Genomic DNA, 115,112 nt, shown 5'->3' with positions numbered 1-115,112 from the left:
ATACCTCTTCAGTGGCGATGCCCGTTTTGCAGCAATAAAACTTGTTTCCCTTCTGTGGAGCCGGTCGCAGCTCTTCGTAAGGCAGTCGGGCGGGCTTCGAGTGCACCGGACACCTTTCATCAAGATTTCACTTATTACATTACAAGGTATTGAAATCAAGCGCGATAAGAGAGAGAGAGAGAGAAAAAAAGGGTCGGATAGTTACAAATTTCTTTGGCAAGGATCGGGTAAGGAAACGGCACAGGAGGTGAAATCGTCGATGGACGAAAGGTGCCTCGATATGCAGCCGATGATGGCACTGCAGGGCGCTCTGTAGGGGCAGGAGTGTCCGCCCGGGCCCCTCGGGGTCGGATCGAGATTCATCTCGAATTTCGAGTCCTCGCTGTAGAGCAGGACGTCGCCTCTGGTCTCCTTGTATCGAGGGTCCTCGAGGCGTCGATCCAGTATCCTGCGAGAAGGGCCGAGCGAGAAGAAGCGATGCCGCTAGATCGGATGCCCTCCTGATTGGTACTCACCTGCACTGCTGGCGATTTTTCCAGTAGCTGCGACAGGTGAGCGGCTCCGGAAGCGGCTTGGCGCGCCCGAACAGGTACTCCCAGAAGGTGTCCGGTCGCGGACAGGCCGGAGGATCGCAGTTGTCGGGTTTGACGGGGGCCGGTGTCCGCCGGAACCAGGAGGTCTTGGGTGGCGGCTCGGGGGCACCCGTGGCCGGACACGCCACCAAAGGGCAGTCGGGCAGAGGTCTGTGCCGGCACGGATTTCGATAGGGTTTGCGGCCGTCGCAGCTAGCTTTGCAGGCGGCTGACTTTTTTTTGCGAAACCACGAGGGAAACCAGGAGGTGAAGCTTTTTCGACCGCAGCTCGGATTCTCCAACTGTCGCGAATAACCTCAAATAACACAATCCCAAGTGGCGATATCAATTAGCCGGTTTACCTGTTGCAGCAATTTGGCGGAAATTTGGAGGCTTCGTCGAGGTGACGCCAGCATCTTTGTTACTTTTAAATTTGACCCGTGTTTTATGCCGAAAAAATAAAAGTGGAGCTTTGTCGCGCTCGAGGCGCGATGACTATTGCGACGGATATTCCAAACGACTCTTCATTGTTAACTTGCAGGTTAGAGGCTGAATTTTTAGCCCCGGTAAATCTTGGCGTTCGGCCGCGAATCACGAGTATCGCATCTTTTTTCCCGAAGAAGGTGAGGAGCATCGAGGCGTCGAGGCATCGCGAAACTCCCGCACGGAGTATCGAAGGTACGAGCTGGATCTGTCAGCCAGCGTATCGCTTTACCGAGTGAATTGATCCATGCCTGGACACACATAAAGCTATCGCAAGCTCGTTTGCTCCGTAGGTGTGCGAGCTATAGCGACTGTGTACCAGCACCATACATATATCGATCCAATCGCGTCTCGCCTCTCTCGCTGCTCATCTCTCTTCCCTCCACGCCAAAGCGTGCAAACATATCCTCTCCGCAGAGCCGTTGACACTGCCGCGCATACACATGCACGTATCGGAATCACATGTCTGTCGCTAGCTATCGTACGCACAGCCCACGAATAAAGCTGCGTCTAATTTTCGAGCAAAGCTCGAGCGAGAACTGATTCCGCTGCGAAAGCTCTAATGAGACAAGCCACGGTGGTTAGAGCCTATCGATCAGCTCTGCCTACCGCATAAAGCTCGCTCTCTTTGTGCAAGCTCGTATTAACGCTCGGTTGCACGCGCGTCCAAGATTATACGTGTACCTGATTTTCCCGTGTTTATAACGATGCGCTGTATGCGCGAGGCTAAATTTCATTAGAGCCAGGCTAAATTTCATTGGCCGTTTAGTCGCGCTCGGCAGCGACACGACAATTCATTACATAATTGAATCGACCGAGCTAAGGTACTCGCTGCTGCTGCTGCTCAGTTAAGGCAGTATAGCATTTATCCTCGCAGCTCTCTCGAGCCATCGTATTTAATCTCGCAGGCTTTTCTGCGCGTCACGCGCGCTAAGCTCTCTGCCTCCACAACTGAGCTTTTTTACCATTATTCAAACGCGCGCGATATTTGCAATCCTCTTCTAGCCCTACCTCTACAACACCGACAATGAGATTTTTAGAAAATGTCATCGCAGTTTATAGCTGCACAACTGTAATTCTCGTATTTATATTTTTGATAATGTGTAAGTGCGTATATGTATATTATATAGGGTGAAGAGAAGCAGAGCGAAGAGAGGTGGAAGCGGCGAATTAAACGATTAGTTAAACTGATTTCGAGTTAGGGCGAATGAATAAGTAATCGGATTTCTCGTTAAGGTAATCGCATTGCGCCCTGATTGGCTACGTCTGTCTCTCGCTATATCCACGTCTATACGTACGCTCACACACACACTTACACGTTTATACACAGAGTAGCAAAGCAGTATAAATGCCAACCCCTCTGCACCACTTCCATTTCCCACCCATTTTGCCTACCTCTCTCTATCTCTCTCTCTTGCTCTCGTTGACTCTGCGAACAGGCACAGGAAGGCACAGCTCGAGCGAGCGCCGCGCCTGATCGGCAATGTTTGCACGAACAATTACATTCCCGAACGCAATCCCATTTAAATATTGCCTCGAGTTTGGCGCCGACAAATAACATAAACTACTGCTATCCTTCCTACATTTACGCAGCACATGTATTACGATTGCTCCTGTATATGCATACGTTTATGCGCGTAAATACACATTAGTTAGCTGTACATGTTATATACTTGCCAGTTGAATAAGACGATTATTTTGCAGCGCACGATGGATACAGGAAAATTTTCGCGGCTTGCGCGACTTTTTTTACCTCTCCTCGAGCACATGAAAATCGTGTGTCGCCCTCGGCATAATTTATCGCGTCGTTTCGACTCTCGCTCCAAAAAACCGCTACGACACTCTGTTAATTTTTCCTATTCAGTTTTATTGTCAGCAGTCAGTATAAAAATGCTCATGTATAATGATCTTCGCGCTTCTCACTCGGGCTGCAAACGACATCGTAAAGATATTCAAGCGCGGAGAAGAGTCGGCAGTGTCGCTCGGTCGCGCTGCAGTTATAGGATAGTTTTGCATAATTTTCTAAATCGCTGAGCAAAGAAAACAAGTGAGAGCTGTGCTCGGCGTTGCACTTTACGAGCGATTCACAGCTATTATATGCCAGCTGCCGAGAGCGGTAAGTTTTATACGTGTGTAAACACATTCGGCGCTCGTTTTCCGGCAGAGTCGAGAGAGGTAGAGAGAGAGAAAGAAAATTTGAAAGAAAACATATTAGAGGACGCGGCAGCATAAGAAGAAAAGTCGAAGAAAAATTTCCTCGGGAAAATATAGTGATTAATCATCGCGCTCGGTACAGCGGCAGGCATTCACACTCGGGGGGCATAAAAGAGAGTTTAATCGAGCCGTTAACAAGTTAAACCCATCGCCAATTACGTACGAGCGTAGGTGGATATATACACTTGTACAAGTGCACACGCAGGCGAGAGAGAAAGAGAGAGAGAGTGAGAGTACAGAGAGAAGAGCAGACGAGACGAGCAAAGGCAGCTTCTAGTTATACTGGAAGCGTACACAAATAGTGCCCACCTACTTGTCGCGAAATAAAAGCTCCGCCTCCGTGGCATCGCCATTGGCCGAGTCAGCCATTCGTCGTTGATCCCTCGCGCGGTGCTACGCGTGCTACGGAGGTCCGCGCGCATCTGCGCACTACCAGCCGACGGGCCGACGAAAGACGACGAGCGCGTGCGACTAAAAGCTCGTCTCTATCTCTCTATCGCGAGGATACTCGAGGATAAACGCGTAGGTGTCGAATCGCGCGCCGCAATCGCTCGACGGACCAGAGCCAAGAGTGGACATGAGTCGATATAGCTATCCGAGGTAAGTCGCGTCGACTACACGCGGCCTCTCGCTGACTATCCGACGACGAGCATGGAACAGTTGGCGCATTTCGTCTCGAAGAGCTTCATCGCCGTCAGCCCCGAAGAGGACGACAACGAATCGGACGATGCCCGCGCCACCAGCGTGCCACTGAAGCGTGCTCAGCAGCAGCAGGACGAGGATCGGGCCGACCTCGCGAGCTCCCAAGCCAACAACAAGAGACTGACCGCCAAGATGACGTTGCTGAGCGTCGCCCGACTGGTCGGTCGAGACGACAACGACAACGTGCCAGCCGACAAGAGCGACAGGTCCGAGAACGAGGAGAAGCAGCTGTCGCAGGACGAGGACGAGCCAAGAGTGCGCGTCAAGCTGCAGGACAAAGTGAGTGACGAGCAGTTGGACGCGGATCGGATTCGGAGCAACTCGTCCAGGGACGAGTCGCGTGACTCTTCGGAGCTTCGACAGGAGAGTAGGTATTTTTCATGTGCTTTTTCTCCCTTTTATCCGACGCTCGGTTCGTTGACTAATCACTCCCTCGAACGATCCACAGCTGAGCCAAACAACCAAATGGACGTTGATTCCAATCCTTACCGTCATCCGCATCAGCATCATCATCCACACCAATATCAGCATCATCATCTTCATCATCGTCAACTTCATCAAAAAGTTCACATAAGCGAGCTCGCGGCGAGTATAAAAGACGCGCCGCCCGATTCCCCGGAAGATCTGTCCATCGGCTCGAATCATCACCAGCAGGCCACGCAAATGCCTCGAAGCACCAGTCAAATGAGCACAACGTTAGCGAAACCGCCGGAACTGAAATTATCCGTGAGAAAATTATTGGGCTGCACACCGTCGCCGCCGCCTGAGAGCAGCAACAGATCGAGGTCCTGCAGTCCCGTCGCAGTCGAGTTCAATAGTGGCTCGCAGCGGCTTCATCGTTGCAGTCCAGATGCTCCGTCGCAGCAGCAGCAACAACAGCAGCTCAGGCATCCGGCGGCTGCCAGACTACGATTGATGCACGAAGACATCGCTACGTCCAGTCCGTCCGGCAAAGGTGAGAGAACAAACGTCACGGGAAAAACTCCCCTCCTGCGCAGGTTGCAGCGACAACTCGCTCGCTCGACGCGCGTCCTGTAAAAAATTCACGACCGATCGTTTCGTCTCACGAGTCGCACTCGCTCATCGATTACGTTTAATAATAATACGCACTTATATATAGCTGCACGGTCATTCCCGTTCGGGGACCTTTTTCAAAGACTCGGCGAATCAATTATTCAAGTCGTGAAGTCCGTATCGTGGCTATATGTACCCGCTGACCGCCACTTTTCAAGAGTCATTTTTCGGGACGGCAGTTGGCTCGTGCCAGCTACGTATTGTTGATAGAATCGGTCGATCTCAATTTCTCCGCGCCTCGTCTTGCTCACTGTGTCAGGAGAGTCAAATTTATCGGCTGTCGGAATTTTTTCCTCGACTACGGTCCCTTCGATACCCTTTAAGTGTACACAATCGAACGATTCAATAAAATAAGCGATCGCAATTGCAGTTGCTTTTACGAGAGCTACAGCCGTAAAAAAGCACTGGATATTAGAAAAGGTATCTGCTCGCTTGGGCTGCTATTCCCTGCATGTATATATATGTAGCACACGTATATTCGATTGATGAAATTACGGTCGGCCCTCGCGCGCGTGCCAGACTCGGGGCATATATAAAAAAGACAAGAAGCTTGACCATATCTCGCGAATTTTTTACTCCTCACGCCTGGAAAATCGAATTACGTCGTAAATAAAGCCGCGCACGTCTTTTCTGCATAAGAAAGAGAGAAGGAGGGAGGGGGAGACTCGCTCCGTAAGGGTAGCAAAAAAGTAAGATGTGAGAGCTACTCATCGTGATATACATTTTAGGGCCAAAAGTGTGGCCTACGGTCAGTCGCTCGGTAATAGTCATAAATCGCGCGCAAAGTGTTTCGCTCGGCTCAAATTGTTTTTTCATTCACGATGGCCCGATCGCAAGGCGCACACGAGACTAAGTGCTAATACGTCAGTGATATTAAATCGATGCATTACACAAATAGCCCCTAATCCGCGTGAACGAACATCATTACTTAGCGGAGGCGATAGTTTGTACCGGCTACGCGACGCGTGGGCATAAACAGCAGCAAGGAAAAAAAAGTCAAGGGTGCTGCGTCCGGCTCGATAGCCGACGAGTACAGTGGGGCGAGAAAAAGAAGAAGACGAGCGTCACCGGATGGATGTAACGAAATTACTGACCCCTACAGGCGCGCGTGTGTGTACCGAGCGTGATTGCGAGAGGAGCTGAGCTTTTTTTGCCTACGCACTCGTTTTCCTCTTGACTCTCGTTCTCATCGTACATCGAGGATCGGCGGCGAGGTAGTGCAAAAAAAAAAAAACAAAAAAAAAAGAGTCTCCTGCGCCGAGATTGGAAAAATGTCGGGGCGCGTATTACAGGGCAGCGCTGGCAGCGCGAGAATCGAGAGAATTGCCAGTGCGGAGCTGGGACTCGCGCGCGACAAATTCGCGCTCGCAGCCATGATTCGGGCCATAAATCTGCAGCGGCGCGTTATTATCATACTAGGCTGCTAGAGCGCCGCGGGCTTTAAAATGTGCCGAACGCAGGCAGGGCACACAGGGGGCGGCTCGCCGAGCTCGAAACCACCGACGCATATGCGCGACGGTATAGACTCCGGGCATGGCCATCGTATACATTATACAATATACACATCGCGTATATATCTTGGCCGCCCGCGCAGGGGTCGACGCGCAGATTGGATTATACGAGGCCGCCTATACACGAGCTGTTCGCTAATTGATTAAAACTCCCGAGATTCATACGCGTACGCACCTATATCATGGGCAATTCGCCGCCTACGTAACTCCTCGAGCTTTTTTCGCTCTCTTTTTTAATTACATCGCAAGCTCGCTACTTTTCAGCGCCTAAAAGAAAAGGAGAAAATCGTTTTAATCGATAGAAACTGCAGACGAGCTCGAGCAGTTCACGCTTCAACGGTTTTGCTCTAGGCTCTCACGGGGCATGATTATGTATACGGACGTACCCCCGCGGCTTGCTGCGCGCGATACAAACACATACTAGCACTTAACTAAATTATATAAATCTTCGCACCGCCGTCGTTGCTCCTCGTCGTCGTCTTAAGAAGTCATTAGTTAGCCTACGATTAATTAGCGTAGAAAGTCTCTCTCGTTCTCGTGCGAACCGAGAAAACTACCCTACGCCAAGTTTGCTATGGCGCGCAAGCTCGAGGCTATTTAGAAATTACCTAGCTCTTACAGCAAACTCAGGTGGTTTTCACTCACAGCAGGTGTGTGTGTGTATGTATAAGTTGATACTTTATTAAGTCTCGAAAGAGAAATCGTTCTTTAATTTGTCTCGAGGGATGCTGCAAGCTCAGCGATATTTGCGAGGATATAATTATCGTAAAGTGAGGCCAAGTGCGTATAAATCCTCGTCTAGTGAATATAATGCATAAAATTAAAGTCAATTTCATATTTATGCATTTATGAAGAAGGAAGGGGAGCAGCGCACTGATTTCAGCCAATAAGCGCTTTATGCTAGACATTTTTATTCTACGACGAGGCGTCGGAAATTCGTATACTCACTGTAAAGAAAGGGAGGGAGAGAAAGAAAGAGCCCGAGCGAAATGATCCGTGAAAAAGCTCAAGAAGTCAAGCAGAGAAAAGTTTCGGCAGCGGCGCGCCGAGCAAGCGTGAATTACACCGACACTTGGAGCGCGTCGTTCGCTCTACGTCTTGTTCTTTTACCCTCCTTGGCTATATGCTTTGTTTTGCTTATTTTTTTCACGGCCTTCGATAAAAGTGCGCATGTAATCGTTTGTTCAGGCGAAGGAACGTCATCGAATCACAACAACAACAGCCTCCTGCGTAGCAATCCGAGCGGCAACGGTGCATCGGCCAACGGCAGCAGCAGCAGCAGCGGCAGCTCGAGCGGCCCAAGCAGCACCGCAGGCCCCGGTGGTAACGGCAAACAACGCAGATCTCGGACGAACTTCACCCTGGAGCAGCTGGCGGAGCTCGAGAGGCTGTTCGACGAGACGCACTACCCGGACGCGTTCATGCGCGAGGAACTGAGCCAGCGACTGGGCCTGAGCGAGGCTCGCGTCCAAGTCTGGTTCCAGAACAGACGCGCCAAGTGCCGCAAGCACGAGAGCCAGATGCACAAAGGTATCACCGTCGCTATTGAGCTCTCGAATCGATCGATCACGAGCTCGAACTAACGAGCGATGCGATATTTGTGCTTAGGCGTGGGCGGAGGCATGGTACTGGCCCCTCGGAGCCCACCGACGTCGCTGGACTCGTGCCGGGTCGCGCCCTACCTTCCGGCGCTTCGGCTCCATCACGCGGCCCAGCTCCAGTCGCAGTCGTGCACCTCCGCGGCCAACGGAGCCGCTGCCCCGAGCGCCAACTCCACCAGCAGTGCCTTCGACCCGGCTGTGCTCCACTACGCCGCGGCCGGGGGGCTCTTTTGCCTGCCCCACGCCGGGCCCGCCACCCCGAGCGGCGCCGCCACGCCACGCCACGTCGGACACGCCAACTCCTCTTTGAGCCTGGGGGTGTCCCTGGCAGCGGCTGCGGCTGCTGCGGCGGCGGCCGCCGCGGCCAGCACCAGGTCCAAGAGCAGCAGTATCGCCGACCTGAGGCTCAAGGCTCGAAGGCATCAGGAGGCTCTGGGCCTCGACAGGACGGCCTAGAGCTCGAGTCCACTGCCAAAGCATTCTTTCAAGCCGACAATTGTGATCTCTGTACGTTAATGTTACTCCCTATCCGAGGGCTTATAATTATCATTACGTAGTGATAAAAGTTTTACGAGTGCGCGACGATGACGCATCGACTTTATTTAAACGTTGTCTCGTCCATAATCAAAAGGGCAGCTCTCTAATCAAAAGTATAGACAGCGAGCTGCTATGTAAAATAGAAAGGGGGGTGCGAACTGGCGAGAACTGAAATTGCTCCGCTCGAAATGAAAAAAAAAAAAATAAATAATGAGGTGGAAATTCATGCACGGCGAAAGGTACGAAAGTATACGTGTAAATTATTATTAAATAGACAAAAAACGAAAGAAACGTTCTAGCTTCGATCGATGTGCATCAGCGTTATATATAAGCTTGACCTCATGTTCTTACTTGTTGTTTGTTGATTTTATTTATTTATTTATTTTTTTAATTTTTTGAATATAGAAAATAGCATAATTATCGCAAGCATAAATTTAAGATACAGTGTAAAGTGATGCAAAAGTAGCAGAAGAAAAAAGTTGTGTATAGATTATTTGTCAAGTATTCATGTAATGACTTCCGATTCAACAATAAAAAGGAAAAAAAGTGTAGGTAAAAAGTCGCGTAGTCTCATTCCTTTCCCTCTGTTAAACTCGACTCCGTCAAACCTCAAGATATTTCCGAGCAAATAGTCGATGTATAGACGAGAGCGTGAAAAAACGTAGGAGAAAAAGAGGGTGAGGATAAAAACTGACCGATAAATAACGCGCGTAAAAGTGCAGAAAAAGTAAGAAAAACAGTTCGCGCGATGATTCAGAGATACATACTTGCCACGCACACACAGACGCGTATACTATACAGTCGCAGAGTTACATGTAGTACGTATTCCAAGGGGTCATCTCGCGGGGCGTTAATGCAATAAAGCGCGAACGAACGAGCGCGAGGATAAATCAAGCCCATCCGAGCTTGCGCGCGCCCGAGAGAGATAGCGAGAGAGTAATCTTGTTACGCCGTCATCTTTACACTGGCCGTCTGTCGGTGTGTTTGTGCTCGCTGTACATGTGTGTTGATGCAGCACATGTACACGTATAGATGGATTCTCTAGGGTGCCGTTACTGCGCCCAGGCATTAATCCAAGCGCTGCAAATAACTCCCTGTGTATACACATGCAGTCGACCTCTGCAACTTGATGTACTACACCAATAGGATTAGTCGCGCTGTACCGGAGTGTATTATTGAAAAGGACGATTTTTCAGGCCTAAATCAAAATGTATGCGACGAAATTAAGTACGCGTGCAGTGGCGCGACCCTCGGCACACAGACTCGCTATACCGGCAAATTAGAGTCTGTGTGTCTCCGTTTTAATCTCGACTTTTTAAATGAGCGAGCCGCGAGGACCGAGACGTTCTCAAATTGCCTGTCGTTTGTGCTCCGCTGGAGCCGCCGCCGCGTACATCCGTCGCTAGCTTTCGACGAGGAGCAGGATAAAAAAAGAACAAAACGTCCTTTTAATGCGAGCGTGAAAACTTAACTGGGAAATAATATGCGGCTAGAGAGAAGCGGGATAATATTCGCGACTCTACATCATCAATTACAGCCGCGTACGTAATTGTCGCGCAGTGGTTTCGCAGCGGTGCACTGGAGCGGCGCTAGGGATTGTAATGGTGATTTATCGCAGCTCCGCCGATTATTCGCCTTTTAAAACCGCCTAAACGAGTCCTCGGCACGATTGCGTATGCATGGCCCGGATTTTTTTGCCTCCTTTTTCCGTCTCTCCTCCGCGTAGGTGCATAAATCCTCGTATCAAGTTTTCACGCGTGTGGCTAGATTTTGCGCCTGCGATAGATAAATAGAGCAACAACAATAGACGTGCCGTGCGGCGCGTATGCGTATGTAAGTGTGTCTGTGCGCGTACGTAATGCTGCTACACTGTAGTACTACTGCAGGCATGGAGGGTGGCCATACCAGATATATCATCGCCTGGCAGTTATGTGTGTCATGAATTTTAGATTATCTCGGATTAGATTAAGGGGCGGATGTGCTACTGCTGCTGCTGCTGTTGCCACTACTGCTGGGGCACTTCTCTCCCGGGCGAATCCGTCAGAATCTTATATTTGCGTTTTTTATCCTCTTCCTTTCTATCGCTGTAAATCAGTCTGCCTCTCGGACACGTATGATGCTAACTCGACGTAAGAAAAGTTTGTAATCGTGCACGGAGCTGCGTAAAAGAGGGAAAATTGCAGTGCACGGATAAAGCGACACGTGCACGCGCGCATATAAACCAATGTAAGTATACGGTCAGTGCGATACTCGTTGTCGAATCAATTCGCCTAATAGTCCTGCTCGCTTGTCCTTTTATGCGTACGAACCCCTCGAATGTAGGTGCAGGCAGAGCGCGTGGCGCAGGGCTTTACGGCCCATTACCGTACCTGTCCCTTACGCCCTAATGAAGAGAAGCAATCACTTAAGAGAGAGTCAAGTTGTTGCTCCTTTTTACGCCGATTGGCTGCTACACGATGCGCATCTAGCACATGATTTAGTCGAATTTCATCGAGATTAACAGCGCCGCTAAAACCTACCGTATACGCACTACTTGACGGGAAATAATGAAGGGATTCGACAGAATTAAATACTCGTATGATTTTACTGTCAAGAATTTTTTTTTACTCTTTTTTGCTTTGATGATAATCATGATACAGAAAATTAAATAAATCCTAAATCAAGGTATTCATAACTTAATTTCTTTTAACAAAAATATAACGTTCGTGAATCCTTTTTCTTTTTACTTTTTTTTTTTACAAAGTGCGTTTGTCATCAGAAAAATATTTTTATGATGAAAATAAGCCTTATTTACAAATTATAAAGATTTCTTATGATTTTCGTACTTTTTTTTCATTTTATAAACTGCACAATTCATTGGCGAAGAATTTTATAAGATTCGCTTAACCAAATAAATTTTAGATGTAATAATGAACCGTACATTGTACGAATGAAACTAACATCACAATTCTTCTATTAACACTATAGTTAATGTAGAATTTTCACGAATTTACGGGTGTCTTGAAGAAAAGGATTGCGAGCATAATTTTTCTCAAGTTTCGTACTGGCTAGGTAAGCACGAGCTTCCCGAACATCATCAACAAAAATTTCTTAACGATAAACAACAAAGTTTCTGAAGAGATCTTGTTGAGGTAAATATTTTTTTGAAACTGTAAAAAGGGAGTATTTGAATTGTAGTACTCTGTTTGTACTAAAGATACTATAAATCGAGATAAATACACAGTGTATTCAATTTAATTATTCTAATATTTTACCATCGATTAAGAAGTACCATTACTTTGTATTATAGTAATTTTTTTGTTTCAATATATTCAATCATATACAGTATACAATATTATTTATATTTGTATAGAGAATGGCTCAGTCTATTACACTAGTCTTCATGCAACAACAACAATAATAAAAATACAACAATATATTTCATTCGTGTGCTTAACTTCATCTTTTTTTTTACATTTAATAATCTATTGAATACTTTATACTTTTTGATCACCCGAGTTTTATTTTGTTTTAAAACGTTATAGATTTAAAAAAATTTTTATCACCGAGTACGCGAAATTTCGTATTTATATCGACGTATTGCAATTAACACACGGTCCGGCCCCACGCAGTGTCGGAAATACTTTATCTCGCGTTTATAAAATATATAAAAAAATAATAATGAACTCTCGGACAAAATTTATACAGTCGCGTCCCCCCTGTAAAATCGATATAATTATACGTCAAGTCTTACATTATAAATTCCATTTGAACTGTTTAAGACGTAGCTTCCAAATGTAATTTCATTTTTAATTTGCAGCATCCACGTTAACTATATAAAAAAGTTGCTTGCAGTAGCATGTACACAGAGCCTGTCACTTTTCTTTATCGACAGTGTGAAGCCACATGTTCTACATTTCGAAATATTTCATCGGCGAGATATAAACTTATCACACGCAATAAATATATGTATATATTTAGAAATGCAGAAAATTGTCGCGTCCGATATGCTGTACATGTTAGCATGATCGGGCGTTATGAAAATATCAGTTTTTTTTACAATCTAGTTGTATATTATTTGATAATGTATATACTCCGTTGCAGTTTTTTATTATGTTATCCGCTTTTGTCCTTAAGTAGAAAAATCTAATTGATATATTATGAAATAGCATTGCACACAAACGTAAATTACTACGCGTTCGATACATAATTAATAATCGAGAGCTAATTTTTTCATTTTATCAGAACCTAGGAACTATTAAAATTACAATGATTAGATCATACAAATATTATATGATACAGAAATAATCGATGCAAAACTCGATTGTCACTGACTTCTGTACGCGCGTTAAGAGCGCAAGTTGCTAAATCGCATGTTTATTTTTCATATTTAGTCAAAGACATATATACACTTACAAGTTGCGACGTTGCATTTAAACAGCATTTTAGCGTATAGCGTTTATATAGTAATTTGAGTTTAGATGATTTTATTTTCAGCAATGTGCGCGAAATAATGCTTATGTATCCTAAAATAACTTTGTTAATTATATGTAAGACTTATATGTTAATACCGTTTACCCTTTTTTCAAAGTGTCGCACAATCACCGTATAATAGCATCGTGCGTTTAGAGAATTTCAACACTTTTCTTAAACCGGTAAATTATTACATTTTTTCTTGAAAAGACATGTGGCTCATGTACATGACATCTATGCTGGCTCCTAAATAATTATAAAAAGTACTGATATCACAAAAAATGGATACAAACAGAGTACAGAGTATGCCAGCTTACTAAAAAAAAGGGAGAAAAACCCGAATTTCTTTTAAAATTTTATTTGTTTGATATCGTTTGCTAAAACTAAAGGACTAAGAAACTTGTAGATGCAAATGGCTCTTAGAGTATTCAATTCGTACAAAGAGGTACGTACAAAATATATTTTATCTTTATAATTGTATATGGAATTGCTTTTTTCATTTATAGATTAACTTGCTCGAAATTTTTTTACCTAGCCAGTGGAATATTTAATTTAGAAAATTCTAATTCCAATAATAATGCGTTGAAGTTTTTTGAAGAAAAAAACGTCAAATGAATACCTAGTACCATGAAAATTGATTTACGTAATAAAAATTATAATGAAAAATTAAAAAGGTTTGCAACTTATAATGCACATTTTAATACGTGCAAAACAACAATACAATTTTGTTCCAGTTAGATGTTTTTGGAAAATAACTCGTGTACGATAACGCGTGCATATTTTTTTCATTTAAATCCATTCAGTAAATTCCTTGTGCACTCATTTGCGAGATGTAATTTCAGTGCAAGAATTTTGGACTTTGATTTTTTTACTATTTAATAAGTTTCATAGATTTCACGTTATAGCTCACGCTAACGGTTGAGGAAAGTTTGTGTTATAACTTTTACATATCAATATCAGTTTAGGTTTTTTCTTAGGTAAGAAATTTATTTCTAACAAATCAGTTTGTCGGTCTAAAATTTGTTATATTTACATAAATACAATTTGTATTCCACACATAAGTAATAAAAAAATTAAAAAATAAAGATAAAATATAATACAATATAAAGAAAGAATAGGAAAAAAATCAATAATTGCATAAATAGTCTGCCACGTAAAACATTACTCGTATATTTAACTCAAAAACTTTTTTGCTATGCGATTATTATTTATAAAGATATATTGCGCGTATCCTAGTATCACAATTAATTCAGTGACAATTTTCGGCATGAACGAATATATATAATATATATATGGAATGGCACAATGCGGGTCAAGTTACAACGTATAAAAAGTAAGTATACATTTTCGAAAAAATGAAAATCTAATGGAGCGATAAACAATTTGTAAAATAAAGCCAATTCTTTTTTACGGTATAAAGGTCATTTATAAACATCAAACATTTTGATTGTTTTAAAAGAGGTATGATTATGCCTTGGTAAAGAACAAATAAAATCTAAAAAAAAAATTGACATCAGGTCGCACAAAATTCGATGAGCAATATAACGTGAGATCTATGCTTACTAGCAAGCAGCTAACCAAGCTGTTAACCGAAATACAACAGTGAGGCTGCCTTTAGTTCTCTTTGTCAACACTGATTTTTCTTTCATCATCATATCCTCGACAAGTCAATCTCTTGATTTTATCGTACTTATGAAAAAAATGTTCTTACATTGAGGGTATTTTTAACACTTGACAGTGTTTTACGGTTTTAAATTAGAGTGGTCAAATAGCATCTGCTATTAATTGTGTTTAAACAGAACTCTAATATCGAATATACGTTTTTTGAATCACTATTTGGATCAATTAAATACAAATAAACTGTAAATAATAATTATCTATATAAGTTTTGTTGAAATCATTTTCAGTGTTTGCTTAGGGAGAAACGAAGATTGAAAATTGAACTTAAATAAACTTTTTGCAGTTAATCCAAATTTTTAGAGGAAAAAACGTACATCGTCATTGAGTGATTATTTCGCGGATTAAGGTATCTTCTTAGAATGAAGTCGAGTTTCATTAAAATGTCAATTGATACCTTTTACATTTTATGTGGTTGTACGCGTCCACAAAGCAAAGCCCACCCTTCCCACCCTCCCTCCCATCCCATTAAATTTGAATCTTCTCGGCCATTGATGTTCAGTGTCGTTCCTTCTCATTATTTCGCGATAATTCTCTTTCCTATAATTAATAAAACATTTAAAAACTTTGATTCATTTTTCCATTTCAATGTCGATTCGTCTTTACTATATAATATATCTATGAAGTATGCTCGCGTAAAGTTAACAATTCATTCGATCGTTACATACTCCTTTGACTTCCCGTTCGCGTTTTCTATTATGAATAATTCTCTTAATAATTCGTCGCAATTAATTGTTTCGCGTTATTTTTGTAATATAACATCGTTAATTATATTCGATATTTGTATGAGTGCTTGAGTTTGCCGAATTATTCATACGCTGCTTGACTACGGCGCACGCGTTGATTTGGCTTCTCTTGTCTCAAAAACCCGAGGAAAGGGTCCGATGACGACGGTTTCGTCATTCGGTACGGTGATTAACCATGACTCGATTGTGTACTTTATTAACGACGACGTTGCTGATGTTGAGAAGAGGCCGTGGTTTCACCCACCCACCCTGATCGCCCATGTTTTTGAACCCCGCCCAACCCCGTGCGGCCTGATTCTGGATATGGCCTTCTGAAAAAAAAAACAATTTTTGATTACTTCATGAATACGCTTCATTTTTTTTTTTTTTTAGGACGAGTTAGAGTTATCATTAAAACTTACCAATTGCAGGCAAAACCGTTCAAACGCCATACAATTGGTTCAATCTCTCGCTAAGTTGTCTAGGAAATTGGTCTGTAAACCTTTTCCAACTTTCTGGTCCAACCTGAGTTCTGAATCCATGTAAAATCTAAAAACAGAAAGTATTGTTTTTCATTAGCCAAATGAATTAATTCGGTAATCATCAGAAAATTCAATGTCTACCTTTTGGAACATATCCTTCAGGTCATCTCTGGGCGATACCCATGACGCGACAGCGTCGCAGAAGAATATGAAGTCATTAACAACTCCGGCTGGATTTGCAGATATCATAAGACACATTCCACGGAAAGCAGAGTCTTTTTCTTCGTTATCCCGAATATTTCTTAAAGATGTGCACCTATTAAAATTTAATAGAAGTTTAAGAAATAACTCATATCACTTGAGTTGAAAATGTTTCATGTTAAAAATATGATGATTTATAAATTATGAAAAAAAAGTAGTGCTCAATATAAATTAGAAGAAAAAGTTGAATTTAATGATTAAAATGAGTTAAAAATTTTCAAAAAAGTTGAACAACAATGGTAATGTTTGAAGGTGCTAAAAATTGATTTTGTATGATGAGCATAGTTCAGAAGACAGGATATCGTTATAAGTTTGTAGCATGGTAAAGAGGTCGGGTTTACATTTATATTCGTTACGTCCAAAGTAATTATTCGTCCTTTCCTATAGTTAGTGTAAAGACAGAAAATAAACAGCGATTAAAACCTACCACAACAAATGTAAACCTACCAGCTGCAGGGATTTTACTTAAAAATCAAAACCTCCCATACTCTTAGGCAACGAAATGAAATAGTTTAACTCACAAAAACTTAATACAACTCTAAGAAAATTCATTTCAGGAAAGTTAATAGTCAAAAATATACATTTACTTTTATGAATTTTCTTAGAAATAAATTTAAAACTTACTTCAAATTATGAATAAATATGTTAGAATTAAGTGCTAATGATAAAAAATAGAATAGAAGATAATAATAAATAAATTTACACACCACTGTTGGACAAACTGCTGTAACATAGGAGCGACGTCTTGGGGACACACTAAACCAAGGCGACCGATCGTAATGGCTACGTTTTTTCATTTTCAGTTTCGATAAGTAGGCAAGTGAAGTGTAGTGAAGTGAACCGGAAACACAAACAATAAGACAAACTGATAAACAACAGTGAACTCAGGTAAATATATGTTTATATGCTGCTCAAAAACTTCAAAAAATACGCAATTAATAATCAATAATCAATAATCAATAATTAATAATTAATCATAATGAATAAATGTTAACAATCAATATACAATGTAAACACAGGTGAACATATTATTACCAACAGTTAGCAATGTAGCCGCCGTAAATAATAAATTTAATATTAATAGCAGCGTGCGCGTCCATGATAATATAAAAACAATGACTGCATTATAATAATAGGTGATAGTCAAATTTGAATTTTTTAAAAGGCTATATTTAACAAAACTAATAAATCGAATGTGCTTGCTAGATGTGAATAGTAACTGATGCGATTCAACGTCAAGTTAAAAGCCATGTTTAAACACACGCTTCATATTTTACTAGCATTTAAGCCATTCTAACTGGTTAATCTCGAGTAATAGGCAATCGCACACTACTGAATGCATTATGATAGAAAATAACATATCACATTAAATCGTGCAAACATTACTAAAACACGATGAGTCTGACGTAGGTCATCTTTAAAAGTATATTAAAATTGTCAGAGAAAAAGTAACATCAGAATGAATTCGTTAAAAACTAATCGTTGCTGTGTCGCTTGATGGTAAAACTATAAAATTGGGTCAAATTTTTAATAAATTTTGATTTTGGTATTAAACTGAAAATTATACATTGTAACTAATAGTCATGTACATAATTCATGATAAAAATATTAAAATTCAATGAAATAATTATTAAGTAAATAAAAATAAATACTTCACCTCCGACAAATGATTACTTACCAGTATTCTCCAAAAGCGTTTTGGGTGTGTTAGGTCTATTTATGATTTGAATAAGATGTACCAAAATCAGTGGAATATAAGCGCTTGTTTCAGCTCCTACAAAAATATTCAAATTTTAGTAAATAAAAAAGATCTGCAACAAAACCAGAATATTTTTGAACATAAATACTCTACCGAGTTTAATAGCTATTTCTCCGATCGCCCAAGTAGCGTTGTTACAAACAGAAATATATTCTGGATTCAAATTTTGTCCAAGAATAGGCATGAATTGGGCTGTAAAAATTATATTAGTAAGCGAGTTGCTTAAAATTATGTCAAGGATTTAGAAAATTTTTCATGAAACTCACGTATACAGGGTTGCACATGTTGGAAACAAGCTTTAGTAAGATCACCAAGTAGAGCAAAACTGCTTTGTCTTACTTCTGGCATATGATCTTGCATACACTGATACAGCAATTCCATTATATTACTATTAACAACAAGACGCTCCATATGACCATTGAGACCTTCGGCTAATCCACTTAGCAGATCTAACGCTACAATCATGAAGTCTTTGTCTGGTGCATCACAAACCGACGGGTTTTGAGTATACGCTACATGCCGCTGCAAAGTTTGTTCGACTAAAGACACACATCTTCGATAAACGGGTTCGCAGTAAGGCAGGAATCCTGATTGAAGGGCAGTAGCTACTGAAGATAAACATTCCAATAGTGGGAAAAGATCTTTATCTTCATCTTTTAGTACATTCCATTTTTGAATGAGAGGCGGCATTAGTAAATTTATATAATCTGGTTTATTCAAGTGCCGTCCTACTGAGTCTGCGAGTGTTCCAATGGCATCATACAAAATCAACAAGTTTTTATGTTGATATTTACCTGTTTATAAAAAATAATTATAAATTTTAAATCGATCTAATTTACAATAATTCTAATTGATCAAAACTGATGTGCTTAATATGATATATTAAACTTACCAAATGCAAATACTAGAGTTTCCAAAATGAAGCCTAAATAAGGAACCAATTCAGTGCAAGCTTCCTCTTCTAAAGTTGCAAATGCAGAGCAGGCGGCTTCTTGAACACGCTTGTTGCCATCTAATATTCTTTTGAGAAGTTCAGTCATCAATGGCTTCAAGAAAGTTTCATGAGGTTGGGTACATACCCAATGTGAGTAACGACTTAATGTCCAACAAGTGATAGAACGAACTAAAGCTTTCTTATCACCCAAGCAATTGATGAGGTAAGGAATTAGTTCATTAAGATGAGGCAGCATACCCTGCATGCATCCTTCAGCAATTGCTCCCAATGCAAGAATACCAGACTCCTTAATTTCCCAGTCCGAATGAAACAGAGTTTCTTTCAAAATGGGAACCAAAACTGGTAATAAGTCATCTTTAAACACATTAGCAAGCATGTCCAAGGCTGCAGCTGAACACTTTCTCAAATTCCAATCACTTAAAGAAGAGTCATCATCACCTCCATCTTCAGAATCAAGATCTTTATCGTCATAGCCATTTTCATCAGTACTTTTGTTAACTGCATGGTTGTTATGATGTGTTTTAGATTTGTGGAAACGCGGCCTAATATCTTCCTCTTTATCAGGAATCATTTCATCTTCTTCCACATCTCCTTTCAAAAGAATAATGTCCAGTTCAGAGTATTTCATACCCTTAACCAGGACAGGAACCAATCTAGGTAAATGTTGTGCTAGAACTTCTCTGCTAAGTGAATTTTCAGCTAGAGACAACCAAAATTCACAAGCTTCCAGTGCAACGCCATCATCTTGATCTTGAGTTCTCAAAAGCATGTATTCTATAATATCATGCATGTAGCAAATTAATTTGTCCATTCTGACTTCCAGCAACATAACTAAGGCTCTGCATATATTTTTTCTCACTTCAGGGTTGTCATCTGATGTTAAGAAGAAAAGATTTTCAAGAAATGCATCCATATGCATCATTAGAGATGGAGTTCTTATGATAATAAATTGATTCACACAAGCGATAGCATGTGATCTAATTCTGGGTGAATTATGTCTAAAAAACTGTAGGAATTTAGGAATCAGAACATTTAATGGGCGACTTAAATGATCACTTTCTAATTGTTCAGCTGAATCTTCACAAATCTTTTGTAAAGCTCCAAAAGCTCCTTCACATACATTATAATCTTGAGAATCTAACATTTGACACAGAGCTGGAAGTAGTTCAGGCCACTGACTTAAGTCACCTAAAAATTCAATAAATCATAAATAATTAAAGTTTTACTAATAAATTTTACTTAAAAAAAAACAAGAAAAAAACATACCTCTGGATGCAATAGTTGTAATTAGAATCCCTACTGTTGCCCGTATCAACGGTGATGGGTCTCCAACAGCTGAGAGACATTCTTGCTTTATAAATTCTGTTACTTCGACATGAAGTTCATGATAGTGCGTCTTAACATTATTTTTTAAAATAAGACCACTAAGTGATCTTGTTGGTTCATCTATAGTAATAAATACAAAAGTTAAAAATCCAAACAACATTGAAATGTCAAAGTTGATTTATCAAAATCAGTAGTTTACCTTCTGAGGTGAGTTTTGTCAATACAAAGATAAGATAATTATTGAAGTCAGGAAATTTGTTTAGTTCCTCCAATTTCTAATTTGATAATTTTGGTTAAGGAAAATATGTTTGTCTGAAAAGTCACGTTTGATTCGTAATAAGAAAAAAAATTTGTCCCCATTGGGTGTTCAACACGTTTCTCTCTTTTTTTCATGCACTGTAGTATATCAGTTAGCGCGGACACCTATGCGTTCGGCGTATGTATGTATAAACTAGGAAAAGAGGGGAAGGGCACGTACAGCAGAGATGAAGAGTCACACGGCACACACTGCTTGTGGTACAAGTTCTCTCTCTCTCTCTCATTCGAGTGTTGTTTATCAAAATGCATATAAAGAATGAAACGACGACTACGTCGTATAAGACGGCAAGAGTTAATGACTTGGTTGTACGTGAAGTTCCGAAAAAAACGGAGTAGTAAAGCCCGCCCTTGACTCATATATACACATAGCATTACATGTGTGCCTATACACATACACGGAATCTTGGGCTTCACGCATGCACATTATATTCGCAAAGAAGCACACGCATAGAGCTGAGATATGTGGAACCTGTCGAATATCAATCTATCATTTATAAGCATTGCAAAAAGCACAGATGAAGAGCATTTTTACGGTCGATCCACGAGGCACAAGCAGTCGAAAATTATCGAAAGTAAAATATGGCTGTAAGGTTGGGGTATGCATGATGAGGTGGAATGAAACCGGGCACTCGATGGGCAGCGTTAATAGCGCTCGCAAAAGCGGAAGAATTATCTCATTTACATATTATGATACGTTATGGTTGCGAAATGTGCGCAGGGTTTCCGCGTGATTCATAAACATCATTATTTATATGTACGATATATATCAACGAGAATCACGAGCAAAGAAATGGGAGGGGAAAGTTAGTGTGTGTTGTCAGTAGCTATAGGTATATCAACGCAAGCTAAAAACCTCGATGATTATTTTGACACGAATAGAAGTTCCGACGCTCGAGAAAAAGTAATTACTACAACTCATACATTCATAAGAGTAACATCGAAGCGAAGGCACATACACTGTAACGGATATGAAGATAGAATGCGAGTTCCACTCGTCTGCAAGCGCGGAACAAATGACCTTTTTATTCTATCTCTCGGCAGCAATCTTTAGCTGGAAAAATTATCATCACTTTTTGCAAAAAGGATACTTGCTGGACAGCGCGTTGAACCTCAGTGTTGGGCGACTGTGATTCCTTCAAAAGCGTCAGTATTTGCCGTAGTCCTTCCTCCTGCGGTTGCCACGCCATTTTCATCGTATTCCGCGAACTGCTGCTGCTGCCACTACTGTATGAAGTCTGCAGACCCGCACGTAAAAGCACTGAACGCAACCAGACGTCTGTGATTTTAACACTGCTACTACTGATGTTGCTGCTGCTGACCTCGCCGTGATTATTTGTTGTATTACTACTAAAACCAGCAGCACTTGTCGTTGCCGTAGTCGTACGAGAAGTGGCCGTGGTCGAGCTGCTGCTGCCGCCGCTGCCAGTTGCCAAGAACGGAAGTCTCCTTCTATAAGTTGGATTCTGTTGCCGTGTGCTGTAGTAAGCAGCCGCAGGAGTTGTAGTACTTGTCGCTGCTGCTACGGCCGCCGCGGCTGCTGCAGCTATTATCGTGTCGCTGCTGCTGCACATTTTGGCGCTGCTGTTGCTGCTGATACTCGATGTTTTTGATATGCTAGACTTTGCCGCTCCTGCGCATGAATTGTCACCGATACCCGGCGGTATTGTCGTACTGCTCCAGCTGCTGTTGCTCGTCGAGTCGTTTTTTACGGCATGCTGCTCGTCTTTCTCCTGCGACGAATACGGGCCCATCCTTGATGCTTTTCCATGATAATGATTCAAGAGGCTGTGCATTTTTTCCTTCTTTGCTTCGGCTCGAAAAGCGTATTATAGCATTATTCGACTCCCCTTCGACCTTTAAGGTTATGCTCAAATGTTAATGCAGATGTAAACATCCAAACGAGAAAAAGAAAGACAGAGTGACAGTTAGACAAGTGAAGGATAGCAGACGCCTGCTTCCGGTGAATGACAATTTTTGCGGGAAGTTTGCAATTTTTTTTCGACACAAAAATTTATCGATTTATAAAATCAAATAAAATTTATTTTCATATATGTTATATATGTTATATATATATATATTTCTCATCTTCTGTAATATTAGTTATAACAAGTTTTTCAGAACGCAAGTATATGTAGCGAAAGTAATAAACTTAAAAAATTTGTTTACATAGTAGTATAATAAACTTATTCTTCAATAAGAATTTGCTCAATTCACTTTAATACAAAAACAAAGAAATCAGATAATTTGAATCACTAGTAGACCTTTGAATTACGGTCGTGGGTTACAGAATATATCTATATTTTTGCTTTTTCATTATTGATGGTTAAAAATTGTGAGTATCAAACTCATTTAACATTTTGACTTGTAAGCTAGCTGCCAAATTTCGATGTCATCGGTGCCCGATATAGCTAGGGTTTCGTTTAAGAAACCAATCTGTTGAAAAATTTTAATCATCAAAATTCAATATGCATCAATTGCAAATTTTTATTTAATATTACTCACACTTGCTATCTCTCCATTTTTGAATTCAAATTCTGATAGCAGTATTGGAGGATCAGTTGGGCTTGAAATTTTTACAGTTCTGTCTAGAGAACTTGTTATTAAGCACCCAGCATCTACGTGAATCCCTGTAATACTTTTTTTATGTTCAGTCTTGTAAGTCTTCACAGGCTCAAACATCTTTTTCTCATCCAAAACGTGAATTTTGGCTAAATTATCTCCAACATACACAACATTATTCTGCATACACATGCTCATTATAAAAGAATCTTTTGACACCTGCAAATAAGAGTTAAAAATGTTTGTATCTCATCCCAGCAAATGTTGTAATAATAAATAAAATAATTATATTACTTCATTATTTTGTAATGTTTTTCCAGCCCTTTGGTCCCAGATACTAACAGTTCTGTCCTCGCTTGCAGAAATAATATAATTCGAATTCATTGACAGTCTGATTACAGATCTTTTATGAGGTTTATATTTGAATATGGGTTCATCACCATTTCTTGGATCATAAACAAACACTTTTTGACAAAAAGACCCTGTAGCAAAATATCTTAAATCTGAGCATGAAGCAATGCAAAGTAAAGCACCAGTCTGTCTCCAGTCTGGACCTGTCTGAATCCTAGAAAATAAAACTGTCTCATTAGTCAATATTATTTAGTTCACTCAGCTACATAATAAACATAGTTATCATTAAAACAAAACATTGAATTTAAGCAATTATATTGACAAAACAAAACAACTTACGGTGCATAAGTTGTTAAGCACCTTAAGCCAGTTTCAACGATTGCCCATGATTTGACTTTTCCATCCCAACTACAACTAAATATTGTATCTTCAATGGATGTCAAACCCCAAATCCATCCTTTATGAGCATTGCTTTGAATGGTTGATTCACATTGAAGTCTTTCTTCGTTAGGTAAACGAGATATAGCCAGAGACCGATCTCTACCTCCGGATACACATGTCTCACCTTTCTAAAATGTTGGTCTATGATTTATTGATTTTATTATTCATTAAAGAATGCAATATGAAAGTAATTATTTACATGCATCAACAAGAGTCCATCAATAGTACTGTAGTGTACATTTTCCAAGTGAATTTTTCTGACATCACTTTTCATCCATAATTTTTTTCTTTTTTGAACAGTAATGCACGACCTTTTCCAAAAGAAATTATCGTCGTCAACTGTATACAAAAAACAAATTTTTTTAAAACTGTTTATGTATTTTATTAAACAAACGTAATATTTTCGAACATACCATGCGGAGAAATTGGATACGTGACATTCGGCCAAGTTTGGCGAATTCTCGCTCTCCAAATCGAGTCGTCGTTTAGAATTTGATGAAACTGTTTACATGTCAAACTCAAACTGTGAATGAGAGTGCACTCATCCAAAAACGAGCAGATGTGTAGAAATACCTTTAATTAAAACGATCTTATTAAGTATTTACGTGTAAATGATAGAATCGATGTGGTCGTGAAGTGAGCATTACAGAATGAAAACAAATCGATGTCAAATGCGGGTGCCTATCAAAAATGTAAACATGAGGCTGGTGTGTTTGGTAAGTTTTAAAAATGGCGTCTAATAACAGCTGATCCAAACGCATGACTCTATTGACGTATACGTCTATATTTACACGCACAAATGCCCACATACCCTGAATGACCCCGAAAAAATCATATTTTTTTTCGACGTTCTTGAGTAAAACATATTTTTGATTGCGGCCCTTGTATTAAAATAAACCTCGACCTAGTTTTCTTTTATCCGATTTTGGAGTTGCGAGTTTAATCATGCGTAAATAGCTAAAGGAGAGAAAATTAAAGTGAAAATTATACTAACTTCGACTGGGAGATCTTTCAGTTCGATGGTACATTTTTGTGTGTCCTCCTGATCGTTGTGCATGTTGATCTCATTGGAAGCCTTTCACAGAAATTAAAGAAAATGGTTTGCATCCGAAACTAAAAATGACACTTCCATGACATTTATGTGTCTAGAAATGCACAGGCACTTTGAGCGATTGTTGCAGTGCGATCTCGAGGATCTCGCTCGAAACAATGAATACTCGCGCATATATAAATACGCTCGAGCGATTGTATATCCTGGTGTACGATTTACAGTTTTATGAGCCTGCCACAGCCAAAGAGCATGTATGTATAGGCTTATAATGTAGGACACAATTGCCGAGCATGTATAATACACTCGCTCGCAATAGACTTTCCGTTGCACTGCGCTGAGAACTGCACTGCCCACTTGACGCGACTTGCTGCGTTTTGCGAATGCGTATACTATCGCGGACTGCTGACAATCCTATATTTCCATTTTTGTTTCTTTGCGCGAGGCCGTTTTTAGTTTTGCACGCGTTTGACTATTTTCCAGGTACGTCACACTGCTGCACCCGTTTAATTTTATCTTTTTCTTATTTTAATTCTTTATATGCGTTTTTTCATTACTCAGAATTTTTAGTAAACTATGCTGTTATTATTATTACGGAAAATTTTTTGTTATTTTTTATACAGTCTACACTGTCTCTTGTTTTTTCTTTAGATTATTATGGACTTTTAAATCAAAAATGCAAACGTGTGTAATCGTAGTGTTTTATTTATTGTATAACAAATTCTATATTTAAAAATCATTGTAACATTTTTGTAGATAAACACTCTTTGCTTTTTAATAACATTGTCAATCAGTAGTAAATATTCTATTATACAGTGGAATCATTTTTACAAGTGTCACTCAATTTTAGGTTCTTTTCATTCAACTCCGCCAAATTTATAAATATTGCACGTATTATATTCAACTACAGAACGAACTACAATTTTGACGATAAAAACCTAGAATCACACTTTTTTACGCAGGAAAAATGAAATTTTATCACAAAATTATTTATTTACACATGATCATCGCATGAATTTTTATATCTTTTTTCTTAAGATATGATTAACTTGGTACCTAATATGGGACCTTAAGTATACATTTCCGATTAGAATTTGCAATTTTTTTTCAACTTATACAACAGAACTACATTGACTACTTTAAGGCATTTTTACACGAGTGCAATATAAAAAAATCTGTTGAACAAAGAATCAAAAACTTCCTGCAAGCCATTTAAATTACCACTTCACTGCAAATCAATGTAAAATTCGTAAATTGTATACTTTAACACTGCAATTTACTTTTTTTTTAATAGGTAAAAATATTATTGCAAAATTATCAAGTAACACAATGATAATTAAAGGAATGTAAAATCGATAAAACTTGTTTGAAGAACAATTAAAAATAGGAAAAATAGCTTATAACTTCAAAACAATTTTTTTTATAAAAAAAAATAATAACTTTCAAGAAATTTCCGTTAAAAACATCTCGTGGAATCCCACAGGAAATTTTTTCAAAGGTCAACTATTTACCGTACAACTTCAATAAAGTCTGATGTACATTAAAATGATATATTTGTTGTAAAAATAAGTTTGTCTCGGACTTAATTTGAACTACATGGATTAAATTCTTGTAAAATGTTAGCATTGATGATGATTAAAGAAAGTACTGCTCCACAAGCAGATCCAGTCTGCATAACTACTCCTACACGAAAAAGTGATTTCTCGGACTTTTTCCTAAATACTGATGTTATAGTTAGCTTGAGAAAAGAAATAATTCCCATCAGAAATATCCAAGATATAATTACTAATATTTTTCCAATGAGTGATTGTTGCAATGGAGGATGAGGTGATGAAAATGCAAGATAACTCACATAACAACTTAATGCTAATATAACAATCGCTAAAAAATTAATGATTTTTCGGCTGCGTACAGTAAACCACATTGTAAGAAGGCAGGCAGTAGGATTAGAGATTTGAGAAAAAATCATGGTCAAATGATACACTATATCGCCGTAAGGTGAACAAGAGTATGGCTGAATACCAAGTAAAAGTCCATGTCCTAACATACAAATACCACCTAAAAGTACATACAAAAATATATCTTTTACAGATAGTTGACCAAAAGTTTGTTCACATTCGTTTTGTGAGATTTCTACATTGCTTGTCTCTTGCAGCACATTTACATAAACATGTTTATGCACAGAATTTCCTTCAGAGGTCGAGCTTTTTGCTAATACTGATGTAGATTCTTCAGAAGGAACATTTTCTGTATCACGACAACTAGCGTTTGTCGGTAATTTTTCTATTTTTATGGAGTCCAGATGCTCCAAAAGAAAAAATGCAATGACTGACAATAACATGCACGAAAATATAAACAAAAAGTAAGCTTGCGTTGAAAATCTTTGCGAGGAAGTTTCTTGCACTAAATCGATGCTTGAATTATTACAATTTGATGAATTTTCATTTATACCTTGAACAAGAGCCACAATACTCGGCAATAGTCCACTCAGTCCCTCACCGATGAAGTACGACATCAGATATACTTCTTTGAAGTTTCTGAGGTATGGCATGAATAAAACAGAACTAGTACAGCCAATAGATGCTACAAAAAAGGTCAATACCAATAAAGCTATACTGTAATTTTCTTGTCCTATGCTGGATGTCTTATTGTATAAAAATGCTGTGAGACCCATAACTAAAGAGCCAACGACAAGCATCGTATAAATACATAATGATTCCTTCAGTTGAACGAACGATCTTCTAAACAAACTGTAAAGTATTGGCACAACATTTGCAGCTTGAACCATTCCCGCCAAATAAGCCGATAATTTCATTCCCTCGGGGGCCGTCTTCAATATGGTCGGTAACTGAATGAAGATACCGTTAATGCCGATCCAAGCAGCATTTCCGAATAACAAAATCAGCAAGTGTACCAGGATAGAAGGCCAGCTCCGATTTGGCACAGTAGAGTTCATTGTCACTGTCTGTGCCATTGCGTCATTTTCATGTAGCATCAATCTCTCTTCTTCGCAATCGGAGCTATAAAAAAGCATATTCACAAAAAATGTATTAGAGTACGCGATTACGTAATGGTGAAAAATTTTGAGTTAAAAAAAAGTAATGTATTTATTCTCAACTCACATCGTCGACGATTCAACGCCATCTGATCTGCGATTTTCGTGTTTCGCGTCGGCTTTGCCGTAGTTAGCATCCTCGCTGTTGCCAGTAATCATGTTTTATCGTCTTTGTTGTATTTGCTCAGTTGCGAAATTCAAAATCAACATCTACATGCTCCATATATTGCAAATGTACAATATACATACAGCAAGTATATTGCGTTCACTCGCACGCCTGTACTCGGCGCGTCAGCAGCTTATATTCACTGCTGCAGCAGATGCATTGCGAAAGCTGTTAAGAAGATCTCTGCCGGACGCAAACGTCGTCGAATGATGCTCTTCATAATATTGCACGTGTTGACGACCTCTGACAATACACAAAATGCGTGCTGCACACTGGAGTGGCTTTGAATGTGTGCTTGCTTCCGCGCTCAATTACGTCGTGATCTCGTTGTCGTGCACTGAGCGAGGCTCACAAAGAACTGCGACTATGCATGTGTAATAGGCGCTCGAGCACGCACATTGCAACCGCCTCGTGCTCTTAGCTATTACTTATAATTTACTCCTCGCTTTTTTCTTATATTTTGTTTATAACTTGTCCGTTAATCTCTCTCTCTCTCTCTGCTGAGATCACTTGCTACAGCGATAAATCGGTATTACGTACGGTTACACGAACGCACATGATTTGTACACATGATTTATTCACGTGTCTATCTCTTACACTTGGTCTCCAATATCCGATTCCACCACTAAGTACTAAAAATATTATACTTTACTTTGTTGCATTATCCTATTAGAGTGGCAACATATGTATTTATGCGCGCGCGTGGATAGGGGAATCGTGAAAATCGGACACCAAGTGTAATTACCTGTTGGTATACGTTCGGTTACGCAACTGTCTTATCACTGAAAAAAATTACACACTCACACTCATACTGAATTCGAAGAATATACGTATATATGCACAAAATTGTTGTATGGAAGCGAGTGAACATGAATATTATATTGATAGAGTGCTTGCGGAACAAGTATGACACGTAGGAACATCGATACTGCATTAATGGTGGTCAAGCGATTGAAAAATATCGATCGTGTAAAAAATACATCAAGTCCGAAGGAATGTGACCAGCTGATAACACGTATATAATACAAGCGTGTGTCTAAGTATACGCACTCTTCGAGATTTTAATTTATCGCGTCGAAAAGCTGGGCACTTTCTATACAAATAGATCGTGAGTGGTGAGTAAAGATAATTAAAAATTTTTGAGCGATCAGGTGAGTAGTTGTACTTTTTAATTGAAACAGCGTATCTAATCGTTCATGACTAATATAATTTAGAATGATAAGTCAAAGTAAATTTGTAATGCGCCTTAATTTTTAATGCATAAAATTTATTTATATAAAGGCTTTCTTTTTTATTTACAACTTGCTTTGTTTATTGTCTTTTATTTATTTACTTGATAAAAGCATGACATGCTTGCATAAAAATATCAAATCAATGTAAGTACAAGAAATAGTAAATTTTTGTTGATAATTGACTAAAGATTCTGCGTTGTTACGTTTTACTCCGTAATTTTTTTCGTTTGTATAAAATTTATCGATCGTTCAAAAAATTTTTTACAAAATCGATTTATACACTTATTGCTAAATTATCAATTATTGCAAAATTCATAGACAAGGGTCTGATGAATGCTGAAACAATTGACTTTCATTCACTAAAACATAAGTAATTATTGCACCTATCAATGAACCAATTTGAGTGGCTACTCCCGTATAGTACAGACCCCTACCAGGATCTGGCCTGAAAACAGTTGTTATTCCCATTCTTATAAAGCCTTGTAGACCACAAACTATAATCCAAATTACAACTACGAGGAACGTTCCAAGCCAAGATTTTTGTAATGGAGGAGTTGGCGATTGCAGAGCTAAGTAAACAATGAGACCAGAGAGTATCAAAACTATGACCATAAGACCTGATAGTAATTTAACTTTTGGATTTTTGATGACAAAACCTAGGCACATGGCTAATGGTCCAGCCATTGAAGCCAAGGTTACAGTTAAGTGATAAGCTACATTTCCATAAGGCAAACATGAGTATGATTGTATACTTGGAAGAATTCCATTCCCTAATAAACAAATTACAGCCATCATAGCTAAAAGATAATAATAAGTTTTATCAGTCATCGACCAGTTTGCAGTAGTTTTATAGCTTGGTGGAGCATTCATATCAGTTGGTAAGGCTTCTATACTAGCAGGAAGTTTCACTCTTTCACCTTTAGCTACTTTTAATTTGCTTAAACTCAAAAATGCAAAGAAACTTAATGCTAATAAACTTCCTAAAAATAAAAAGAATGTTTCAACTGAAAATCTTGGCTCCAGTTTTCCAGGCCGTAATTCAAATTGTCCAGGAGATATTGTAACATTAACACAGGATGGCTTTGGTCCTACGCCTTGTATCAGTGTAACTATACTTGGTAGAAAACCACTTAGACCTTCTCCTACTAAGTAAGAAACTAAATAAATTTCCCTGTAGTTTCTCATGTAAGGCATGAACAGCACAGAACTGGTACATCCCACAAACGATGAAATGAACATTAAACTGAGTAAGGCTGTCGAGCGTTCTGATCCAAAAATATATGTGGTTTTATTGTACGTGAAGGCTAGACAGTATATTGATAAAGACCCAGCTGCAAGCAGTCCATATATTATGTAATGATCCCTTGCACAAGCCAAATATCTTAAAAACACATATGATCATCAGAATAATATTAAAATTAGATTTTTGAATTAATTATAAACATAATGTTTTAAAATAACTCACTTGTTGTATAAGGTGTAAAGAATAGGTCCTAAATTGGCAAATTGAACCATAAGAACCATGTGCGATGGTAGCTTCCAATTTTCTGGTAGTTCAGGAACCAGCAAAGGTAGTTGAACATAAATTCCATTGATTCCTACCCAAGCTCCAAGTCCAAAAAGGAGAGCTAATACATCAACAATGATCTTGCGGTTGCTTAATCTTTGGGCAAACATGATTCGACACATAATCACCCCAGTGGGAGATCACTCTTGCAACAATTTAAATTTTTTCTGCACACTTTGGATTATGATTAAACTCAGATACATATAACTTATGTAACATGAAACTTTTGCAGTCCTTTTGATACTTATAGAAGAAAAAAATCACTGTAGCACTTGTAAGAAAGAAGCAATCCTGTCAAGAATTGTACAGCTCCATAGCAAAAGTGAATATAATTGAAAAAATTAGCAGCAACTCAAGTGATCTTACACTGCATGACTTAGCAGAAGAACAGCTGAGTGACTTAATCAATTAGAGAATTGCCGGAGAGAGGCTCAGGCAGGCGCCGTATTGGCGATCGCGAAAGAGAAAAGAGAAGAAGAGAGGCACACGCTTACTCTAGCAGCGTGTAACAACGACTGATGATGCGAAGCTCGCACTCGTCAGTTATCGAGCTTGCACGACGTACAACAATTGTTAATGTCGCGTATATCTGTACATATCGTTACCGAGCGCAATACTCTCACTCGCATTAGCAGGCGACGCATAGGAAGCATATAACCTACAGCGGGTCTAATTACGTGGTGTGTATAAGCATGATCTGTTCATGTTAGAATCCATGGCAAGACAAACAGCAAGTGACAGCCACTTTCTACTCGCGTGTCACGAGCCAGTGAAAGTTGAAACTCTCGACTCGAGTCGCGTTCGGCGATGCAAAAACTGAATGACACATCTGCATCGAGCTCGTGCACTGCCACAACTGCTAACTGCAGTGCGCTCGTTGGGCTGACCGCTGCTACAGCGGAGAACCGCAAAAAGTCTCCTGTCTGCACACCTACGGACTGCTAAGCTCGTACACCGTGCCTCTGTCAGTGAAATTCGATCGCTAGCAGACGTTTTTAATCCACGCCATGCAATTGCTGCTTTGAGTGCACATGTACCAGGCGCTTCTGGCGCTGCTGGCCGAGAAGACTCTGAAGTCTGAAAGTGTAAAAAGCTACGGCGACCCACGAGCGCGCAATTCGAATTGTAATTTTTTTTTTCATTAATTGTTGCTTCAAATTGGCATTCAACTGGTATTAACTTTTATTATGACTGTAATGTATCGAATATTGAGTTACATGGACGAATAAATTGAAAATATTTTGCGCAACGAAACATCGAGAAAAAAATTCGCAACTCCATATGTATAATAAGCTTACTTAGAAAACGTTACATAAAATGATGCAATATCGGGCCTTCAATGTGGTTTTGCTTCATGTTTTTGCGGATAACGTTGGGTCGAGTTGGCCAAAGAATCATTTGTACGCGTTCTATGAATTTGTTTTTCAGTTTGGATGACTCGGAATAACAGTATAATACATTTACATTCAATCGGACCTTTTATCTCTCTTTGATAATAATGAAGGAAATGTTAAAACTTGTAAGCTCGTCCAGTAATCTGATTATCGACGCGGCATTGATTAAATCGCTTATAATAGGTCAGATATGTTATTTTTCAATAGAAAAAGTTTATTTTTTGTCTACGCAACGCCAATGACCATTACCAGCATATAGACGATAGACTATCTATAAAGGCACATTAGGCAATCGTCATAAAAATCAATTAGCGCAATTGTTCGGTGCGCGATTAAAATCTATCTTATCTGCGATGCAAAATCAACCGCATCGTCACTGGCTTATCTCGGTAGAATTTCTCAAAAGACTCCCGCCGTCAGCTGCTACACAGAAACGTGAATAATTGTTTTTGCAGCGTCGATCGTCGTTTCAACTTCACATACGTAGCCATGTAATTGATGTACGCTCACGTTTCAATTGTATTGAGCGGTCAGCTGTCAATCTCCGACCTTTAACCAAGACTCCAATTAGACTGCGTTTGTGTAGGCGCGAGTGCGGTGACTATTAGACCAGAATGCCGTAATTTGCTCCAAAACAAATTGTATGCATCTACATTCCTCGTGGCCAGTAATAATTTAATAATCGCTTTGTTGCTCTCTATTGCTGACAAATCACTGGAATAATCTAATTGCATACTTTTGGCAGTTTCATCAAAATTGGCATTCGAAAAAAAAACAACGCGGAAAAATTGGTGGATTTCATCAAAAATTTTACCACGCACTGCTGTTTTTGCTGTTACTGCGCCTGTCATGCATATTGAGGTGCGCAAAACTCGCGCCGAGAATACGTGTTGTCATTTCAACGATAGCAATACAGCTCGCACGGCAGAAAGTTGCCCGCTAACATACGACTGCGGTAATATTTCAGGTGGAAAATTCAAAAAGTTTGCGGCTTTCGACTTTTGAGCGTCAACGTAAATTGTTTCACTAAATATATATGGACGATTCCCCTACGAAATCGAATGTCTAAATAATATTTTTTAATGATATGAAAAATTTATTGATTTTGATGACAGCAATGTTTTCTAATATTCTAATGTTATTAATTTTCAGGACTATTGTATCACCCTTTTTAAAAGGCTGGAAGTTAGTATTTTATCACAATTCATAAATATCGCTAATTTCGAAAAAACCTTAGTTCATTCCTCTGTAGGCGATCTGTACCTTAGCCAAAAATTCAAATTTCCAAACACGTTTTTCCAAACTTCTACTGAATATTTCTTTAAAAGACTTGCGAATCAGAATTACCTTCGTTTTGATGTTTGAGAAATATTCAGTTCAAGTTTCAGAAAACGTGTTTGGAGATTTGAATTTCGGCTGGGATATGGATCTCTTACAGTGCTGCACAGTTTTTATACTGAAAAATTTTTAAACTTTCAAAAAATTACTCGCTCAGGGTCTGAGCACTATGGGAGCTTGCTACTAAGAAGAAAAACATAAAATTCTAAATTTTATCAAGTTCGATTCTTTCATTGCCACAAAATTGGTAGAGTTTTAATATCAACTAATACTTTTTAAAGTGTTTAAGTGGGCTTTCAAAGCTAACGGACACAAAAAATCCAAGAGTATCAGAACCCGTAGAAAAACGTTGAAAAAATATAGAACAAATACTAAAAAATAGCGAATAATACCAACAACAGTGTTTTTCAAAAAAAAGAAATAAAAGATATTAAACGTTTTTCACATCATCATAAAAATTTTTATTTCGGACATTCACATTCACAGAGAGTCGGCCATATATTATACCTACACGCACAAAGTCTAACATATTATGTATCAAGGGAGAGAGAAAAAGGTATAGAGTAAGCTGAAAAAACGATACTCGGCTCGATGCTGATGAAATAAAAAAGTCTAATTCGGTCGGCCTTGATGTGTTTTGCTGGAACATTTCCTGTTATACCTTCATGCCTGCGTTGATGCCAACGCAAACTTTCGTTATGAAATGAAATGTACCCAGAGCTCGAAAGAGGATCAATGTGTACAGTACGCACACATATAGGCTTTTATTACTATAGGCGCACGCTGAATCGAAAAGTTTCTAGTATCGCCCGGCACCAAGTGACATACGATACCTTTATATGCGCGCCATAACAAAAAGTCCGTGCCCGAGCAAAGTCGCATTGCTGCAAGTGCAGCAATTTTTTTATTTTTTTTTCATCGACTTATCGAATGTATAGCATAAAATGGTTAAGGTCAGTATAAATAAATTGAAAGTGGATTTTTTGAATATAGCAAGAATTTTATAAAAGACGAGGCAGACTTACAGATGGTTTACAAGTATTATATGTATAATTATAATAACGTTAATAGTACACAATGTCTCAAAACTCACGAGGTAGACGCATTATACGCTTATTTTCTTTTATATAATTAATTTTATAGTTATGAATATATTGTATTTGCGCTGAGTGTTGATGTAAATAATTTTTTAATTTATTTTCTGTTCATATGCGTATTCACCTGTGTAAATGACATGTTTATATAATTCAAAGTGTTTCATATATTGATATGACGATTATGTTTTACATATATATTGTATATAATTAAATCGAAAATTAAATTTTTCAAAGAAATCGTTTCAGTGCGAATTTGTATTCTGTGTTTTCAAATTATAACCCATAAAGTATAGATAGATATGCTTCAATTGTACGTGTTATTAGTTTGATTAAAAATTTGTAGTTATAGTTAAGTAATGTAAAAATATTTGGCATTTACTGATCAATCTTTCGATTATCTTTTTTTGTTTTTTATATTATAATAAATATCAACGAGTTAAAACGAAATCTTTGCCACTATATTCAAATTTAATTACGCAATAAATATTTTTAAACGTATCATTGTAAATTGTTAATATACCCTGTTGTAATATTAGTCGTTTTGATTTTCAAAAGTAATTGTGAACAAGTATTCTCCAAGATATTTTTTTAGTATTTTGCAACAATACTTTTTCATTGAAACTTAAAACACTGATTCATTGGACCCTCATTCATTCAACTCATCGTATTTAATTCATGAAAGAAAAATGGTCCCCCGTTCTTTCTCAAAAAATGTTAAAATATATCTTTTAACATTACTTTTTCGTCATAAAACTATGACAACTTTAATTTAGCACATTCTTGGAGAATAACTTGCTAATATTTTTTAATTGAAGTAAAATTTGTAATGAAATTTATTCACTCTTTTTTTAAATTAGTAATTGATCATTAATAATTTCAAGTGCATAAATATTTTGTAAACATTCAGTGATATCATCGAACAAAAGATTTTTAAATGCATGACATAAGTATGCGCCATAAGTTTTTCCTTAAAAGCATGTCTATTCAATTAACGCATAGTGTGTTTGGTGTAAAAAGTGCAGGTTGTTTCAATTTTTTTGCAACAAGTATCGTTAACAGTACCAAGAGATCAAGAGATACAATGCAAGAATATAATTTTGGCGATTGTCAGTGCTCTGTCATTTTTTTTTTGCTTTGCATAGCCATACATAAATGTAAAGTTTATATTATGGTAATTAAGACTAAAAAACTCGTGATCATTAGCGTATACGCTTGAAAATTGGCTACAGCTGACTTAAGTCATCATTGTGTTTATTAACTTTTAAGCTACTTACATATACACACAGTACATAAAAAGCTCACTAGCAAGAAATTGTCACAGATTTTGAGTAAGTAAAAATGATGTTTCAATTTTAATATTGTAACCATTACTCGTGACTTACTATCTAAAATTTTAACGTTTTTTCTAAACAATGATTAAATTCATTTTATTAAATCTTTAGATCATGATAACAGGATTTAGTGTAAATAATGTGTTCATATATTTGTCTGCGTAATTATGCATTCGCCTCGAGAGTGAAAAATGATGGTGAGTCGTTTCTTGAGAAGATATGCCATCGGTACATTTATATTAAGTTATTCATATTTGTATTAATCGATTTATTTTATGTGCGTACTCTTGCAATGAGTAAATTTATAAAAACATAACTTTTATGACACTTTTTGTTTTCCATTCAATCTTTCTTTTGACATTTAAAATATAAATTATTGTACACATTAAGTAATTTTAATAATTAATTTATCACTCAAATATAGAAGTTGTATTTTTAGGCTATAAATGCATATAGGTAAAAGTATTTTTGTATCATTTTTTTGTTGGACAACTCTGTATACAGAAATACAAATATATAGTACTCATCATGTTCACATGATAATAAATAATTATTTTGTTCTTTTCCAAGTTCTCATAGACTAACGATTATTTCCTTCATAATATAACTATGTATATATGGTACACTTATTATAATACATGTAAAATATTTCAAAATAAGTTCAAAACGATCGTCATATGTATTTGTAAAATATAACTTTTTTCTTTTCTAACACCGACTATTATATAGTTTCATTTGTCCATAGCTTTTTTACTCTAGAATTTCTTTTTATAATACAAACCAGTTCTGTTTAAATGTATATTTATATAGCTCTTAGAAACGCGAAGAAACGAATATATATTTATATATATTTTATTTAAAACGTACAATGATTTTGGTACAAGATAAGTTTAATCAGTGAAAATTAACCAAAATAATTATATACAAATTATACACATAGAATGAGGTATTTTACAGTGTCGATAAAAGCTAGAGATAAGTGAAACGCCAAGAGCGACACACGTAAGCAAATAGTTGAAATCATAATGATTGGCGAACTCGCGTATAATTGGGACGAGAGATGTATCGCATATGCATCGTTGCGAGCTTATATACCGCACACGTACGCGTCGCAGCCGACTAGCGAAGCCTCCGATGTATTTCTTGCCTACATGTATATGTGCGCATCGCCGTGAGTAGGCGATCGATCGATTATTCGAGCATAGATGCGTGCGTGGCATTTTCGGAGACGCATGCACACGGTAATTAGCGCGCCTGCAACTAATAATCGCCGTTTGGAATTTCGCGATCGATGATGTACGCGCGCCTTTAGGTCGAATTTTTGCTCAAACTTTGGCTGCTGATCGCGACACGATCGTTGAACTGCGCTGGCGAAACTTTTCCGACTTGGTATAACGAAGCCGAGCTATCCATGTATGTAAGTGAACAGTCCAATGAAAAACTACGCCAATAAAACGCACCTATCGTATATACATCGTCCAACTCCAATGACACAAGCTATTCTGTATGTATATGTTTGACTGGCTGCATAAGAATTCGTGTCGTGTATTAATAAAAATCGTTTAAATTTTCTTCTATCTTCAATAGAAAAACCTCATCACAAGTGTCTATAATATTTATGTAAATACTCCATTTTTCATCGAGTAAAAATATTTTTCCTAATATCCCACGCTCAAATACCAATTTTTTTTATTTCTTGTATATTTTAACGTTTCTCAATTAAAGCTGATTATTTTTCTTTGTGTATATAGGCATTGTTCGTTCATTTGATATGAGTACAAAAGTGTTTGAAAGTTTTCATATATTGTATCAAGATCGAAGTGTATCTAGACGAGTTTAGCGTTTATTTATTATAAATCCTTTCAGAGGAAATTCTAAAATCATTGTATGAATTGTTAGCGAGAGTTGAACGCGCGAAATATCCGCACGCTTTTTTTTATTGATTAATACGTCTAGTAATTAGCACAATGACAACCTAATTGAGCGTACAGAGTTTCCCCATAAAAAGCTGCATTCCCCGCAGTATCCGGACTTTTTGTTGTTCGTATTTTTTCGTTTGCTAGTACATTTAAATATGATCGCTATGTGTATATATAATTATTATTTATAATTAATCAACTATGATATATTCCCTTTCTTTTTCGTCCGTGGCTTAAAAATCAATTTTCGTATAATCGGCCGTACTATATGATAAAATCTTAATAACAACGAATTAATTATCTTAGCGTGGATACACGTTTCTTTCTAATAAGTAAGTTTATTATGCAACAACGGGATCATTTCAAAGGTGAAAAAGAGTTTTTTTCTTACGAGAAAATTAGGGAGTTTTATATAGAAATTGACAAGTAGATCAGAAAACACTTTGAGATAAGAAATCTTTTCAACACAGCCGCTTTTTATAATTTTTTTCTGTTAACTCGCGAGCCCATCGAACGTTTTATGTCTTCTCCACAACAAATGTAAAAGAAAATACAAAAATAAAATTCCATTTCAAATTTTTCAATTCCTGACACTGACTTTGCCATTGCAGTTTGTGTGATATTTTGTCCATTAATATTTGAATACTCGCACGCACTTGTACTTGTATATTTTATTAATTGTAAAAAAAGGCGAAAAAATTAGTCGATCGAGTATGCTCGTGATAAATTTCGTTAGTAGCACAGTACTCTTATCTTTTATACCCTCACGTGACCTGTAATTATATTTATTCTCTTAAAAGTTTTGTTTTTGGATCATTTATCGAACGATTCACACAGGTACTCGTGCTTGCCTCACTCTTTTGTTACATTCGTACTGTAAATTTAAAGTATCGATGCATTGGTCACGCAATTAAATGACGCTCACCGATTGGTTTTTTTTTTAAAGTGTGCTCGTGCTTATTGAATAATTTTTGTTGTTGTCAGTATAATATAGTTGATAGCAGTTATTTTCCTAGCTCATAGTATTGAAAGTAGTAACAACCAATGGTATGTTTGTAACTTTTTGTTTTGTGCCGACGATTAAGAACGACGTAGATATTGAGATATCATGGCTGCGGAATATCCTTAACATTATAATCTGATATATCTTTGGAAGCATTTGTTGTGTGTGTATACATTTAGTTCATTTGCATACGTAGAAACTTACAGAGATTTGTCTGCACGCAGAAAACTTTTAGCCTACATGTATCGCGACGTGTAAGCGAAAAACCGACCTATCTAAACATTTGATTATGTACAAATGAAGGAAAACCGAAGCGAGAGCGTGAGAGTGAGCGAAAGAGGTAGAGAAAAAACCCTATCCGTCCGCCGAACAGATCTACAAAGAAACGAACCATGTGTGTGGGTGGTGGTAACATATTGCCAGCTAAGCCTATGTTAGTTATCTATCATACGGGTGTGTGTGCAAAAGTCAAAGCCCTCAAAGAGGTTCTGCTTTTTTGGCAGCCATCTTGGCAGCTCTTGTGGCCAGTGCGCCGAGCGAGCAAACGAGCCCCGTCAACGTCTCCCAAAAGGTCTGTCTTCGTTGCTTGGCTTGGCCCGAAGACCGATAGTAGTAGTGCTGCTGTTGCTGATGCGGTGCCGACACACCGCCGAACGCGAAGAAGCGTCCTCCTGCTCCGCTGCCGATGCTCTGTCGACGATGTGGCTGCTGCTGCTGCTGATGGTGATGGTGCTGGTGTTGATGCTGCTGCTGCTGCTGCTGCTGTTGATGCAAGTGAGGAAGGTCCACCATGAGGGCAGCCGCGGCCGTTCCGTAGGTAGCCTCGGCGGCGCAGCTCATCATCAGCGGCGGCGCGGGCAGATACGGATTCGAATCAGCCGAATTTGATCTAGAGGATCTAGCTTGAACATTACTTAATCGCCGATCCATCATCATAACGAGATTTTCGTGTACTCTTAAATCGTCACGCGACAATACCTTTGCCGTGTCTAAAGTCGGTAACTGACGGCGTCTGTGGCCCGGCGACGGATATTGCTGGTGATGAGGATAATCGAGTTGATGATGCGGTGACTGTTGTTGTTGCTGCTGCTGCTGATGTTGCTGATGATGATGATGACGTTGATGTTGATGTAGCAGCTGCTGAGGTCGTTGAAGTTGCGGCTGCTGCTGCTGAGTTTGCTGCTGTTGCTGTTGCTGCTGCTGGTATGGCTTGTAGGTCTGTTCTTGCGACGGATAGCGACTCACTCGTCAGGCGTACTCGGTGTCGGTCGACGCCGAGCGTTCCAGATGCGACGACTGCTGATTCGACGGCGAGTGATGATGATGCGAGCTTTGGGACTGCAAATACGAGACACGTCTTTTAACATCGGAATTCGATTCGATCCAAGTGCAAATATTTCGCTCTGACTTACCGATTGCTGCGACTGCTGCTGCTGCTGCTGCTGCTGCTGCTGAGCCTGAGCGTAAGCCAGACTCTTCTGGTAACTGAAGAGCTGCCTCTCGAGGCTGTAGTTCTCCGCCTGCAGCACGGCTATTTCCCGGCGCATCTGCTGATTGTGCACGCGACAGACGTCGTCGTACTTGTGGTAGGTCGCCTGGAACAGCAGGTGCGACTCGTTCCACTCGATGCGCACCCGAATCTGGCCCTTGTCCGTCACGAAGGGGCAGCTCTCGTCCTTGACCTCGTTCACGCCCAGCGACGTCTCCATGATGATGCCCTCGTCGACGGGCTCCTGGGCGTAGTAGCGGCTGAACGGAGCCCCGGGCAAGCTCACGATCTCGACGTTGGGCTCCTCGCCGTGGATCAGGTAGGCCGTCCAGCTAACGAACCTGCGCATTACGAGCCAATTACCCGGAGCTCTCTCACTGAGCAGCACGCATCATTGCGCGTACTTTACATTATAAATTTTCATCCGACCGAGTATTGAAACGAGAGAGAGAGAAACGTTATTCCGAGCTTCCGATAAAACTTTTACTGGCTTTCTTTGAGCATGTAAAAACTGCGCGGCCCAATACTATGAAAATTTATCGGGAAATTCTTCGAGCGACTATATTTAGCGCAGGAATATAATATCGAAGCGAAAACTTTCGTGCGGAGCTTCGAGTCAAAGACGTCCAAGTGCAGAGGACAAAAAGAGTCGAATCAGCTGTGTATTTATAATAGTAGTAAGTACCTCAAATGATTCCTCGGCACGTTGTGTATGTCCTTGTAGACGAGGTGCAGCCTGACGGTATCCGAGTGCAGATCCGCCCTGATGGCCCAGGCCTGCTTGTCCTTGTCGTAGCAGGGCGCCGCGGGCAGCGAAGCCGAGCCGAGGGCCTGCACCAGCACCTCGGATATCGTCCTGGCCTCGAGCATCTCCAGGGTGAGCCTGAGCACGCCCTTGTGGGCGACGTCGGACCAGCGGCATCGAGGCTGCCAGCCGTAGCCGCGGCCCTGCACGTCGCTGAGGTCCTCGATCGGGCCGGACTCGATGCAGCGGTCCCCGTCGCCGAGGCTGACGATGTAGCGCACCCGGCACTGGTGGTCGAAGCCCGTCAGCCGCACCAGGTGGACGCTGAGCCGATTGCTCGAGCCGCTGCGGTCGCTGCTGCTGCTGCTGCTGCCCCCCTCGGCCGAGCTGCCGAGGGCCAGCCTCGACGAGTCGCTCGAGGCCTCCTTGTTGCCGCTCGGGTAGACCACGAGGTTCCAGTCGAAGCCGCCGAACGTGAAGTAGTTCGTCTCGAGCTTGTTCGGCTTCGATTGACCCGTGGCGAAGACTCCCGACGGCAGACGGACCTGTTAAACAGCGCCAGCAATGTAACGCAACGCAACGTGTGCACGGCTTAATTAACTTTCCCTTTTGGACTTGCGCGCGAGCTGCAAGTTAAACAACGCTTACGCAACTACTGTGAACTTTCGCTGGCTGTGCCGACGAGGATCGTTTAGTGGCGGCAAATTTCACGGGGGAGCTCGCGGAAACCTTGACTTTTTGAGGGGAATGCTTTTGCTTCTGTCTCTGCACTGGGGCAGATGTGCGGCACGCGAGCTTCGCCACTCGACACTCGCAATGACATTAAAAACTTTTCCAACTCGCTATTTACGATCGAGTTAGTCGACTCCGCCAGCGAGTACACGTGTATATGTGTACAAAATGAGAGAAAATTAATACCGACCGCGACCTAACTGCTGCTCAAATATTTCCCCCCTCGCTTGAATTTGATGAATTTTCAAATTCCAAAGCATTACCGAGAGCACCGGCACAATGTATAGTATTGTCCAAGAGCAAATCCTTTGCTTAAAAATGTCCGATTTGAGCGCTCGAGTGAACGATACAATCGAATAGCGAATCATTTCGCGAACGAAAACAACAGAACATCAATCTTAGACTGTAATCTCGTGTCCGCGAGATACTCATCATTCGCAAAAAGAGAGTAAATAAATATCGCGCGAGGCTCGCAGTCGACAATCGAGCGGAAGAATGCGCTCGTGGATCGTACTCGTTGGCTCGCTGCTGCAGCTGGTAGCGTCGATAGACAGCCAATGGCACGACGAAGCCGGACCCTGGTTCGAGGCTACCTTGGGCGAGCCCTGGCCCATTCCGGCCACTCGGCAAGTCCACGAGTTGTACGCTTGCCTCGACGTCGATAGCTTCGACTTTCACGTAAGCTCCGATTGAATTCGCAAAACTTACCTACCTACATAAATTTCTACGACATTCGTTTTCCTGTCTATATATAGATAGTCGATAAGAGCTGCGATATTTTACTGGACGCCGTGAAAAGGTACGGGAAAATCATAGAAACCGAGGCGAAAACTGCCAAGTGGAAGGTAGAAGATGGAGAGGACTTGCTCGTCTGCGATAACTACCTGCGGAAGCTCGAGATTAATCTGCAACTCGAGTGCGAGCAATACCCGCGCCTCCATTCCAACGAGTCGTGTATGTATATATGACGATGGAAAGAGAGAAAGAGAGAGAGAGACGAAGATCGATACACGATACAAATTCTTAATAAGTGCGAAATTGCTGTTGCAGATTATTTGAGTGTGCTAGAGAAAAGCAAGAGCAGTGCTTGGCTGGAAGCTGACTCGATATGGGGAATTCTCCGCGGTCTCGAAACCTTTTCCCAGCTGCTGGCGAGCCCTCGAAATTCCAGCAAGGTATGCTACATAATTCCAAATCCATACACCCACGCGAAATCAGAGTTCCGTTTTTTTCTCCATCGCATCGCGTAGCTGGTGATAAAGAGCCAAGCGATAAGAGATTATCCCAAGATGGCCCATCGAGGCCTGCTGCTCGACACGTCGCGCCATTACATGCCCCTGAGCGTGATCTTGAGCACGCTCGACGCCATGGCCTACAACAAGCTCAACGTCTTTCACTGGCACATCGTCGACGACAACAGCTTCCCCTACGTCAGCTCGGCGTATCCGGAATTGTCGCGTCGCGGGGCTTATCATCGCTCGATGCTCTACACGGCCGAAGACGTGGCCAAGGTCGTCGAGCACGCCCGATATCGGGCCATCAGGGTCGTGCCGGAATTCGACACGCCGGGACACACGAGGTCCTGGGGTCAGGCCTACCCGCATCTCTTGACCACCTGTTACGGTTAGTCGATAGACAATTATTTTATTATTAAAATACAATATACGATATGGCGACGCGTGTCGATTGGGAATTGAATCGAAAATTGACTCGCTTAGATCAGAAAAAGCAGCCGACGGGAAAACTCGGCCCGATGGATCCGAGCAAGCCCCAAGTTTACGACTTCATGAGGAATCTGCTGCGTGAGATATCCGAGCGATTCGTCGACGATCACTTTCACTTGGGCGGCGACGAGGTGCCGTTCCAGTGCTGGCAAAGCAATCCCGGCGTCAACAATTTCATGGAGCGCCACAACATCAGCTCGAGGTACGATAAGCTCGAGGAAATGTACGTCAAGCGGGTCCTGGGCATGTGCGAGGAGCTGCGGCTCAAGTCGATCGTCTGGCAGGAAGTTTTCGATAACGGCGTGGACCTGCCCAAGGACTCGGTCGTGCAAGTCTGGACGGGCAATTGGCGCAAGGAAATGGCCAAGATCACGGCTGCCGGCCATCCGGTGCTGCTGTCCGCCTGCTGGTACATGAGCGAGCTGGCCTCCGGCGGGGACTGGCTCAAATTTTACGACTGCGACCCGCTCAATTTCCTCGCCTCTTCCAAGGAGCACAAGAAGCTCGTCATCGGTGGCGAGGCTTGTATGTGGGGCGAGTTCGTCGACAAGTGAGTTAGCTCGGCACCAAATGAAAGTAATAATAGGATCTATATACGGAGAGTTCATTGGTTTGCTTTGCGCAGGAACAATGTGCAGCAGAGAATCTGGCCGAGAGCGTCGGCGGTGGCCGAGCGACTCTGGAGCAGAAAACGAAACGGCCCCGAAACGGCTGCCAAGAGACTCGAGGAGCACGCCTGCCGCATGAACCGCAGGGGTATTCCGGCGCAGCCGCCCAACGGTTCCGGCTACTGCTTGACTTTGCCCCAATGAGCCCGGCTACCCCCCTCTCATAATTATGCACTACTCTAGCTCGAATTATCATGTACAATGTACAATGTATAGTTGCATTATGTATACGTAAAATAAATTGGCTCTATACTTACTTCGCTGGTGAATACAGTCCTGACATTGGCCATGGACAATTCGAGCTGAAACTCGCCGTTCGGATCGGCAAAGTTTCTGCTGTAAAGATCCGCGACGGAGATGTAGCTGCGATTGCCCTGGGCGGGCGCCTCGTACGTGAACTTGACCCGCTTGCCGCTGAAGCCCTCATTGCTGGAGAAGTGCTCGCGATTCAGCAGGGTAAAGGTGAAGTCGACGTAGACCCTGAGGCCGGGCGCGGCCCCGCGCCACACCAGGTAAACCCCGAGTACCTGCCGATCAGACAAGCTGCAGGAGCGTTGCTTGCTGCTGCCGACTCGACTACGTGGCTGGTGAGAGGAAAGACAGCGAGAAAGAAGAAGAGGCAGCGTGAAGCCAAGAGGTGGTCACATATACTCACGTCGCTCATACAGTGTGCTTATAGTGTGCAAGAAAATAACACAGACAGAGAAGGAGAAAGAGAGAGAGAGAAAAGTAAACAAAGACAAGATCGTTCATTGTTCAAACGTCGAGAAAGCAAGAGCGAGATGCGATATACTATCCTTTTCCGAAAAAAAGAAGGAGCCATTGTTGCTTCCCGCCGCGTACGTATGTGGATGGCTCTCTTTTTCTCTAACAAAATGGTAATTCCAGTGGTAGAAAATAAATTTCAAAAGGATCATCGTATAACCCTCCCTTCCTTCCCTCCCTTCCTCTCTCTCTCTCTCTTTCTCTCTCTCACTCTCTTTCACACACTGTCTCTCACAGTTTTTACAGAGGCTTTTCACGACTTGATCCTTTTTTCCCTCTTTTAGCCTTAGCGAACTCAAGCAGCGAGCATCTAACAAAGCGCATTATGCGACGTTTTTACTTGGAGAGTTCTGCAAGATTTTTTTGTTGAAAAATTGAAAATTATTATCTGTCTCTTTTTGAAAGAAGTTGCATGTAACGATAGCACTTGACGCAGCTGCGAAACTGCCGCGATGACGGTCCCTACGCACGCACGCACGCACAACGCCCTGCTAAATAAGCATCAAGCGAATTTGCATCTATTCGCGAAATTTCTCCCAAGTAAAAATAAAATTAGTTTACGTATGCGTGTGCGCGTCGGGCTTATATTCGTATGAAAATTTAGCTACTATTCACGGTGAAAAATTCAGCCGCCCTTTTCCATGGCTATATTACGTGAGCATGTTACATAATGAGAGAGAACAGAGCGAAAGAGAGAGAGAGAAAGAGATGGGAAAGGGAAAACTGAGCCAAGTGCGGAAGAAGAAAGAATAGAAACGCGTGAAAAAAAAGAGAGCGTCACGAAAAGCCTATGAAATTTAATTTTCGATACTCGACTCGGTCGGCTAGTAACTCGAGCTAGTAACGATAATCATACGAGACAGCCCGCGAGGATTGTCGGACACTCACCTTGTCACCTCGGGAAAAGGCCACGGCCCAGCGCTGAAATCCGCATACCAGCTCCTTGCTGGTGACGTCGCGCTCGGGGTCGCGCACTACGCTCCTGGTGACGACGAACGAGAATACCCTGGTGCCACTGCGATCGGGCAGTTGGGCGAATCTGTAGAGCAACGCCATCAGCGCATTGCCATTGAGTCGAGAATGTCCTCACAGTCCTCGGGCTCCAAGAGGACCGTAATCCAAATTGCGTCTCTGATGTCTTTCCTTTTATTCCGCTTAACTCGTGATGGCTGTTGAATTTTCATCGATCGTAGCTACGCGCTGCAATGATAAATTATTTTATTCGTCTCGCTTTTCCCAGAATTTCTGAGCATCGAGTATTGTATCGCAAGATCCGAGTCGTCGAGAATTTTAAGACGCTCGAGCCAATTATTATGTGTAACTGACTGGGAAAAATGATATTTATTACATCAGCCGCCTTGACAGGGAAATTCATTAAAGAATTACCGTCAAACTTGCTTCTAGACCATTAGAGAAATTTCCGCTTAGAAAGGAGGAGCTGTAAAAAGGAGGTAAAAACTTTAGACCCGAGTAAAGCAGCGCGTAAACACGATGGGAAATATTAATTAAAAGCTCGACGTCGTGTAAGCGTCTGCGCAGGCAAACTTTGGCTTCGCATGCCTGCCGAAAAAACCTATACAGCTATATAGCTCAGCGATGTACGTGGCTGAAATATTGATATCATCTTTAGGCGTGTAACGAAAATCGATACAATGAGCGCGTAGGATACGGCGCTGCAGCTCCTGCATACTCTGCGCATTTCCAAGTCATCGCAATCGCAAATCTGCGAGCTCCTTTACAGGCACTGCGTGTATACGTTTGCCGAGCATACAGCGCGCAGACGTGATATCGGCTATTTTCACGCGGTAGTCGGGCGGCGCGGTGGTGCAGGCGTATTTGTTTACACCGAGCCGCGTGCGCGCGTCGTCCGGATTCCCGAATTCGCGCGCGGCCTCGTCCTTTTCTATCAAAATTATCAAGTGAATGGAATCGTGAGGGGCGAGGAGCCGAGTCAAGATGATCGCCAACGACGACGACGAGAACAAACTGTTCAACGGCCAGGTGCTGTATCGCGAGTGGGGTCGGCGCTTCTGCACCTTGGGCAGATACCTCAAGAGCATCAACTACTATGAGCTGTCGAAGGAGTTCGGCGAGGAAAATTTCATATGGACCCTGCTGGGACTGGCGGAGGCCTTGAAAAAGTCCGGACAGTTTGCCCAGGCCAACGAAGTCGCCCAACAATGCATGAATATAGGTGAGCTCGATTGCTCCTATAACCAACCTGCAATATATTCGTTGAAATATACTTGTTTGAAAATAAAGCTGATAAAATTTAGCTTTCATACTTTCGGTCAAATAATTGAATAAAGAAATGGTTGCAAATCGGCACAGATGCCAGTCACCTCGGAGCTTATTGGACTCGCATGGGCGCGCTCTACGACATCGGAGAATTTTGCGAGTCGCTGATTTACGCGCATCGAGGTCTGAAGCGTCGATCGCGATTCCGCGAGGCCGTGCTGCTGGCCAACGAGACGGTCGAGGACTGCTGCGGCGTCAACGTGCCCGGCGACGTCCTCCTCCAGATGCAGCCGTGGATCGAGCGTCTCGGCAAGCATCGCGAGGAGCTGACCCGGCACAGAAACGAGGGCGACGACGAGTTCGCCGAGATCGGCGAGCACCACATGCTCTTCACGATCAACGACCCCGAGGAGCACCTGCGCCACAAGCACCGACTGGTCGATCGCATGCTCGCCGCCTTCTATCTGGAAAAGTCGGCCGACGACAAGAACTTTTTGCTCGACATGACGACCCATCCGGGCCTGAGGATACCCAACGAGAAGGGCAGCGAGAGCGTGACCAAGGCCACCAAGGACTGCCTGACGAGGCTCAAGAGTCAGCAGGAGGCCATAAGGACGCGCAGGCCCCTCTACGCGGTGCGATACAAGCAGGAGGCTCAGAAGAGCAAAGGCCTCAAGCTGGCCGAGGCCAGGGAGCTTCAGCTGACCAAGTGCCTGAGGCTCAACGCGGCGAGATACGTCCTCAGACAGATACACCAGACGAGGCTCGCCAAGGATTACGACACGTTTTTCAGGTAACGAGTAGTACAACAGCTTGAGTCGATGGACTCGGCCGGATTTTCTAAACCGCTGCTCCGACGAGAATAGACTGGTAGAAATAGCCCGTGAGAGATTCGCTGCGAGCCCGTTGAGCATCTTTCCCGAGCGCATGAGGTTCCTCGACGCCCTCTACAGAATGTCAGCCCGAGCTTACATGGATCCGAGGGATCTGCGTCAGTTCCAAGCCCATCAGCAGCGCGAGAAGAACAACTACATTCGTCGAGCTATCGGCTTGAAAGGCTCGAAATTGCCCAAGGATTCGGATTTAGCCTGGCCGCGATGCCTGAATATTCGGCAGGCTTTCGCCAAGTGCCGACAGAGGCTGGCGTTGTCGAGGCGCAGGCTCGAGAGATTGTGGCTGCTTCACGAGATTTGCAAGCTCTTCATGCAGATCAAGAGATTCGACTTGGCTAGGTATTTTTTATATAATATAAGGATAAGGATAACAGACTGTAGAAGACGGATCGATGTTTCGTTACGCGGGCAGATTTTACGCGAAAAAGACTCGGGACCTGAGCATCGAGTGGGGCCACGACGACTGGGCGCTGAACGCCTGTCACGCCCTGCTGCGCGTCGAGGCCATGCAGCTGAACCGGCCCGAGGCCAAGGAGGCCGCCGAGGCCACCATCGAGTACGCGCGCAAGCTCGACTGCGCCTACCTCGTGGACTTTTACGAGCAGACGGTGCGGCTGCTCGAGACGAGCGAGCTCGGCCAGGTGGGCGACGACGACGGCATCGGCAAGCGCGAGCAGCTCATCAACAAGCTCATGCCGGACTACATGAAGCCGAGGATGGACCGGCTGTTCCGGGCGATGGGCTCGCTGCCGGCCAACAGGAGGCTCAGCGTCATGCCCGGCTGCAACCCGATCGACCCGCCCGGAAAGAAGAAGAGCACCAAGGTCACGGTGCAGTCGGGACCGCCCGAGGACGAGGACAACCTTCTCATGATGGCCATGCTCAAGAAGTACGCCCCGAGCAAGGCAGTTCCTGGAACGGTTGATTTCAGCCAATACGACTGTTGACACCTATATATTTTTTGTCTTTCAATTCTGTAAATAGTGCCAAGTTTTGTACAACGCGAATTTATCTTTTACATATTCTTTGTAACTTTGAGCACTGGTTTGCGTAGGCGTTTTGTTTTGTAAGAATTATTGGAATGCAATAAAAAAAAAAATAGCCAACTTCAATGCTGTCGAGTGACTCGGGAGCAACTTCACTTGTTTGCTTTAGCTCGCTCGCAGTCGCGGATAAAAATGCTGAAGAGAAAGTCGCGTCTGAGCGGATTAGCGCGAGGCAGGGGGGGCCGAGTGGCCACCGAGCACGTCCTCGTGAAAGATGAGGAGCCGAGTGGGTTTGTCGAATTGTCCGATCCGCGCCAGGTGGTGGGCGAGATCGAGGCGCGCCACTCCGACGAGCAGAATAAAAAGAAGCACAAAGTCAGCGAAAAAAGTCGTGCTCGGGCTCTGCATCGAGAAGCCGATCAACTTTATAGCAAGTGAGTCTTTTTCCTTGTTGTCGTCCTCGTCGCTGCTCTCCTTTGAGCTCGAAACCGTATACGCGGTAAGTGCGCCAGCCCTCGGGAAGCCACAAAATAATAAATCAAAAGCTGCTTTAGAAACTTTTGCCGTCGTCTCGAGGCGAGCTCTGCTGTGCACGTACACACTGGCATGTTGTTTGCTTCGAATCTTTCCTATCGAGTGGTTTTCTTTCAAACTCCTCCTTCTCGCTCGAACCGTCTAATTTCAGGGGAGATTACGAGTCGGCCCTCGTACTCTATCATCGAGCCGCGGGTCTCTGTCCGCGGGACACCGAGCACAAGGCAGCGATTCAGCGTACCGAGGCCTCCATCAAGATTGCGGCTCGATTGAACAGAAAAATTCCGCGCTCGATCAAGGATTCGAGATTCTCTGGGCAACGAGCAGCGGCCCTATTGTGTCCCGAAGCCACGGCCAAGAGAGCTAGAAGCATTGTCAGGCAGGCCGACGACCCCATCCAAGAAATCCCAAAGATACTCGAGTAAGTTGACCGAGTTCGTGTCTCCGAGTATTTTATTCGCGACCGAACGACGGAAATTCTCGGCAGGTTCTTGGACTCGCAAGAGAACTATTGGCCCGCAGGCGACTCGACTGGCCGAGCGTCGCCGCGTCCGATCCGCTCGAAGTCGATGCTCCGACAGCTGGACAAGTGCGTGAAATCCACCTGCCGAGATCTGGAGGCAGCCTGCGAGGCCGGAGACTCGGCTGGCGTGCGCGACCTCGGCGACGAGCTCATCAATCTGCTCTCGCTGAACGAGAAACCCTCGGCCCTCGCCGATCGATTCGGCGCCTTCGATCTTCTCATCGACAAGCAGCTCGAACTGAAGAGACACGACCGCGCCGTCGACCTGTCCGCGAAGATGCTGTTCGCCGCGAGGACCCGCAACGACCACGAGGCCTTGATCAAGGCGCTCAGGGCCATCGGACGAATCCATCTGAGATTTGGCCATTTGGACGCGTTGCTGAGGCTCTGGCTGAAGCTCGCCCCGGATCTCCAATCGGTGAGGCTAGATTAAGCCGCTTTTACGGCTTTTATATGGTACGCAGTAAAATAACTTTGTCTGTCTCCCCGAGCTCGTAAAGTTCGAGTCGTCTAGCTGGACGCGTGTCGCGGAGGTTCTTTACGATGCTCATTACGTTTGTTTTTTCGTCCCGATTCAGGAGTCGATAGGATCGGTCTGGCTGTATCACGACATCGGCAAATGTCAATTCGAGCTGGGCCGTTACGAGGAGGCGCTCGACGCCGCCGAGACTTGTCACGAGCAGGCCGCGAGTAAAAAAAACGACAAATGGCAATTGCGCGCCAAACTGCTCAAAGGCCAGTGCCTGCTCAAACTCAACGAACTGGTCGAGGCCGTGGACACGCTCAAGAGCGCGGCTAAACTCGCCGATCGGCTCGACGACCAGGCCACGCTCGACTACGTGCAGCAGCTCATCGACAGAGTGGCCAAAACGCTGAGGACGATGAACGAGCGAAGGAGGGCTAGATTAGCGCCGGATGTTGCTGCCCAAGACGCCGTCAAAATTCAGCCAAGCGACGTTATTACCTATCAAAGTCACGGCCAGCAAGAGGAGGAGGAGGAGGAGGAGGAGGAGGAGGAGGGCTCGCTGCCACCGATCGACCCGTACATCAGAGTGACTAAGCCCCCAGTCACCGAGGATAAGAGTAAAAAGAACGCCGAGTCGTGCTCGGATTCCGAGGACGATATAAAAGTCATGAAATTGCTCGAGAAAGCCCGGGCTCTGAGTCAAAGTGTTACGCCGATTTTATTGGCCAAGCCGAAAATTATCCTCGACGAAGCCAAGTTCGAGGCTCTAAAGATCGCGGAGATTACCGACGATCAACCGCAGCATGTAAAATCTCGTACGTACATTTTTATTTTCTACGAGAAACGACCTATCGAAATTGAAGTGAATTTTTTGCCCTCTACCTTTTTTCACACATCGTGATTTTTTTGCGCTTGACGTTTTAGCTCAAGAGCCACGGCAAGTTGCTGCGAGTGCGACAAGTCGAATCGAGGAAAACGCTTCGCTTTCTTCGTCTCTCCAGGGGGTAGGAGAAAAAAAGTTGATTTTTGTCGATGGTTTATCAGTCGAAAAGCGAAATTTTCTAATTCCCCACAGCAGCAGCAGCAGCAGCAGCAGCAAAAGCAGCAAAAGCAACAAGATGAGAAAGCTGAGAAAGAGGCAGTTAGCCGGCCAAGCAGTATGTCCGAGTACTTGAAGAGCTTGGATCGAGGCGATTTCGAGGAACTGCAGAAGCAAGAGCATCGCTACTTCGAGCAAAGATCCAGAAGCAGCAGCAGCAACGGCAGCGGAGGCGCAGATAGCGCCAGCAGCTCTAGATAGTACTTAATAGACTACTTTCCGTCGTATAGGTATATGTATATAGATGTATGTATAGCTGCGAGTAGATAGACATACATAGATATAGCGAGCTCGAAGAACAAGTTTCTATCTCTATTGTTATGGACTGGAGCCAAGTGAGAATCGCTGCCGAGCTAGAGTCCTTGATAAATGTCGTTTAGAGCTATACGACGTCTAACGCCATTATACAAGTACCAGAATAAAATTTCACATTCGATCGCACACATTCACTACTACGTCGCATGCATTATGTATACGTGTCTCGCTGCCTCTGCCTCGCTCGGCTCTCGCATATTTTATTTTCATATTTTTTAATTAGACCTCGAGAGATCGAGGTCAGAGTTTGGCGCGAAAATCCTTACGTCGAAGGCTTTAGGAGCCGGCCAGGCCGAGTCGTACTCGTGCAGGAGAATCAGATTAAAGGTGGCACATTATACGCGCGAGCGACATTTACAAGTCAGCGGGAGCAGCTCTCGGGGCACTGTTGCTTCCGAGAAACGAATAGCTGCTCCTCGGGGAATCCTCGCTACGCGCCTGTCTCCTGTGTGTCGAGCGCTGCTTATACACGTACTTCGTATGCATTACAATAGACCATACTCACGCGATTCGGGCCGTGTACAGTCGCTCTCTCGCTTCTACAGTTGCACTCGCGATATAATTGCTCGTCTTTATTGCGTTACATCAGGCGCTGCTTCGAGGCTCGCTCGTGTGCTCGTTCTCGATGTACGATTCGCCAGACACATCGTGTAAAATGGCCATTTCATAAGAAAAATTACGGCTTGCACGGATCACGACGCGAGCCCCCACACGTATACAAGATAACATCAGAAATCCATAGCAAGCGTATAGTACGTGATGAGAGGCCTGTTGTAGCTGCGCATGTCTGACAAAAGAGCAACAAAGAGCGGGCTTTCTTTTGAGCTCGCTGCGTAGCGAAAGGTGCCAAGGCCGGGGGATGATCGTTACACCTATAGGTATCACGGCGGCGGTGGCGATGACGACGGCTGGCTTCAAAGACCTACCTGTTGCCCCACACACGCAGCCACACACACGCCAGCTCGGGATCTCTGATTCGTTTTCGCGGAATAAAGCTCGCGCGCGCAACTTTCGGAATAAATACGCGTCCCTCGACGAGTAGAAACACTACTCGTGCTACTTCCAAGTATGTACGAGTGCCTACTTTCTTCAGGGCTGTCGCGCATATGTGGCTCGCAAGTTGTCGCTTCGTTTTACCCGCTTCTGCCTCGACCACTCTCTTCTCTCCCTCTCTCTCTCTTCTGACACTTTATGTGCATAATATGATACGAGTTAGGCGATTAATTCTTGGCGGCGTTTACCGCTTGGCGCGCCTTTTTGCCTCCGTGTAGCTCGCGCAAACACCGAGGCAGTATATTTATCCGAGGCATTAAATTAGCCTGGCATGGAGTAAGCAAGCCGAGCGTCACAGCTTCTCTTGTAGCACGAGTTATCTTCTAGTATATATATAAGCGACTTTCGCAATACGCCGTGGCTCGTCTTTGTTTATTACCTAATTAAATAAGACGAACGCACGAGCTGTCCATTGCGCCTGCGCCTCCGACTCTCGGAACTCTCCAGTCTAATGAGTAGACCGCGACATCGAGGCAGCTCCCCTGGCCAGTCATCCTCGCCACGAAAGACTCGAATAATCCTTTTTTAATGAATATGTTATCGATCTCGTTGGAGCTCGCTCGATACTTATCGGACGAATAATCCTCTTTCGTGCGAGCGTATGCGATGCGCTTACGACGTGCTTGCGAGGAGCTATACATCCAAAGCACATTTTATGCGCGTGCAAGCTCGGCTAGCATAAATCAATCTCCGAGTCGATGACTTGGCCCCCGGAGAACAGCTCCCGAGGCGTGTTTCTGCCGTTGTTACAAACTCGAGGCTGCGGCTCCGTCGAACATTATTCTCGGCGAGATGCGCGCGGCTCATTGTTCTGCGCACGCCACCGCAGGCACGCTGCTTTTTTGCGCGCGGCCTGCTTTAATTAGCGTGAAAAGCTCGCGCCGATCGATCGCTCATACAACGTACGCGCGCTGCAGCCATTTTTTTCTTCTGCTTCTTCCTATTATCGGACGCGCCGCGAGTCCGTGTCGTCGTTCCGTGTAATGGCGAAAAGGCTATATTGAGATAAACGATGGGTTATTAATTAATGACTCGGACGTTGATTGACGCGACGTCGAGTAGTCCGATGAGCTCGGCCTCGTACACCGATAGAATCTTTTGTTTCCGGCTAAAGAGCTTTCCTCGCATCTTTTTCCCGATGCTTTCTCCAATATATATACGTATTTATTTTTCCCTTTTTCAAATGTTTTCGTTTCGAGTGAAAATCTGATCGTGGCAGAAGGGCTGAAAAATTCCAGCGCTTCTTGTTTTTTTTTTCATCGTAACAAAGCAAAAATACGAGCCACGTACGATTCTCGCTCGGTCGCGGTAATCCACGCGCGAACGAGCGCACAGTTGCAGGCAAAAGCGATGTGACATTTTTTGCAGCCCCTTACCGCGGACCGAGAATGAAGAACATTTTTCGAATTCTTCGCATATATTTCCAGGCTTTTAGCTTCGAAATCTCGTCGTGCAGCCGTTAAAATTTTCTCCCTCTCTCTCTCTATCTCGTTCCACCCGCATATGCAAACGTGTACATGAGCACACAGCCACTGCGATTTGGTCTCGCGTCCGTGGATCAGTGTCAAAAATTCGAAAAGCTCCGAGGAAAATATATACAACGTTTTTTTTTTATAAATAGATAAAGAGCTCGCATCGCACGTAGAAATGGGGTCGCGTATACATGCATGATAAATTTATTACACGCGTCGTACACGTGTAGTAACGAGATGGAAGGGGAGGAAAAAAACAACAAATAAAATCGATAGGTAAGGTTTCATATAGCATGTATCATCAGTTGCTTCGTGTGTTTATAAATAAGCTTTGTTCTTGTCAAAGATATCTCGTACATATCTTCTCGACTGCATTCAATTTTCGAATTCACCTGTATCGCGTATACATCCAGCCGTTGCTATCACAAAGACGGCGGCAACGACGACGACAACGATGAAAAGGATGACGAGGCAAGGAATAAATTTAGATCTTTCGTGCTTGATAAATTTCGCGCGCTCAAAGTATACACAAGTGAGTTTTATATCAATTTTAGGAATCAATTTTCATATGCTTCGTAGCAGCAGGTTGTTAGCAAATATACATGTATGTATTTATGAAAGTGTATTGGCTAGCTTCATCTATTTATTTTTAATGCGTTTCAGCAAGTGTGTAAATTATTCAAATGCGCTGGAAACTTGCTATCTATGCATACGTCAATGCGCATTGCGAAGTACCTTGGGATAATATCGTTGCTGTGTGCGGACCGACGTGCACGTCGAGCTTCATATCCTTTGTGTGGCAGCATCAAGGACTGCTTTTGGCTTTTGATGCTTGCATCGAGCTAATTCGCTTCATAATCCAGTTGAAAAACTTTGTTAAAAGCCCAGCCGCCGCCGCGGCCACCGAGATTCGACCGAGCCGCGCACATGCGGCGCACGTACGAGTCAACGAACGAGCGTTTACTGCCTATTTTACCCAGTAGTACGGATCGACGCTTGGCTCGTACGCGCCGATTCATCATAAAACTTACGACCAGCAGCGATGATATTTATCGCGATACCCGCGCTAAATCACCTGCAGCTCGCGCGATACTCCATCAAGCTCGGCAGTGATTACTGTCGCTCGTTTTTTTTCTTTACTCGTGTTTTTTTTTTTTGCGAAGCAGTGGTAAATCTGCAAATTTATCACTGCGCGAGCGCGCGTTACAATCTCGTAAATATGCGCCGACGTACGGCACTTTTAGGGAGGATGTATACGCAGCCCGGCCCGTGGCATAATTATCGTTAAATTTTTTTTTTCCTCCTTGCAGGCCTTTTTTGCTCTCAGACCCGTGTGCAATGGCTTGCAAAGCGCAGAGACCGAGGAAAATACAAAGTCGATTAGGCCGCATTAATCTTCCTCGCAGCTATCGTCATTTTTATGAACAAGTGTCAGCCGCAGTTGTTCTGGCGCATCGGGAAGAAAAATTCCTCCCTATTCGTCGAAATGAGCCTTCGATAGAATCGTTGTCGATATTACACATAGGTGAATTAATTCACGCTCGAGAAAATATCGACAGATGGAAATTGCCATTATAATTGAATGTGTACGCGGCGCGTCGGGGTATATATTCTAATGCGCGTCTGCTTTTTACTGATCTAATTACAGCTCCATAATGCACGACTTTGTTTCTCAGGGGTAAAATTTTGTCCACTCGAATAATGATACGACGTCGTTGTTGTTGATTTTTTTTTGTTGGTCGCCATTGTCACATTAGTCAAACCGCCGAGGTCGTAATTACTTTGGCACGCGCCGCGTGACTCGAAACTGAATAACGATTGTGGTTTAATCGCGCGGGACGGCATACGAAATTGAGCAAATTATCGATAAACGCGATCGAGGGCTGCAACTCGCCTACTAATTGGAATTGTCGAAACGATGTACGAGAGATTTCAAAGAAACGACTCGAGCTCGAGGCAACGTCTGTATTAACGAAGAATAATAATATACGCGCGAGAGCCAAGCGCTGCGCACGGCGCAAGATTAATTCGAGGATGATACCTTATCAAGTGCAGTACGTGTACAATTCAAAGTCGCTCGCTATGCCGTACGTGCTGTACCGTGCCGAGTCAGTAATGGCATCTCTTTCTCTCGCTTGCTTCGTAACCCCCGCGAGGGATCATAAATCGCGCTTGCTCGCAGCTTCTATTTTATACACACACACACACACACACTGCACATTGGAGCCACCCACCTATGCTTCGTTTCTCTCTTTCGTATCCTCGATGCTGTGCTGACATTGCTTTGCCACTGCAATGTTCATTTGCAACGTTGCGATGCTTCTCTATCACACAACTTCTCTGCAATTACCTTATTTTGATTTTATCCTGAAAATTTATATGAATAAGGCTGTGCAAGTTGAAAGCGCCGCTTTGTACAGTAAAATGCTATTCTTACGCTTTATACAGCAAATTACAAGCGTTTCAAGTCGTGATTTAAGATGTATAAAAAACTTTTGAGCGACACACGTTTCCGCGTTTATTTTAGGGCTACATAATATATAATAAACTGCATTATACGCTGCAACTGTGAGTGAAAGTATACAAGCTCGCGCGTTACACACACTTACAAGGACACGAAAAAAAGCTCACGCGGTCTACATAAATTCGTAATAGGTTTTTACTCGTAATAACCTGCGATATCGATCATAATATGCGAGCGTGTATAAAATCGAACCGTGCTCACTAGCTCGCCTGCTAGCCAGCAAAAGACAAAGAGGCAAAGTTTTGTCGCACCTCGATAATCGATATCTATCGGCCAAGTGAGAAAATTGGAAAATCGTGGCTAATTAATTTCTGCGTTTGTCCACGAGAGACTACAACGGCAGCATCCCTCGCTTCTTAGCGCCTTCGCCGCGAAATGAACTTTTGTAATTTTATTTTATGTCGCGCGATCGTCGACGGAGCCCCTTTTGAACCTTGCACTTGAACACCGATATCAAGATTCAGCGTAGAAAATTACGCGACTGATCGACGAGCCTTTTGAGAATACTACTTTGTTCGAATATAAATATGGCTCGTTCGATATTATTGCTGCACTCTGTATCACACTTATTTCAAAAGAGAAATCACGCGGAAAGACTCGCCCTCTTCACCGACGATGAGAGATAAAAGCTCGTCAAATTTGCATATGAAAAGAGCCGGGCGCTATTCAAATTCTGCACTATTGTTACACCACACCATCAACATTGAATTAATCCGTGTCAAAAGTTAAGTTCTCGCTTCTGATAAAGATCCTCATCAGATTAAAGAGATCCTTTTATCAATTGCATTTTTAGTAATTTTACTCGACTTTTTTTTACTTTCAGAATATTTAACTACGAATACTCAATGAAAGGGATTGACAAGCGCCGCTAAAATGTTATGTAATGGAGCATTGGATTTTTTGCGAATAAAATTTCTTGCAATCTTAAATTCAAGATTTTGCTTTCAGCGAGTAAATGCATATATGAAATATTTTTCTGCTATACGTGCGTCGTTACATTCGCACAGTGACGCGGAAAGCGTTGATATCCAACATACAAATAGCTTTGTGGTAATAGCTTTTGCGGTTGCAAGAGGCTATATACCATTAAAAATTGAAGCACGTCCCACAAGTAAAGAAGTAAAAAAATGTAATATACCTTTATAGATATATACATGCGCAAATATAAAGATGGTTTCTCTACTATAGCAGCCAAAGAGTGAGAGAGAGAAAGCAAGAGTGTATAAAATATAATACGCTCGGCTTGGCATTTAATTGAAACCCAAAGTCTGCAAGAATCTACGCTTTGCGTCGTGTGTGCGAACGAAATCGTTTGACTGTTTATTGGATAGTACGAAGAAAAACAAGTGAGAAAAAAATATACGTACATAAATTCGCAGAGCAGCTTGATAACAAAATTGAAAATCAATCGGCTAGATTGATTTATCTCGTACGCACACGTACACGTGCGAGCGCCGAGGCGATTTTGATATTGAGCCTCGGTTACGCGCTATCGCAACTTTTTTATTATTATTGTTATTATTTTTCATTTTTTGGGGAAAAAAGAAGTAGGGTGAAAAAATGCTCGTATCGCATAAACAAAATTGTCGAGATAAACGGGTCGGAGCATTGTTATGAGAGCAGTTTCAGAATGCCATTATTCTGCAGGGCTGTAACGATATTACGTCGCTAGAGAGATTGGCATTATTGGCATATTTTGCTCCGTCGCTTGCGCACATTCAGCTGAATTTCATCAAGACAAATCTATCCGATGGGAGGTTATGAAATTTACATCAGTCGAGTATTCGCCTCCATCATTGGCGCATCAGTCTATATATAGACACACTCTCTCTTTCTCTCTCCCTCTTAGCCGAGTTTGTGTAATCTCTTGACGCGAGAGTTGCTGCTCTCTTCTTCCTTATCGAACGGATGCGCCGAGAAATTTTCTAGGCATCGAGCTAGCGAATATAATCCGTTTAATCCAGCTGAATATCAAATAGTCTGAGTCTTCCACTGATATCCATCCTCCTTCGTATCCGCTCAGTTGCCTCTCGATATACATCGGCTGCACGTCGATCCATTCACCCTATCGTTTTTTTGCATTTTTAATCGAATATGTTTTTAACGAGTTAACGTGAAAAGTCGATTAGGCCAGCCGGGGCAATGAGCTGCCGCGAGCGCAAGCTTCGCTCATTGTTTGCATCTACTTGGAACACTCGCGATGTAGCAGCCCGATCTGTTTTTCCGAAATTGCCATTCGATTCGAAGAGCGTCCATAGAGTTTCAATTTTTCCGCGCGCTTTGAATATCATTCAAAAGAAAGGTTACTTGCGAGCGATTAAAAAAGCGAGCGCGACAGCGGTAACGGGCCGTTTGTGCTCGTTAAGTCGAGCGAGCGAATCGTTAAGCGACTGCGGAACAATAAGAGCGAATGCGGTTTATGCGCTCGGCTCGTATTTACACGTTAATTCAATTATATTCTGCGAGCATGGGGTAAAAAAGTAAAGGAAAATAAAAACTCGTGGCAACGTTTTAATCGCGAAAAGATGCTTGAAAGACGCAGCGCGAAGAGGGTGCTAAATCACTGCTGCGAGCTTGAACATCTCAATTATTCATATTTAAGATGTGAACCTGCACTCGCACACCCACGCGGCAGACACACAGAGAGCAGCAGACACAGAGCAGCGAATGAGCCAAGATGATGATACTTATCGTGCATAATGAAGTATGCTCGCGTGCTCGTGAGCCTCCATCTCGCCGAGAGAGAGAGAAGGAAGTTATAACGCTTACGTTCGTGGTGAATGAGGTTTTTTTAGCCTTCGCAACTTGGTTGAGAAAACAAAAATATAATTACGTTGATAAAAGTTTGCTCGGGCGTACAAGTATGCTCGGATGTATGTAGGCACGGACGCGCGGTACTTTTTCCGCGAGGGAGCGCAATATTTTTTTTCTCGCTGCACGCATTGTACCTCTTTGGATTTTGGCCTTGACCCAAGGTATATAGACGGAGCGCGCGCGCGGGCTTCTCCAGCGACTGCGGCTCTCGAGAATATTTTTACACACATGGATTAAAAAATGCACAGACGCGATATGTCGAGGGACGAGCGAGACTTTTCCCTCGATTGTCGGCAATGAACAGGTGAACAATTTTCCCACTCGACGGCGGCTCCCACTGCACCGTCGAGTTTCCTACTTTTTTTGTTATCTTTCGCGAGAGAGCTGGCTCGCTATTCAACATGTATTTTCGTGCGACTAGCCATCAGGGCCAAGTTAATTTTGCGAAATGACCTATATTTACAAGTTGGCCAAATTGTACAATCTCTTTAGGAGCTGCTGCGAGCTCGTAAAAATTACTTTCCGACTGGCTGGACTGTGTGTGTAGTGTGTAGGTGTGTGAGCGAGCGAGTGTAGGAGGTGCCGCCGCCGCCGCTCTAGCTCCGTTGGCTGCAGCAGGTTCGGAGCTCTAGCGCTAGATAGCCGCAAGAGAGAGGCGCGCGTGGCCAGGTGAGTATTGATCGGGGTGCGAGGGGGCAAACGAGCGACGTGCGTCTATATAGCTATGTATCTGTGCGAGTTCGCTCTACACCATCGCAGCCGCTGCTTCGTGCTCACTCTCGGTGGCGGACGATACAGCACCTACGCGCGCCAACCTATCTCTCCCCCGCGCGCACCTAGTGGCTCCTCCACGCATGCATATTACAGCCAGCCGGGCTTATTCGCTTTCGGGCAGGCCTCTCGACCGACTTGGCCTGACCAGCTGAAACGTCGCTCGCCAACTGTTGCTCGACGCGCCAACATCCTCTCCGCTCGGACCTAATGAGAAAACTTGCAAAAGAGCTGGCCGATGCGATTTACGTGTATCGAGCTTTTGCTGCGCTCCGGCTCGAGAGACGCTTTTATTGCAATTGATAAAAGATCGTTCGCGTGTTAACCGATGCGAAACGAGCTTAAGAGGACTTTCCTAAAGTGCACGCCAGAGTGTGTGGGAGCTGGAGTGAGAGAGAGAGAGAAGGAGGCCTCGTGGGAAATGAAGATATCGTTAAGATAGTTTCGTGTTACTAACTCTTTTGAGAAAGGGGCAGAAAGGGAGAGAGACGCTGGAATCTAGGACTGCGGCATACTATCCCAATGCTACGTTTTCGATTTCAAGTAATCGATCGTGTGTATTTCCTTGTATATCTAGTGGTAGCCGCGCGACTTGTACAGCATCTCCGAGACCCGATAAATCTTTTGTCGTGGATAGCAAAAGAAAGAGAGAGAGAGAGAGAGAGAGAGAGAGAGTAAGAAAGAGAAAAAAGAGTATAAAAAAAGTGAAAAAAAATTACAATCTAGTTGATTGAATTTTCACGTAGCAAAATGCAAACTTTTCTCTCTTGGAAAAGTTATTTTTATTGCTCGAGTGTACGCTGAAGCTTGAACATATTTTTAGCTTGATGATAATCCCGCAGCCCACGCGCTGCATTAGACGCGAGCAACAGGCAATAAAGAGCACGAGCGCTCGTTACAAATACCGGCCACTATATATGTGCGTCATAATGAGGATGACGCAACAGGCTTATGCAACGGCCAATCTGGTAACGTCGCGGACCTTACAATCTCGGGTATTTTTTTTTTTTTTTTTTTAATTCAACGCGATTTATTCCTGTATGGAAATTGAATAATATGAATGGATTTACCTATGCAGATGTCGCGTGGCGGACGCTGGTCGATGGGATTTCTTCAGCTAGTTGCATCTGCAAACAATAAGACGAGAAAATAATTAATTAGACATAATGATTACTTGGAAAGTATTTCGAATGGCAATTACAGCAACTAATGCGGCTCATTGAGCGTTTATAAAGCTTGTGTCTCTGTGGCTTGTAAGCTGCTTTCAACTTCCGAGACTATCCTTGTATAATCGCGCTCGAGTAACCTTGTTAGTAGAGAATCCTTATCTGATCCTACTCTATCTATCTCTCTCTAAACTCGCTTAACCCGTTGGATTGTCGAATCTAATAAAGCATGGCTATGGACTTATTAAAAAACCAATCACAAGATTTACCGCAGGAATTTGAAAAAGTGCAATGGGTTAGCAGGTGTGCTCGTGGTCGCAGCTGTAGCTGACAAAAAAAAAGGGAGGAAATGGCTGACACGCAAGGGATTTTGCGTGTCATTTATACAGAGAGAAAAGGAGAGAGAGAGAGAAATGTTATCGGTCAGTTAACGTTCAGCATTGACACGCTATTTTACTCCGCTTGACTGAGAGCTGGATTTATCGTGCACTAGTGGCTTCGGCTATTTTTCCTTCTTCCCTCTTTCAGTAAGAGCTCGAGCAGACGCCAGGATATTTATAAAAAATGCGAAATAGATAAAATAGCTTTAACGAAATATGCTTTAAATTTATAGTCCAGATGTAAAAAAAGAAAAAGAGATTGACAGCTGCTGTCGAGGCCTAGAACAAAGCCATAGTTGAAAAGTCTACAAGCACACGTGTACGCGGCCAGGCACAGGGTTGAAAGTTTTAAATAATAGCAAAATAGAGGGGAGTGTAAGGCTCGTTTCGCACAGATGGCCATCGTCCACTTGTGCGGCTAACGATGCTGCTGCAACATCCCTTCTCTCGAAGCTCTCGACATCCGCTAGATAATACGGCGTCGTTGCTTGTGCGCGTTATATGGGCTCGACCTCGACGATAACGATCATACACGGGCTCTTTTCTTCTTTCTTCTTCTATTTACTTCTTTTTTTTTTCATGCCAATGGAAGCAACAGGCAATCTTGTCGACTTCTGTGTGCCCTTTTTTTTACACCGAGTCGATGAGCTTTCGTGTTTTGCGAACTGTTTTCATAAGTCACAATTGTGTGAGTTATATATGTTGTGTATAAAATATTGATTGGTCGACGAACGATTTGCATCAGCTACAGCAGCAAATTCTTGCCTGCGCCCGAGCCATGCACTAGACGGTACGGAATTTTTCGGAAAAAAAATCTATGCGGGGTTGCACAGAGAATCAAAGGAAACAAATAATGGAAAAAGCCAGAGAACTATATACACGCTTGATTGTTATTTTGTTTGTTTGCTTTTTTTGCAAAACAAACGTCGATAGGAGCACACGGCAGATCTGGATTGTTATATTTACTATTTTACATCTTTTGTATACATTTGAAGGATATAGAAAAGTGAGAGAGAGAAAGAGAAAGAAAATATTTCAATATGTATACTATAATGTTACACATGTTATGAAAATCAACTTTTATTTCTATTGCTGTGCCATTTTCCCGCGAGCCTTACTACCACAGCTCGTGTACGACTATACACTTACTTCGCTACTGCGCACACCCAGTTTTCCTTTCTTTACTTTGCCAACTCGAAGAGCCTCACAACATGAATAGATACTTTGAGATCGACTCACTGATATGCTTATTTTCCCCGCATGACTTGATTATCGGAGAGGATTTTTATTAACATATCGAAAAGTATGAAATATAAATATAAATTATTTTGCTCGAGTGTTCATGAAGCCCCGAACAAATTTCAAAAAGATCGAGACAAACAGCACCTGAGAGGTTTCTCAGCATTTATTATTCTCCTACACATGGACTCTGTGCAGCTGCTGCTGCTACGTCTGTCGTCGCTACTTGAGTCTCTCAAAGAAACCGTTTCCATTTCGTTGAATTTTATGGTTCCAGTACGTATAAAAATGTCAAAACTAGTAATTCGTGAATTAAACTAAACAGATTAAATTGAAATATAGTTTGCTCGTGGTCGATTTCACCCCTTTTTTTCATTTCCAAATACGTGTTTATTACGTCAAGTGTAAAAGATTAAATGATACGCACTCGAAGGCAAATCTTTCGCCAATTTCACAAAATGCGTTACACGTTAAATCGCAATTAAATGGTAGATATGAAAAGATAATGGTCGGCAAAATTGTTTTTCGTCCAGTTTTATTTTTTTAATTGCTCCGGCCTACAGTTTGGACAAATCCTCTCGTGAAAGTTGAACCGATGCACGTATTCCAGGCGACGTTTTCATAGTCTCTTTGATGTGTATTAGAAGTGCAGTCGGGCTGGGGAGATGCGGAGAGAGAGATGGATACAACCACAACTACAAATCCGAGAGGGAGAGAGTCCGAAACTATCTCGCCATCAGCGCTGAGGCTCATGCCAGTGCAGTGTAGGTGGTGCGCTATGCTCGCACGATAGCGCGTAGGTATCGAACGGATGGCCGATGATCACTTTCTCATCGCTACATACCATCGTATATAGAGCTTCTGACGTTTACGGATCATGTAATCGAGCTCGAATCTGTGTACATCGGCGAAAGAGATAGATGGCCAGCTCGACTCTGGATAGTCGCTTTTCGACTGGCGCTAATTACTCTATTTATGCGGGGAAATGAGCTTACTCGAGGTGTATACATTGCATCCGCAAATACTCATGCAAATACACGCAGCTACGATATAGGAATACTTTTGTTCGTTATATGTAGGTAGGTGGGTAGGTAGGTAGGTAGATCTAGATGGAAAAGAATATCGAGAGCCCCATATTTGTGTGCATCGTATGCCTCGATATATGAATACTCGAGTATATTATTTCGCGGGCAAATAGATGTAGGGCCGGAGCAGTAGTTTTGCTGGCGCACAAACGGCAAGTTATAAATTATCTATCGATCTGTCAGCGTGTGTGCATCTATGTGCGAGAGTGTAAATTATACAGAGAGGGATCGGGTACGTAACGCATATACGAGTCGTTCGATGAACTTCATTAATAGGGGAGAGAGAGCATGCGAACGACTCTATAGCAGTGACTTTATGCGCGTTTAAAAGTTTTAGCTCGGCTGCAGCAGCATATGAAATCGTCGCCGAGTTCGCTCGTTATAATAACTGGTATAAAACCTCAAGACAGGCTAAGCGCGCAAAATATACTTTCGACTCGCTTCTTGTGTACGTGGCTTTTTTTTTTATGTACGCGCGCACTCTCCGTTTTGATGTCGTAAACAAGCTCGAAAAAAAAAAGGAGCGCATTACGAGCGCCCCGGCCCGCACACACAAACAGACTCGCAACGAGGCAGCTCGTTGTAATAAATTCAAACCTCCCTTTTCTCCCTGTGCGCGCGCGGAGGGACGCGCTAAATACACGCCACACGATTATTAAGCACAAAACCATGTTACGAGGTATATAATTACGCGCATGCATGCACCACTCGGGGAGCGGGAGCAGCGCTGCACAGTGCACACGCTGCAGTACGCGCGCGACGCGGTCAAAGGAACTTAGAAAAGAGCATAATACGTATTATGTACGTGTATATGGAGTAAGCAGCAACGGCGGACACAGACTAGAGCCCCTTCTGTATGCAGCCTGGGTATAGAGAAGCGTCATGCGATATGCGATGTGTATTCACACGACGAATCAAACGTTCGTCGCACGCCGAGGTCATGACGCATATTACGAAAATAACTACAAAAAACCTCGCGCTTGTCTCCCAGCCCTACATGTGCAAGAGAGGGATAAATTATTTCAATCGGAAAAAACCTTGGACGATTGAATATCATCGTCGTCGACGTCGATCGTCAACGTCGGCTGCGCGCGCGCGCGCTCGTCCGCCAACCAACCAGACTTTCTTCCCTCCCTCGGGATTTATTTCGGAGCAAAGAATGAAATGACATAAATTTTTTTCCTCTCTCTCTCTCTCTCTCTGCTTTTTTTACGCTTCACAGCAACAGAGAGAATCTGACATGCGAAAAATCTTATATAACGCGTGCTCATCACAAGTCGTAAAATTCATACGTATGAAACTGAGCTTGCTATTACATTTTCATTTGATATAGTGAAAAAAACAAAGCGTGACATCTTAATTTCGGGCCAAAGTAATCTAAGAGCAGCAGTAAAAGGAGCGAGTGAAAACTTTTCTAAGCTTTGGTAGCTAATTGGTTAAACTTTTTACGCAGTTTAATTAAGTCTGCGTGTGTACGTGTGTATAGCCACGCAAGAGAACATTGTACTAAATTTCCGACTTCGTCCATGTTAGACTTTAACAACAACAAAAGTGCATGATACCACACACTCCCGGCTCTATTATATGTTTCTACAAATCCTGCAGCAGCAGACCAGATTCTCTCTGTATTTGTAAATCAACGCGAGGAATACAAAAATATATATTCATTCAAGTCGTGAATCAAAGGTGAAAAAAATATAAGGGAATAAAGTAAAAAACGCATGGATTGTTGCATTATTCAAAAGCTCTCGATCAAGTGGAATATATATACGAATATTATTGATCATTAAATCAGCCCAAGCGAAAAATAACGCTGCAGCGAGCGCGTAAAACTTTAAACATACTTAATAAATCCATTAAAAAACCTTGTGCTTAAATATATTTACATATGCTTATGAAGGCACCTATACGAGCGCAGTGAAGCTCTTCAGAGAAGGCTTTTGATGGGATTAAATTGCATTAGCACGTGCGAGCGTGTGTGAGCTGCATGTGTGTATACGTGTGCGAAGGGCTTCGTATTGTAACATTTGTCAAGTTCGTCGAATGAGTCTGTATCCATAGCAACTAATAGTCAGTGTATTCATATGAAGCTCTTGATATATTTTTCCAACACGTATTGCAGAAAATATTTTAATACTCTCAAAGAGCGATTATCTGCCATCGAGAGGGATAGCTGACGTATATAAATTCACAAACATACATAATTCCTCCAAATTAACGTTCGATTCGACTGAAACTAATTTCCCAATCCTTTGACTTGGGATTCGATTGAATGAACTAGTAAATTTCACTAGATATATTATTTTAATAAAAATTGTTCCTTCTCGCTCGCAGCGCTTGAAAAGCCAAAGCGATATTAAGAGCGAGAAGATTTATCCTTTAGGGAAAACTGTGTCAAAAGTGTTTGACGAATTTTTCATTCGGCATTATGCGCCCAGTTGAGACTCAAATGCCAGCAAAAAGAGTAGAGAAAAAAAGAAGGAAGGATGAGAGAGCGAGAGGGAGGCAAAGCGGCTCTCGTGGTATAGGGTGTATACCGTTGAGCTTTGCAGAGAGATAAAAGGGCATTTTTATCGGTGAAACTTCTTAAATTCACGTTTACATGGGCAAAGTGTAACGATATAGCGTCGCGCTTACGGCCGTGGGCGGCGTCGGCGGCTTTTTATGAAAATTTAATCGGCTTTTGTTCCGATTCAAGGGAAAAATCCATTCGCGAAATATTTCATTCGCTTGTCGAGTTGCGCGAATGGATACAATTCCGAAAATAAGTTGATTTATAATTTCGCGAAGGAGTACGTAAATAAATATTGCAGCGAGGAATATAAATTCGGCCAAGTCAGCTGACCGGGACGAGAGCAGCCCGTTTAAAATAGAAAATTACGACGGATCTCTCTCGGTGTCTCTCTCGCTTTTTGCCTGGGCCGCGAAATTCAGTATCGTTTACAAAGATTAACGCGCACGTCTAAAACTTGAGCGTATTTGTCTCGCTGTACCCACTCCGATCGCGACGTAAATTTGTATCTTCTCGTTCATTTTGCGATGTTTGCGCAATAAATCGGAAAATTAGGCGACGCTGTGAAAAGTTTTTGTACAAAGAAAAATGCCCCTTTACCTGTGGCGTACGAGGGAATAAGTCGGCACGCGTACGTACAGATAGCTGTACTGCGTTCGTACGCGAGAGCTGGGGTATCGTGTGTACGATGACGCCTACACATCCAACGTCGGTCCAACCTAATTGGCCTGGAATACCGCACGTAGTTCATGCATGTACAGAGGCGAGCTCTGAGGCGATGTTAACTTGACCTGCCTATTCTCGCGCGCGGCGCAGCGAGTTAATTTACGCGCTCTTACACGTTCGCCCCAGCTCGAGCCGACACATGAGCCAGTATAATGGGCCATCCCCTATATGCTCGGGCCACGTCGAGCCCCGAAAGATTACCCTCATGTGTGCTCGATTACCTTTGTGATAATTAATTTTTCAATGGTTTTTCCAGCGCAGTTGAAGTTTCAATGAGCCGGATCGGCTGTACTGCTCGACTGTCGCGCGAGCCTGTGTGTATCCAAACCGACGCCGATTAATTATTCACCCGAGGAATTTCATTACAATCGGAAGCTGTGAGGCCTGTCGCAGACGCGAGGCGCGTGTGGCTGCTGCGATAATATTTCATTACACGTGCGAGCGCCCGTGAAATTTAACACGACTACATCTATATGCTGTATACTGCACTGTATGCACACGTGCTCGCACACACAGCAGGAGCGATGAATTTTTTAAAGCCTCGCAAGCGCGACCTTGACAGATTTTACCCGGGACGCTCGCTCGCTCGCTTTTCTTATATTATTGAACGAGCCAAACATTTTCGCAAATGCCCACGTGTATGTGTGCGTTCAATATTCAAATTATTAAGGACATCGAAGGGGCGCTGAAAAAATACCACCTAGCTGAGATAAGCTTCGTTGAGATTGGCAATTTACGATCGATAAATCAGTTGTATTATAGCTGCGAGATTGTATGAAAAAAGTCGCTATAAGCTGAAAAATAAGCCAACGGATTGGCAAGAACGAAGTGGCGCGATTGTCCAAGAATGTGCAAGTGAATTTTGCAACGCAAAATTAGTAATAGTTTACTCAAAAAATTACCCAGCTCCGACGTGCACGCTCCGAGTCGCAAAAGTGCGAGAGAGCTTAAACTGGCTTTTATGGGTAAGAGATAAAAATTTGCATATTCATTACTGAGAAGCACTGGGGACCGCGCAATGATTCTGTCCGATAATTGTGCTTATGATATTACCCGCACGCACCTACGTGGTAGCATATTTTCTTGCTAGCGAGAAAAAGAAGCTCTAAAACACAGTGAGATTTTAGATGCATATGAGCGCCGAGTAGCATCGACAAAAAGACATGTGTATAAAGCCATTGGCTCAATGCCAAGCTCAAATGATCTAGCTACATTTATATAGTTCTCGATAAAGAGATACGTGAGATGTATATTTATCAACTTTACGATTTTTTTCTACGCCCCACAAATCTTTGTGGTTTGTTGTAAAGTGCAACGGCTCAAGGCGGAAAGAGGGAGAGAGAAAGAGGGAGACAATCTCGCTCGAGTTGAGCTGCGTGAGCACGCGACTTAATCGCTTTAAAAGTAAGAGAGAAATAAGCGAGGAAGAAGAAAGAGGATTAATAATAATTACGTTTCTTTAACGAAAAGAGACGATATTTTCATTTTTTTAAGCAAAAGGTTAGAATGGAATGTATAAGTAAAATATTAAAAGTGCTTGAATTTAAACGAGAATCTCTTGGAGCTGTGAGTCGTATATAGAAATACTTGAAATGTATGCGTCGACAATGAAACATTTAGCCGCTCGCAGCACTGCGCGACAGCTGCAACAGATAAACATACTTGAAAGCTTTCGAAGGTCAGTATTAGAATTTTCGCGTTTCGTATGCGTCGATCCTAGTTTGTTTATTGATGCACATCCTTGCAAATTTGCAAATACAAAGCAGTACGTGCATCGGAGCTTTCAAAGTATTATAATCTCTTTGATACATCTTGGGAGATGAGCAGTTCTTTTAGGTCATTCCTGCCGCAACGCGTGTACTCGCGTACAATTGGATAAGAAAAAAAGTTTCGCAGTCTCTCTCTCTCCCTTTCTTCCTTGTGGTAGCGAGAAACAAAACAAATTTACTATACTAGCACTATTGATTTTTCAATTTGCCTTGCGCGTAACTTTGGATTTGATGTATGGAAAATGGAGGTTTTCGTCGAAAGTTTTTTCTTTGTTTTCAAGCGCATATGAGCCGCGCGCTGCAGGAGAGGTCGATAAATTCGAAACATTCGATAGAGCCAACGAACGAGACGGAAAAGGAAAAAGTGGAAACAAGAAGAAGCCGAGGCATTTTTTTAATCGCGACTCGCTACTACGTCTCTGATGAAGTAAAAACGGTGGCAAAAGTCGCTTTCTCTCGCGACTCCGGAATGAAGGTGTTGAGACACAAGAGGTGCTGGGGGGAAAAAATAATAATAAAAGAAAGTGAGAAAGAGCGGATAACGGATAAAAAGTTTCGATATTTCCGGCACGTACAGTCTTTTTTTAGCTTGCCTCTACTTTTCTTGCGTATCTATATGTGTGGCTGCGTGCTTTTCCTCGAGGATCGAATATATATATGTATGCACTTTTTACAAATATATATAGGCTAGTGCAGCACGAGTGCGAGTGGCTATATAGGATATATGTATATATTCAGGATGAACGTGTGCGAGCGCGGAGGGCGTGGATATCGAACGAAATTGCCAAGCTCGCTCTCGTATACCTTTGACGCGTTCAGTCATGACAAGGAGGATCACAGCAGCTAGCTTCGTCATCATCTTTATAACATTCGGCGAGCCGGAGGTGGGGGCTTATCTATCGAAATTCGATCCACTTCTCGATAGCTCGTTGCGCGACTATTCCTGCGAAAATTTCTCTTTTTTCTCTCTCTCTTCTTTTATCTCTGTGATTTATTCATCGAATAGATTTAACGAGGGGCTTCGATGCGAGATGGAACGAAAAAAAACGCATAATTAATGCGTGAAATATTTTTTCTTTTCGTTTCGTGCATAAGTCGAGGGGGGCGTATATGCAGATATGTAAAGAGGATCTTTTGTCGTATTTTACAGTGGCAAATAGAGCATTCGCAAGAGAAATATAGTGGTATACTTTGGGGCGCGTGTAAGCGGGTAAAACTAGTCTCGTCTAAGGACGCACTCGCGGTGCATGAGCGTGTGCACTGCATGGCCAACGAGCTTACTTTTCCCAACATCTGTATACGCGAGTGTATGAGCTTTTGCGTGCTTTTATCATTCCAGCTAGCAAATCCAATTGAGTATAAGATACGTTTTCTTTTTTTTTTTTATAAAATACTAATGCCAATTTATAGTGCGCTTTTTCTCTCGTTCTCTCACTTCGGAAATGTTAAAAAGCTCCGAAAGAGCTTGCACTTATTTCTTGCACTTTAATCTCGTCCGAAACACAAAAAGCACAAGTTGAGTAAAATTTCAGCTTTGTTGTTACGTTGGCCGATTAAAGGACCTCTTTCTTTTTCGCTCTCGTCTTGCCCTCATCCCCCGAGCGCGTTTACTCGTCCTCAATTAAATCCTGGCCTTTTACTGCATCCTGCGGCGAGGCTAATAATCTATCCTCGGGACGCGCCCTCTTCGTTCGAGCTCGTTCGTTATACATGTACGTGTATTTACGCGTATAAAAGTGCAATGCAAGAAGGAACATACGATTGCACTCCCATTCGCGAACGAGCCAGCGAGCGAACGAACGAGCGTACGAGCAGCGGCGGCGACGGCAGCGGCATCGCCAGGTATACATAGCATAAGTAGGTCGAAGTTCAAGGTGCATCGCCCGTCGAGCGTTCTGCAGCGCCACCATATACGCATTATTTCGTTGATCTTTATTCGCGCGTTTTATTTTATTTGTGCATGCTATTCGCCCGCTACGCTTTTGTAAATAGTCGAGCACATAGTAACGCGGCATCGAGATCATCTTTCTTCCTTTTTTTTATACATCACGCGTACGGTGCAATTTTTATGCACTTGTACGTTTATATTTTGAAAGGATGCGAGGACGAAAATGCTCGTAAAAGGCTCGTTAGAAACGCTCGTTTTGTTTCTCTTTCTTCTGCAATCGGAAGAATATTATTGAGTGAAGAGGCGAGCAAAAAAAAGAGCAACTCGATGGTGGCTTTGATTCCGCCGGATTTTTTCGGGCAACGTGTATTTTTTTTTTGCTCCGTACCTACTGGAAGCTGCGAGAGAGGCTTAAACGCTCGAGCTTAAATAGAGTCAATGAGTAGTAGCAGCGCCAGCTCATGTGTTACGGATGCCACTGTATGTGTGCCACATGGCAACACTGGCGTATTATGTCACTAATCGGCCGATCACATCGTGTGTGTGTATACACGTATTTGCGCGCTAATATAGCAGCAGTAGCGCACGTAAAACCGATAAATTTTCAGTTCGCGCGTCGCCCAGTACAGCACACTTGTATTATATAGATATAGCTGCATTCAACGAGCGGAAAGTCCAGGCGCGACGCTCAGCATGTTACGTATGCATCGGTGTACATGCAGGATTGGAATTTTTTGTATTTATACAGAGTTGCACTTTATACAATGGCCTATTTGATTTTTCTCTAATTTGAGTTTTCTCGATTTATATCGCGCCATAACAATGTATCGATGTTCGTAGTACAAATAACTATCCAGGTACAATGCTCGAGCTGATTCGTTTCACGAGCATACAAGGATAACGGAGGAAGCCAAAGAAATGGCCAGTACAAGATTTCGCAAGAGAGAGAAAGAGAGAAAAACGACGCCATCGGACCACGTATGCGATCAGAGATTGCAAAATTAAAGCTCACTCGACGCGATCATTCTCTTTGTATAGGAACGACAGACATCGATGCCAAGCTATAGGCAGTTCTTTGTCGACTTTATTTTTTGTTAAAAGTTGTCCGTCGCATGGCTGCTGCTGCTTTTATACAAATTATGTAGATTTAACTTGATTAATCGCATTGGAATTATAAACAAAAGAGCGCGAGAGTAATGACAAAAAAATCGGCTCTAGAAGCAAGGCAGGCAGGCAGGCATGAGGCAGGAGCGCGGCGCAAGAGAGACAAACAAGATTACAGGGGACGTTGGCATGGAAATTGGATTCCACTGCAAACTGATCGTCCTCCTACTCTCCTCCATCGTCGTCGTCGTCGTCCTCAACGGTCTCATCCTCGTCGTACCCGCACTGGCCTTTGGAAAAGAGAAATTGCAATATGTCCAAGAGTCGAATATTCGATGAGACGATTTTGTTGGTTTTTATTTTTTGTTGCTTGTCTTTTTGTGCATTGCCTTAACCGCACTCGAAACCATTCGTACATATGATTCATATATATTTACTATTTTTACTGATAGCCAAAGCATTATTTTTACAATTCTACAGAGGGGAAAAAAGCGAGCGATAAGAGAATAGGACTGGTTTCATTTCCCCCCGAGGCGCACCGAGAGGAACTTTGTTATCGAAACGTTTTGGTCGAGTAACTACTTTTCGCTCATACTGAAAAACTTTTCAGGAAACGAATGTTGATTTTGCCCCGATCTCTCTTTGGGTATAATTTTCTCCGACCTTTGGCTATTTCCCTTCTCCTCGCACACGTACGCACGTGCACACACACGCACTTACAACTTACGTGTATGTACATCGCAGTGTTTAATCGACATTGAGTTTACGAAGTGAAGCGCGATTGGATTTAGAAGAGAAAATTTGTCTTTTGTAAGGCGCGTACGCGTGAGTAAACGTATCAGCAGGCCCTTTCCGATAACATGATTATGTTCAATTATATTTGGGCGCTCTCGTACCTGCCTGCGAATCAAAAGTGCGCGAGTTTTCACGCCCCGCATTTATGTACGCTCATACATACACATAGTTCATAAGTGTGCAGCGGCGAAACTGCATCGAGTGCGAGAGCTGCATTAGCACATTATCCTATTAGTTAAAGCCGACGCGCGCTTTTCCCGAAAATTTGCATTTTAATTGGACGATCGTAAGCGCGTGTACACGCGGTCTCTGTATACGGCTGCAGCTGCTATGCGTGGCCCGGCATTATACAGCCGGAAAAACACGAAATACGAATTTTAATGTGCGTGCGCGCACTCTGCGATTAGACCAAATCCAACGTGGTAGTAGTGTCTCGATAAAAAATCATAACCATCCAAGCGAATTTCAGACGTGCGAGGCGATTTTTTTACGTTTTGCGATTATGAGCTCTGTCTCATCTTCAATTTTTTTAATTCTTGGTTTATTCTTCAGGCCTTCATGGAACTAGGCTGTAACTTTGACTCTTTAGTACATGATTTATTTGCCGTACTTTGTTGCCTGCGTGGAGTGCCCTTACGGACGCGTATTTTACATAATTAACTGGTTAATCAGATTATTTGCTCCAAGTTTTTTGCTTTTATCCAAGATTTCTTTCGAAAGATTACTCGCCGCTGTGTAAGATATACTGCGCTCGCTCACTGTTACATACTTGTTCAAGTTTTTCATCCAAAAGTTAATAGAATTTCGGATGCGCGTTTACGTATTTTTCTTTTTACAAGCGCATACACAATCGTGCTCGCATTTCCTTATATACAGGCCAATTTGTTTATCCTATGAGAACAATTTTTCCGTCGGGGAAAAGCGCGTTTTTACTTGCTAAGAGTATGCACAGCTTGTTCGAAGAATAAATCGTAATAGTTCCATTTTACTTGCGCAATGAATTCAATATCGAAAAATTTGAAATATTTACGGCTCTGAAAAAATTGAAAACTGACACGCAGTCTCGTTGTCAAGCTGAACTTTTTACAAGACGCTATAAAAACCCAACCTTGCTGATATTTCCATCGAAAAATGTGTATCTTTTTTTCCCCCAACAAAAACAATCACATCGAAATCGAGCACACAAACTACTGACGTCTCTCCCTTCAAGTTCACTTTGAAATAGTAAAAACACTCGAAAGCTCGGGTGTGTGTAAGCTTCGTACGTTTCAAAAAGCTCTCGCCTGGAGAATAGCCTCTCACTTGGTCATATAAAAAAAGAAAAAGGTATATAATATCGGTCATAAACGGACTTTTTCCTTCAACAACGTGACGTGGAACTTTGCTCGTCTCTTACTAGCCATACTCTTGCAGAATACTTTTTTCTCGGTAGAAGGCAAGGGAATAAAAGTTATCTGCTACGGTGATGTAGACTCCTTCCGTTATTTAACATTTATATTCGCGTCTAGACATTTTTAGCAGTTGCGAAATAGTATACATTTGCACCTTGTCCAAGTAATTAGAAAAAAAAACTAGGCGAGAGAAAAAATAAATTGTCTTAATTAGGCCCGAAAGCTTACTCGACACAAGCACGTGACTGGAAGAGCTCTTTTAAATCAAACGCCGAGAGAAGAAATTCGTTTCTAAAAGTGCTACTGCTGCGCGTTGGCGAGCTAGAAACTCGCTACATAAAATTCGCCAAGATATAAGCAAAAGAATTATGTACACTCGCGAGTAAGTATGTATGCATGTGTCAGGTCAGACACATATGATACATAAAACTGGCAATTTTCCGGCGCAACAGATAAAAAGCTCGCTTCGCAGAGGCGCGCGCGAGAGAAAGAGAGAAAGAAAAAAGTACCTATCTCTTTTTCTTTCTCGACATCACACTTTTTCCTGCGAGTGTATCTTCTTCTCAGCCAGGTAAAGAAAAAGAAAGAAAGAAAAGTTGCCTGGGTGCTGAAAATGTATACACACAGACACGCGCGCGCGCGAAAACGGACTTTTGTACGCATCGTGTATTTCACTACCTTAGCTCTTAGAGAGTGAGTGAATTCGCCTGAGCTTTTTTTCTACTGCATAGCTAAAAGATATAAAAAAAGAAAATCTGACTTAAAAATAATACCTAGAAAAGAAATTTGACGAACTCATTCGTATCAATCATTTGAATGTTTAAAGTCAGCTTTCACTGAGGAGAAGAAAAAAGTAACGGAAGAAATGGTGACAAAGCAGCGTTGCTCGATGAAGACGTCCAAAGCGATTTGTCTTCATTTTTTCCTCAGTCGGGCTCTATTTTTCACCAGGGCTTCGACACAATACAATTTATACATAAAATATTACATCCGTCATTATATTGGATTAGACCAAGCGGAAAAGCAAGAATCAACAGGCTATTGTGTCATGTTGCGTCGAAGATAGCAAGAAAAGGCACTGTGAGTGTGATAGAGCGTAGGATTCGTCTTCCTTGCTGCACTGTACAGCTGCTATTCAAAATGGGCCACTGTGCATCGGGAGCGCGACTATCTCGAAGATGTCAATGGGGGCTATGGCTTTCGGCCTTTCGCTCGCGTCACTTTATATTCAAACGATGTCTCTCATTCAGCGGCAAAAGTGATTCATTCTCGCAGCCTTGCATAGATATACATATTTTACGGCTTGAGTGAGTATTAAATTGTTTTGGGATTATTGTAATGACGAAAGTCAGACGGCGAGGATTTCATGCGTTTCAAAGAGAGAGAGCCTCTTATCTCTCAAGCTCACTCTCGGCCAACTTTAATTCGTATAGTTGCAAAATTAACGCGTCCAAGTTTCTACCCTCATCTATCGATTTATATAAAGCGAGTTATGTCTTGACTAATAATATGCCGATAGTTGTAGGGTAGTCAACTAGATAAATTTACATGGAAGATATTTTAGATGCTATTAGTGTCGGTGCAATAATTACTAATACATATCGACTAACGAAGAAAGTAGGGAACAAGCTGATCCCAAGTTGTACTGTGCAGTCGCAATGGCATATTTAACGATGGAGCAAATGCATGAGCAATTAACGTCTCTCTTTTGCGCCAGTACAAGCCAGTAGACGCGCCGCAGTCGCAGCAACATCTCTTTACCTTTTATACATATAGGCTAAACTTGTATATTGAGCATTATGCGTAGGCAGTGAGCATATAGCACTATAAACGTAGTCTTACTTTTCACTGCTGCTGCTATATACTCACTGCGTTGCGCTACGTGTAGCTCTTTCGCCTTACCACTTAATCATGCTCCAGTAATTGCTGCTGATATTACAGTTAACCGCTGTTGCATAGCCCCCCCCCCCCCTCCTTTTGCCTCTCTCCTCCCCTCCCCCGTCCAACCCTCTTCCACTCATCTTTCCCTCGTATATAACGCACGTACGGTACTGCAGCATTGTGGATTCAAAGTCTCGACGCTCGCCTCTATATAGGAAATTCACGCTTTGCATATCATAATGGGAAAGAGAGAAGAGATAGAGGAGAAGATTTTTTTATTATTCTTGCCTTTCCTTCTTCTTTTTTACTTACTCTATACTCCTCGTACCCCTTAGCTCTCTCTCTCTCTCTCTCTCTCTCTCTCTCTCTCTTTTTCTCTCCCGGGGTAAAATAAATTTCCGCAAAGACATGATTCATTTTGTTAATCTGCTAAGTGTGTATTGCGTCCACAAACTGTCAACTGCTTTCTCATTTTCTTCTCTCTAGCTTATATTATTTCCAAGTTTAACACATTTTCTGAACATTATAAAGTGTCATTTTCTTTACGCACATAATTATCTGTTGCTCCTAAAATTTCACGTCGAAAGTCTGAAATGATAAATAGACGTACTCATGTAGCGCGTGGGGTCATTTAAATGCAAATCATTACAATCAGTGGAGCGTTTCAACGAGTCCTGGAACATATAATAATAGTTTTTTTCCGAACTCGAGTCGAAATTTGGAACCTGAAACTTTGCTCAATTATGCGTATTGAATATACATGGACGAGGGAGCGAGAGGTACGAGGCGACATGCTGATTAAAAGTTGACGGAATCTCAAAGTTTTTTCAGTTGTAACGCGCGTGGGCTGTTAAAAAAAATAATCCGCCCGCCGTCGTAGTTGAACAATGACACATACGCAGATGAAAGGACCAATTTATTTGTTTCCGTCGTAAAAGTAACATAGCAATATGCATATAGACAGACTATCTGGTCTTTGTTTTAAAAATATAATTATATTAATTATATAGAAACTCGATCTGTTCAATGAAATGCATTTAGTACATCGTCCTATACGATCAGCAGATAAGCAATATTCAATTGAAATATTGATTTTATCCAACCGACGAAATATGTATTACTACTTTTTCCGAAGAGCGGATTAAATTTTAATCAGATAAAACTTTAATTTTTTGTCGTAGATCTCTATGTGTTCCATGAATGACCAAAGAATTCTACTTTATATCAGCACAGTTTTCCAAATTAAATTAAATCATTCCGAAAAATTCATAACATGCCTCGCAAAAGTTTAATTATTCATAAAAATTTTTCATAAACTGATTCTTTTGATTTATCTATATGAACTAAAAATATGACGAAGATAGAAAAATTGTTTCATAAAATTTGAATTAGAGAAAACTCCAGGAACATTGAAAAATTTTAAAAATGTTTTCCGACGATTTTTCTCTTTTTTAGTTACATTTGAAGGAGCAGGAATGAAATGCTAAGCAATTTAAAAAATATCATGCTGCGTTACGTGAAAATAAATCGTGGAGGTGCATAATTTGAAAGGATTATATGAATTTAATTTGAGCAGTACCATCGTGGCCCTTTAAGAGACTTTCGTTAAGCACATACGCTGCGATAAATATTCAAAAGCCCGAGTAGATAACATCTATCTACGATTTAATATGTATGGAGTATATCGAGAGCGAGAGAGGGAAAAAAGGTAATAATTATTCGATGTCAAACGCGCGCACGCATTCGCTAGGCGCAAATAACTTTTTTGATATTTTAGTTTGGGAATCTCAATGCGGATGGATTGCAACTTCTGGCATACGTGCAGATACAAAGTAAAGGTAATACACAAAGCTGGGGCGATTTATTAATCGAACCCACGCGTATATTACTTTAGCTTCGTAAATATATTAAGTCTCGCACATTCGCGAGCTGCATTATATCGATTACTAATAGCCTTAAATTTTAATTAAAGCCTCCGAGCTAGACGTGTTTACACACACATACACACACAAGCGTCATTAATATATAATCCAATTCATGACGAGAAACGAGTGAGAGACATAGTTGAGTCTAAAAAGTGAAAGATGTCGCGCTGAGGCGATAACTAAATGAAATTAAAATAACTGATGATAGCATGTATACATATTCATAAAAATGAAGGCGAAGCTCGGCGCACGCGTTAATGCGCTTGAAACGAGCTGAAATAATGTACACACGCTTACGGCCCAGTAAGCTCAATTAAGCCGCGGGTCTATATAAGCCTTTGGTCTCGCGCACACACACATTTTGCGCCGTTAAAATGTGTTACTTCTTGAAGTATATTACGCCGCTGAGAGAGCAGTTCTGCTATGTATACGCGTGACTGCTTATGTATACTTAATATACGAGCTTTGCGTCGACGACGAAATTCAGAACTCTGGCCGACGCAATGCAACGAACTTTAACCGAATAATAAAACGAACAAAAAATGAAAAACGGTGCAAGGTGAAGTAAAAAAAAAAAAAAAACAAACCGCATCTTGGTAAAAAATTGACAAGCAGCGCATGTATAAATGTATGGTTGCAGTATAGGGAGCATTCTTGGCGCGCGACTAATGATGCGGTTGCTGTCGTGCGCGCCCGCCTGCGTACACATCCATGTGAATTCCACAGTGTTCCTCCGAGAAATTATATGCACCGCTTGTTATTTTATCTGGATTTTATGCAACTATGCAGCCATCGAATTGCGGTACTCGAGGGCGGAATCGCACGAGTATCGACACAATGCTTGCCCGAGTATATAACTGCGAGATTCTCGCTCGCTTCGAGCGGAAAATAAATTGAAGAGAAAAAAAATTATAAATTCAATGCCGTTCAATTTAGAGAAAGTGTGACGAATGTCTATGCATTAAGAAGATGGATTTTTATCGATTCCGCTCACGCACTCGTAGGTGTGTATCCAATAACGTAATGACGTTATTTCGCCTTTATTCGATTTATTTATGATGTGTGTGTATGTGTGCCTCGCTGCAACTATATTGCCAGCTAGGATCCTTACGCGCTGGCATAATATTTTTATAGTATATATAGCGTATGCCCAAGTCAAACCTTATTTGCCAGTGATAAATGTTTGCCTCGACACCGCTCAAGTTTCGTATACGCTACCGCCTGCTCCCGCTCTATCGAGACTACTCGATTTTCCACGTTGACGCGCGCGAGATTTATTTTCCCTTCTTTCGCTCGCCCACCGTATATAAGACGCCCGTCGTCGCAAATGTGTCTCTGGCTTCGCTTACTCTGCATTTACTGCATCTTACTGCGCATATGATTTATGTCCCCCCCTATGCACGCGGCTCGAGAAAAGTTGACTGAAAAAAGACAATATACAAACTGGACGTCGTATACGCACGCACAGTTCCTAACACACTATATTGACCCACTTGTTATCTATAGGAAAAGTAAAACCAAGTGGAGCTATGTCGAGCCAAAGGGAAATGGATTTTCGGTAAAAGTTGGCCACGAGAGTGGAGAAGGCAATTGCGCATACCTATGCATTGTCCTATAGTCAACGTGCTGAAATCCAAGACGATGAAAGTGGACACTTTTACGCAAATGGCATAGAGTAGGCTTGCTTTGTATGTCCACGTAGGCAGACAATTGTCAATAGGCTACATCAGCAACAAGTGATCAAGTTGGAGGCCCTCGTTTGGCCAGCTCTCGAAGGTGATTGACGCTCTCGGCTTGTGTCGAATCGTCTTGTGTACGTATTCTCTCGTGATCGCGCGGAAAGAGTGAATCAAATAATTTATGAAAGAAATGACACACAGCCGCATAGACACGCTCGTGGCGGAGCGATAAGAGGATTAACCAAGTTTCAAGGCGAAAGCTTTCAACGATTCATATCGTAGGTACACATATAGCTCGTTCGCGACATATACGCTTGTCGCGCGGCTGCATGCTTGCGCGCCTACGTAGTATATGTAGCAGCTACGCGTCTGTGTAAGCGAGAAGTACTCTCGTGGATTAAAAGCATGAAATACAGTGTGCCACGTAGCATATATATGTGTGTGTGCATGTAACGGCAATCTTGCCTGCCAACCTTAAACCTCTTATGCGCTATATAATATACATCTCTCGCTCTTTCCTCTCTCGCGCGGTCAAAGTCATTTTGGCTTGGATGAATTATGAATTTATCGAGGATACGAGCTGGATATGTTCGCGAAAACTTGCTCGACGCACAAAGACTTACATTCAATGATTATCTATACGCTGCTCTTTTCATAATCTACAATGGCCTGCTGAGCTTTTGCATAAAAGTATAGACGCTTTAGTAGCCGAGCGCGTGTAGGTGTATCTTTTCTTTATTCTCTGCCCGAGAATAAATTAAAAATTTACTACAAAAGATCGTCGACTTTTTTTGCGCGTACTCGAATATAAGTCGAAGAGTGGCCAAGTGTTTAGGTAGACGAGCGACGATTGTGTAGCAGCTGCTGCTCGGTAGCTCGGGCGTGTGTGCGTGCGGTAGCGCCAACTTTTAAATGCTGTACCTTATAGCGCATTGTGAAAGGAAAAAAGAAAGAGAAAAGAAAGAAGGAAAAAAGGCGGCGAGCAAAGGTCAAGAAGCTTTCGGTTCTTCCAGCGTCTGACTCACCTGCTAAGTTGGCCGCGTCAGGTACGAAGAATCGCGTCCGAGCGAATCCGCAGCCGTACTACTTGGAATTGCCGATGCAATTCACAATTCATGCACGAGAAATGTCACACTGGCGTCGATGTATCTCTCGTCGTTTCGCACATTACTACGGGGCTACGGGTTGCGGGAGACGAAAACAAACACAAACGTGCATAGATCCACGAGGCTGGCTTGGACCGCTTAGCCCATACCAACGAGAATGGCAACAGCGACGAGATTTACGTGAAGAAAGCAATAATTTCATCCGTCGGAAGGAGGTGGGCTTTTTTTTCTCGCACTTTCATGGCGCAGTACGGGGGATGTCGCTGTTATTTCGGCACTGTTATTTACTGGCGCAAATGTTACTACAACTACTACGTTACTACTACTACTACAACTACTAGCGATGTCGGTTCTTTCAAAGTTTTTGCTTGGCGCGCGCGCGAGTCCACACGGCTGTGTCCGAGCGTCGCTGCTACTGCTGCTGCTGCTGGCGTGCTACTACTACTGATTTGCTTTGCACAGCTGCTGCTGCTGCTACTACTACTACTACTACAACTACTACTACCGTTACTGCTGCGTTCTATGTGATGAAACTGCAGAAAGCCCCGCGCACGCGGACTGGAGCGCGCCAAGCAACGCGCGACGCTCTGCCCACGTACAGACCTGTATATTTATAGCTATGTGTTTATACCTATAGCGACGTACAACCCAACCTCGTGTCGTCCTCACTCACTAGCAGCAGCTCGACCCTACACCTGCACACTTGTATTCAACTGTACGCACGCATACTTTTCCACTCTGTATATGGAGTAGCGGTGCGTACGCTGCGATCCCGTCGTTGTAGTGGTAAGAATCGCTCCCTCCCCTCCTTCTTCCCGCTCCACCACCTCCTCCTCCTCCTCCTCTTCCTCCTCTTCCTTCTCCTCCTCGTGCCCAACCTGCTATGCGCGAACGCGAATTCACCTGATACGCGGCTCCGCACTGCTCGCTTATAGAGAGCTACGACTCGACGCTGTAATATCGAGACTCGAGCGTATGCACTTCTCTGTGGCAAAGAGAAAAAGACTCTTGGATGTCGACGGCAGCCTCCTCGTCCAAACTACGAGAAAAATTGATTTTATCAGATAAATTTGACTAAGCTATGAAAATTACAGATCGTAATGCTTGTTAGTTGACTAAATTCTAGCTAGGGAATATATCATTATTTTTTCTGTGTGCGTTGCGATTTCTTGGGTGACTAAATTTTCACGATTTCACTTACTTTTTGACATTATTATTTCAGTAGCAGCAGCGGCAAGAGCAACGACACACGCGCACCGAGACCTTATGTTACAATGCACCCTCCATTATAAAAGCCATTATATTTCGCCGTCTGTTCGAATGTGTAGCCGGAGAAACTGAGCTTCTCGGGGAAAAGAGGAGGAACACTGGCACAGAGCACACAGCCTTGGTCCATGCTATTGGATTCGGTTCGTTGCTCCGAGATAATATACATACACGTCCTTTATACAAACTCGCAACTCGACGTGTTGTGTACGTGTGTAAATGTGTGTGAGTGCGAAAGATTCCAAGCGAAAACTTGGAATTATATGTATGCGCTGTGGCAGCTGTCTTGAGCAACTGCTATTCTTCTTCGTTGCCACTCGCTCGCTTGTACTTAATTTCTATTCATTTGGTTTGCATGTCGCTTCCTCTGTATAGGGGACGACTCACCCAGTCAGCTCAGCTGTGTGTTTGCATGTGTACTTACCTGCCTCGTGTCTATGTATTTATCAGCGGCAATTCCTCACGTATGACGTTCATATCGAATTTGAACGTGTCAACTACATGCGCCTATATACTCCTCTGCATATATTCATCGACACAACAGTGGAGAATGTTGACTCGGGCTCGGGATCGACTAATCCGGTCTATTGGCTTGCAGCTCAAGCATACGTACGGCCGGAGAACCTTAGCCCTTGTTTATGTATTCTGCAGTTAAGCTCGACTACGAGCTCGACTGATATTTATCATTAAATTACAGTGACTCGTGCACTTATACCCGTGCTTATACACTCGAGTATAACGACCATAATAATAATGAAAAACCGCCCGGACTTTTTTTATTCATGACAAAACTCTTTCATGGGGGCGAGCTGCAAAGAAATCACAAAGTTAAAGTGTGTACTCAGCTGTTACTAGCTTCCTTACGAGTACTCGCGCAGCGAGAGAGCTTCAACTTTCGTCCGAAAAAGTTATTTGTCAAAAAGGTAGACAGGCAAAGCTGTGCATAGTGCTGCTGCAACACTAGTGCGCTATATATCAGCTAGCACACACACACACAGCCAAACTTGCTATTTATTTTGTGCAGAGTAAGCGACGCGTACGAACCGAAAGCGGCTTTAACGAGATTATGTCCATTTTCGCTCTTTTTCTCATTATTCCCTTCCTGCTACCACTACCGACTCTTCCTTCTTTTACCACTCTTTCTCTCTCTTTTTCCTCTCTTGAAGAAAAGTATGAAAATTTCTTATATATATACCTAGAACAAACAAATTAAGAGTAAAAAAACATGGCGATCAGCAAGCGTATGTACGTCTAATAAATGAACGTGTAGATTGTACACAACAATTGGAATGGGAAAAAAGTTCTGGGCTTATAAACAAACGTATAGCGTCAAGCAATTTATTATGTTTTTGCAAATTAATATTACTGCGCGACTCGACCGAGTGCGCTGCTGCAGCGCGTAATGAATCACAGTGCGCGCGCGTCTTTCGCTCGATAATCCACTCGAAAGAGAAAGAGAGAGAGAGAAAAAGAAAACGAGGAAGGGCAGTGTGAGTGCTTGCCACTATTTATTATCGATGTTCTTTGAATATTTTTTACCTATATAACACGCACCGGCATTTTAATTAAACGACTTTTTTTCATTCGGGGCAAAATTTTTGCAATTAAAAATTTGTTACATAAAGATTGTAAGCGCAAAAGTTATAGGGCGAAGCGTTACAATCTTGAAAGATTCTTTAGACCAGAAGCGAAGGAGAATAACAAGATGGACGGTAAAGTAACGAGAAAAAGATTTAATAAAAACTTTCAAAATTCCGTCCGTTTTAATCTCTTGAATAATCTCTGTATAGCTACATATATATAATATACATGTATGCATGCAGTCAACTCTCGGGTGTTATTTTCTTTATCGATCGCTTCGTCTTTTCAAAGTATATTTTGATGTAATGCATTCAGGCGATTAGTAACTTACATCTTCAAGTGCAGCTGCAGTAAAATACTCAATAATAGCTTTCATTCCTTATCCCTATTTACAGATATTTTATCTGCCTCTTAATACCCTTGCATCGGTGGGTCGACAAAAGCGCATGCACACACGTACGTTTGAAAAGGAGGAAAAATTGATTGAAGTGAAGAAAAGGATGATAGGAAAGGAAAAAAAATCAAGTGCAATTGCACGTGTACGGATTTCATTTCGTCGTCTACGTCGTCTTTCGGTTATATAGAGCGAAAGAAAAGAGCTATAGTGCAGACCATAGCGCGCAGACAAAAACGAAGAGCAGATAAAGCTGTGTCGTTTTCTCTATTTTCTTCCATTTCGATTGTGAGCAGTCGCATGCAGCGGCCAGCACCCGTTTACAAAACAACTGATTGAAGAATTGAGAAAATATCCGTACATATTTTTCTCAGTCGATAGATGCGCTTATACCATTTGAGTCGTTCTTATAGCGCGTAATAATGTTGTTAATTCTGGTGCAATCGTAAAGAAGAATGTAATTGTGTCATCGATCCTCCTTATTGCCACTGAATCATTGAGTTAAACGAGATTCGTTTTACTGGTTTAAATGAATGGCACGATGCCTTTCAAACGAGCGAAAAGGGAGAAAATTATTTGATTTTCGTTAAAAAAAGGGTATGCGAGAGAGAGAAAAAGAGCACGACGGAGCTTCGAAGCCATTAGTCGTTATTTGCACTGCGAAATTTCAAAATAGAATAGCAGATTTGCGCGAGAGCAGTGCGGCGCGCTACGACGTAGCGGCATGCCAATTTGTCTCCCTGTAACAGCAGCAGTCGCTGCACTGATGACGAGGCGTGTTTGAAGGAACGTATAACGTACATTCGTGTAAAGTTCCACGCGCCCAAGCTCGTTTTACCCGGGCAGAAGACAAATAAATGACGCTATGTACGTACAAGCCTCGAAAGCTCATGATAATGATGATGATGATGACGATGACGACTACATCGACGATGATAAAGATTCGAGTGCAATGCAAAGGTAGTGAGAGAAAAGCTTTTATTTGTGTTTACAAGTCAACAGAGAAAGAGAGGGGGCCTGGAAAATGCATTATATTCGCGAGAATGGGAAAATTGACGTGTAGTACAGCGAATAAGCGACGCCTCCTGGCTCACGCGTATAATTCATCATCCTTATTTCCCAGTCAGGCCTCGAGTGAAACCTAAGCGAGTACAATAAAGCGCCGGCATGATCCTGCTGTGGCTGACCGTGCGAATATAAATTCGTCCATTGTTTCGCAGCACTTTCAAATAGAGCGTGACCTTAAACACGGCTCATTAACGCGAATAATATTCCGAGCTTGAGCTAGAGCGCTGCGAAAAAGTAGTTACACAAGATTATGGTCAGACCTATTCCAACGTATCGCAGTGCGCTGTTAATTAATTTCCGTCGGCAAGGAATGGCGCGGGTAGCTGATTTTAGAGGCTTGACCTCGCTACAACTTCACTTTGAATTTGTTTTCGTGTCATGAACGTTTATATAATGCTTAAAGCTTATTTCAGATCTGATTACGAGCCGATATAATACGAGAAAGCATTTCGAATAATTAATGCATGATACAATGAATAATATCGCATGACTTTTCACGGGTACGAAACTGAAACATTTTTCGGAAAATCCCCGCCTGATATACAGTGGCATCTTTAGCGAGTTTTTCCGGATTTCTATTTTCGGCGCATCGGATTGTCCGCAATGAACGATCGGAGGTGTTTTGCAGAGAGTCAAGCGTGCAATGTCTAACTGTATGAACACAGATGAATCAGAGAAAAAAGGAAAAGAGATAGGAAGAGTAGTGGCAGTGGAAATGGTAGCTAACTAGCGCACAACTGAACAGAATTGCTATCTACTTCCGAACGTTTTCACCGATGTATAGCCGAAGAAAGAGATACGGCATTTGAAATTAAGATGCAGCACCAAAGTGAGAGAGAAAAAAACTTGCGCTGCCTTTCGACATCGCCTTAATAACGCTCGCACAAGGCTTTTGTATTTTAATGAGTGTCGTAGTCTCGCACACGCGGAAGGAGCTTTCCATTTTCAAGGACCGCGCTGCTACCCAGTACTTTTCTTGATCCCTTTTTCCCTTGAAAATTTCGCTCCATTTCCCACTGCCGCTGCCGCCACGAAATTTTTTTTTCAACGACTTTTCATGTATGCAGACATTTTTTTGTATTCAACGCTCACCAAGCGGTACAAAAGTAAATATGTTTTTTTGCTTTAATGGGTTAGCCGCACCACGCACACAAGTCAAAGTCATGCATAATACACAGTATATAAGTTACATTTGCTCGAAATAGTTTTTATAACGACGTCGTGCATAAGTTGCAACACGACAAAAGGTAGTCTTTGCTGCTGCTTTTTGGTGTAAATTCAAAGAAACCACAAATACCCTCTTGCCGCTGTTCCTGAAGCAAATAATAGTTATTAAAATAGTAAAAAAATAAATAAAAAGAACATTTTTATGTTTACGGTAACACATAATGAAACTTGTAGGTAGGTAAATCAAGCCGAAAATAAAGCCAGTCGAGCCTGAAAAGAGCTGATTTAGATTTTGTCCGATGGCGTAGCCGCCTGCGCATAGTATACACATGACCTTAGCGTTGCCTATACTTAATGAAGTTTCGCTTGATAGTTTTCGAGGCGCACATTGGCTTCGATGGTCGTCCTCGCGCGCCTCAACAGCGGCGACTATAATCAAGTGAGACGAGAAAAGTTTTCTCTTCCTGAGCCGGCTTCGAGCTGCGCTCGTAAACAATTGCGAGTAATTGAAGACTATCCACGCCGTCTTTTCCCCTCTCCCGACTTTGGCTATGTGTGTGTATATATCAAAGCTATTGAGCATGGAGAAGGCTCGCATAAAAGCCCAAGCAACCACTGGAATCTCTCTAGCTCTCTTCATTGTTTAATTACTATAGCTTCGCGAAAACTATATGATGTAACGTGGTAAGAAATGAAATTGCTGCCAGCATTTTTTCCTACATCTTTCGTTTTTGCGCAATCATGGTCAAAGCGGAGAGAGAGAAAATAAGCGAATAATATAAATGATACGAGGTATCTCTTATTCTTTTGTGCCCTCGTGCTATGAAGAGAGAAAAAAAATAAATCGCGAGAAAACCGAAACGTCCGACAATCAAGTTAAATTGTACTTTACAATATGTGTATAAAGGCTACCCATATGTGTTATTTGTGGGTGTGTGCGGACGCCGGCAAGAGCATATTGCTTTTGTAGAGAAAGATTCAATGCACTCCATAAGCGAGGAGATTCTGCAAATATATTATAACGCGCACGCGGAGCTGTATATAAATGCCAAAGAAAAGTAATATCGCGCCTGCGGTTCTATATATTCCTATATATGTAGTCCTGCAGCGAGTTACGATCGATAAAGTTGTGTGCGTTTGCGAGTGAGGGTTTACTTTTGTGTGCACGGCAGTACATAAAAGGGATATGTAATTCAATCTTTATACATTATATGCGTATTATGCGAAAAAACTGTATGGTTTCAAAATTTGTTTGTGGCTAGCCACTGTAGGGTCAAGATAGAAGAGTGTTATTAGCTTTCAAGAAATGCATCGTTATTCGTGCATTTATTGGTGATTCACTAATGAAACATAACAAATTTGCATGTTTCAACGTTACAAATGCAGTACAATACTTAAAAGAAGAATGAAAGCGTAGTAACGGATTTCACAAGGCTTTCCAAAATTACGGAAGACATGCTCCTATTGCGAGTTTATCGTTTATGCGCGATTGCCCTTAGGATATACCTTCGTGTCTGTTCACTCGCACATGCACAAACCCACATACACAGAGAAAACATTCAGCGCTCACGGAATACTTCAGAATTCTATACATCTGCCAGTACGTGTACGGAGCGCGCGCACCGAGGCCAAAATATTCAGGTAAGCGTATCAGTTGCATCCGCACTGAGGGCATGTATAGCAACGCTCCATTATAAACGGATGTTTTCCTCTTTATTTCTTTTTTCGTTTTAATTTATCCTTACATTATTTCAACCCCAAGCCGGAAGCTCTGAATTTATATATATAAATCTAAATACACAAAATGTAAAGCTTGTATAGAGTTGTATTTTCTAGAAAGAAAAATGAGAACTGCAGGCGCAGACTAATTATACACACATTGGTATGGCTGGTATTGAAAGCCCAATGGCATGCATTGCGGGTTCATAAATTTTCTGTGCACTGAGCCGCACTATCTAAAAAACTAAATCCTCGGAAAAAGAGACACTTTTCCGTACGCTCGATAAAGTATAATGACTTGTGAAAATTGAAGAAGCAACTTACGTTATACGTCGGACCTATCTATGTATTATGTACGTACGCGTGCACATATAATTACGTATATTAACCGAAGCAAATTACGCTATTATTCTCGAATTCGATTTTTTTTCTTTTATTATACCAGCCAGCTTTTGGACGCCACTTATGCGGACAAAAACTATCTGGGTTTTATGAAATCATAATTTGAGACAATTCATAAAACTAGCTCTGTTTCTTGATATAGGCTACCTCCGGTTAGACGCAATGTCTTGCGTCGATCTGTAACAATTTGCATTTATCCATTCAACTCTAAATTTATGAGTGCCTTTCGATTATTGAAAAAAGTAATCAGTACTACATCTTCACTCCAACTAAAAAATTTCGGATGGATCCACCGAATATTGGTATATTATCGTGTAAGCGCGAAACTAACGAAAACGCAATTTAGATGCTCCAAACTGGACATATGATACGACTTTGCTGTCCTCAACTTAATAACTTTTTATTATTTGACTTGGGAAAAGTAGAGCAATGAGAGTGTAATTTTAAGTGATTTTTCGATTTTTTAAAATTATGATAGCTTAAACCAAGTACTTTAAAACTCAATTCAAAATCACTCCTACTATAGAAAGATCAAAATTTCAATTCAATTTCAACTAAGTTGTAAAGTTGCAACGACTGGAGTTATCAAAGATTATGAGATCGGTGCAGATAACTGAACACCCATAAAGTAGTATATGCGTTTATTTTTGTTCTTAAGGGTTAAAAGAGGGCTAAATTGTTTTTAATTTTTTATTTACATTGTTAGTAAAAGTGAAAAAAATAAAAGTGAAAAAAATTATAATTAGTCTTTATGATATCATTACTAATATTGACCTGATTATAAGTTATAATTAATACTAGTCTTTATTTGTTTCAACAAATAGTATATTATAGAAAAATTATGATACAAGTAGCTACCCTATCAAAAAAAGTCAGATGATTAATCAGATGATTAATCAAGTGATAAGTCAGATGATTTATCATCTGACTTGTCATGACAAAACATCATCTGACGTTGAATCGATAAATACCACCTTAAGTTTCGATGGAATCATATCATTGTTTAGGTGTGAACTTATTTTTCCTAAATATAGTTTTTTATTGTATTTAATTAAATGAAATTATTTTTAATTGAAAGTCCAAAAAAAATTTTTCTTGTCATTTTTATCATTTTATTGTAAATTTGGTCATTTTTTCAATCAAATGAACCATGTCTTGATCTTATTTTGTAATGGTGGGTCTTTACAGTTTGCACTTCCATGAAGAAAATTAAATACTGCAACAAAAATTAAAAAAGTTTTTCATCTTTCATACAATTATAACATATAATTATATAATCATATAATTATAACATTAAATAAATACAGCACACTAAAGGCTCCACAGGGGCTACAATTATTCAATTTTTAAGTGTTTTATTGGATAAAACACTTTCCTTTGGCATATTGAAAAAAGCTGTTATGACTATTTTCAAAATTTTCAATTTTTTTAGCTTTTTATGAGGAAAATACTCAAGGATACAGTAGTAACATTATAAACACTAATTAACAGTACCTTACACTTCACAAACTTCAAACGTCAAAACTTGTTTCCACACAACATATTTACAAAATACATTCAATCTGATGACAGTTATCTAGACATCTAACATCTAAGGACAGCCAACCTAAAAATGGATGCAGCACCTGAAACATAAATTGTACCACAAAGTATCACTTTCTTGACAAGTATATATCTCTTTATTTATGTATATGATATATTATTATTAGTAGGAATGATTTCATTTTGCTTAGTAAACAAATTACTTATCTGATAAAGTCTTTATAAAATAATGCTGCAATACTGCTCGGCTGCTGTCAAAGCGATCACTAGGCAACATAACCATTGGTGTCAGTGCGCAGCAGAGGCTCTCTGGTGCTCTGTGATGGCATCGCCCTTGCATTTTTTCAGAATTTTTAGGACCACGTACCACTCTCTTTACAAAGTCCTAAAATCTATAAAAAAAACGTCAAAATTGGACCGCCTGAATTAAGTGATAGATGGTCCCAAAAATTCAATAACTTTTTTTTCTAATGTTGATCGTTTTCAAACAACAAAGTACATTTTTTGGAACATTTTTTGGTAAATTTCTTGGGAAAAGTGTATTTTTTGGAGTCTACCATTTTGAATATTCAAATCCCACCTACAGTACTTTAAACTGTAGGTCATTATTCCATTATTTTAGGTATTATTGGCCACAGTTCAAGTCTCTTTCATAAAAAAAATTTGAATCAAAGTTTTTTTTCAAGATTCAAAATCGTGTTTTTTCGCAGTAAATTGTTTATAACTTTTTTAATATTTATCAGAGGTTAATTATAAACCCATATTCAAAAAGTACATTAAATTTTACATAGAAAATGAGTACTCAAAAATTTTTCTCGCTCCGATAAGATGATTTAATTGCAGACTACAATAGAGAAAAAAATTCTGTCCGTCTCGGCGTCAACGGGTTAAACTCAATTTTATAAAAAAAACGTGATTTTGAAAAAAAAAATTTTTTATTTTTCGATTTTTCAAATGGAAACCATTTGAAATCTCATGGAATTCGTGCAAGTATCGTGTCCTTGATACTTAAACTAAAAGTCAGCGGGGGTTCCGATTAGAGAAAATGAAGTTAGAAAATACACTTTTTTCTCAAGTCCTTTGTTTATGAGTAAAAATTCTAGAAGTTTTTATTTATTTTTTCGTGTTTCTACCGCCATTTTGTGTGTTTCAACATTAATTTTTCGAATCGGAACCCCACTAACTTTTAGTTTAGGTATCAAGGACGCGATACTTGCACGAATTCCATGAGATTTCAAATGGGTTCCATTTGGAAAATCGAAAAATAAAAAAAAAATTTTTTTCAAAATCACGTTTTTTTGGATAAAATCGAGTTTAACATTTAACTTGATTATTTTTTCGAAAAGATGAGATCAGATATACATTACATTACAATTTACATTAAAAGTGGTTACTCGCTCTTTTTTCTTTACCCTATTTTCACCAAAAATACAGTAGCCAAATAAAGGGTTGATAAAACGTGTTTGAGTTAGTCACCGCTAGGTGGCGTCGACGCTGATCGTCGCTCGCGCATCAGAAGAATACTAGTTCTAAGCATATAGGAGAGTCGATCTCACGACATAATTGTATTTATAGCGAAAGCTGGTGGTAGCCGGTGCATTACTCAACATATATTTATAGGCAAAGCTGATTTTTGAAAATTCTTCAGTTAGAAGACGGTACTTTTTTAAAAACCGATAGGCGCATATAGGGCAATTTTTGCACACTTAACTTTCACCGTTTTTGTCTTCTTATTCCTCACCAATTACTTCGTCATATTCATATTCATCTAATAAAGATGATACTTATTGATTCTTTTGTTGTTGAAATGTTACATAGACCAATCATTTTTGATCATTTGGAGCATAAGCAAAAATGAAACTGCTAACTCCTGCAAAAGCGAAGCTCGAGTCACCCCATTCTGTACACGAAATTTTGGCAAAGCAATCGATGAGTTTGCCATCGATCTACGCCGTTCCTTTTAAACTCAAAAAATCTTCCGAAAATAATAAAAATTCTTGAGTGAAAAAAATGGGGTGTTGAGAGTCGTCAAAGCATGCAACCGTTAGATTGTCTTTCCCGTTATACAAAAAATAATCGTTGATATTATCAATTATTTTTTAATTCTGTGAGCTCTGAATCTGAACTCTTTTTTCCTAAAATGCAATATAAAAAATTATTATTGTAACAATCGAAAAGTCGGTTGTTAAAAATAAAAGATAAAAATCCAAATCGTACGTGTTACGTCTTTGTTGAAGTAAACTGAGATTATAGTTCATGATTTCAGGCAAAATTTGTTTGCAGTAGTTAAAATTTTTCCTTACTTGACGGCAGTTTTTGTATGGACAAGAGACTACGTAATCATTGTGAATCGGCTCCTGGAATAAATAAATTAAATATTATTCATAATTCAGCAATTCATAATTATATAAAAATATTCAGTTTTTTACTCACGACTTTAATACCGTGTCCGATTTATAGCTCTTTACTCTGAAAATAATTTTGTTACATGAGATTTTTCATAACATATAATATTGTACGTAATTTATAGTTTATACATACGATGAAGTTGCTTTTTCAGCTGATTTGCTTCTTTTTCAAGACTCTTACAAGAACCTACGTCATTGTTTTGTCTGAAAAATGCAAAACGATATTAAAATACTTTGCGTGTACAAATAATTTACTGATGTACAAGTATATCGTGCATATGTGCAGATCCGCAGGATGTGACCGTTTGAGATAATTTTGAATACATTTTTAAGTTATATAATATATTACACCGCTTTATAATTAAAATATTACAATTACGATATAACTTGTGATCTCTTGGTATTACGAAAGCAGGGGTTGCCCATATATTAAGCCGAAGTGTCTATTCAGGGGAAATTTCGTTCACGAAATTCTAAATTTGTACACAAAAACTAAATTCTTATACGAAAGTCGGGTTGTTTGGGGTTTCGTATGCGAAAATGAAAAATTTTGTGTATGAATTTTCCCCTGCATAGCCAAACACATATTAAACATTAGCAATAATTACTTACAGTACAATTTGTAATGGTATGGTCCTCGATTGTATCACAATACCTGTCTGCTGGTAAGGAGTTTATGGTACTATATTTGCGCTATGCATTGAAGTGCCGTCATCAACCATGGAAGGACATTCGTTTAAAAGTTGTTTTGTTACTTCTTTGCACTTTGTATTTTTTGTTTCTTTGCTGATAACGTTTTTACAACAAAAATTTGATCGAAAATGATCTAAATCGGAGTTGGTGAGCGTAACTGACAGCATGTCATCAGGAGCAGTAGTAACATAAAACAGTTGGGATTCACTCAGCCACTTAATAATCTCGCTCTCTCCTAATTACATTATTTTCACTTATACAATAACTTTATCACACAAAGAAGAATAAATTCGCATTTATTTACGATCAATTTGATGGCAGACGTCACGCCATGAGACGAGAAGAAAGACTGACGCGGGAATGCAACAAACTAAACACAGATCAGTACTCGCCTTCGGCTCGTGCTATAATCCCTCGTTTTGCTAAAAAACCATATGTGCACCCGTTGAGAAATACACTATTTTTACAGTAAAATAATGCAAAATAATGCCCCGAAAAGACTTTCTGTGTCGTAAACATACATTTTAAAAATTTCAAAATAGTTACAGAAAAGCGAGGAAAATCTAGGGGTTCGTGCGCCCTTCTCAATGGAAAGAGATGGCCCGGTAGACGGCAGCAGGCCACGAGCTTGGTCGTATCGACGGCGAGCACAAACTCGAACCAGCTGCTTTGGTTGTCGTAGCGTGCGTCCAGATACTGACGTATGGCAGTGTCCGCTGCGCACCTGGTCCGATAACGTCGCGGCGCAGGCTGGTCCTGAATGAAAGCCGGCGGCGGTGCCGGCTCGTACATGGCTGCGTGGCGTCGATTGCGCGAAAAATTTTTTTGTTTCGCATCCAAGCAAAGCCACACGCAATTATTGCTTATTTTTGCTTTTTCTCTGTCTGTTATTTGCGTGACTTTGCGCTGATTAATTTTGTCTCGCTTTTTTTTTGCAGTTTTTGCTAAAAACTACACGCACGTTATTTGCAAGCCAAGGATCATCACGTTAATCAGCAACAGCAGCAGCAGCAGCAGTACCAGCAGCAGAGGCTCGTCAAGAGGATTACGTTATTATTTTCCCTCTCGAACCGGGGCCCTAGCACCTTGGCTACACCATCGTAGGCAAAACAAATATGGGTGCCTTTGGGTGCATCTATTGGGCAGGCAAAATGGATCTGCAAAGAAACGATGGCTCGAGGATTCTCGATGCAGAAGCCAGTCAGTTTCTTGATGCCTTTGATTATCCCGGTTTTAGAGCCATGAGCAGCACGATAATGCAGGACTTGCAGGATGGCTGGATTCTCCGACATGAGTTTTTTCGTCAGGTTGCAGCGAAAATCCTCATAGTCTTGTTCAAAAACCTAGAGTAAAAAAATATCAGTAACCCAAGCAATCCCAAGTAACCCCAGTAACCCAAGAAGACTCATGTGCACGTTGTGGGGGCTGGATTTTTTGAAGCTGAGCCTCCCGATCATCCAGCAACATAACAGCTTCCCGGAAGACATTTTTGAACATAGCCGTTAGTTTCAAGCCCCGGAAATCCTGATCTATTGCCAGGACTGTGAAAATGGTGGTTCCCTTGCCGCTGATGCAGAGAAGAAACTCTACCCAAGCACACACTTTTTTGAAAATGAGATGACAGATTAGATGAGCCCCCCCAATTGGTACTTACTTGCTCAGCTCTGCCGTCATTTTTTTATTTTCAGGCTTACTATAATCCTGAGGCTTACTGTAATCCTGATTAAGCGTTAACTCCTCGTGCGTCGCAAGGTCCAGCAAGTCCTGGCTGACTGCAATAATCGAGTTAATGTCTATGTCCCCTTTTAACAGATTTAGGGGACACGTGACTTTACGCAAAGTGGAGCTAAAGAGAAGAAAAAAAGAACACATTAATTATTGACAAAATGGCTTACTCGGATTACCTACTTATCCTCATGCTCTTCCGATTCTTCTTCAGAGGATGACGAATTTATCAATCTTCTGATCGCCCCGGTACGGATGGTGCTTGGCTCATCATCCTCGTCCGATGATTAAATAACAGCACGGTTTTGCTGTCTAATTCTGGGGGCATAAAAAAATTATTAGATCATGTCAACCCATCTAATCACACGTATACTCTTTACCTCGGGGGCAAATCATCCTCCGATTCGTACATCAACTCGTAATCAGACCTGCGCTGCTTCGGTACAACGACCTCCTCTTGCTGCGTATAGGCCGATGGTCGCTTGCGGTCCTCCTTCGTGGCAGGAGTTGAAGGCGATTCTGGTTCGAGCTCGACAAGCTCGACGATTGTGCGGGTCGACCTCATTTTTGCCAATAATGACAACAGACTATTGTAAAATATTGCAAATTTTCATGAATCGAAAGCAGAGAACAGCCTTACAGGTCATGGATGAGTAGTCCAGTCTCGTTGTCGTAGGCTGGAGATCGCTCGAGGGTGTCTGCAAACTTGCGACGATAGCTGTCCAGCACAGCGCGGTTGTATTTACGCAGAGCTTTCTCCAACTCCATAAGGGCCCTTTTCGCCCAACTCGCAATGGTCATGCGGTTTTCCGGCGCTTGTTTCTGCAGCATGGCGAGTATGCTGACGATGTTGAGCAGCACCCATATGCCACAGTTATCCTGGTCCTCGCTCGGCTGCTGCTCCTTGCAAGCATCGAAAACTGTGAAGCGTTTCAAACCCAATGACCTTGTCAATCTTTGCGAAAGGTACTTGGCTTGACTGTCCTGGTGGTAGGCAAAAAATCTGCCCCCGCACCTTTCCAGCACTATACAAGTCCAATGTACCCCGCCCTTGTTGATGACGATGGGCAGTAGGGTTGGTTCCGCGTTTGCCTGGAAAATTTCGACAGTTGCAAGTAATAACTGCTCATCGCCAACCACACGGAACTCCTGGATGTCATAGTGAAGAGTAAGCACCGCACTTATGTCATCGTTTGATAGCCAGTGAGCGTAATTGTTTGCTCGCACCGCATGGAGGAGAGTCTGCAACAAATTTTAATTTTTCTACATATCGAAATCAAGTACTATTGAAAAAGACAAGATTTTACCGTACCTTGTGGTCGTGTGACATCATGAAGATCTTAGAATGTCCCAAGTTACACAATAGACTTTTATCACTTTAATCACTGTCTTTATCAGTTTTATTTGTTGTTTTTTTTTCAAGCACTCGAAACAAGCACAATAAAGTTCTTGTTGCTGCTTGTTGCTGCTGAAGTCGCTGCTGTTGCTGCCTAACATTGGTGTTGCTGCTGAAGTCGCCGTTGAACACTGTTGACGTCAATGGCTACTGTTGTACCTAATGAGAAAACCGATACGTTTGGTAAACCATAAAAAAAATACGCGAATTGCACCGCCGCAGTGTCGATCGTCGGAGCATGAGTCTTCGCATGTGTGCGTGTGCNATCAATTTTTGGGGGAGTTTACAAAAATTAGTACCATCGCAAATGGAAAATAGTGCAGTGAAAGAGTCTAATGAATTTGAACCATTAGATCAAGATTTTTTAGAAAATGAGAAAAACAGAATATCTACCAGTCAGGATTCTGGCAGCGTTACGAATGATGATTTTCATGAATTTAATGTAGACAATGATCAACATCGCTGATTGTTTGACAATGTCTTTCTTGTTTAGACAGATTTAAAGGATACTTACACATCTAATACTTGGTAAAATTGTTGAGCGCAAGGTTGATTTAGCTAACTTCAATTCATTTCTTGCTGATTCAAATTCAAACAAAAACGCTTTTCAGCTAATATTTCTTCATTGCTCATTTGCCATATGAACATCTTGAGCCAATGCACCGCAGTAACAACATTACCAGCCGACATTTTACTTAATTCAGTAAGTTTATGATCATCAGTTATCTGCAATTATACAAAAGCTTAAAAAGTAACACTACAATTTACAACATTCATTATTGTCGTAAAGTTTTTATATTTAAATTTACCTCTTTTTTGGGTTTGTTTGAATTTGAATCAGCAAGAAATGAATTGAAGCTAGCTAAATCAACCTTGCGCTCAACAATTTTACCAAGTATTAGATGTGTATGTATCCTTTAAATCTGTCTAAACAAGAAAGACATTGTCAAACAATCAGCGATGTTGATCATTGTCTACATTAAATTCATGAAAATCATCATTCGTAACGCTGCCAGAATCCTGACTGGTAGATATTCTGTTTTTCTCATTTTCTAAAAAATCTTGATCTAATGGTTCAAATTCATTAGACTCTTTCACTGCACTATTTTCCATTTGCGATGGTACTAATTTTTGTAAACTCCCCCAAAAATTGATAGAGCCAATGCTCTTTTAATGAACTTATGACTTATATAAATTGATGGGCCAATACTAGCAACAATTCGATTGGCAATGTGAGGATCTTTGCTTAGTTTCAAATTATTTTTAACATACTCTACTTTAAGTGAATCAGCAATATCTTTAGAATCGTTAACTTTCAAGTGATTTCCCAAAAGTATACAGTGTCAGAAACTGTAAAACTCTGTAAATTAATATAACCCTTGTTCTGGCTGCCACTATATACTGCGGAGCAGAAGGCATCTCAGTGACAATGCAATTTTTACGTTGAGCTGCAGGCTCCTTCTGCAAAGGCAGCCCAGCGGGCCTGTCTTTTGCACACACGTGACTTAGGAGCGACTGCTCCGGCTGAGTGGCAGCTTCCTGCGGACGCGATGCGTCACATTTTCAAATGCCGACAAGATATGGCTTCGTGACTATTATTTATAAGAAAAGGGAGGAAATAAAACAATTTTATTTTAATCAAAACTTACATAATGCTTATATTCTTCGACGAAAAAAATTTTACACGAGTTTACACGTAAGTTATGGTACTTTTAGTTCACAATCACTGGTTCAGCTGCATCTTGAAGCTCTTCGACCGACACATTAAGCTCGTTGTTGAAGTGATGCGTGTAAAAGCATAGATAATTCAACTCGGTCAAAATCCTTTGATTGGGAATTCGGTTATAAGCTGCGCGTAGCTTATTCCATATTAGTTTCACGACATTGGCTGTAACAAAAAAATGTAGAATCAATGAATAACAATCATAATAAATTGACAGATGAAATATTAAATAATGTTGATCATGTGAGAGACGTGAAAGGGTGAAGCAGGCCCGAGCGCTAAACAGATCACTTCGCAAAATGTAAGTCGATTTGAAAACTCACCGTGGCAATTTTTTGGCAGCAATTCAATAGTGCGTAAATGATCCGTTGTTTTCAATGACTTCCAGCAAACGGCTCTGCATTGAATTGGACAAGTTCTCGAAGACCTCCGGCTTATCGCAAAGCTGAAACCAGCTAGCCGACACCTTTGCCCTCAGCTCGTCCCTATTCAGTCGACGATTGCAGGTCCAATTTTTTACCATTTCTGCCCATACATGTTCAGCCCAATTGAGGTCGGGGCTTTTCACGCAATGGGGAAGCCTCTGTAACCGATCATTTGCAGCATACCAATCGCGGACCTTGTGCGACCGATGCACGCTGCTGTTGTCCTCTATTACATAAATAGGCTCGTTGTCGGGGAATCTTCTCGTTACCTCTGGCAACAAAACATTCTCTAAAATCTGGATATACCCATCAGAATTTAAAGTCCTGTTAATTTCGACGAGCGAGCCCCCACCAGCAGCACTGGCCCACATCCAGTAACATTTAGTTACTCGGCCGCTGTGCCGATTTCTTAATACGAAATTTTTCGCATTTCTTCGATTAGGAGGCCTCCAAACGCCAATCCTACCTGCAAAGACAAAATTATACTGTCAATTAAAAACAAATGCACGTTCACATGCACACTAGCACACGCACACATGCGAAGACTCATGCTCCGACGATCGACACTGCGGCGGTGCAATTCGCGTATTTTTTTTATGGTTTACCAAACGTATCGGCGAATGACAACGGCACACACGCACATGCACACAAGCACACGCACACATGCGAAGACTCATGCTCCGACGATCGACACTGCGGCGGTGCAATTCGCGTATTTTTTTTATGGTTTACCAAACGTATCGGCGAATCCCTGCTTAAAAATCGGAATTAAGAACGGAATTAGTTTCGGAAGTAAGATCTCAATTCCGAAATTAATTCCGAAATGAATTAAGATGTTGGGCCAATTAAATGCAGTGAATTGAAAACATATTCGAAAAGCTTGGTTCACCACGAGCTGGCTTGCTCGCGGCTTGAGCCCCCTCACCCGCCCGATGAATCGGACTTCGACAAGGTGAGTGACCACGAGGGGGAAGTACTTTTAGTACAAAAAAGTGGTAGAGGCCCCAACCAACGCCTCTACCCGTGAGGTCCTCCACGTCAAAATGACCCCTCCGAACACATTTATTGACAAACAAAATACACAAAAAAAATTACTTACATTTAAAAAAAACTTAAATTAAATAAAAAAAAAAATTTTTCATTCCTCCGACGACGAGGTCTCGACGACCGGTCGGATCCGGTTGTACGGGTTTACTCGTCCCCTTCCCTGCCCGTTTCGTCGTCCCCGCCCCCTCACGGCTCGTCGAGGCCGTTCTTGGGCCTCCTGATTTTCTGGCTGAAAAAAAAAAGTATAATAAGTTGAAATTTTGTTGAAAAAGCTTATTCACACGCAAAGTTGCGATTTTTAGTTCACAGCGGTACAAATATTTCGAGCACTGTAATCTAAAAATCGCAACTTTGCCGCTGGTTTTGGGCGCCTTACCTCACTCTCGTCGATGTCCAAACCACTCCGCCAAGCAGCCTCGTCCGAACGTCCGCAAAAGTTCAGCAAGCTCTGTCGGAATCGCTGGAACGTCCGATAAACGATCGGATCGCTCGGGAGCCTGTGGGCCCTGAAATCGCCGGTGGCGCAGTAAAGGCGCATCGTCCGGCCAACTCGGACGAGCGCTTCGAGGCGCGTCTTGACTTGCAGTTCGTTACGAGGAACGTGAAACTCATGTCCCTCGATGCTGCTCCGCCAGAAGTCGATATCTCGAACTTCGCCGAGATGCGTGCCGGCCGTTTGAATTATGAATTGGTCGTCCTGTATCGTCCACCCATTATCGACGAAGGCATAGATGCCTTCATCTGGGTGGTCTCGCAGGACGTTATTCATGAATTCAAAGGCGGCAGCCGCCTGCGGATCATCAAAGCGTGGAGCTTGTTCGCCTCCTCCTGCCCCCTCGCCTTGATGAGCTATTGCACCTGCTTGGATTACTTGCGTTACTTGGGGTTACTTGGGTTACTTGGGTTACTTGGGTTACACTTACCCTCGCCTTCTGGCGCCATTTCCCCTGCTTGGGCGGCCGCTGCTCGTTCGCGCTCGTCAGCCATTGCTGCTTGTTGTTGTTGCTGCTGCGGCTGGTCGTTGCTGATTTTGTTGTTGTTGTTGTTGTTGTTGTTGTTACTGCTGCTGGTGCTGCTGTCGTTGCTATTGGAGGTGTCGTCTTCGTGGCTAGTTCCTATAAGATCGTAGCTGAAACAAAAAGAAAGGTAACGTGGTTAATTGCGGTGATTAGAGAACATTTTCGAATAGCTATTGTTTAGTATTGTGTCGACGCCACTCCATCCTTGAGTAACGTCATCCTGCCTAACCACTCTCCCTGACACTCTCCTGAGACCTAAATGACGGTGCCGAATCTTGCGCCCATCCATTCTCGTCTGACCTGCCACAGTAGTGCTGCATGCACTTCTGGACCTTCTGGAATGTCCGATACAGAACCGGATCATCGGGAAGCCTACGGGCTCTAAAATGGCCGGTGGCGCAGTATAGCCGCATCGTCCGGCCAACTCGGACCAGCGCGTCGAGGTGACTCAACACTTGTTGCGCGTTCCGGGGGACATGGAATTCGTGTTTTCTTATGCGGCCCTGTAGAAGGAAAGGTGGCGAGCTTGGCCGAGATTTTTTCCAACCGTTTTAACGATGAAATGATCATCGTGAATGGACCAGCCATTATCAATGAAGGCATGGATACCTTCTGCCTGGTGGTCCTCCAGGATTTCGTTCATCAAATTGAACTCTATCACTCAGTCTAAAGGTCACTGGCGCTAACACTCAGTCGATAATAATGGCAAGTTCACTGAAAATGAAAAAAAAAAATTTAAGTACAGACATACTTTATTACACTTAGCACAAAAATTAAGCGCTTATCAACTTAGCCCTCACCATCAGCCTTTGCATTTCTTTAATGCAAAGTTGCCCGGTCACGTGATCGAGGACACTGGTAATGGGCGCTTGGGCCCATATCATGCCATGTACCACATGATCTGGACCCTTTGTGACCGTTTTTTTTTTTTAAGTGGTATCACCCAAATGGGCCTTGTCCACTATCACTGTTTTTAGCAGTCTTGAAAATCAAAAAAAAAACACAAATTACTTAGACACTACTTCTCACTGTTCTCGTCAGTTTTTTTTGTCATTGTTATAACAAACTCTCTTTACTGCTTACACCCTCCTTTTTTTCTGGTCTCCTGGTATCTAATAATAAAGCCCCTTATGGTTAGTTCGATTCATTGGGCCTTAGGGCCAATTTTAAAAATCATTTTCTAGTTTATTGAAAAATTTTTGTGATTTTCTAACTCGTAATAGAACATATTAAACGGGAAATTCCACAATGTGCAAGTCTTAGAAATAGTCAAAGAATACATTTGAATTTTTTCTGATTTTTGGAAACCTGCTATCACCTATTTTCGAATGCCCAAATTTAACACGTTTTTACTTTTTTCTCAAGAATTTCAGAGACCTTTAGAATTAAGTGATAGTAAGTTTCCAAAATACTGAAAAAATTCAAATGTATTCTTTGACTTATTTCAAGACTTGTACATTGTGCAATTTTCCGTTTAATATGTCCGATCACGAGTTAGAAAATCACAAAGATTTTTCAATAAACTAGAAAAGGATTTTTAAATTGGGCCCTAAGGTCCATTGGATCAAACTAAGAATAGCGGGCTTTATTTTTAGATACCAGGAGACCAGAAAAAAATTTTCAGGACATTTGGTGACCCGCATCTCATGTGGTCTCTTTGTAAGTAGTAAGAGTAGCCGGTACTTTGCACCCCAAATTATTGGTATAATTTGAGGCCCCGGGATCGACGACGTGGACGTGACCAGCTATTCGATCCAATTTTTTTTTTGTTTTTTTTTCGTTTTTTTTTATATATTTTTTTTTACAGTTTTTTTTTTATATTTTTTTTAACATTTTTGTTTTACTTTTTAAATTTTTTTTACATTTTTGTTTTAATTTTAAAATTTTTTTTACATTTTCGTGTTTTCTTTTACTTGAAATTTTATAAAATAATAAATCTATTTAATTTTATTCATTTCTTCAAAGCAACGCTTGCCAAAAAAGCAGCTTTCTCACGAATCCGTTTTTCTGCTAGATCTACGTCGACGCTCTCTTCCTCCTCCTGCCTTGCTTCATCCTCAGATTCCTCCTCCAGCATTGCTTCATCCTCAGATTCCTCCTCCAGCATTGCTTCATCCTCATCTTCCTCCTCTTCAATCTCTATTTCCATCTTCTCCTCTTTGGGCCCGGGACCAAAGGTAGGTGGATTTGGTAGGGGGTCCCCGGGGCCATCACGTTGAGGCTCCTCCTCACCATCGCTGTCGAGCGTGATCACCGCCAGGATTTGCGGTTCATGCGGGGCTACCGCTGGCGGAACGATAGGCTCAACATTTTGGCCGACGTTGCCTCGTTCCAAAACTTCCTCGTCATGTTCGGGTTGCCATACGCACAAAAATTAAGCGCTTATCAACTTAGCCCTCACCATCAGCCTTTGCATTTCTTTAATGCAAAGTTGCCCGGTCACGTGATCGAGGACACTGGTAATGGGCGCTTGGGCCCATATCATGCCATGTACCACATGATCTGGACCCTTTGTGACCGTTTTTTTTTAAGTGGTATCACCCAAATGGGCCTAGTCCACTATCACTGTTTTTAGCAGTCTTTAAAATAGTTACACACTAAGCACTTAAACACTACAAATTCACTGTTCTCGTTAGTTTTTTTTTCATTGTTATTGCACACTCACTTTACTGCTTACGCTCTCTTTTAGCAGCTTTGGCAATCTGAAAAGAAGAAAATATCATCAATAAACACGATATATTATGAAATGTTGTTATTTATATGGGTCAAAATAATACTTTTTTACAAAACCGTGCGCACGTATGTCACCGATCTTGACGCGCTTTTGGTATGTTATAGTATATGGTAAAAAGGTCCCAAAAAAAAATTTTTAGACCCCCTCCCCCCTCCTACCCCCCACTTCCGGTATAAACGTCCATTTTCGATCTATATTTTTTCTGAGGACATGAAGCAAGTAAAAAATCTGAAAAAATTCATAAAAATACTTTTCCACAATCCAAACAACCTTGAATTTTTTCAGATTTTTTGAGTGCTTCAGGCCTTCAGATAAAATCATTGAAAATTTCAAAAATCGAGATACGGCGGTATGAGCCGATGTAGTACTCGGAAATTTTTTCAGTTATTTTTCGCATTAAAAAACATAACCTCAATTTTTTTCAGATTTTTTCAGATTACCTAACGCACCTTTTGAAGCCAAAAACCGATTTTTTTGACGAAAATAATTTTTTTAGGACAGTACGGAGCCTCGAAAAATCTGAAAAAAATTTTTTCTTGTTTTTTTCATCAAAATACGTAATCTCAAATTTTTTCAGATTTTTTAATTGAAGGCGATAGCTTCTAGGGCCGAAAAATGCTATTTTTAACAAAAAATGGTTCCTAGAACCCGATGGTTCCGGTGAAAAAATTTGAAAATATTTTTTTTGAATTCCTTGTCAAATTTTAATAAATTTTGACCGTTTCAAAAGTTCGATTGAAGCTTCCTAGCTCATTTTAGAGCAGGACAAAGATTAGTGCAAAATATCTGAAGACGTTTCTGAAGACATTAAGGAATGATAAAACTCGTTTGATGCTCTAAAATGAGCTAGGAAGCTTCAATCGAACTTTTGAAACGGTCAAAATTTATTAAAATTTGACAAGGAATTCAAAAAAAATATTTTCAAATTTTTTCACCGGAACCATCGGGTTCTAGGAACCATTTTTTGTTAAAAATAGCATTTTTCGGCCCTAGAAGCTATCGCCTTCAATTAAAAAATCTGAAAAAATTTGAGATTACGTATTTTGATGAAAAAAACAAGAAAAAATTTTTTTCAGATTTTTCGAGGCTCCGTACTGTCCTAAAAAAATTATTTTCGTCAAAAAAATCGGTTTTTGGCTTCAAAAGGTGCGTTAGGTAATCTGAAAAAATCTGAAAAAAATTGAGGTTATGTTTTTTAATGCGAAAAATAACTGAAAAAATTTCCGAGTACTACATCGGCTCATACCGCCGTATCTCGATTTTTGAAATTTTCAATGATTTTATCTGAAGGCCTGAAGCACTCAAAAAATCTGAAAAAATTCAAGGTTGTTTGGATTGTGGAAAAGTATTTTTATGAATTTTTTCAGATTTTTTACTTGCTTCATGTCCTCAGAAAAAATATAGATCGAAAATGGACGTTTATACCGGAAGTGGGGGGTAGGAGGGGGGAGGGGGTCTAAAAATTTTTTTTTGGGACCTTTTTACCATATACTATAACATACCAAAAGCGCGTCAAGATCGGTGACATACGTGCGCACGGTTTTGTAAAAAAGTATTATTTTGACCCATATATATACCTTTTTTCGTACTGTCACGCACGTTGCCACGCGACGCGTTACATCCTCCGGCGGCAACTTGTTCGAGAATATTCGTGGTACTCCACGAACGAGTGATGGCAGCGAAGGTGGTGGTGGTGGCGGACGTGATGGCTGCGGAGGTGGTGGTGTCCAAGTAGCCACGTTCGCGTAGATGTTGGGTGGTGGGTTGCGAATGATGATGCTAAAAAAAAAGTTTATTTCCTTGTGACAAGTCTCATGTCGCAGGAACAGATGGACGTAGAGGTACCCGGAGAAGCAGAAGATCCATATTACAATTCATAAATCAACCCTGACGGTAAAAAAATTGTTCAAGAAAGAGTAAAAGTAGAAGTTAAAACTATTATATTAAATTGTGAAATGTAATAAAACGTAAAAAAATGTAAAATTACTAACGATTTTGGACAGCCCATACATTATAAAATGAAGCATAAAATCATAGTTTTTTACACTTTTTTCCACTTTTTTGCATTTTCTTCAATGTGCTATCCGCGTGTTATCGCGTCGACCGCAGCAAGTGATTTCCGTGAAAAAAATGTATTGATTTTTATTAATAAATTAAGACAAATTATATAAGATATGTATATGAAAACTAAATTCAGTCATCTCAGTACTTCTTAGTACAGCTATGATGATAATGGTTTCTGCTGCATTAGAGCGAATTGACTTTTTTTCACGAAAATCACTCGCTGTAGTTAATGGGATTACGTGCGGGTTTGACCGTGATCTCAAATTCATTAGTAAAACCGCTGCCAATTTATTGGCAAAGAGCTTCCTCATAAAAAATAATATAAATAAAACGCATCGGTTATTAACAAAAAAATTCGTATTTTTGAATTTTGATTCACTGTCTAGTGTCTTAACTACCAGTAGATCACGACCATCAGGACCACACACACACACACACATACATACAGACATTTGTTGGTAATTCAAAGTAGTTTCCAAATATGTAAACCAAATTGTCCTACGAGGTCTGGTTCAAAATCTCGTTTTCGAGTTTATCACAGAGCTTCCTCTATGAGGAAGCAAAAAAACAACTTTTTATTTCGAGTCGTTAATTTTAAAAATATTCGGTGAATTTCTATTTTTTTGGTCTTGAATTGAAGCCTGACTGCTCTGCTTCCATTCTACCGAAAAAACTAACAATCCCTTCATTAATGAATAAAAAAAATCGAAAAAAAATTTTTTTCAAAAAAAACCATTTTCCATCCCGATACAATAAAGCATAACTTTTTAACTACTCGGTGGATCCTAAAATAAGTTTTTGACGCTTCTTACGACACGCAAATCCTTCAAAACAAGCCGAACCACTTCTCGCTGCGTGTCTCCGTTCAAAAGTTACATTGGTTCCAGACCACCAGACGTACATACACACACACACACACACACACACACACACACACATACACACATCGGCCTCCTTGGCTCAGTGGGTATAGTTCTTGCCTGCTGATACAAGGTACGCCGTAGGGCGTGGGTTCGATCCCCACCAGACGAATTTTCGAGGTTCGTTTTTTCGCCTGGTGTGGTCGAGCCTGTGCCTGAGGTGGAGCGGGTACCACTCAAAAAAGAAGACCCGGGCTATGTCATCAGCCTCCGAAGCGGTAAAAAACCCCGATCACTGTGCGAGCTGGAAGCGATAGGAAAACCAGTAGTAGGAGCCCGAGGCGAGGACTCACAAGGCTGGCAATAGATGGAGCACAACACTCCCATGATGAAGTCGGAAGCGAGAGGCCGCGGTGGCTGTGGGGCTTGAGCTCTTGCTTCTCAACCGAGAAGTCGGGGGTTCAAATCCCGGCGGTGGGCTGGTTTTTTCCCGAGGATTTTTTCTGCGGGGTATGCACCGGTGGGTGTAATCCGTGAAAATTTTCCTTGGAAAAAAGCCGGTGCACTTCAACTGCGGTCTCTGGTGTTGGGGGTCACACCATTATCAAAGCGTAACCTCAGTGGTATGGGAGGCGCAACCATATCGACTATAGGTACACGCTAATACACTAACACACACACTTACATATACACGCAAGACCCACCGTTAGGTAGAACGGTGAGGTTGGCCAATTAGCCTAGTAGCAGAAAGGGCCGTAATCAACTAAAAAAAAAAAAAAAAAAAAAAGTCGGAAGCGAGAACCACACTCACAAGAGGGCGCCGGATGTGAGTGCCAAGGCTCTGTTGGAACGCATGACGGCGCCTGAAGCGAGAACCACACTCACAAGACGACAACAGAAAAGGAGGTGCACTCACAGGGTAGCGCCGGAAGCGAGAACCACACTCACAAGATGTGGGCGACAGAGCAAAGCGGCGGACTTGCCATCGGCTGCAGAAGCGAGAACCACACTCACAAGATGGCACTTGACAGCGAGTTCTAAGAAGAGAGGCCCAACTCAGGAGGAGATGCCAGCAATGTGAGCCCACGCAATAGACGGCTCTGAAAAAGGGGATACGACAATCGCCGACGGCATCGTGCGGGATCGGAGGTTCACCAAGAAGATAAAGATAAGTCCCTGACTCCCTAATCGTCGCATATCACTATGCGACGGATGGGGGATGTATGGGAAACAACGACTAACAGGAGTAGCAGAAATGCTCAACCAACCCCGGCCTCACCGAAGCAATGCCTAACGGCGGATACCGGTGAGTGTCCGAATGGGGTGGAGTAGAAAAAAAAAACACACACACACACACACACACACACACACCCCGATTACTTGCTGAGAATAATTTCCAACTACTTCTCGGCAAGAGTGCTCGACTTCACCACGGACGAAGGTCCGGAGTCCTATGATGTCACAGCAGGTGTCAGTTTTGGGCCCGATCCTGTGGAACGTCATGTATGACGCGATCCTGCGTCTCAACTTCGATGGCGATGTTCGTATCGTCGGCTTCGCGGACGACATCGCGGTGGTGGCTGTCGCCAAGCACCTATGGCAGATCGAATACGATCTGAACGCTGCGATCGCACGGGTGCGAGACGCGCTCCAAGCTCTCAGCCTACAAACGGCTGACCACAAGACGGAGGCTCTGCTCATCAGCGCGAAGGCAGTCGGTGTGATCGGTGCCCTTACGAAGATCATGCCCAACTCCGACGGGCCCAGAAGCAGCCGACGCAAGCTATATGCTCACGTCGTCGACTCCATACTCCTGTATGTCGAGCCCCCATCTGGAGCACAGCAGCGCAAAAGCGAGTCTACATTCGCCAGGCGGAGTCAGCCCACCGACGAGCCTGCCTGCGTGTGATCGGAGGCCGGCCGCTTGTCTCCTACGAGGCCACATATGTCCTTGCCGGCATACCACCGCTGGCCCTTCTTGCGGACGAGCGAGCGCGACTCTACGGCCGCCGCCGAGAGGACGCAAAGGACGAGGAACGCTTGGCAACGCTAAGCAAGTGGCAGGAAGCATGGGACCGGTCGACGAAGGCCCGATGGACGCATCGACTGATCTCACATATCAGAGTGTGGATCGAGAGGAGGCACGGAGAGCTGAACTACCACCTCACGCAGCTCTTGACCGGGCATGGCTTCTTTAAACACCATAGCCGCCGCTACGACCTCAATCAAAGCGCGCAATGCCCGGTCTGCCCCTCATCCATCAAGAACGCGGAGCACGTATTCTACCAGTGCCCGAGGTTTAGCGAAGAAAGAGAGAGACTACAATACACTCCCTGCTCCACGAGGTCATGACGCCGGAAAACACCACCAGGCTCATGCTCGCGAGCGAGCCGAACTGGCTCGCGGTTGCTTCATTTGCCTACTCAGTCGTAACAAGACTGAGAGACGAAGAAGCAGACAGAAGGTGATGACCGGACGATGCGGCTAGAAGAAGACGCCATCTCAACCAAGCCTTCACGAAGCGCGTAACGCCAACCCCTCCATCCCCGTGAAGTAATGCCTAACGGCGGTTTCCGCCGGGGTGGAACAAAGGGAACCCGACGCGGATGTATTTACATAGTCTATGTACCCTTAAGCAATATGTTTAATTTTCACGTCTACTGATACATTTAACCTAATNACACACACACACACACACACACACACACACACACACACACACACACACACACACACACACACACACACACACACACACACACACACACACATACATACAGACATTTGTTGGTAATTCAAAGTAGTTTCCAAATATGTAAACCAAATTGTCCTACGAGGTCTGGTTCAAAATCTCGTTTTCGAGCCTATCACAGAGCTTCCTCTATGAGGAAGCAAAACAATTATTAATTTAAAAAAAACTTATTATTACAGAATTTTATGTTTTGTTACATTTTTTTACTTTCTCCATGTAACTTTTCTTTCGTTGAAAACGTTTTCATTTCTTTAATGATCGGTAAACAATTGTAACAAACTGTAATAAGAAGTAAAAAAGTGTAGAAAAACGTATCACATGTCCGTAATCGTTAGTAATCTTACATTTTTTTACACTTTTTTACTTTTTATTACAGTTCACAACATTATTATGCACTTTATTTGAAAAAAAATTTCCGCTGGGGAAAATTACGACGCAAATCAAGCTCCGTTAGTACCTGAAATTGGTGAAACTGACGACTTATTATATTTGAACCAAAAATCAAATCATTTAGAGCTTTTACAGAACTTTCGATGGGTGCAAATGCTATTCATACAGCACAACACATTACTACCATTTTCAGCGCCTGTGGAAAGACTGTTTTCGCATGCTGCATTATTGGACCTACCAAAATGAAATCGATTATCAGAAGCAATGTTTGAGAAGTGAGTCCTCTGTATAGCAACAAACTTCTTTTGTAAAAAAAAATATATATATATCATTTTATTTTTATGTTTTCTATTATAATAATAATTTAATACTTAGATGTTTAATACTTAAAAATTAATGAAAATAAATAAATTATTTAAATAAAAGACATTTTCATGTCATCTTTAATTAACTTTCGATTTATTTATACTTTATGATTACTATTATATGTGAGTTCCATTTTATAAACATTTTATTCGAATTTTTATGATAATTAACCCAGTAACTGATAGTTAATAACTGATTGATTCAGTTACCAGTTACCTATTTTAGTAATTGATAACTTAATCATGTATTTGTTAATTTATCGATAGTAACTTATAAGTGAAGCAACCAGTTACCTGTTATTTATCTGGTAAATAATAACTAATTCAATCAATTATAAGTTAATAATTGAGTAACTATTAACTGAATTAATAGTTATTAGTTCTTTAATTATTAACTTATAACTGAATTATTTAGTTATCAGTTAACTATAAAGTTCAATTGAATAATCAATTAACTACCCGCAACACTGGAAATTATGATGCATTTTTTTTAACATCTGTGAATTCAGACAGCTTTGAGGGAGATCTTGAAACTATTGGTGTTTAAATAGAAAATTTGATTATTTGTCATAATTTTACAAAAATAGCCCGATAATTGAACATCACTTATTTACTGGAATAAAGTACAGATTACACGTTAAGTGTGATTACACAATAATTTCTTCTTGTAATAAATATTATTACAAAGTTAAGTGAAAAACTCGTTCAAGACACGTACGTGTTATAAATTTAAAAAGGAAAAAGATTAGAAAGTTGAACTCAGAGTCGCTTATTAACAAAAAAAAAATTACTTTAAATACCTCAAGAATAAAAAGAATGTAATAAAAATATATAAAAGATAACTGAGTGGTTGATTTTTCAGAGGCTTATACACAGTCTTAAAGAGATAGTTAATTCATTGGGCAAATGAATGTTCAATAATAGTTTATAAAGCTTGCTACAACTAGCATCTTCACTATACTACTTATTTTCAACTTTTTTTCTCGAGTTATTGCAATGACTAGGAGGTACATCAGAGTGAAAGAAAGAAGCAAACTTTTGTCTAGCTTTTTCATCAGCCCAACGCGCAATATTAGTAAGCATGGCACCATTGCTCTTTTGTGAAATTGCAACTCATATCTTCTGAAAAAAGAAGATTTGGGTTTCAAAAAAAAAAAAAAAAACAAACAAACGAAAAAAAGGATATAAAAAGCTTATACTGCTATTTACAACTCATAAAAACAAATAAAATATTCCATTGTGATATTTAAGTACTTGATATTGTAACGAATATATTATTCGTTATACTCTCTCCCGCCTCTTGGGCAAAAGCCTATATTAATATTATTTATTATTTATATTTTATAATATGTATCGTTTCACATTTAGCTACTGCTAATATAATAACTGTCGCTTGCCGGACGATGGACGGCGTGACGAGCGAACGCTGGCAGCAGAGAGGGAGAAAGAGAGTATCTTTGAGGCTCGTAGCCTCGTGACGATGGCATACGAGCCGATTCCTATTTCGGCAATTACCGCGAGCTTTACATTAGAGTAAACTCAGTACTGCTTTGATTATTTTGAAAAGTCGTTCTTAGTGAATTAAACTCATTTTGCTATTACTTTGTTTCGTGCCTTGCGAGCCCAGCGATCCCTAGTTAAAGGACGTGGGCCGGTAGCCGAGCTAGGATCGACGAGTCCTTGGTGAGTACCTGTTTGTCGACCCCATACTCTCTCTCTCTCCAGCGCAAGCCCGTTCACGCTCGGTTCGACGGAGACCCACTCGTTACCTGTACACTAGGCCTACGGGCCCAATTTTACTCATACTGTATCTTGATTTAATTTAAACATCTACAATAAACCTCTAATTAATTTACTCTTAACCCAGCCAGTGTCTACGAGTGGTCATTTCCGCCCAAACCCACAGCGTGCTTGTGTGTGTGACTGCATGTGTTTTGTAATTTGCTTACGTGGTAATATTACGAACCCCCGCAAAGCCCAGCATTACAATATGTATTTAAGTACTTAATATTAAGTTATCATAAAAATGTAGACTTGAACAAGTTTTTCTTTAAGTACAACTTAATTTATTCTTATAGCAAACTCTAGTGTCCTGACATGGAAATACGACTTTTCAAACGATCTTCGACTTTGAATGGATGTGTTTTCTTAATTTCGCAAACAAAACATCTACATACACACTCTCTGCCTCACCAGGAAATTGGCTTTACGCATATGCGCTGCACGAAAGAGACCAACGAAGAATTAATTTCTGCCGGTGTGTGCAGCATGCATACATACGAGCTTCATAGATCCAACTTCTCTTCCAGCTTTAGCCTACGTGTGCAGTGTACAGTTATATTCCCTCTGAGGTATTTGCAAAGTGGTATGTGCTATACACGCCGCTACTGCGCGTGTATTTTCTCTTGGAGAATTTAGGAAATTTGAAAGCTGCAAAGTGCGGTTGAAATTTAATAAAAGAAAAACCGTGAACACAAAGATACGACTGAGAGAGAATAAGGGAGAAAGAGAGATGAAAATATTTATTCACTTTGAGGTGTACCGAGATTCAATGTCGATCGCAGGCACTCGCTTCTATTTTATTTATTCATATAAGATCGAATTAATTGACTTGCACGAGCAAGCGTGGAAAAGATGAAAAAGTGTAATAATCTTATTCGATCGCAACGTGCTTGAAAACTTGTTGAATTTTCAGAAAGAAAACGTCATAGCATTTTCGACAATTATGCTGAAGTTTCAAGGTATATTTACATATTTGTGAAAGCTGTCAAGAAAATTTGTGAAATTCAGTTTTCAACATTTTAAGATTTGTTTTAAGTGGTCAATGTACGGTTTATATTGGATTAATTGTACGTCAATGATCATTGATGCGACAGGCATAAAAATTATGTTTGACATTGCGCACTCCTCATATTCTAATTATCAGCAAACTTGTAACAAGATATTTGAAGGCACTTTGTCAAATTACGAGCGTTTGGTCGAATTTATTAATCACTTGTGGACCTTTTCATTTACCATTGCCGAAATTTTGAATAAAAATTTCTATCGCAGGGAAGAATCGACGTTTGTATCAAATATTATTGACACAACTTTACATTCAGTTGCGAGGCCTCGGTGGGATTAACTGTCGATATTCTCTGCGTCGAAATACGAATATAACGCATCTCGCACGTGCACAAGGCTTACGTCAATACGCCGATGAAGCGTGATTTTCAAGCTGATCTCCGTCACACATTTCAAGCCCAATTCGATATTTGTTTTGTTTATATATTTAATACGCAAGCGATTTTAAAATGAACAATTTTTTTTTAGAATATCCATTTTTTATCTCTTTTTTTTTTGAAAACGCGAAAGTAATCACACGCGTGAATATTCGATGCCTTTATTCCGAGTATCTATAACCACGAAATTTATTTATTTTAGTTTTGAGATATGAATCCCAACGTTGATAGTTATACCAATTGCTATTCGCACGTAAATGTAGATATGTATGTATGAATGTGTGTATGTACGTGTGAAAGAGATCGCCATCAAATATATGCAGCAGCGTACAGTTCGAACGTTCATTTCCTGCTCGCGAGACTCATTTGAATGACTAGTTCAGCCCCCATCCTCAGATTCGGGTAATAAATACCTCGCGAAGAATTGATCATGACTAATGTGGGGATTCGAAATTGAATCGATGTTTGGTATTGTACCATTCTGTCTTTAATTTATTATAAAAAGTTTTTTTGCAACGCCTGAGGATATTTTTAAATTAATTGAGAATATTGAATAAATATTTGCATTTAGGAAGGGGTATGGTCTATTCGATGCTTTTCGAGCATCATTTTTATAACTTTTTTTTAAAGCACATAGTAAAATGTATTTATCTATAAATTATATAAATTTAAAATAGTTATTTCAAAAATATGCAGCTTAATTTTTAAATCAAAATAAGGAAAAATAAGCTAGCTACAGCAAAATTTTTTCACACAAGTGAAAAAAAAGATCGATTGTGGTGGACACTTGCAGCTGAAAACTACTCTACCGATCTTTTTCAATTTTCGTTCCACAATTTAAGTACATAAAATATGAGGAAAAAAGAAAGATAAAAAGTCATCTTATTTATTGTTAAAAAGTAATGAAGACTGCATAAAGTTAAGTTATCACCTTATATACTGTGCTTAATTTTTGTGTAAAATAAGAAATAGATCGGTCAAGTAGTTTGTGAGTGACAGTGCCCTACGGAATTTTTTTTCATTGCGTATATTGATAATTCTCAGTAGCTAGCTTATTTTTCGTCATTTCGGATTGAGAATTTAACAGAATTGTCTTAAAATAACTATTGTATGATTTATTGATCAATTCGTTTTACTATATGGCCGATTTTCTGTAAAATCGAATGGTCAAAAAAATTTTAGAAGCAATAAAGGTAAAAAATAGGCCTATAATGTGTAAAATCACCAAAAACAGCCATTTTTAGACCATTTTCGCACGTTTTTCGACGCATATTGTTGTCTACATTGCTTTACACTTTAAGACCCATTACAAAACTGTATCAGGCAGTAGTTGACATTTTTAGGAAGCTTTTTACATAGTTTTGGAAATGAATGTCCGGTTCGAACTCGATTAGGTTTCTTGTTTTTTTCAAGTCTTTTGCTCTTTCCACTTTCCTAGATAGCTCCAATCACTTTGGCATACTTTTTTCTGAAAATTTGGACAATTTCCAACAAAAAAGCTCACAGGCACTTTTACTTTTGAATCATTCTACACTGATCTAGGA

General features: G+C 41.5%; 9 protein-coding genes across 10 annotated transcripts; 4 read left to right on the top strand and 5 right to left on the bottom strand.

Annotated features, from left to right (window-relative positions):
• The first annotated feature begins 3,920 nt into the window (after positions 1-3,920).
• LOC106660303 (homeobox protein aristaless-like 4) lies at positions 3,921-9,231 on the top strand. The gene is made up of 4 exons (XM_023461989.1): positions 3,921-4,338; positions 4,420-4,926; positions 7,745-8,086; positions 8,165-9,231. The coding sequence occupies exons 1-4, from the start codon at positions 3,921-3,923 to the stop codon at positions 8,611-8,613; spliced, it is 1,716 nt and encodes a 571-aa protein (XP_023317757.1). The 3' UTR covers positions 8,614-9,231.
• A 4,875-nt stretch (positions 9,232-14,106) lies between these two features.
• On the bottom strand, positions 14,107-22,111 carry LOC106660357 (transportin-1). The gene is made up of 11 exons (XM_014383292.2): positions 21,738-22,111; positions 20,531-20,606; positions 20,272-20,451; positions 18,943-20,193; positions 18,317-18,844; positions 18,144-18,242; positions 17,970-18,065; positions 16,999-17,074; positions 16,172-16,346; positions 15,971-16,097; positions 14,107-15,880 (listed from the first exon to the last, which is right to left on the bottom strand). Exons 1-10 carry the CDS (start codon positions 21,840-21,842, stop codon positions 15,990-15,992), a joined length of 2,694 nt encoding a protein of 897 aa, XP_014238778.1. The 5' UTR covers positions 21,843-22,111; the 3' UTR covers positions 14,107-15,880; positions 15,971-15,989.
• A 587-nt stretch (positions 22,112-22,698) lies between these two features.
• LOC106660480 (F-box/WD repeat-containing protein 9-like) lies at positions 22,699-25,596 on the bottom strand. The gene is made up of 7 exons (XM_014383451.2): positions 24,995-25,596; positions 24,414-24,573; positions 24,200-24,339; positions 23,899-24,128; positions 23,503-23,773; positions 23,152-23,427; positions 22,699-23,082 (listed from the first exon to the last, which is right to left on the bottom strand). The coding sequence occupies exons 1-7, from the start codon at positions 25,055-25,057 to the stop codon at positions 22,999-23,001; spliced, it is 1,224 nt and encodes a 407-aa protein (XP_014238937.1). The 5' UTR covers positions 25,058-25,596; the 3' UTR covers positions 22,699-22,998.
• A 139-nt stretch (positions 25,597-25,735) lies between these two features.
• LOC106660425 (solute carrier family 52, riboflavin transporter, member 3-B-like) lies at positions 25,736-28,952 on the bottom strand. The gene is made up of 2 exons (XM_014383385.2): positions 28,171-28,952; positions 25,736-28,068 (listed from the first exon to the last, which is right to left on the bottom strand). Exons 1-2 carry the CDS (start codon positions 28,260-28,262, stop codon positions 26,631-26,633), a joined length of 1,530 nt encoding a protein of 509 aa, XP_014238871.1. The 5' UTR covers positions 28,263-28,952; the 3' UTR covers positions 25,736-26,630.
• Positions 28,953-29,043: 91 nt separating this feature from the next.
• Positions 29,044-32,138, bottom strand: LOC106660594 (solute carrier family 52, riboflavin transporter, member 3-A). The gene is made up of 2 exons (XM_014383654.2): positions 30,967-32,138; positions 29,044-30,882 (listed from the first exon to the last, which is right to left on the bottom strand). The coding sequence occupies exons 1-2, from the start codon at positions 31,188-31,190 to the stop codon at positions 29,814-29,816; spliced, it is 1,293 nt and encodes a 430-aa protein (XP_014239140.1). The 5' UTR covers positions 31,191-32,138; the 3' UTR covers positions 29,044-29,813.
• Positions 32,139-40,372: 8,234 nt separating this feature from the next.
• Positions 40,373-82,034, bottom strand: LOC106660593. Of its 2 annotated transcripts, XM_014383653.2 has the most exons (7): positions 81,527-82,034; positions 62,032-62,088; positions 46,162-46,473; positions 44,766-45,035; positions 41,325-41,929; positions 40,563-40,980; positions 40,373-40,488 (listed from the first exon to the last, which is right to left on the bottom strand). In XM_014383653.2, the coding sequence occupies exons 3-7, from the start codon at positions 46,327-46,329 to the stop codon at positions 40,399-40,401; spliced, it is 1,551 nt and encodes a 516-aa protein (XP_014239139.1). In that variant the 5' UTR covers positions 46,330-46,473; positions 62,032-62,088; positions 81,527-82,034; the 3' UTR covers positions 40,373-40,398. The 2 variants fall into 2 exon arrangements, with proteins under 2 accessions (XP_014239139.1, XP_023317766.1); XM_023461998.1 differs by lacking the exons at positions 62,032-62,088; positions 81,527-82,034 and adding an exon at positions 47,323-47,393.
• On the top strand, positions 42,580-44,652 carry LOC106660595 (beta-hexosaminidase subunit beta-like). The gene is made up of 6 exons (XM_014383655.2): positions 42,580-42,794; positions 42,872-43,070; positions 43,167-43,291; positions 43,367-43,739; positions 43,835-44,390; positions 44,466-44,652. The coding sequence occupies exons 1-6, from the start codon at positions 42,612-42,614 to the stop codon at positions 44,650-44,652; spliced, it is 1,623 nt and encodes a 540-aa protein (XP_014239141.2). The 5' UTR covers positions 42,580-42,611.
• LOC106660302 (tetratricopeptide repeat protein 25-like) lies at positions 47,230-49,351 on the top strand. The gene is made up of 4 exons (XM_014383234.1): positions 47,230-47,467; positions 47,605-48,304; positions 48,378-48,743; positions 48,817-49,351. Exons 1-4 carry the CDS (start codon positions 47,230-47,232, stop codon positions 49,349-49,351), a joined length of 1,839 nt encoding a protein of 612 aa, XP_014238720.1.
• Positions 49,583-73,169, top strand: LOC106660301 (tetratricopeptide repeat protein 25-like). The gene is made up of 6 exons (XM_023461988.1): positions 49,583-49,824; positions 50,076-50,345; positions 50,412-50,865; positions 51,026-51,728; positions 51,838-51,917; positions 72,945-73,169. Exons 1-6 carry the CDS (start codon positions 49,583-49,585, stop codon positions 73,167-73,169), a joined length of 1,974 nt encoding a protein of 657 aa, XP_023317756.1.
• Positions 82,035-115,112: the final 33,078 nt, after the last annotated feature.

The sequence above is a fragment of the Trichogramma pretiosum genome, unplaced genomic scaffold (genome assembly GCF_000599845.2).
Source record: "Trichogramma pretiosum strain Unisexual culture from Peru unplaced genomic scaffold, Tpre_2.0 scaffold27, whole genome shotgun sequence".
In the NCBI taxonomy this organism is placed as follows: domain Eukaryota; kingdom Metazoa; phylum Arthropoda; class Insecta; order Hymenoptera; family Trichogrammatidae; genus Trichogramma; species Trichogramma pretiosum.
Note: the sequence above shows the minus strand (reverse complement) of the source record. Positions and strands in the feature narration are given on the sequence as shown.

Coding starts and splice junctions, on each gene's coding strand:
- LOC106660595 (XM_014383655.2), top strand. CDS start 42,612: ATGCGCTCGTGGATCGTACTCGTTGGCTCGCTGCTGCAGCTGGTAGCG. Junction 43,292..43,366: donor GCCCTCGAAATTCCAGCAAG/GTATGCTACATA, acceptor CGCATCGCGTAG/CTGGTGATAAAGAGCCAAGC. Junction 43,740..43,834: donor TCTCTTGACCACCTGTTACG/GTTAGTCGATAG, acceptor TGACTCGCTTAG/ATCAGAAAAAGCAGCCGACG.
- LOC106660301 (XM_023461988.1), top strand. CDS start 49,583: ATGCTGAAGAGAAAGTCGCGTCTGAGCGGATTAGCGCGAGGCAGGGGG. Junction 49,825..50,075: donor GCCGATCAACTTTATAGCAA/GTGAGTCTTTTT, acceptor GTCTAATTTCAG/GGGAGATTACGAGTCGGCCC. Junction 51,729..51,837: donor ACCGCAGCATGTAAAATCTC/GTACGTACATTT, acceptor TTGACGTTTTAG/CTCAAGAGCCACGGCAAGTT.
- LOC106660303 (XM_023461989.1), top strand. CDS start 3,921: ATGGAACAGTTGGCGCATTTCGTCTCGAAGAGCTTCATCGCCGTCAGC. Junction 4,339..4,419: donor TTCGGAGCTTCGACAGGAGA/GTAGGTATTTTT, acceptor AACGATCCACAG/CTGAGCCAAACAACCAAATG. Junction 4,927..7,744: donor GTCCAGTCCGTCCGGCAAAG/GTGAGAGAACAA, acceptor TCGTTTGTTCAG/GCGAAGGAACGTCATCGAAT.
- LOC106660594 (XM_014383654.2), bottom strand. CDS start 31,190: ATGTGTCGAATCATGTTTGCCCAAAGATTAAGCAACCGCAAGATCATT. Junction 30,883..30,966: donor CTTTACACCTTATACAACAA/GTGAGTTATTTT, acceptor TGTGTTTTTAAG/ATATTTGGCTTGTGCAAGGG.
- LOC106660425 (XM_014383385.2), bottom strand. CDS start 28,262: ATGATTACTGGCAACAGCGAGGATGCTAACTACGGCAAAGCCGACGCG. Junction 28,069..28,170: donor GGCGTTGAATCGTCGACGAT/GTGAGTTGAGAA, acceptor GCTTTTTTATAG/CTCCGATTGCGAAGAAGAGA.
- LOC106660357 (XM_014383292.2), bottom strand. CDS start 21,842: ATGAAAATGGCGTGGCAACCGCAGGAGGAAGGACTACGGCAAATACTG. Junction 18,243..18,316: donor ACATGTGCAACCCTGTATAC/GTGAGTTTCATG, acceptor TAATTTTTACAG/CCCAATTCATGCCTATTCTT. Junction 18,066..18,143: donor AGAAATAGCTATTAAACTCG/GTAGAGTATTTA, acceptor ATATTTTTGTAG/GAGCTGAAACAAGCGCTTAT.
- LOC106660302 (XM_014383234.1), top strand. CDS start 47,230: ATGATCGCCAACGACGACGACGAGAACAAACTGTTCAACGGCCAGGTG. Junction 47,468..47,604: donor CCAACAATGCATGAATATAG/GTGAGCTCGATT, acceptor AAATCGGCACAG/ATGCCAGTCACCTCGGAGCT. Junction 48,744..48,816: donor AAGAGATTCGACTTGGCTAG/GTATTTTTTATA, acceptor TTACGCGGGCAG/ATTTTACGCGAAAAAGACTC.
- LOC106660593 (XM_014383653.2), bottom strand. CDS start 46,329: ATGGCGTTGCTCTACAGATTCGCCCAACTGCCCGATCGCAGTGGCACC. Junction 41,930..44,765: donor GGACTGTATTCACCAGCGAA/GTAAGTATAGAG, acceptor GCTGTTTAACAG/GTCCGTCTGCCGTCGGGAGT. Junction 40,981..41,324: donor GTGCCGAGGAATCATTTGAG/GTACTTACTACT, acceptor CGTAATGCGCAG/GTTCGTTAGCTGGACGGCCT.
- LOC106660480 (XM_014383451.2), bottom strand. CDS start 25,057: ATGCACAACGATCAGGAGGACACACAAAAATGTACCATCGAACTGAAA. Junction 24,340..24,413: donor GTATCCAATTTCTCCGCATG/GTATGTTCGAAA, acceptor TTTTGTATACAG/TTGACGACGATAATTTCTTT. Junction 23,428..23,502: donor AAACATTACAAAATAATGAA/GTAATATAATTA, acceptor TCTTATTTGCAG/GTGTCAAAAGATTCTTTTAT.